Source organism: Pseudorasbora parva, chromosome 6 (assembly GCF_024679245.1).
Source record: "Pseudorasbora parva isolate DD20220531a chromosome 6, ASM2467924v1, whole genome shotgun sequence".
Classification (NCBI taxonomy): domain Eukaryota; kingdom Metazoa; phylum Chordata; class Actinopteri; order Cypriniformes; family Gobionidae; genus Pseudorasbora; species Pseudorasbora parva.
Genome location: NC_090177.1, coordinates 34,473,689 through 34,617,867, shown reverse-complemented (window position 1 = coordinate 34,617,867; position 144,179 = coordinate 34,473,689). Strand labels below are relative to the sequence as shown.

The window sequence follows — 144,179 nt, the reverse complement described above, 5'->3', positions numbered from 1 at the left end:
AATGCGCGTGACAGGGCACACGTTAACTGAGTGACAGATAACAGCTGCGTGCACTCTGTCTTCAAAATGATCACTGTCTGAGCTCTCTCACTCGCGCATATCAATCAAAATCAGCTGAACTTACACAAAAGTAAAAGGTCGGAAGACTGACTCCATGTTCCACGTGGCGCGTTTGCAATTTTTCCCCCCCTGAATTGCGCTCAATAAACACAACTCTTCTGACAGACATTTTGCACACACAGCGGCCATAAACCATACTTTCAAATACACAGAAATATATCCTTATAAAGTGTTTTCTGTGATGACAAATCTTGTGTTGTTTCAACAGTCTGGATTCACACAAAACACGTCCGCTATTGTCCGATTCACGAACTAATGACTCATTTGAACCGATTCATTTGAATGAACTGATCTGTCCAACACTGAACTCACGAATCAGTGTTTAATCATTTACTCACAACAACTCTGAAATGAGAATGCAAGTGTGCTTACCCCATTTAAACAAGAGGGGTTAGTAAGAATTAGTCTTAATAAACCACAGTATTTTCCCTGTAGGCCTATTTATTTTGGGTATTTATATTGATATATGTAAATAAATATGTGTAGTAAATTACCACAAAAAAATGAGTTTAGACTGGAATAAGGTGAAACCAGAGCAACGCAAGTTGTTAATAGCTGGCTGATAATGTTATTAAATTGTAGATATGGTAGAGAATGAGACTATTTGTTATTACATTTTTAATGCTATTTTTTAATGATTGCTTCCAAAATAATTAATCAGTAAACCATACAAACTGGGTAAAAACAGGGAACAAAAGAAACACATAAAGACATCATACATAATGAGAAGGGGAAAAAAAGATTATTTGCATTTATTTTACATGTATTGTCTGTATTGGGCTCACATATCACACGGGTAGGTACTTTTACTGTGTGTGTGTGTGTGTGTGTGTGTGTTTGTGTGTGCTCGCGTTTATGCGTGTGTGTGTGTGTGTGTGTGTGTGGATGACCATGTCTGGCCATGTCATTTGTTCATTAATGACGTCATCAGCGACTAGTCGACTCGACTTTCACCAGATAAATGTCGACTTTAAAAAAACGAAAGTTGATCACTGAATAAACATTTGCTTTTCTTTAAACTAATTACAGGGATGGGTCACAAAAAGTGACCTATTCCTTTAAGTTTGGAATTAAAATGCTGTGGTGTCACCTGACTGAGCCTCATGTCCATCAGTGTGTTCCTGGCCTGTCCGATCTTCCTCATGTCCAGCTCTCCAGCACCGGGCGTCATGCCTCCTGGGAAGGGTGAGTTCAAGCCCCCTGGGAAGGGTGTGTTTAGCCCACCAAATTGCTGTAAAGGAAAGCATCTCAATTAGAAATTGGAATTGGATAATTTAGTTTTTGGATGCATAACAAAAATTTGCATAGTGCACATCATCTGTCTCCTGTTTACTCCACACATTTTCCCTAAAGACTACGGGACAGGTAACGGAATGTTACTCACCCCTTGCAGTGGGTCAACAGAGGTGTGGTTATCTCCTGTCTGGAGGTGCTTGGCAAAGAAGCTGTCCGGCACAGGAGTGAGCTTCTCGTAGCGGGGATTCCTCTGGCGTTTGTTCCTGGCATCACCGACCTCAGGAATACTCAACCATTCATCCTCTGTGACCTCAGCCAGCTTCCTCTGGAAGGCGCAGACAATGCAACAGGGTTATTATTGACATTTCTGACAAGATTTCAAGCTGTTTTTGAAAGAAGTGTATCAGCAAGGCTGCTTTAATGTGATCAAAAATACAGTAAAAACTATTATAATTTTTCTTTTTTTAAAAGAGCGCCAAGTCTGTTCTGATTGGTCAGATGGCCCAGTCTGTTGTGATTGGTCTAATCTGCTCTAATTGGTCAGATGGCTCAGTCTGCAGTGATTAAAATTTCTTTTAAAGGATAAAAAACTTTATAACTTTGAAGACCTTTTACATTCACTAACGGCTATATTGAACACAGCATGAAAGGTAATGTCCAAAAAAGCATAATAGGGGCACTTTAAAGATTGTTTGTAGGTTAAAGCAGGGAGGGGAACCGGGGAATAAACAAATCAATTCAGCAGGTCAATATCCACCAAGTCCCACACAAACCTTCAGATCTGAGAACTGCTGCTGAATCTTGGGCCGCTCCATACGGTATTTCTCGATCTCCTCTTTCTCCCGCAGCTCCCTGAAGATACATCAATAAAATGAGCAAAGAGATCCTACACAAAAACAAACAAGCGTTGATGAGAGGAGAAAGTTCACTCACCTTCGTTCTTTGCGCCTCTCATCCATCCGTTTATCCAGTGCGGCGTAGATGGCGTCTGCCTCTTCATCGTCTTTCTCATATGGCCCGCTGGAGAACAGACTGCCTGCATAGCCGTTGAACTAGAGGATTCACAAGAACACCTTTATTTTATATCTTACAAAGCCACTAATAAATAACTAACAAACAAACAATTTTGTATATTAAGTTACATATTTGCATGCAATCGCATTAGGTCAACATGACTCTATTGAGAATGATGTACCTCATCATAGTTAGTGTCATTCAGATCCTCGTCATCCTCTTCCTGGTTTTTCTTCATCTGATCGCCCACCGTCCTCTTCCCAGGGGGGGCGTGCCGATCGTCCACTGGGTCATTGGCATCACGAGCGGGGCCAATATCAGACCGTGTTGTGAAACCCGTGGCACTGCAGAGTACAATACATTACAACAGCCGTTTTCAAACTGGGGGCAGTGAGTGAGTGCTGGGGGAGTTCAGAAAAAAATCTAATATGCAAATAAATTAATAAAACCAAACTAATATAATGTGTATTTCTAAATATATAGTTTCTTATATTATAAGTTAGGAAAGGGTCCCCTTTTAAATCACACAAAAACATCATTACACAACATAACATTATGACAATGTCAAAACAATTTTACAATACACAAGACAGCACAGTGCAGTAATCATAACTTTATAAAGGTGCCTAAGATAAACATCAGGCAGTGTTATTCAGTCAAATAAGTAGGGGTGTAACAGTACCCCTAAGCCACGATTCGATACTAAAATTACCATACAATATTACGATACTGCAAGGCATGTGGTAAAAGGTTAAAAAGTGTAATGTTGATTAAAATACTATTTGTTATGCATTATGTATATGTAAAAAAATACTTGTTATGTATTATATCAGGGTGGAAATGAATAGGCTTGGACTATGCAGTGCACAGGACAATGCTGACACCAGAATAAAAATATTCATGATTCTAAAGCTGAAAATACATTATTATTTTAGTCAAACATGTAGAACTGCACTCTATCACTTAATAGATATATTTAAAATAATGTAGGCAACTTTTTACTGGTGGCAAAAAAAATTGGCATTATGAGGGTCCACAAATATTCCCCTATTGCATTAATATACATTATGTAGTTTAATATAGTACTGACACTAAAACTCTGTAAACTTTCTTTTTCCTCACACAGAATTTTTCATTTTGGTCACTACCCTGTCACTATCCACGATGGCATATTGTTGCAATTTTGTATTGCGATATATTGTGACAATATATATTGTTACACCCCTACAAATACAGGAGTGCGTTGAGTTTAGGTTGTGATTATTTGTATTGGTGTCTTACCCTCTGCCCAGACCGGGCACGTAACCCAGCGGCGCAGGCATGCCGAGAAACGGCTTCTTCTTCTTATTCAAGCCCCCCATCAGCGGAGACGCGAGCGGCATTGCCGGAGCCCCATTTGCGGCCCCGCCGGCACCTCCGGACGGGGTTTTGTTCGCAGATTTTGCAGGTTGCTTCGCAGTGGCGCTCGCCATCGTTGCGCTGCCGACAACACGCTTCACTTCCGGAACAACAACAGTCGCGCTTCCTGTGACATTAAAGTCTCCTTTTAAAATGTGTTAGTGTCACTATAGCGCCAACATAGGACGGGCGGTGTGAAGTAGCTTGACCTAAATTTACCTGTTTTTTTTTTTTTTTTTTTGTTGTTGGATTGGAGCGAACATTTACTAAATAACTAAAAGTTGATATGGAATGAAACATATGTCAACATAAGGCATGTATGTTAGTGGACCTCCTTTCACCTTAAAAAGCAAGCCCTGACTTATTATTTATGTCATAGTTTTAGGAACAAAATTCGGAAAGATACATTAAAAAACGTATTGTTTGGTTTGTTGACATTGATTTTAATCTTTATTTGATGCTATACTAGGATTGATTTCAAATTATGAGGAAATTATTGGTTAAATGTAGCTAGCAAGACCTTTGCACTTTTGATTTAGTTGATTTAACAGAAATATGAGACCTTTTGGGCTAAAATTAACTAAATTAAAGCTGTGTGTCTTTTGAAATTAATGTTTAATGTCAGAGGATGTATTATCATTAACATAAGTGTCAACTACAGAGGGCAGCAGAGGCTTGATTTCTAGGGTGAGTATGTCAAAACAGCACTTAAAGGCACAATATGTATGATTTTTGGATTAAAATATCCAAAAAACCCTACAGTGTTATATATGTTGTTGACTTGTGATACTTACATTATCCCAAATGTTTTCAAGATTGTTTAAATCCAGAGAAATAAGCTATTTTAACCAGGACACGGACTGGGTCTTTGCGTCACCTGTCAATGACATATTCGCTACTCTCGATTTCCGGAAAACATTAACGTTAAAGTCCCAGTGAACCGGAAGTAGCAAGTGAGTTTTCTTCAGTGCTGTGGCGTATTTCCAAGTGAAAGGGAATATTGAACAGAGGGCAGAGTTTTACCTCAGCGCTCGCTCAGACGAAAGGCTGGAGGGGCGTGGTGAAGCATTTTAAAACACAAGCCGTCAAACTGACATCATCTGAGAGGGAACGCCGTTTCCAGACTGGAAGTAACTTCTCAGATTTTGATTAAAGATTACCACAGCAAACTGTTTTTATTTTATTTATTTTTTTAATTTTTTTATGTGTATTAACTTCAAGCACAGATTAATTGTTCACCATAAGACCTGTAGTATGTGCTAACAAAGTAAATAAGATCGATTTTGATTTTATGAGGACTTTAATATATGATGTGTTTTATTAGACAGGTGAGCAACTGTTTGGAAACATTCATCGACAGAAAACTAATCATTGTTATAGCTCAACAGAGTTAGTGCTATTGTTTGAATCTGGTTTTCTTGATATACAGCGAGTACCGTGTTTTACCATGTCTAATATCGCTCTAGCTCACTGCAGTGTGAACAAGTGTCTTATAGCTGCAGAGCGAACGCACAGTGAAGCATTATAACACAACTTTCAACACATTCAAATAATGTATATCTAATATGACAAAATACCACAGCGTACACACGAGTGAAAGAAGTGGAAGCGTCATCTGTGGACAATTTTCAGAGACAATTAAAATTAAATTATTTGTAACCCTTGATTCCCTTGAAAAAGTGTAAACACTGTGGATCTGTTCCTCCAGCTCAACCAATGGAATGAGATTGGGGCAGGGCTTTCTGTTGCTCTGACCACTGGAAGACAAGGGGAGTGTTTGGAAACCTGCAATTTTGTTCTGTGATGCTAGCTGGAGCAGTGCGAATGGAGAGCAGGAGCCGCGCGCTCCCGTTGTGCATTCACACTGGCAGCGTTTGTCTCGTGCAGCTGAACCGCGGCTCGTGTATTGCAAATGCAGTCCATTCTATCACATTTTTCGTCATTCTCCTCCGACACTGTCATTCTCGTGCTTTGATTTATGATGGGAAGCATATATGCTGCAAATGCGACCGTTTTCCCCTCTTTCCCCAAAACACATGCATATAACATGCTGTATTATAGATAGTTTACATGATAAAAGTAATCTTAAAGTTAAGACATGCCTCTGGGTTTAATCATTTAAACAGCCCGTTGAAGTTTAGACAAAAACTTTTGGCAGTTTTCATGCATTTTTATTTCTTTTTTTCACAGCGCAGGATGTCATGTGGTGATAATGAAACTTACGGAACACTTCACTTAATGATTTTATGGTGAAATGTGTTATTTTTCATATAAACCAGGTCAATTTGATCAAAAACTATGCACCGTGGCTTTTATTCAGCGTGAGTGTGCGGCAAAAATAGATTTGACGCCGAAATGATCTCGGCACTGCCGCTTCTGCGACGCGCTGCCACGCCCCCTCTGTGTGCGGTGTGAATGCTCTAATCTGTTAACACGGGCGCCGAAAAAAACACACCCTGCTAACGCATGCAGTGTGAAACCGGCCTTACTGTTTTAAATTCCTGTGCTCTCATAATCTTTAATCAAAATAACTTCCTCTCCCTCTAGCAGCAAAATCTCTTCTCTTCTATGTGTTTACTGGCGTGAGGGCGGGACATTCTCACTCACATGACAACCATCCAAACAATTCCTCATGGACAAAATCATGTCCTGCCCTACATATTTTTTCCGTGTTCAGTGTCACAATATAGAAATCTAGACGCAGGCAAGTGGCAGCAAATCTAATCTGCAGCGAGTATCATCTAGCAACTCTCAATACACGTCTGACCGTGGAGACCCACTTTTGCGACACGACTGAAGTGATGTTGTGACGCTTCCCCTCATTTGTGAGTTCAAACGCAGGGCTGCCTTCCCGGAAGGCTATGCGGGCGCGTTAACGCCGCTTGACGTCACCCATAGAAATAAAGTGGAGCGTGGCGCGACAAAAGTGTTGCACGGACAAGTGGATCTGCACCTTGAGCTGTAAAACCAAACCAAACTCTGGTCAGGCCAATCACATCGTGTATAGAGTCGGTGGGCGGGGCTTAACATAATCACGGCTGAGTTGCGCTTGCGTGTTTCTAGTACACACAGAAGCTGACGAACGGCAGTCTTTCGAATCAGCTTTGATCGTGCCTCTGGAAGACTTGGGGTTAAGCTTTTCTCTGAGAAAAGAACAAAGAACGGCACTGAAGTCATTCTTAAAAAGGGAAGATGTGTTCGGAGTTTTGCCGACCATATATGGCGAAAGTTTAATCTGTAAACAAGCTCCGCTTCACCTTCGTTGCTCTGGTTGGTTGTAGCGCTATCCTATCGCGTGCACGCCATGCAGAGGGAGTTTGAAAGACAACCGCTTATCCCGCCCGTCGGATTGAACCCTGCCAATGGTGAGTTTCCAGAACAAACATCTTGATGTGGGTCTGGCTTGTCAGGCTAGTCACAATAGGGAATAAAAGACTATCGCTGCTTCCGTTTCATTTGAAAGTAAGAAACTGAATTTTTTTATGCTAAAACTTTAAATGAGTAAAAAGCATTTTAATGGATTTTTTAATGGAACTTCAAGAATCAACTTTTGGTGAGCATATACACCAGGCTACATTGTAGGCTATATGAGTTTATAAGTTCATATTTTTAAAGTTCAATCTGTGCATACCAGTGGAAGTAAATAGCTCATTTTAAGTTCAATTGGAATCCATCAACCGTTCTTCACATTACCCCAATGCTCCTGCTATGGATGATTTCTGTAGAGACACTAATGAAAACAGACACTGTCACATCAGACTAAAGGCTTTCGACAGGTCAATTTAATAAAGGCTCATGCAACATCAGAAAATTGAGCTGGGCTGAGAAGCTTATAGATTTAAGCTTAAATGCCTGCTTAACCACACTGTGTTTAACACACAACTTTTCCAAATACAATACAATCCCTTGCTTTCAGTAGCCTGATATTGGCTAAGATTGGTCAGTCAGCCTGGAATATCAATTGAAGTTCTCTCCGATCTATTGCCCTTACTGATATGATGTCAATGTCAGAAGCATTGGCCAACATACTCAATTGCTGTAAAACTAGAAACATCATGAGTTAGCGCAGAGGTAAAAACTTTCTGAACTTCCTTATGACCCTATTCCATGTTCATGTTCTTATATGTTCCTCATGTTTCATCACCCACATAATGGGTTTTGGTTAAGCTCTGTCCAGAACTTGAAATCAAACTGAACCTATTTACTTTTTAACACACAATTTGGGATGCAAATGGGATTTCATGCTCAGTTTAAGGTTCAGAGTACTCTGATTAGCTTAATTTTCTAGAAGGACCAACATGTTATAATTGTTACAGAAATGCACTGGAGTCAAATGCCATGTTTTCTATCCAGACCAGAAGCTTTACAGAAAATCTAGTGTCTTTCATTATTGAGACATAAAGATTTCTGCCTGGGATTCTTACAGACTTGTGTCCTTTGTATGCCACCCTATAATAATCAGGAATGAAACATAATCCTGTTATCACCGCTTTTGTAGTATTGTGAAGGCACAGGCCAGGATTGAGAACACATCACGTGTGGAGCCAATGGATTGAGCCACTGGAGGAGGTACAAGGGAGAGGAACAGGAAAGGAATTATTCTCTTTGATCTGTTCCCATGGAGCATTTGGCTTTGGCTTTCCTCCACACATAACCTTGAACAATGAAGCAGGAAGAGAAGGGAAAGAACTCTTGGGAGGAAGGGGGTGAGGACAGCAGTGGAAAAAAAATGGGTGAACGAGGGTCAGAAGCAGATTATACCTGAGAGTGGTTTAGTGCGTGAAATCTGAATTTACATGGTATGACAAAACTTAAAGTGAAAGATCATGAAAATGTTTTGGTTTGTTCTAAGGAACATATCACTGTAAAAAACACAGAGCTATACATTCCAGACAAAATGGGATAAACTTTCAGAGGTGAGAATGTGCTGGTTTTTGTTTTTATGTATAACTCAAAATGCAGAATTATCTGTCATGAAAATATGATATGATCAATTATGTTATTAATTACTCGTTTCTCTTCAGAACACAAATGAAGTTGGATGAAATCTGAGAATTTTCTGTCCTTCCATTGACAGCTACACAACTGACACTTTGATGCTTTAAAGAGTTCATAAAACTAGTCCATGATTGAGCGGTTTAGTCCAAATTTTCTGAGGAGAGGCGATCACTGAACAGATTAAATTTAGGCTTTTATTCACATAAACTTTCATCAACTCACAAAACAGTGGTGGTAAACGAAGGCTCAAGCATGATTGTTTTATGTGTGAGAACCAATGAGGTTCATTCTCGTGTTACGCAGCACGTTTGAGCTTCAGCAAGAACCAATGAGGTTCATTCTTGTGTCATGCAGCACGTTTGAGCTTCAGCAAGAACCAATGAGGTTCATTCTCGTGTCACGCAGCACATTTGAGCTTCCTCAAGAACCAATGAGGTTCATTCTCGTGTTACGCAGCACGTTTGAGCTTCCTCAAGAACCAATGAGGTTCATTCTCGTGTTACGCAGCACGTTTGAGCTTCCTCAAGAACCAATGAGGTTCATTCTCGTGTTACGCAGCACGTTTGAGCTTCAGCAAGAACCAATGAGGTTCATTCTTGTGTCACGCAGCACGTTTGAGCTTCAGCAAGAACCAATGAGGTTCATTCTCGTGTTACACAGCACGTTTGAGCTTCAGCAAGAACCAATGAGGTTCATTCTTGTGTTACGCAGCACGTTTGAGCTTCAGCAAGAACCAATGAGGTTCATTCTTGTGTCACGCAGCACGTTTGAGCTTCAGCAAGAACCAATGAGGTTCATTCTTGTGTCACGCAGCACGTTTGAGCTTCAGCAAGAACCAATGAGGTTCATGCTTGTGTTACGCAGCACATATTGAGGTTCATTCTCGTGTTACGCAGCATGTTTGAGCTTCCTCAAGAACCATTGAGGTTCATTCTCGTGTTACACAGCACGTTTGAGCTTCCTCAAGAACCAATGAGGTTCATTCTCGTGTTACGCAGCACATTTGAGCTTCCTCAAGAACCAATGAGGTTCATTCTCGTGTTATGCAGCACGTTTGAGCTTCAGCAAGAACCATTGAGGTTCATTCTCGTGTTACGCAGCACGTTTGAGCTTCCTCAAGAACCATTGAGGTTCATTCTCGTGTTATGCAGCACGTTTGAGATTCCTCAAGAACCATTGAGGTTCATTCTCGTGTTACGCAGCACGTTTGAGCTTCCTCAAGAACCATTGAGGTTCATTCTCGTGTTATGCAGCACATTTGAGCTTCCTCAAGAACCAATGAGGTTAATTCTCGTGTTATGCAGCACGTTTGAGCTTCAGCAAGAACCATTGAGGTTCATTCTCGTGTTACGCAGCACGTTTGAGCTTGCTCAAGAACCAATGAGGTTAATTCTCGTGTTATGCAGCACGTTTGAGCTTCAGCAAGAACCATTGAGGTTCATTCTCGTGTTACGCAGCACGTTTGAGCTTCCTCAAGAACCATTGAGGTTCATTCTCGTGTTTCGCAGCACGTTTGAGCTTCCTCAAGAACCATTGAGGTTCATTCTCGTGTTATGCAGCACGTTTGAGCTTCAGCAAGAACCACTGAGGTTCATTCTCGTGTTACGCAGCACATTTTAGCTTCCTCAAGAACCAATGAGGTTCATTCTCGTGTTATGCAGCACGTTTAAGCTTCCTCAAGAACCAATGAGGTTCATTCTCGTGTCACGCAGCACGTTTGAGCTTCAGCAAGAACCATTGAGGTTCATTCTCGTGTTATGCAGCACATTTTAGCTTCCTCAAGAACCAATGAGGTTCATTCTCGTGTTATGCAGCACGTTTGAGCTTCAGCAAGAACCAATGAGGTTCATTCTTGTGTCACGCAGCACGTTTGAGCTTCAGCAAGAACCATTGAGGTTCATTCTCGTGTTACGCAGCACGTTTGAGCTTCAGCAAGAACCATTGAGGTTCATTCTCGTGTTATGCAGCACGTTAGAGCTTGCTCAAGAACCAATGAGGTTCATTCTCGTCTCATGTAGCACATTTTAGCTTTCTCAAGAACCAATGAGGTTCATTCTCGTGTTACGCAGCACGTTTGAGCTTCCTCAAGAACCATTGAGGTTCATTCTCGTCTCATGTAGCACATTTTAGCTTTCTCAAGAACCAATGAGGTTCATTCTCGTGTTACGCAGCACGTTTGAGCGTCCTCAAGAACCAATGAGGTTCATTCTCGTCTTATGTAGCACATTTTAGCTTTCTCAAGAACCAATGAGGTTCATTCTCATGTTACGCAGCACGTTTGAGCTTCAGCAAGAAACAACAAGGTTACTTGCATGTTAAGCAGGTTCTGTTAAGCTTCTGTCTGATTTAAGTTTATATGTGACTAAAAGCCTTAATTCAATCTCTAATAGATCACACATCTTCAGAAAATTTTGACTAAACTGCTCAAATCATATGGATTCGTTTTACAATCTCTTTAGAAACATTTTGAAGCTTCAGAGTGGTAGTTGCGTAGCTGTCTATGGAGGGAAAGAAAGTGCTCAGATTTCATGTAAAAAACTTCATTCGTGTTCCAAAGATGAGCGAAATTCTGACGGGTTTGGATACGTTATACAGCTTTTCATACATGTGAATAACTAGGTTGCAGTGATTCTCAAGCAAGTTTGACCGTTCCAATATGGCGGACGGCTTGCATATACCATATAGCAACCCACAGAAACAGACACTAATGAAGATCAATGTATATATATACATAAGAGAGAGAGAGAGAGAGAGAGAGAGAGAGAGAGAGAGAGAGAGAGAGAGAGAGAGAGAGAGAGAGAGAGAGAGAGAGAGAGAGAGAGAGAGAGAGAGAGAGAGAGAGAGAGAGAGAGAGAGAGAGATGGAGAGCAAGCCTGGATATTGTACTTCAAACTGACATTGAAATGTAACCATGCATTATAGTTTAGATTAATAACAAATATATATTCAGAACATTACTACATAAAAGTACTTTTCAAAAGGATTTGCATTTGTACTCTCAGAAAATGTGCTTTGTCCTTGAAGGGGACGACGGCAAATGCCATTACAGCTCCCTCATTTAAACAGCCGCAGAGATCCTTCCCAGGTAACAAACTGCCAATTGAAGTTTCATTGATTTACAAAATGATGGCTGATATCCAGAGGTTCAAATAAGGACAAACTAGCAGTTAGTTGACCCAGGTGACCTGAGAAAAGCATCAGAGAGGTGAAGAAAGGGCGATCGATAGAGAACCCTTTGTTGTGGCAGATAAGAACAAAGAAGAAAGAGAAGTTGATTATAAATGAAAAGACTGGATCAATAGCCTCATCAGTAAGTACATGGAAATTGTTTCCTGTTTGCTGGAAAATATTTAGCCTTTTAATGGAAGTGACTGGGACAGAATTCTGAGTAAAATATAATTATTAATTTTAAATGAATAATTATTAACATTTGCATTTTCATGACAACTTATATGTATCCAGACACGTTCATTTTGAGTAACATGCAATAAAACATTGTGGTTAAATGACACAGAATCCAAATTTCCTTGGGCGCTCTTGGAAAGGATGTCAACCATGAACAATCAGACTGATGTGAGCATGACAGACTGTGCCAGTTCCTGTACCTGTGTAGTGGCCAGTGTGACAGCACTCCTTACGGCAGGACTTTTGTCCTCTGCCTGGCTAATGAGTTCCCCCCTCACTCTTCATCTGTAGCCGGAGGACATTTCTCCATCTGAACAGCCGTCTTCTCAGCTCTTCTTCATGTCCTCATGTCACGCTTGAAGTCATCCTCGTAGCTCTGCTGTGAGTGGCTCATGTTTTTGTGTCAGTGCAAGTGTAGCATAGAGTAAATCTTTGGATTGCGAGACCCCCCCTCCCCCAGGATATATTGCAATAGAGTGCAACAGTAACTGGCTGTTTTTGTCAGAGGCCTTGATCCTTGATTTTTTTCCAATTCATTTTCTTGAACCAATCAGTTTGAAAAATAAATAAAAAATTGCTCCCTGTTCTGAAGACGCTGGAGCTGCAACTATGGCAGCTGAGAAGGCCATTCTTTGTGTTCTTTTAAAATGATTTTCTTGAGCCTGATGAAATCGGTATAAATACACGTAACTAAATAAAAACTGCAAAACACACTCAATGTTACAGTCACTGCACTTGCCGTCCAGAATAAAGGAGTGAAGGGATTTGTGGAAACTGTGGTTCCTAATTGTTGTGATCCAACATTTGTCTCGCATTTCAGGATAAAAAGACACGTCTTCAAATATCTTCATTTGTTGCGTATACCGAGCTGCAGCGGACACATTTGTAAACGACTTTACTTGGACCCATTGCGTGAGCCGTCTCTTTAAAGGTGGACTATGTAGTATTTTTGCAGTAAAATATCCAAAAACCACTAGGCCAGTGTTATATATTTTGTTCAGTTGAGTATTTACAATATCCCAAATGTTTCCAACTATATGTAAATTGTGAGAAATTTTCTATTTTAACCAATGAACCGGGACGTGTCAGCATATATAGCGTTTGAGGGAGTCGCCTGTCGATGGCATCATATCTGTGTTACCCTCGGTTTTATTCTGCAGAAGCGCTTTTCTCTTAGCAGTGTGAACATTTCACAGCAGCGCCGAGCAAACGCACAGAGGAACGTCATAACATCACTTTAAACACACTTAAATGTATCTAATATGATAAACAGAGCTGCTTTACCTTATAATCATGACCGGAAGTGCGGGAGCTTGGCGACTGTGTCCCGTCATAATAAAAGTCCCTGTGTTCGCGAGCCGTGTGTTTGTATAACAATCGCTCCAGCGGCCGTGCTCAGCCCCACAACACTCGGTCCTGCTCTGCTTTACACTACAGTAACGTTAATATCCGCATGCATGAACGTGATTTCTGCCTGAGTCCTATTTTCCTCCAGATGTGAGGTGAAGACCACATTTCCCAAGATGCTGCGCTCAGACTTGGCGTCATCAAACTACGCCTTTGTTTAGAATAGGTGCCCTCTAGTGGAGGGAAAGTTGCATAGTGCACCTTTAACACAGCACGGTTTATATACATATTGCTGCTGATTGGATGGCCAGTCTGTTGTGATTGGTCTACTCTTCTTCGGATTGGTCAGATGGCTCAGTCTGTTGTGATTGGTCTACTCTGCTCTGATTGGTCAGATGGCTCAGTCTGTTGTGATTGGTCTACTCTGCTCTGATCCGTTAAGTTCTTGCTCTGAGCCTTGCTCTGCACAACAATAAACAGAAACACTCACAAAAAAATGTGTGGGAAAACAGGAATTATTTATCATTTTATTGTTTTTTCTTGTTATATTGTTGATAATGAATTGATTGAGAAGTACTAAGAAGGTTGATGTCTAACTTTAAAAAATGAAGAGGAGGAGGTTTGTGAATGACGGTCACTGATGGTCACTAAAGACCCTTGATATGAGTTTAAGGGTTAACAGCTTCTGACAAGACAGTTAGTTAGACAAATCACTTACAATAAAATAGGGAAAGGTCATAACGTCTCTGAAGGCTTATAAATAACATTTTATTTTATGAAGACAGCATTGAGGTCAGTCTGGCAAAACCGAGCGCTCTGAAGGAAACTGTAAATACTGGTGACATTGTTCTAATAATGGCAAGGCCTTGGGCAACCAACAACCGTGCCAGCCGAACGACAAGCTGTCTTTATCACTGGCACCAACTCTTGGGAAAATGAAATAGTCTGGAGACATTTAAGAGGGCAGTAGCAAGCACTGATCCTGAAACAGCTTGTGCTGACAGAGAAAAACTCAAACGACTGATGTCAGAACTGGAAACACAGTTCAGTTTTTAGACCGTGAATGAGCCATTCAATATGTGAAGTGACAGTGAGAGGAAGAGTATAAGACAGGTAAAAAACAGTCAATGGCTTGCAGGTTTGTGTGTGGGTGAGATAGTTCAGTGTCTGAATGAGGCATGACACACAAGGCTTGGCGTCCACTGAGCATTCAGTGCATGAATGAATGCTAGATTACATAATGCATCAATTCAAAGATTAATGGCTTCTTTCATTTCTAGTAAACAGACTTCAGAATAATATCGATTCTAAGTTTGAAACTGATCCCTTTCGTGTTTTCTATCAAGTTCTTGTCCAATTTTGGTGGGTGAGAACCACAGAGGCTATCAAATGAGTCTATTGACAAATGCATTTTCAGTGAGTAATGCCTTAAGGAGCCTCTGAACATAATTTCCTAAGTTATAGATATTTTCAACGATGCATGGAGCCCTTCATCTTATTTCCTGGTCCTATCTTGGTGTAAAGATTCTGTGCTTTTATCAGACAGTATTTGACAGATGGGTAAAAACAGTGCCTGTAACCAGGCCTTGGAAATGACACTGACAGATTAGAGAGAACTGGACAACAGAAGAAAGAAGAGAGAAAGACAAAGAGGATGACTGTGAAGAGATGAAATAATGGGTAGTACATTGGAGAATAATATGAGCTAGTGTTTTTTCCTTCTGTGGAATGTTTTTAATTAGTACTGATTACTGAGACACGCATCAATTTTAACCCTGTAAAGCCTGCCATGAAATATAACATTAAGAGAAATCCTTTTTTTTTTTAAATCACTGCGGTGGGTGATGGATAATTTATCCTGTGAACACTGTATGAAATTGAAAAATTCAAAACTTGAAATTGGACATTGCTTAACCACGGAAATGGTACTTTAAAACATTCTAGTGGTGCCGTCTTTGTGTGTGTGTGTGTGGGGGGGGGGGGTTTACAACCATTTGTGAAAGAATGGGTCGCTCAGTGAATTCATGTGAGATACCGTGATAGGTTGCCACCTGTGCAAGTACATTCGTGAAATTTCCTCACTACTAAATATTCCACGGTCAACTGTTAGTAGTATTATAACAAAGTGGAAGCAATTGGGAACAACAGCAACTCAAAATGCAGCCATTTTCTGCAATTGCTCAGTAGCTCCAGACATCCAAACCTCATGTGGCCTTCAGATTAGCTCAAGAGCAGTGTGTAGAGATTTTCATGGAATGGGTTTCCATGGCCGAGCAGCTCATCTAAGCCTTACATCATCGAGTTCAATACAAAGCGCTGCATGCAGTGGTGTAAAGAACAACGCCACCGGACTCTAGAGCAGTGGAGACGTGCTCTCTGGAGGGACCAATCACGCTTCTCTGTTTGGCAATCTAATAGATAAGTCTGGGTTTGGCGGTTGCCAGGAGAATGGTACTTGCCTGACTGCATTGTGCCAAGTGTAAAGTTTGGTGGAAGGGGGGTTATGGTGTGGGGCTGTTTTTCAGAGGTAGGGCTTAGTCCCTCTCCTACTCTTAATCCTTCAGCATACCAAGACATTTTGGACAATTTCATGCTCCCAACTTTGTGGAAACAGTTTAGGGATGGCCCCTTCCTGTTCCAACATGACAACACACCAGTGCACAAAGCGTCGGTCCATAAAGACATGGATGAGTTTGGTGTGGAGGAACTTGACTGGCCTGCATATAGTCCTGACTTCATCCCAAAGAACACCTTTGGGATGAATTAGAGCGGAGACTGCAAGCCAGACTTGATTTTGTCCAAGGAGAATTGATTGTGGTTTGCTATTGGTGGATCTCATGGGGTTGACCTGCCCTCAATAAACACATCACCAAAAATGATGCAATGTCACTGCAATGTCATTGCAATAGGGAGAGAAAGTTAACTCTTCCGGGGTTTTTTTAAAGTTTCCAGGCACATCAAGCGTTTTTGATCATTTAAAAAAATATATATATTTTGTTGCATGAACATGCAATAAATCGAAACAAAGAATAGGCCCTCTGCTTTTAAACAAAAACCCTGTTTTATTCTATCTTCATGCATTCTTTTTTAACACTTAAATGTGTGTACGGTTCATAAAAAAGCAAATTTTGAGCAAAAAGATGAGAAAATCACATTTTTGTCAAAGACTATAGGCTTGTTCGACTTCACCCAGCGATGCACAGACCGATCGGCGGCAGACTTGAAGCAGTGCATGCCGGTTAGAAATTTTGTCCGACTTGAGACAGCGCCGACGGCACGTGACTGTGACTGTCATTTATTTATAACAGTAAAACCTCTTTTCATGTAGTCGCGATGTTATATTGTCATATTTATCAAACTAAAACTGATAAAAACTGTTGACAACACTTCATTGATAGTGTAAGGTTATATGTTGAACTTTAATCTTGTCCAAATAGACACTTTATTAAGCAGTATATAAAGTATTGAATGAAAATGTCATTAAAACATCTATGTATTTGAGAAATATTGCATTTATTTAACTTCAGCTGTGATAAAGTTTGCAAACACAGCGCAAGGGTCACTGCGGGAAGCAGAAAGTGTCCGACTTCACTTCTCCGTTTGCCGCTTCTCCCCGTCTGCACTCGGCTACTCTCGCCGATCGCATGCGTCCAGCCGCAGCCGATGTCCAACACACCTAATATCTGGATCAGATTCAGGATGATCAAAACATAGAAAACACCCCAAGCTTCACAGTCGTCCTGGGTCAACATTTCATTCAGTATAGGCACTTTTGATTTATATGCTATTTAATGTTGGTGATTGCATTATTTTACATATGCATGTAATAACATGATATTGCTTGTTTCTGCATCTTCTTCGCCTTTGTTTTGATCATGAGATTCAGTACTCTTTCAAGAGCTGTGTCATAGCGCCGCCTATCATATAACAGTGAAAACACGGAAAGCTGGAAAATTCAGTCTATGGCAGGGAAAGAGTTAAAGATTACAATAGCACATGAACATAAAACAGTTATGATACGCACAAAGAAATCACTGCAATATTCCATTAAAAAAAATACAAAATTGTCAATTTTGATTTCATGGTGACTTTAAGGATGTAGGCTAAACTTGTGGATCTGAACCTTTCGCAAAGGATAACTCCAAGTGAGTCCATAGTCTCTCAGGCTGGTAGCGAGGGAATATCCATCAACAGGCTGTCTGATCTTCTAGATCTGTATTCGTCATGAGAGTATGTAGGGCATATTTTCAGCTTGACTGGGGGGAAAAGAGGCAAGGTGGCCTTAAGGGAAAAACGAATGAATCCTTTATCATGTGATCTGCGCCCCAGAGACAGAGGAAGATAAAGAGAAACTGTACAGATATTATCAGAGAGGGAGAGATGAGTGGGAAAAGAATATAAGACTTTCCCAGGCAGCGACACACTGACCCATGCTGTGTTCTCTAAAAATGGTCGTGTCAGATAAACAGAGATTCTAGTCTGAATGCACAAGTCTGCTTCAACAGCATCTGATTTGCATGAGACTGGCCGGGTTCTTGGTGTGAGTGGAATGGCAAAGACTTTTGAAGCTTTGAACGCACACACTCACAAGACAATGACTCTAATCTGTGTGTCATCATTGCTAAAATGTAATGGTGTAAAGTAAAGGCTGCAACATACCCCGAAAGAACTGAGAAAAAAGTTCTCGCTCCCAGGGCTGTGAGAACAAAATGACGTCATTTTGTTCTCACAGCCCTGGACTGGGAGTTCTCGCAGCTTGTTCTCGACACATCGCCTGAGCAGAACTTTTTTCTTGCGGGTGTTCGAGAACTATTGCGTGATTGGTCAGACATTTAAAGTAGGCATGGGTAATGCGGAGAAACGCAGATGATCGGCACCTGCTTTTCTCGTGAAGTATCAATGTACTGGCCTGAACAAACTTTTTTCTAGTTCTTGCCACCTTGAGAAAACGAACACATTTCTTTGTTCTTGCAGAGTATGTTCCAAGCTTAACTGAGTAAATATAATTAGTCACTGTACTTAAGTATCTTTTTGGCTACTTTTTAGTTGTACTGAGTTGAACTTTTACTCTCTACTTGACTACATTTTTAAACAAGTAAATGCACTCTTTACTCCAATACATTTGTGTTAAGTAATGCAGTTACAGATTACATTTGACCTTTTTCTGCAGCAATTTGTTTCTGCTACAAAGAAGTGATATCGCCACCTAAGGGCATTGAAGGTAGTATATTTTTTTGCCACCCAAACATGTTAACAAGGCTACTTTACATGAACGTGAGTGCATTAGCAGGCAGTTGATGAACGCAGGCGTTTGATATGAGACGAGTTAATGACTGCAGCTGCTGATGAAACCAGCATATCCAGTGTAAGAAGGATTTGACTATTTAAGTTTACTTAACATTATTTTACTTATCTACTACATTGACAAACACATTTTGAAGGATATTGGTTTATGGCCTTTTTGTGCACTTGAGTTTAACTGCGACTTGAGAGTTTGTAGGTGTTTAAGAGGCTGTTGTGTCGACCTTGATTTTAGACAATAAACATGATTTCTCATCTTACAAATCAAGTGTTTTCTTATTTTCACTGGCATGTCTATCAGGTGTTGAGGACTTGAGCCTATATTTAGTATGAGTAAAATAATTAAGCACTGTTGAAATCAGACTTTTACTCAAGTTGTATTGGAATTGGTTACTTGTAACTTGTAATGGAGTCATTTTCACTGTAAGGAATCTGTACTTTTACTTAAGTATGGTTTTCAGGTAATCTATACACCTCTGAATTTACTTAATTTAAAAATATGGTCATATGTACTATTCACATACTATTTCTTGTTTACTCAGAAAACCCAAGTTAAGATTAATTGATTGGTTTAAGAGCCATTTTCTTGCAAATTTTTTTTTCTTACCTTTGGTTAGGCACAATTCTCTTGCTATTGATGCAGTGATGCAGCAAGAAATTACAATTATTTGGTTGCAAAGAAGTATCAAATAGGTTGATTCTCCTTTATGTCTTATAACAATATTGTTGCTAACACTCACGTTATAAACACCTTGTGAAACTTGTAATTGGGTTGATATAATCCCTCCATTTGCCTCTATTAATATCTTTCAGTTGACCATGCTTGACACAAACACACTTCTGAAACACAACAATGGTAACAACAATGTTAGCTATACTGAGTCAAGAGTTAATCTAAACTAACTAAGCATGTTAGCAAAACATACTATTCCAATTTCATTTTACTTGTTTTTTCAAGGCAGTTTATTTTAAATCAACTTCCTTACTTTCCAATTCAAATTAGTTAGTTGCAAACTTGAAGTTGCTATGTTGTTGGGAAAAGTGTGGAGCTTTATTTTGATGAATAATATCAATGCACTTAATCATTTACTTGATTGCCATTTACAGTGATTTACCATGGCAAAGGTTGGTACTCATTGGGTTTTGCCTATGAATATTCCATAACATGGTTAAAACCACTATAATGCTAAATGCTCTCAAGGTTTATTGCTTTGTTTTACGCTAGAAAACCAACTGAATCCCAGTGTAGGACAACAGTATGTGTTTGCAAAGATGTTTTTAGGTTCTGCACTTTTGGACTTTAGCCACATACTCAGGATTTGGAGCGTCTCTGGTGTGGCATTGCGTTTTCAGCCATTCAAAATGACACCATTATGAAAATCAAGTGCCCCAGTATGTTCAACCCCCAAACTTTACTCTTTTGTGGAACCCAGTTTCCCAGGAAACGCCTGGCCCTGACACCAACCAAGACCCCATGAGAGAGCATGACAGAATACATCTTTAATTAGTCGTCCAATATGGGATGCAGTCCACCGCCTGATATTGGACTTTGACTGGCAGATAGACTGAACACACTCTGTTCTTCTGTTAAATAGACATGGAACACTGTGGTGCATCTGTTTGACCACCAGAACCATGACCGATCCCGTTTTCCTGTCTGTGGCCGGGCATTGTTGGAAACCGTGCCAGCTGACAGCTTGGTTCGGGAAAACCGGTGGCCGTACAAGGGAGGCATTGGTCCACAGTCGTTTAATTACACTCGCACTGTCCATCACTGTTTGGACACAAAACCACCATCTGCGGGTTGTACCATATGTCTAAACACGGACTGTCAATCTTATCGGCAGGGACTGAAAACTTCTCTCTCTCTCAGCTTGCCGCCTGTCTGAAACACAGAAATGAAAGTACTAATGGCACACTGGAAACACAACCTCCCTGCCAGGGGTCAGTGAACACTGCGATTGCTATTTGGATCTTGAGACCATCAGTCTTGATGCGCAACACATGAAAAAAGAAAGAAGGCCAAAACCATCTTTGGGATAAGCCGTTTGATGGATTGATATGTGATAATAACGCATCACATATAAACATTTAGATATTTACATTTTCAGAAAGAGCTAGTGCAAAGCTTATCATGACAAAAGGTCTTCTGGTGGTTGCTAAAACTTTGCTAGGGTGTTTTGAGTGGTAGCTAGTGTCAGGGCTGTGCTAAACTCTTTCAGTTCATGAGGATGAATTGAAAAACGTTTCCTGATGAAATTTCAACCCAGGTTAAGCTACAGAACTGTGAAGCATTACACTGCATTCACATGGGCGCTGGTGACAGCGCTTCCCATTTAATGGGTGGCGTTATGCGTTGCCGAAGAGAATTGTGGGTTTTGTTGCATCGTGCACAAGCGGCAACCTCCCGCGATCTCTCTTGAAGCCAATATGGAAGTGACTTAAACTGCAATTCCTCGACTGGCCACTCGGGACAGGCTCCAGAAGGGAGCAGAATCTCATTGAGCCCCATGTTAAAATTCCCAAATTTACAGCTGAAAAAAACATGTTTACAGCCTGGTACAAATTTTGGTTTTGGTCTATATGGCTAATTTTGGCCTTCATGACAACTGTGAGGGGGTGAGTTTTGTATAACTCATTCGTTTACATTATTTAAAGCTTTCAATTTCTGCATAATTAAGGACATGGTCACTTTGAGTGACAGGTGGATAGCCGTTTGTCTGCTGTCTATTAGTCATTGCAACACCTAAGCTCCACCCACGTCCTGCCTCTTTGCCCATTGTCAGTTGTGCGGGAGTGAAGTTTGCAACTTTTCAAGCGCCAACACAGGCGTCAGCCAAACAGATCGTCTATGCAAATACCCTAGTGCAGACGCTAGCCAATTAGGTTGATGCAATACCGTAGAAGTAATATGACTAGCTGTGGTCATGATGGTCGCATCAGGACCAAGCTTCAGACATGCGTTGAATGCAGCATTAGGGGTGTTGATGGACTTAATCGACTCCATCACTCTGGATCCAGATGTAGTGTTTGACAAAAACATGGGTATTGGGAAGCTGATTTTATCTAGCCTAGAAATCTAGATGCACTCTAGCGGCAGCAAATTTAATCTGCCCTGGACGGGCCAATCACAATGGCCCTCATTTATCAAAAGTGCGTACACCAAATTTCCAGCGTACACCTTGCGTACACCCAAACCCACGGTGACTTTGAGATTTATCAATATGGACGTTGGCGTACGGCACGCTCAAATCCTACGCCAGCTCAGGAGGTGGTGTACGCACGTTTGAGTTAGTGGGAAAATGCGCAGAAAAACAATTCCTAACACCACAAAACGCACTGACAAGATATGCTATATGACCCACTGTTAAAAACCACAACAACAACATTTAGTGTTTATTTTTGTGTAACATGAACGTCAATGTTTAATTTGTGTGACTTTACCAAAGCATTTGATTTGTAGGCATGTATTCCTCCAGTCGCGAGCCTGTGCGCGATATCTGACGGTTCAGGCCCGCCTGGCCCGGCAGCTGCGCACGCACTGGGACTAAAATAATTCAGACTGACAAAATAATAAAAATGACCACCTTCTTTTAAATAATAATAAAATCAATAAAAACGACATTCTTCTTCTGAATAACAAGCGTCATTAAGAATAATAATCATAATAATAATAATAATAATCTTACAAATTGTCATGTAAATATTGTGAATGAATGGTAGTACTCCACATCACATCATCACTATTGTACACCCCAATACATGTGCCGTGATACGAAATTGCTAATTTTTTCAAAACGTGCTGTAAAATAATGCATTGTAATTTATCATCCAAACAGCTTTAAACTGCTGGAGTGCGCTTCTCAACCTCCACATTATTAAGAGTACTCGTAATTTGGGTCCATATTTTGTTTTTGTCTGTGCCTTTATTCCCACTCTTTAAACTCCCAAATAAAACAATTTCGTTTTTGTTTTTTTTCACTTCCCTGGTGATGGTCTCGATGGACGCGTCTCAATCATCTCTCTAGTTCAGTAGTCAGAGCACTGATCAGGGAGTCAGCCCATTGACTTATGTCCTAATCAGTGCCCTGACTAGTGGACTAGTGAGATGATTGAGCGCGCCCGATCTCCACGTCGGAGAAGTTTCGCTTCTTTGCCGTCTTCTGTGTGTCCATGGCGTAAAATGAGGGCGTGGGAGAGGCGGAGACTTGAATATATAAGGGCGTGTTATTCTAATGACGATCGTTTTCAGCCGCCGCATTTATCAAGGCTAAGTATTGCGTACACCTGGATTGCAGAGTTGCGCACAGTTTCATAAATCAGGCGGTGAGAGGAGTGTAAGCATAATCTTACGCCAACATATACACCAGTTTCTACGCAAGATTGATAAATGAGGGCCATTGTGTATAGAGTTGGCGGGCGGGGCCATAATGACGACGGCCGAGTTGCGTTTGCTTGCTTCTAGTTAACAGAAACTGGCGAACGGCGGCGGTCTTTCGAATCAGCTCTGACCGCGACTCTGGAAGACTTGGAGTTAAGCTTTTCTCTGAGAAAAGAACAAAGAACGGCACTGAAGTCATTCTTAAAAAGGGAAGATGTGTTCGGAGTTTAGCCGACCGGATACGGCGAATGTTAAATCTATCAACAAGCTCTGCTTCACCTTTGTTGCTCTGGTTGGTGTAGCGCTATCCTATCGCGTGCAGAGGGAGTTTGAAAGACAACCGTTTATCCCGCCCCTCGGATTGAGCCCTGTCTATGGTGAGTTTCCAGACCAAACATCTTGATGTGGGTCTGGCTTGTCAGGCTAGATTTGATCAGCTTTTTGCTTAAAATTGCTTTTTTAATTGAACTTACCCCCATTCAAGTGTTGATAAAAAAACGAATGCATGGAGCTAATAAGCAGAGGCTCAGTTTTTTTTCTGATATATAGGATGCTCAGATATTAACACAACAAAATAAATAGCGACTTTGTTGACCCTTCACCGGTAATTAAATTTGTTACAGTAGCAGCAAACACACTCAGTCCACGCACACAGACAACAACAACATTGATCTATAAGCCTGACTGCAAACCTAAAAAAAACATTTGTTAAAAACATTTAGTACCCTATAATATATTAGTTTTAAAAAATCCTATAATGATAACACAAGAAACGTATACACAAAAAAATATAACTAAAAATTACTTTTTGCTTATTATATATAATACAAATAACATAGGTAAAACCGACAAAGAATTATTGCAAAAATCACCACAAAAACCAAAAATAACGTCGAGCGTCACGCGAGGATCGCGAAAACTGCAGATCATCAGTGGTAGAGGAAGTACTGAATCTCAGTACTTAAGTAAAAGTACAAGTAACCAGAAATATATTTACTTTAGTAAAAGTAGAAGTACTACAACGACAATCCTACTTAAGTAAAAAGTAAAAAATACCTGATTTTAAATGTACTTTAAGTATTAAAAGTAAAAGTACTTGCATAAAAATGTATTCTCTTAATGTCTAATTCTAATAATTAAAAAGAAGAAAACAGTATTAGCGGTGGCATTTTAATTGAGTTAGTTTTGGGTTAATGTAATTGTTCTTACCATCTGTTGCCTATTTACATTCTGACTTACAATTCTGGTTATCTGCAAAGTTAAATGTCATTTTTCTGAAGAAACATTCTCATCAGCTTTGATGTATTTAAATCTTCATATTTATGATATTTTTACCTTTTATAAAGGACATCTTTCCCCTAATCTTATTAAATATAGGCTTTGCTTCAGCTTTCCCTTTATATTCTTAAATTTGATTAATACATTAAATTAGAATAAGATACAAGATTGTTACCAATCAAATTAAATAATTAACACTGGAAAATTACAACTGCACTAAATAATGCTATGAGACTATGTTAACTAAAAAAAAAAAGTTAACTAAACCACCAGTAGATGGCGGCAGGTGAATCCTTATGAGAGAGTCATTGAGTCGATTCGTTCGGCTGATTCGTTCATAAATAGGCAGTCGTTTATGAATAGGGCATTGAATCTTTGATTCAGTAACGCACTGTTGCTGTGCAATACGTTACGGTTCGGATGTGGAAATCTGATCTTGGAAATATTTTCGCTGCTGAAATAGAACAAAAGCAATAAAGCAATCAATAAAATGTAAGTGACTTGTTAATTAATTGTTTATGGAACTGTCAAATGAAATCAGTGTCACATTTTCTGTCGTGATGGTATTCAGGAAAACTACACTCGTTGGTCATGTCATGTGATGTTTTTTTACCTGTTATAATATATAAAAACTAAACATTTTGAATTTTTAATGCAGTAAGTTACTGAGTTTCTTTGTGTGAGCGGGGCTGATTTGTTTCCATTTCTCCTCGAGAGGCTGCGCGAGCCTCAACAGCGCAACCCTCAATTCATTAGCCTATAACGTACATTATATATTATTATCCGGCCAAGCCTTAATCTCGAGCCCTGAAACTGATCAAAAAATGTAATGAAACGTTGTAGAAATGTAGTGGAGTAGAAAGTATAAGAATTGCTGCAAAATGTAACGAAGTAAAAGTAAAACGTATGCACTATTTATTCTACTTAAGTAAAACTTTATATTTTAACATTGCCCCAGGTTAGAAAAAACAGTAAACAAACAACTTTGAAATAAATTAGTGCGGTATCCGTTTATAGATAAAAATCAACCATGACTGTTTACATTTTTTATCTGTGGGAAGTGTATGAAAAGTCCTCACATCCCCCGCACAGCCTGGAATATGACATTTGTGTCCATGATCTGCAGTGGTGGAATAACGAAGTACAAATACTTCGTTACTTTACTTAAGTACACTTTTCACGTATTTGTTAATACTAATCCCGTTAAAATAGACCCACTGTAAAAAAATGTACGGTAAAATTCCATCATTTGCTGTTTAAAAGCACCTTTTGACGCGTTTTGCAAGGCGGGCAGTGCTTTGGGGGAATGAAGGCGGTGACTGAGTAGTTCTGACGTCACATTTTCACAGAAGTTTCAACGGCTCGTGAAAAGGTACAGCTTCTTTATGGAGGCTGTGCATTTAACTGTTTTGAAACTTATATGGTAGTTACATAGCCCTAAGATCTGAGTTATCATGACAAATATGGGAATTTTAAAGTACAAGCAATTTTAATTGTGACGTTTCTAGCGCTATAACAACTGAAGTCCACAATTAAACACATTTTCAAAAGCTTGCGTCTCAAAAAGTAAATCTGTCGGAACGCTTAAATATTTCATGTTAATCTGTGCAACATCAATTACACCAGCCTTGTGAAGTGAACAAAAGCTGTAGCTGCTGCTTTGTAGCGTTGCATGTTTGCCCTGCAGAGACTCTCTCCCACACCTCTTTAAACTTCAGAAACCCTCCTCACCAAACACCTTCTCATCTCCTCATAATGAAGGCAATCAGTGTTAATTATGACAGTAGCTGAATACAGCTCATTTAAGCAGACATCTTCTCTGGTGTTTGTTGCAGTAGCTTCTCTTGGGCACCGTTCTGTTGATCGTCAAAGCAGGAAGGACACGCAGGAAGATTTCTTTGTAGAACAGGCCACTGAAGACCACTCTGACACGCTGATGTTCCTGACTACACGCCCTCCTCCACAGCCTCACGACAAGCGAGTGTTGCCCTGAGGCGTGACGGCAGCACTTAACAGGCTTTTTCTTCCTTTTCTAAAGAACAGATATGGCACTTATCCTAGTGAAACTGCGAGAATGGGGGAGTCAGAGTGCTCAAGAGTGTGTTGTGACCCAGAAGAAAGTCACGCTGTGGACAAGTTGTAAAGCTTTAAGTGGAGTCAGCACTTCTCATTGTTTTTAAACTGTTTAAGTAACTTTTTTTTCTGTGTTGTTTCACGTCCACAAATGAATATATAACGTTAAAAATACAGCGGATGTATTTACATATTTATTTGAAATAAATAATACGATGATATTTTTTATGCACCGTGATCAGAGTTTGAATAAAAACAGAAAATAGGCATTTGGTTTTGTAGAAAGATATGCAAATGCTATAATTAGAGAATATAATTTAGAAAGAAAATCATACAGGTTGAGAATGGCATGAAGATTAGGAAATGATGACAGAATTTTCATTTTTGAGTGAACAATCACAACAAGTCACAAAAATACAATATTTAACTATAATTTATTATTATGATGGATGGATGGATGGATGATGGATGGATGGATGGATGGATGGATGGATGGATGGATGGATGGATGGATGGATGGATGGATGATAGGTAGGTAGATAGATAGATAGATAGATAGATAGATAGATAGATAGATAGATAGATAGATAGATAGATAGATAGATAGATAGATAGATAGATAGATCAAGACAAGATGCACAATATATTACAATAAATAAAAGACATTGGAGTAAACATAAAACAATTTTCACAATGTGCATTAGCTATAGTTAGAAATGTCTAAGTGCTGGTTAGATCAACATTAAAGAACAATCTCAACTCTTTAATAATAACAGACATAATATTAAAACAATTCCAGATTTGTCTTATTTTAAATAAACACAAAATAATTAACTTTTGTTATGGTTAAATAAATGCTCAGTGATATCTTCCAAATATTTGTTTTATTTTGGCACAACTTTTTCTCTAAATAATGTTGATATGGCAAGGCAACTAGCCATTTGGTCATATCCTGGCATGTGTGGAAAGTTTTAAACCGTGTTACAACAATTGTGGGTGCTGAATTTCTTGAAAAATCAGCTTTGGATTATTGTTTTAAAATTATAAATAATAGGTAAAATGTTAAAGTTACACTAAATGTTTTGACCCTTTAGCGGTTAAAAAAATAAATCGTATGGGAGAGCATTGTTTTGGTTGTGCTTCGGCTCTGCTCCTTTGCGCGGATGAACATAGCCTACTGTACAAGTTGATACCGGATCTTCTTATCAGAGCAGATGGACGAATAAATAGTTTTGTTTGTTTAAATTACAAATGGTGATTCCTCGTTTTGAATTATCTATAATTTTTCTCGTTAGTTAGACAACAAAATTTCATTTCCCGCAAAATCAGACTGCATAAAAATGCCATTATTATAGGTTTAACAAATTTTGTTTTGGTAAAATGGCTTGGATTCTTTGCACTCTTTCACTGATAACATTTTATTTTGAATCATAAAGTAATATTTGTTAGCGTATTACTAAGTGTTCTTTAATCATCAGTGCTGGCGCGCAAGTTTTGTCATGCGTTTGGTTTGCCCATATGTTCCCCACCTCCTCGTGCACGCGCTGGTCTAGTAGTTTTAATGACGCGTGTTTTATTGCACTGACAGCATACTGTTATTCATCTCCACAGCCACTTCGTGTTATCTGTGAATCGCTGTGTGAGTGCTTTCAGCACTAAGGTGAGAAAGCAGAGGGAGGAGTTTAAACTTACCCGAGGCTTCGGGAGCTGAATGACTGTCATCTCTCTCTCTCTCTCTCGGGTTTATATGTGGACGCGCACGCTGATTCCTCCTGCTCCACAGCAGATATTTGCGCTCGGAGGTGTCGTTCAGGAGCACCGGCTCTCTCTTCTACCGGACCGGACACCCGTGAGCATGGCAGACACCTACTAAAGCCACCACGGAGAGATACGCGTTTATACCGACTATGGCTGTGGACGGTAAGCACACTGAATGTGTTATTTAGCCTACTACGATCAACAAGCACTGCATACTGCAGCCACATGTGACAGGCGTTACAGTATGAAGACAATACTTATGATTTCTTATGTTTACTGTACTATACAGTACTGAAGACTAGTGTTCTGTAGCCTAACACCTACAACTCTTTACATTGCACTGTTTACAGTAGGCTACACACAGAGGGGGAAAAAGGTGTCACAATTGTAGGCAACCTTTAGAGGTACAACAGCTCGTCACTATAGGGCATTAAAAGGACATTTTTCTATTTTATTTATTTATGTTTTTCTACAAAAAGTTTCTTGTAGTACCTTATTTGTACTCTAAGTTACTAATACCCACCTTTTTGGAGTAAAAATGTGTATCTGTACCGTTTTCCATGTGTGTACTATTTACTAATGCCTTGTTCTAAAGTATAGGACTAAAACTATATAATAATACATTTTAAAATCATTGTTTTTAAGCATATATCATTTACTCTTATTTATGATATTTTACTGCCATTTGGCCATTTGCCAAAGTTTAAACTTGGTTATTATTCAATTAAAATTTGTAAGACATATTTTTAATATAGTATTTATTACCATACTGTTACTATAGAACAATATTTTATTATTTGCTTCTTTTTTTGCTGCACCCCGGGATGCTGTTTATATTTCTGCTGAATGCCATGTGCAAGTTTAGAAAGTCATTGGTGCAGGCAAACTCACACATCGTGGTTATTTTAGATGTTTTTTGTCCATCATGTTGACATTGTGCTCCACTTGCTGAAGGGAATGCTGGATAGAGTTCACGGGTTCACAGCCGGACGTGAACATAAGTCTACCCGACAACTCGCATGATGAATGAAAACATTCACACACATGCTTAAAGTGATCTCAAGGGCTTTTATGGAATCGTAAGAAATATATGTTTTCCCTTGGCCCCAGGCAATTACACATAATCATAGTAGCAATGTCTGCAGCGCTCAGCGTGGTGCTGAACGGACAGCAAGACCATGCCTCGCTTTAACCTGTCCTTTTCCTATTCTCTTTCCTGCTCATACGTGTGATTCAGAAACGTAAAAGTTCAGTTTGTTTCCAAAGAAGGGCATGCAGAATTATGTTGTGAATTGGCAACAAACTGGATTATCGTAAAGGCCCCCCCCCCCCCCCCGTTCCTCAACGAACGTTAGATCATTGTTTATTCAAACATTTAGTTTTTATGAGATTATAATGTCTTGTTTTAATTTGTGTTGTATTCTGAGCAGAACATATAAGCATGTTTTTCTTCCATCCTATAAGAGAAGGTCTCATATGTGAGTACACAAGCGGTTTATATAGAGGAAGCTTATATTTGCTTCCGAGGCGTTTGCTTACACAACTGAATTACTCTTGAGAGAGCTGATTGTTTGCTTTAATATCTTCTATTGCACAGATATTGCTACATCATTCTCCTGTTACAGTACAGTTATTGCTCGGCAAGGTTTCATTTCATGCAGGCCGTAATAAAAAGGTTTTCAGAATAGAACTGGTTTCTGATTCACATAAAGCATGTTTGTGTCACTGCTCATATAAAGCTTCATTAGATCTGGAGAGGCACAGATGTTGGGTTAACCCCCTCTCGCCCTGTTCCACACACCCTAAAGCTCTCAACCAATCCCAGCATGCAGCAGGAAGACTGGGCCGTTCTCCTGCTACCTAAGGGACCACATGCATTAAGTGCATGGACAAACGCGTGTCACTCATTCATGCGTGCAGATGGATTAGAAATGCTAGGCCCACACGGTTCACTCACGGATTCTAACCACACGCACAATGTCTGAAAAAATAGAAAGAGAGAGCGTGACAGAGCAGTGGTGATAAAAAGAGTAATTTCTGGTTCCGTTTCGCTCAGACTGACATGCGATGGGTGAAGGGAGTGTATATTTTGGCTCAATGTGCATTTGCCTGTTATCAGCAGAAGCGATTCCATGCTTGACCAGTCTGTCAACACCATTCATTGACTGTTCTTTATTTTTTTATTTCTGTGACTGGTAGACATTCGCTGTTACTCTGTCATTTGAGAACACAAATAATGAATTTCATTAATTTTGACCGTTTCGCTTCGCTTGCTGACAATTTTTTGGGGCTAAATCTCATGTGTCACATTTTCCACTCTCCAAAAAAATAAATGTAAAAACAAACCAAGCAAGCATATTCACTTTGACCTCTAGTTATGTCATTCATTTATTCTTTTAGCCTAACTGCTGAGAGATTAATAGCTTTTCCATTATAATTTTTGACTTTGGTCCATCAGTTTATAAAACATGTAAAAACGCAATGCACTTATAAAGGAAGTCTATGGGGCAAGGCAGTCTGAAGGGTTTAAAAGCAGAAATGTGCAGCTTGTGCTATAATCCGTCTTTTTTCTTCTTCTGCAGTGTACACAGTGTACGTTATTTAAGCTATGAAGTTGTTTAAACCCTTATGGGTCAATTTGTCATCACAAATTATTAGTTAACCTAGGATTACATTTTTTTTGGTGACAATTTATCATTTAGGGTCATGAACATGGTTGCACAATTTTGACTCACTTAAGTGTTGTGAAATGCGTGTGAATTTTAATGTTTGCGGGTCAATTTGACTAATTAAAGATGAATGGTAAAAAACAAAACAAAAAAATTGATACATAGAAATATATACCAATCAGGCATAACGTAACCACTGACAGGTAAAGTGAATAACACTGATTATCGCTTCATCACGGCACCTGTTAGTTGAGCAAGTGAAAATTTTGTCCTCAAATTTGATGTGTTAGAAGCAGGAAAAAATGGGCAAGCATAAGGATTTGAGCGAGTTTGACATGGGCTAAATTGTGATGGCTAGACAACCGAGTCAGAGCATCTCCAAAACTGCAGCTCTTTCTTGTGGGCTGTTCCTGGTGTGCAGTGGTCAGTGAGTATCTATCAAAAGTGGTGAACCAGCGACAGGCTCATGGGTGGCCAAGGCTCACTGATGCACGTGTGGAGCGAAGGCTGGCCCGTGTGGTCCGATCAAACAGACGAGCTACTGTAGCTCAAATTGATCAAGAAGTTAATGCTGATTCTGATAGAAATGTGTCAGAATACACAGAGCATCACAGTTTGTTGCGTTTGGGGCTACATAGCCGGAGACCAGTCAGGGTGTCCATGATGACCCGTCCACCACCGAAAGCACCAACAGTGGGCACGTGAGCATCAGAACTGGACCACGGAGCAATGGAAGAAGGTGGCCTGGGCTGATTAATTACACTTTCTTTTACATCACGTGGATGGCCGGATGTGTGTGTGTGTGTGTCGCTTACCTGGGGAACACATGGCACCAGGATGCTCTGCGAGAAGAAGTCAAGCTGGCGGAGGCAGTGTGATGCAATGTTCTGCTGGGAAACTTTGGGTCCTGCCATCCATGTGTATGTTACTATGACACGTACAATCTACCTAAGCGTTGTTCAATGGTTAACTGCAGCTACACACCCCTAAAGACTGAGACAGGGCGAGACCGGGTCAAGAACAAGATCAAGAACAAGCACTCCTCAAATTAATGTGTCCGCTGTCTGAGAAATGTCTTATATTACAGTTAGAATAATGAGCCATTATACAATTATTACCAATCAAATAGCGAACAATAAAATGAATCTTGGTTGCTCAGAAGTTGCATCCGAATTGGTACAATTACACCTGCATAAATAATGCTCAGATTAATTTCACATTAACACAATACATCAACATTAACATTATTGAACAATCACAGAATAATTTATTATTCAACCGATTTGAAAATTATATATTAGTAAAATTATTCACTTAATATTAACTTTTAAATCAATATCACATTTGCAATCGTGCTCATTTTCGTGAAAACAGCTGTCTTGCTTTTGTGATATTGCTTAATTATTATCCTATGTTATATTAAAAAAAACGAAATCTCATACAAGTATGTTCTTGCAATCATATCTGGAATTGTGTGGGCATTTATATTAATTTTGGGCATTTTTGAGACAATCCTGCATTGATTTTGAGCCCGGACAGCACAGTAACAAAATAAATCACATTAGAAAAAGATTGCATTTTAAGCAGTAAGTTTTACATCAAATCACATTAATGATGTTAACAAATTAATCAGACAATGCAGCGGCAATTTAGTGATATCCTCGCAGTTGTGGTCTTGAGCTAAAATCCCAAGTCCTCTGAGACCAAGACAAGGCCAATTACTAATACGTTTGAGACCGAGACAAGACCAAGACCTTCAAAAGATGGTCTAAGACCGGTCTTGAGTACAACACTACTTATTAGAAATAGACTTTTTCAAAAATAAACATAACTGCTGCAAAATTTGCATTTTTCGCTTTGGGTGCATGTGTGTATCTTGCATTGTAGAACAAAACGTCAAAGAATAGTCAAGTTACATTTACCGCAGGCTTTATTTTACTCATAAATTGAAAAAGCCCATTATAAAAGCCCATAGGAAAATCTCTTTGAATTAGACTTCCGGGTTTTGACGTCCCCCCTACACCACTCTATCGTATTGCACTTTGCTTCGAAGTGAAATAAGCAATTTTGACTTAAAAAAACAAAACAAAAGTCATTTTTTTTGTCTGTGGTAATCGACAGTATGTGTCTCAGATGCTGTTGATAGAGCTTAACTAGTATTAAACCCAGAACATTCCTTTAACAATGGTCCCAAATCTGTTCCTTTGAGAGCTTTTGTCCTAAAGCCTCTTGATCTTGTTTTGTGCATTGTAGGTCAGATTAAATGAATCTCGCCCAACCACATGACCAAAGTTGCGTCCCTGTGAACTGATTCTCACACGAGCGCATGAATAATGAAGAAAAGGAGTGAAATGAAAAGAAGCTACTGTTTTCTTTAGCCACATAAACATGGCTTTTATTAGCCTTCTCTCACTTGTTTGTTAAGGAGGGGCTCTTAAACGCTATTTGGTGTCCTTCCCAAAAGTTGGCTTTGGAGAGCGTTTGAAATGTGATCCGGGCTCAAATGGTGTGGAATGTGTGTGTGTGTGTGTTTTTAGGCCAGCATCCTTGTGTCCTCTCATGCAATCTATCCACCTTAAACCATCCATCCGTCCCTTTATCCCCCCTATCCTTTTGTATCAAACCTTTCAAGTAGATAAAGGATTTTGCTAAAATGGATGTTGTGTGTGTGTGTGTGTGTGTATGGCATGTTTGATCTCTCTCTGTGTGTATGTGCTTATCTATGAGTTTGCATTATGTTTTTATGCTGCTGTATGTATGTTTGTTGTTGGTCTATCCTCTCACTGTCATCGCAGTTCACACAGGATGCTGACATCAGGAGAAGATTTGCCTGCTTTTTTTCCTTGCAGTGATCCATTTAAAAGATCTTAAATAAAAAGACTTCACTGCCAGTGCATTAGTATAGAATAGGTTTACTGTATTTCATATTTGCACAGCTGTTTTGGGTGGATATTTTTGCCTCTGACTTAGATCTGATTAGACAATTTGCCATCAGGTACATTCACACGTCAGACATATTAAAGGGATACTTCACCCAGAAATGAAAATTTGATGTTTATCTGCTTACCCCCAGGGCATTCAAGATGTAGGTGTGTTTGTTTCTGCAGAAGAACACAAATTAAGATTTTTAACTCCAACCGTTGCAGTGTGCAAGTCGTATAATGCATGTCAATGCTAACATTTTAGAGTAAGAGAGCTATGAGAGTGTTAAAAACATAGACATATGAATCCTTATGAAACCCTGCAGCTCGCGACGACACATTGATGTCTTAAGACACGAAAGGATCGGTTTGTGTGAGAAACCGAACAGTATTTATATAATTTTTAGCCTCAAATACAACACTCAATAGCCACAACTACGCTATCACTTCTGGTGGGTGAGGTCAAATTACATAGTGTAATTTGACCTCACCGCGCTCGCGGCTGTTAATAGCGTTGTATTTGAGGTATAAAAAAAATGTATAAATACTGTTCGGTTTCTCGTACAAACCAATCGTTTCGTGTCTTAAGACATCAATGTATCGTCACGTGCCACACAGGGTTTAATATGGGTTTGTATGTGCATGTTTTTTTTACTCTCATAGATCTCATACTCTCATGTGTTACCATTCACATGAATTATACGACTGACACACTGCACTATTTTGTGTTTTAATGAAGAAACAAAGTCACCTTTATCTTGGATGCTAAGCAGATAAACATAAAATTGTCATTTTTGGGTGACTATCCCTTTAACAGAGACTGTTTATAAATATAAATGCATTGTGTTTAAATCTGTTGATCTAATTAAAATGATTCGGAAAAGGTGGAACCTGAAGATCCAGGGTACAGATTCATTCAAATCAACAATGCCCTGTACATATTGTACGATGTTGGGATGTCCCATGCGATTTCTGTGGTCACGGCTCCTAAACGGTGGTCCTACGACGTCGTACAGTGAGAGAGGTTCAAAGACGGCCATTGTCACCGTCTTGTGACCAAATATAGCCTGCGATAATTTTCAGACACTGTCAGAAATGTAGCACGGTCATTTTACAGTGTATTTGACCGCATCCATATTCTCCTATTGTTTCAGCTCTCATAAAAAACACAATTGCCAAAGTTGGATTCATCTTGCTCTATTTGTTTACCACTAGCACACCCTGATGACGTTTTATTCTTCTATACTATTTGTGTCTTTGTCTTTGATTCAATAGTTGTCTTCATCGTTGTACATGGCGTGATTTGTAATGATCGTATAGGATAATGATCTTATAGGTAGCAGGCATAAGACTGTATAGATCCTAGAAAATTGCATGCTTCATCCATATGCTGCCTCACTATGGATCAGTGCTACACTTCTGAGATTCCCAATGAATAATAGTGGGATTGAGGGGGATGGGGAGGAAAAGCAAGGGGGAGGTGTCTAATAAACATTCACTCGTCAATCCCCCAGGACTTTACAGATTGATCAAGCGTTAAAACCCTGGAGGGATCAATTTGGGCTTAAATCAACAAGCATCTTTAAGAAAATGGACAGAGAGAAAGGAGGAGGCAGAGAGATGGCTGAAGAATGGAGAAGAAAGGTTCATTTCATTGGCCTGGAGGACTGATGGCTGGGTTGACCCATGAGCTATGGATAATTGCTCTTGCAGAGGGCAAAGCTTTATACCACCCCCACCCCCCTCAACATCCCAAGTGTTCTCCCACCCCCCACCCCAGTGGTACCTAATTTCTTCAGTACTGTGGTCACTCTTGATTTTTATTAAATGGGCGGTCTGTCAGCTCCTCTCATCCTGTTGTATTAGCAAGTGCACGGGCCCATGTCCAATATCTCTCCGTTAATTAGTGCTCTGCGAAGGAAAGAAATGGACGATTGGGAAAGATAAAGGATGAAAGAAGATGAGGTTGAAGAAAGAGACAGCGAGATAAAATGGAGAAAAGATAATGGAAACTGCTGAGAGGGTTGTGCTAATTAGAGATAATACAGTTGGTTTGAATTTGATGGAAATTAATGGTCTTCATGCTAGTTAGTTGCCATTTTGTAGTTGCTTTTCTTAAAGGGTTAGTTGACCCAAAAATGAAATTGATGTCATTAATGACTCACCCTAATGTCGTTCCACACCCGTAAGACCTTCGTTCATCTTCAGAACACAGTTTAAGATATTTTATATTTAGTCTGAGAGCGTATCTACGTCTATGCACACTTTACTGTCCATGTCCAGAAAGGGAATAAAAACATCAGAGTAGTCCATATGTGACAGCAGTTAGTTAGTTAGAATCTCTTGAAGCATCGAAAATACATTTTGGTCCAAAAATAACAAAAACTACGACTTTATTCAGCATTGTCTTCTCTTCCGCGTTTGTTTTCAATCCTCAAATAAAGATTCAAACGGTTGTGAATCAGCGGATTGATTCATGATTCGGATCGCGTGTCAAACTGCTGAAATCACGTGACATTGCTGATCCAAATCATTGATCGATTCACTGATTCATAACCGTTTGAATCTTTATTTGAGGAACATGGAAGAAAATCTCTCTCTCTCTCTCTCTCTCTCTCTCTCTCTCTCTCTCTCTCTCTATATATATATATATATATATATATAGAGAGAGAGAGAGAGAGAGAGAGAGAGAGAGAGAGAGAGAGAGATTTTCTTCCATGTTCCTCAAATAAATATATATATATATATATATATATATATATATATATATATATATATATATATATATATATATATATTTTTTTTTTTTTTTTTTTTTTTTTGTTAAAGTCTTCATGAAATCAAAATCGACCCTATTTACAATCTTAGGGTGAACAATTAATCTGTGCAATACACAGATTTTTTTTTTTGTCATGGTAATCTTTAATCAAAATCTGAAATTTGGCATTTCCTCTCAGATGATGTCAGTTTTACGGATTGCGTTTTAAAATACGACACCAGGGTGTCCAGATGAAGGCTAAAGTGATGACCCTTTCAGCAACTGTAAAAGAAGTTGGTCATTCCAAATCTGTAATTTCTATAATATTGAAGCTTTACAAAGACACAAATTCATTCAAGTACCAAAAAGGTACGCAAGACCAATGCACGAGAGGACAGGACAATGCAGAGACTTTCAATGTGGAATCGGTTCAACACTGCAGCTGGAATTACTTGCCAGTTCAGAGCTGAACACAGTGAGGATCTGCCTCGCCATACAGTGTCTTGTCATTTAAGAGAATTCAGACTGAAAGCTCACTCTGCAGTGACCAAGCCTCTCATCAGCAGAAAGAATCAAAAGGCTAGACTAACCTTTGCTGAGGAGCATGAACAGAGGAGAACTGGTCCAAAGTTCATTTTAGTGATGAATGCAAGTTTAATTTATTTGTGTCTGATGGGAAACATTATGTTCGGCAGCAAACTGGAGAAAGATTGAACCCAAAGTGGCCAAAGAAGTCAGTGAAAGATGGAGGAGGAAGTGGTTTTGGGGATGTTTCTGTAGCAGGCGTTATTATACAGCTACATTGCAGAACCTCAGAACCTGTTTATCAGAACCTCCTTCAGCAACATGTGGTTCCTTCACTGCGAGCATCTCCAATCAGCCCGCAATTTTTATGCAAGACAATGCCCCCGATCACACTCCAAAACGGGTAAAGCAGTTCCTTTGAAGTGAGAAAATTTAAATAATGAAATGGCCAGCCCAGAGTCTGATCTAAACCCCATTGAAAATCTACGCAAAATCATTGCCGACAAAGTTATGGCTAAGAAACCCACTACAGTTACCGAAGTGTGGAAGAGACTGGAAGAAGAGTGGACCGAGATCCCAGCAGAGCAGTGTGAGTATAGTGATGTCCTGTGACCGCAGATGTGCTGGGCCTCTATACCTCCTACAAATGTACAGTGTTGTGTGTAACGCGTTACTAAGTAATGCGTTACAGTAACGTAACTACTTTTTCGGGGGAAAAGTAGTGTAACGCGCTACTTCGGAAAATTTGGTAACGAAATGTAGTTCATTTTTCAATTCGCCGTAACGTTACTTTTCCCATGGTAAGATTTGACAGCGACACTGCCATCTGCGCGCTTGCGCAATAGTTTCAAGCCCCACACGGTACGTTTTGTCCTAGGCTATCAAGACACGATTCGCACCGGTATTGGAGAGCAGGGAAGCTTTATTGGCTGCCTTGACATTGCCGAAATTTAAAGTTCGGCGGATAAGGGGAGCGGACCGGAGAGAAGCGGTGCGTGTGCTGCTCATCGCGAAGTGTCGCACTCTAACCCATGATGCAGAGCCAGCTGAGAATAAAAACAGAGAAGTTGCCGCACACAGCGGCGCCAATGAAAATGACTTTTTTTCTTTTGGTGAGGAGGAGGAAGACGCAATGGCCTTTAGTGCAGACTCAGAGGTACTTGAGTACATGAGATCAGGCTCAGAGTTAGAAGTTCTGAACCGTTTCCCCCGAGTGAAAGCTGTGTTCATGATATACAACACTGCCACACCATCCAGTGGACCGGTGGAAAGGCTGTTCAGCCTGGGAGGCCATGTGCTTACCCCCAGAAGAAACAGACTTTCAGATAAACGTTTTGAAAGACTGCTCTTGATGAGGTAGGCTATAATCACCCATTTTGTGCTGATGTGGAATAGGTTGCCTGCCACCCATGCTATAGACAACTCAAGCCTATTCCTAATATCCTCTTTTCTATCTGCCCATCATACTGTGAAGTAGGGCCAGCATATTCAGTTAACATTAATTCTGAAGCTAGTCATGCTATAAGTTGTGCTTGATTTTATTTTGGCTAAAATTTCTTTGCCTCTGTTTTGCCTCTATTGTGCCATTCCATTTTATTTACACAGGCCATCGACATCAAGCCATTTTTAAGTTATTATTTTTTCTGTTGGATTTAGATGAGGCATGCATGTTTTATTTTGAGACATATGACCAATTTTGAGGTTACCATATTGTTCCTAAGGAGCTTATTGATTTTTTTTTTTTTTATAATAAAGAGCACAAAAGAAATGTGTTATGTCCTCCATAGTATAACTTTATGTAGGCCTACACATTAAGGAACAGATATTGGGTTATGCCCAAAGTCAAGCAACATAAAAGTAATGTAAAAGTAACGAGTAACATAAAAAGTTACTTTCCAAAGGGGGTAACTAAGTAAAGTAATGGATTACTTTTTAAAAAAGTAACGAGTAACGAGCAAACACTACTTTTTAAAAGTAACTTCCCCAACACTGCAAATGTATGACTGCTGTAAGCATCACATTTTAGTTGTAATGTTTTTTTTTGTGCTGCATTGGTTATTGTTCTCTAATTTTGATAACAGTATTTTTGACAAAATAAAGGTTTTTGTTGAAGTACCTTGGTATTTTGTAAAACATGCTAGCAGAACAATGGTATACCCACAGCTAATCATCCTTCAAACTTTAAAGGGGTACTTCAGCGCTGGGAAGATGAATCTGTATTTAAACTGGGTCATCAATGCAGTAGAAATGTGAAATTATTTTTGAATTTGGTGTCTTCTAGACTGAGAAAAGACAGAAAATGTATTTTTGTCCCATGGGGATGAAAGACTACAATTCCCAGAATGCTTCGCTGCCCTGTGAGGCCATTCCCAACACCACCAACTTCATTACTGTGACTGAGTTAGAGAAGACACTACAATTAAAAACTGAACGTGTCTGTTCAATATAATGAGTGAGTCACCGCGCGAGTGTCACAGCACTGAGCACTAACTGCACGAGTGATGAGAGCTGAGGTAATCGCGACTACATTCGCGGCATACATTCACACAGGAGTTCAGTCTGGCACGCGTTTCAGTTCATGCCTTTGCAAGCTTAACTTTCATAGAAATGAATTTGAGAAGTTAAAAGACTTACATTGCTCACCATAGCTCCGTTTAAATGATCCTGTCTGCAAGCTGAGCTCTCCCTGCCAGCTGAGTGTAATCTCCCATCCCCCATGTGCAGATTCAAAACATGCGGAAATAGCTCCCTCTGCTGGCTGTAGTCTTTAGCCTCTGGGCGAACATTCCTCCTATGATGCAAAAATCGTCATTTTGCATCATAGGAGGAATTTTTCCAGAAATAAAATGCATAAATCTCTTGTCTCAGGGAGATATGAGGGGGGAAAGCACAATAATTTGAATATTCTCCAGGGTTTCTACTGATACAAAGCCATATGCTAATCGCTGAAGTAACCCTTTAAGTAATAAATATAAACAGTATTTCTGAAAAAAATCTAATGTTTCTAAATTGTTCTCTAATTTTGATCTCTACTGTATGTATATGTATATATATATATATATATATATATATATATAAAAATTATCTTAGCTATGCCGATATTAATTTATTTTCTTTTTTTCCAATTAACCTGATAACCGTCACGAGGACGAGGACGTGCTGAAACTCTCTTTGCTTAAATTAGCTCAAAATTACTATCAGATGTGAGTAATTACCTTGACAAACTATACATCATTAAAAAGATCTAAGACTAAAGTTTAATTTTGTTACCTCTGTTTTATTCTCAAAGTCTTATAATGACCGTAATGTGTTAATATGTGCCAGGAGTTATGAATATGATCTTGGGCGTCGCTACCTTTTGATTGTAATATGCGCGTCATTTGCTCCCATTCATAAAAAACTCTTCTCTGGTCGTCATGAAGACACTCGTCAAAACAACTTCCCTCAGGGCTTTTACTTCAAATGTGTGCAGATGTGGAGAAATATTGATAGATTCTCACATGTTTGAGTCAAATTTCTATACAGAGAAGTATTATTTATTCAATCTTTATCCAAAATCCGCGGATGTGTGATTATGAGCGCAGTATACTGTGATATGCTGTGTTTTCAATTCATCCTGGCAGCCGGAGGGCGCTGGAAAGCTGTACTACTGAAAATTCACCCCTTATGGAACACATGAAGAACAGACACACCATGTGACATTCAGGAAGTATCTGACATGACCAAAGCTGCTTTCTAGCGATCGTCAGATGGCTATTTTATGCAGATAGAAACGTTTTAAGACAATAAACACACAATCGCGGCAATATATGGTTGGTCTGTGTTCTTTATGCCATGTTGGGTGGTTTCATAATAGATGATATTTATAATGCAATGCTATTCCACATAGCTTTTAGCATTGTATATTTTCTGTCAGATTTTTTGACCCGAAGCTACATGAGATCACATATTGTTATATAAAACACTCGACTTATAAATTATAAAGTGATATGAAGCAAGTTTTGAATAAAACATGATTTTAATCGTATAAATTGTTGTTTTGCTGGTGTGCTAAGCTAACATGCTAGCTTGCCCTAGATGCACCTGCCACTGAGTAAATACTTTATTTTTATGAACATTTTCTAAATGTAAAACTACTGAAATGCTTATTTGGACGAAATGCATTCAATAGAGTCTCAGTGAGGGTAAAGTGAGAGGTTTGATTTAGAAATGAGGTTTGAATAGAACAGTTTGAATAGAGAATCGTTAGTAATTATAATGCAGACAAAAGAATAATAATTGGAGCCATAACCAGTCCGCAGAAGTGTGAATGTGTGTTGGGGAGACAAACTGAATGGGGCAGTTTGCACCTCTAAACAATAGAGGCAAAATAGAGAATGAAAGCTGAGTAAGACATGGCAATAAACATCAGTTGATATTTTAGAGATATCTCAAAATAAAATCACATGAAACGATCTTGTAAAACGTTTAATAAAATTCAAAGTTTTAGACTGATCATCTTCAGATCTGAAATATAACATGGTCAGACTTGTGGATTTAGCTGTAGTGCATTTCTAGATTTCTCCAAGGCCCACTTCAATTTTATTTTCATAAAGATATTTCATACAAATAAATTTCTAATAACTTTACAAAACTTTGAAGCTTATTATAGCTTTTTTTATTATAAAAAATATTATCATTTTGACTTTACAGTAAACTGCCAGGTGTCTGCTTTCAAATGAGACCATAATTATGCTTTTAGTGCAAAGGATTCACAAACTGTATTTGTTTTAGTCTGAGTATACATTTCTTAGGATTTTTTCAAAATTTAGAAATCAGCTTAACAGGTTAAAACCCCCTCACTTACATATGTATCATGTAGACATTATTAAGCCATTAGCCTGTAAGCCAGTCCTCTATTCTGTAATTCTGAACTGTCTGGGACTGTTCCTCATGTGTGATAGAGGTTTCTGATTGGCCAGTGGCCTCGCTGAAGGCACTAGGCAGAGACGATGCAGCTCCTGGCGGCAAAAAGCAATTACACAATTTGATTGCACTGATTTTTGCATCTGTATTATCAGTCTCATCCAGCTCTACTCCAGCTAACGGGCACGTTATGAACCTGTGAACACGAGAGAGGGGCTCAACAGGCCGCGTCTTCCTTCTCTTCTCATCTCTGTTTCTGTGTGTGATAAACAGCTCTCCACATTCCACCCTGTCCCTCAAAATATCACCCATGGGCCATATCTCTGACTCAAACTCTGTCTCTGTCTTGTTCTATCACATCAGCGTTCTCTATCTGACCCTTTCTTTATATATATTTAGTAAAAAGAAAGAAACAATTGGTTGTTTTATGAAAGACCCCCCCCCCCCCCCCTTCCCCAAAGAACCTTTCGGTGAAATGTTTTTTCTTAGTGCAAAAAAAGGGTTTTTTTAAGAGTCTGTTGCATGTTGCATACAAACATTTGTCTGTGCATTTGCTAAAGTTTGCAAATTCCATACATAATATGCAAAATGGATCACAGACTTCATCCTTGATTAAGACGCTTAACTCAAGGTTATTCCAGAGGGACTCTCCCTCTAATAATTCAGGTTATTTGGATGGAAGTGCCAGCTAATCAACATTAATTAGTAGTTCATAAAAAAAATAAAAATAAAAGATTTGCAATATCAATAATGAGTCCTGCAACATTGTCATTGGTGCCACTGTTAGGGGTCAGATGAGTATTTGATGAGGGTCTGGCTGGCAGATGTTGAGTTCATTTTCATTTTGCACTTGAATGTTGAGTACTATACTCAAGGTAATAGAGTTCTCTTTTGCTTTATCTCTTCTTATGTGTGATATGTTTTGTCAAAAAGAAAATTGCAGCTTAGGCTGAGCCAATAAATATTTATTTCCCTTTCAGTCGGTCGATGTATGTCTCCGTTCCCTCCTTCAGGAAACGAGGGTTATATATGTAACTGTTTTTTACTTTTTTTTTTTAATTTTAGATATCTTTATTTATATGCGGTATTTATGTATATATTATATATTTACAATCTTTGTTACTCAAAGCATTTAGATCAGGGTTTTACCCTAGGAGTTTGTGAAAGAAGGACAGGGTGAGATTGCATTAGAACTGCCCATTAATAAAATAAAAATAATACATTTTGATTATTCATAATGAAGAAAATAGTAATAATAAAGAGATTAAATTTGGAATAAAAATGTATAATTGACAAAATGCAAGTGAGCATGCAGAGATGTCATAAAAATCATTACACACTGTAAAAAGTGTTCCCTATATTGAGGGATGTAATGAAGTTTGTAGATGGGAAGGAAGGAGGCGGGAACCGGCGAACATTTCACAAACATTTATTTAAAATAAATAAACAAAATGAAAGTAAAACTGCGGGCAGCCCCTCACGGACGACTGCCCACAAACACATAAAACAAAACTAAACATAAATTCCAGGCCTGGTCCTCTCTCGTCTTCCGCAGCTCTTGTTCCTCCTTTTATGCTCCCGTCACATGGCCGCGAGACGAGACTGGTGTGCCATGCAGCTGGCACTTGTCAACATTAATCACTGGCCCGCTCTCGCGGTCCCTCGCCCCGCTGCCTGTCACACCACATACCCCCATCGCCCCTCGCAGGCCGGGGGGCACTCCCGAGACTGCGCTCTATGCGCTCTACTCCCCCCCCCCCCTCTCCCGGGGGGGGGGGGGGCGATCACGGCGGCCGCGGCACCTGGGGGTAAGGACAGAGAGGCGAGAGAAATGTAGACGGGAGCACGAGGAGCCCGCGGACGAGAGAGGGGAGAGAGGGAAAAAAGAAAGAACACAAAAAAAATTCTGGTCTGGTTCCCCGACACACTGCCGCTCGGCCCTCACCAGCCGAGAGGCTCTTCCTCGCGGTGCTATGCGATGGTGCTGGACGCCCGGTGGACGGCCTGATCCTCCTCCGCCCCCTGGCGGCCGGCGGTGGCTCCTCCGATTGAGGGCAGTCTGCAGCGAGCTCCGCGTTCCCTGCTCCTCCCCGTTCCGGCGGATGGCAGCAGGCTCCGGCCCACGGCGAACGCCGGCAACTCCTCCGCTCCCTCCAGGACGGCCGCCACCCCACCTCGACCCAGGGGCACGGCAGCGAGCTCTCCGTCCCACCGGTCTTCACTCGCTCCAGCACCACCGCCTCGGGCAGTCACTCGCGGTCTTTCATCATCCGCGCTGCCCGAACTCCTCAGCACCTCGATCCCCCTCAGCAGCGAGGGCTCTCCAACAGCGCGTCCCTCCTTCCTCCCGGGCCTCGGCACCAATTTAATGAAGTTCGTAGATGGGAAGGAAGGAGGCGGGAACCGGCGAACGTTTCACAAACATTTATTTAAAATAAATAAACAAAATGAAAGTAAAACCGCGGGCAGCCCCTCACGGACGACTGCCCACAAACACATAAAACAAAACTAAACATAAATTCCAGGCCTGGTCCTCTCTCGTCTTCCGCAGCTGTGAGCATTGTGAGAAGCTCACACTCAAGGTGCTTCGCTCGCGGCTGGCCGTTTTTAATGACGGCGGTCAGCCCTGTGAACCCCGTGGTTCTGGACCCGCAGTCGCCGAGGTGGCTCGGCGTCGCAGATCATGGGGTTCACAACTGGATTTGTCAGCGGAGATTGAGACTGCCGAGGAACTTTCTCAATCATCCGCTGACATTTCAGATGACCGTCCTCCCCGTGTGGAAGCCCACGCTGCGGCTTCTTCCCCGGGGTGGGCGGTCCGATGCTCGTGCTCTCTGGTTCTGAGGAGCCAGATGAGTTCGACATCGAGGCGGGGGATGAAGATATTGTGTCGCCACTTCATCCGCCCGTCAATGAGGAGTTAGTGGAGGTGTTGACCCGTGCCGTGGCCAAATTAAATATCGAATGGCCACAAGAGAGGCAGGAGATCCAGCCACCGAGCAGGCTGGATGATCGCTTTCTCTCTCGCCGGACTCCAACACCTCTCCGGGGCTTACCATTTTTCCCGGACCTGCACAACAAGTTGAGCAGGTCCTGGCACAAGCCTTATTCAGCGCGTGTAGCCAATCCCCCGGTACTAGATTATTCTAAAGTGCTGGGGGCGCGCGAGGCTGGTTATGGGACGATGCCGCGGGTGGAAGATGCTCTCGCGAGCTATCTTTCGCCCGAATCGGCATCGTCCCTTAAAGCCCCGGCACTGCCCACCAAGCCATGCCATGATACATCTGCATTGGTGGGCAGGGCATATATGGTGGCTGGGTGGGCGGGTAGTTCCCTGCATACACTATCTATCTTGCAGATGTACCAGGCCGACCTCCTCAAAGAGTTAGATGAGGGAGAGGGTCCCTCCCCTGAGGATATATTAGAGCTCCGTAAAGCTGCCGACCTGTCTCTCCGCATCACCAAGGAGACGGCCCGTGCCATCGGCCGCTCCATGGCATCTATGGTGACTGTGGAGAGACATTTATGGCTGAATTTATCGGGGATGAAGGAGAAGGATAAAACCTTTCTCCTGGATGCCCTGATTTTGCCTTCTGGTCTGTTCGGCGACGCAAAACAGTCGGCAGCTTTTCGGCAGTTTCTCCCTCGTCGCTCTAAGGGGAATGCCCAGAGCGGGCAGCCTCAGCCGTCCACTAGCTCCTCGCACCAGCAGGTGCAGAAGGAGAGCGTCGCTTTTCGAGCCCCTCCTCCGGGAGCCTGGCAACAAAGGCGGCGTTCTCAACAACAGCAGCAGCAGCCTTCGAGGCCGAAGGGCGATCTGAGGAACGTCATTCTGGCTAAGAAGGCTGCTGCAAAGAGTTCCTAGCCTTGGCTGGACCTTTAAGAGCGGTCCCCCCCGCGCGGACGCAACCGAGGTTGTTCTCCGCGCGGCGCTCGTGGGAAAACGATGTGGTAATCCCGCCGTCACTGACACTTCGGGCCACATCGTTTTCCCAGGGGCAAGTGCTGTCCCAGTAGCCTCAAAAAAGACCTGCGACGGAACAGCGCTTTTCCCCACACACCGATATACACATGGAAATTATACCAAGGAAAGTATTTTAACTAGTTATTCTGTCTGGCTGATTATATCGCTTTATTTTTGGTTTTAATATTGGGTGAAAATTCAAAGAGTCAAATATGTTTGCCTATAAAGTTGCATCTTTTCTGCCTGTGTCTTAGTTTCTCTCTCTGGCTCTGAGGTGTGTTTAAATCAGATGGACTACTGCTCTCATTTCATGTTTTCCTTATTTACACTCCCATAATCGCTTTATTATGTTTCCTAGAGGTCATGCATTATCTCTGTGACTCTAATCTCTGCACTGTGACACATTGGTTATCTCTGCTGCTTGGTTGAGTGTGTGTGTTTGTGAGGTACTAGTGTATCACTGACCTTTTAACATGTCTGTTCTCATAATCCATTCTGAAAGAGTCCAGACCACCTTATCTGTGAAAGGATTTGATGTATACTGGCATGCGTGTGCGTGAGAGAGAGAGAGAGCGAGGGAGGAAAGCGAGAAATACACGCTGGCAGGTCATCTCAGAGTAAACAGTCCTCTTGGTTTTTGAACTCAAGCTGAAGCTTCAAAGTCACCCTCAAGATTTGCCCTCGCTGGCTCTAGGCCGTATTGAATTATATAATTCCCCATGGACCAAAAATAAAGATAGTTAAAAATTTAATACATTACAGACATATCAGCAAATGCTTCATCCGAGTTAGCAAACCCTGATAGGTTGAACCCTGTGAACCATTACATCTGCGTGTCAGTCAAAATCAAACTAATCTTTAATGTGTTAAATAGGCAATGATGTGGAAAAATGAACTGTTGAGGTGTCTTCTTTAAGAAATATGAGTGGGAAATCACAACATGGATTTGGCATGCAGGAAATGTTTTTTTGTCAGTTGGGTACTGCCTGAAATTATGAGATGTCTGTTGAAATATGAAAATTAAGTAGTGTTTGGAGTGAGAATTTAGATCCTTTCCTGTAATATCTTCCAGAAATACTATTTGACTTGTTGAAAAATGTTAAAAGCCTTTGACAGAGTGTCAAAGAGAGACATCCAAAATAAATTTAATTTATCCAGGGAGCAGCCATCAAAAATTATCTGCATTAATTAGCTGCATTTTAATGAAATAAAAAAAGCATTTAGAACATTTAAATCGAATATTTACAAAGCTTTACACTGTCCAATTTATACTCGCTGAGAAGTTTGCGCACCAGATACAATAATTTACACTCAAATGGAGGATAAAATTAATTAAAAGTTCGGTAACACTTTATTTTAAGTTTCAGTTATTAACTAATAACTAGTTGCTTATTAGCATGCATATTACTAGGATATTGGCTGTTTATTAGCACTTATAAAGCACATATTAATGCCTTATTCTGCATGACTTTATTCTACATCCCTTAATCCTACCCAACACCTAAACTTAAATGCTACAAAAACTACCTTACTAACTATTAATAAGCAGTAAATTAAGAGTTTATTGAGGCAAAAGTCGTAGTATAAATAGTGTATTAATAGTGTATTAATAGTTAATAGTATTAATAGTGAATATGTGTTCCTCATACTAAAGTGTTACCAAAAGTTCTTGTTCGAGAGTCTCTTTTGATTAGAAAGGAAAAAGAAAACATTAATATGAAGCTCTGTTGTGTCTCATTGTTTAAAGAAGGAACATTAAAGGACCGCTGACCTGACATTAAGGGGGACATCACACACACACAGTTTCTGCCAGTCTCATGGTAATCTTGAGTACCTATAGAGTAGAACTGCATCCTTCATATCTCTGAAGAGTCTTTAGTTTGATCATATTTATGTAAGACGATACGCTGTACAGATTCTTCCTGAAAACAGCAGAACTCATGGAGGCATGCAGTGGGCGGAGCTTAAGAGTCGCAAGCACACACACACACACACACACACACACACACACACACACACACACACACACACACACACACACACACACACACACACACACACACACACACACACACACACACATCATGGCATCATCCCCAGATACATTTTTATTCACTTTTTTGGTGAAAACATTTTAGTGAACACATTTTGGTTCATGTTGTTGACCGCCTGCGGTTTCGACTCATGACCGGGAACAAACACACACACTTGCAGAACTCTGTTGCTGCTCTGGAAAAACAAAACTGCATCCACTGTTTCCTTAACACTGGATTATTTGGGAATCTTAATGAGGTTATCTTTCCCTCACAACCAGAAACACACTTGTTTAGTGACGCTGTTGATTTCGAGGTCTGAAAACCAAATGACAGCGCTGCCACGGCTTCTGTAACCCAGAAGGTTTTTTTCTATTATTATACAATTAAGACACTAGACTGCTTATTTTATAGTTGAAACAATAGTTCACACAGATAATGCAAATTCATTCAGATGTCATTAATGAATTCTTCATTTTCTCACCCTCATGTTGTTCCATGTGTGGAGACTTTCTTCTGTGGAATAAAAAAGTAGATGCTTAGCAGAATGTCCATTATGCTGTTTAACATACAATGAAGGTGTAGCATGTTTCCACAGAATGGGAAAAAAAGCCCAGCATGATATTTCAAGTCTTCGGTATTTATAACATTTGCCAGATTTTCAACTTTCATTTCTGTCTTGAAAAATGGCAATGGCAGAGAACACGTTGAGAGACCGTGATGCATAAAGTGCAGTAGCTTTTATTCCTTTCTCTGTTCTGCATATAAATGGCCAGTGTGGACAGCACACAGTGCAGACAGGTAATTGGCATAGCTGTCAGGGAGAGTCTGATAACATGGCAATTAAAGCAAGAGAATACAGTAAATGGAGAACGTATAGAGAGATTACATTTGGGTCCTTTGAGGATTTGGGGGAGTTCATGAAGACATAACCTTTCTACTCTGTGTGAATGAGAGAGAAATGTTCTCTGAATACCTGTGTGGAGAGTAATTGCTAAGGTAGTTATTATTGCTCATTTTTGGATTTGAACAAACCAACTCATCCCACACTGTTTGTGCGGACATGGCTAATATTATAAATGATTTGATTTAAAGGGATAGTTCACCTCAAAATGAAAATGTGGGCATCATTTGGACATCACCGTCATGTTGTTCCAAACCTATACAGCTTTCTTTCATTTATGGAACATCCCATTAAACTTGCCTGAGCATTAATTGAAAAATACTGATTATTATTACTATACGAATTAAGTGAAATAAGAAGTACACTATGGATGATCAAAACTTAGGAATGAGCAAAATGCCTGCAGAATGACAAATCTGCCCCCTGTAGACCAGCCCTTATGTGGGATGTCCCAACTTTCAAACTTGCACTGTTCTAATTTGATCAGTTTTAATTAGGGTTGTGCGATATCTGACAAAAAAATTATCTCAATTGTTCTTGATTTTTATCAATAACGTTAATTAAAGGGTTAGTTCACCCAAAAATGAAAATTAGATGTTTATCTGCTTACCCCCAGTGCATCCAACAAGTAGGTGTGTTTTTATTTCTTCAGTTGAACACAAATAAAGATTTTTAACTCCAACCGTTGCTGTGTGCCAGTCATAAGTCTTGTCGCTTGTGTACAAATTGACATAAAGTGCCGCTGAAATATATTTCTAATCAAGATTTTTTTTACAAGAAATGGCTCATTTTAATCCCACCAGCTTTTGTGATAATGTTTCAGTGAAAAACTAAACTTTCAAAAAGTATTCTAATATTCACAGCTTGGTAAAGCCCATTAAGTCAATTTTTGCAAAGACATAAGTGTTGTCACCTTGTCATATGAGCTTCACCTGTGACTAATAATGGATCAATTAGGTCTCAAGTGTGTATAAAAAGTACCCCAGTACACCAGACCTTCACATCAACTGCAACTAGACCTCTGCAAACATGCCTAAGATTCACCCTGAGACTAAAGTTTTGATTATCAAGAGGCTGAAGACCAGATCCACTGCTGATGTGGCAGACACCTTCAATGTGTCTCAGCGTCAAGTACAGAGGATAAAAAAAAGATTTGAAGAGACTGGAGACGTTTTTGACAAGCCCAGGTCAGGCAGAGCCTGCAAGACAACTGCTCGAGAGGACCGTTTGTTGGCTCGAAAATCCAAGGCCAGCCCATTTTCCACTGCAGCAGAGCTCCACGAGACCTGGTCACCTGAAGTCCCTGTGTCAACCAGAACAGTTTGTCGGATTCTGTCTCGAAATGGCCTCCATGGTCGAATCAGTGCCCAGAAGCCAGCACTAAACAAAATACAATTGAAAAACCGTGTGGCATTTGCCAAGGCCCACAGCCTGCTAAAAGGATGGACGCTGGAAAAGTGGCAGAAGGTGGATTTTTCAGATGAATTATCTGTTGAATTACACCACAGTCGCCGCAAATATTGCAGGAGACCTACTGGAGCCAGAATGGATCCGAGATTCACCCAGAAAACAGTGAAGTTTGGTGGCGGAAAAATCATGGTCTGGGGTTACATCCAGTATGGGGGTGTGCGAGAGATCTGCAGGGTGGAAGACAACATCAATAGTCTAAAATACCAAGAAATCTTAGCTACCTCTTATATTCCCAACCATAAAAGAGGCCAAATTCTGCAGCAGGACGGTGCTCCATCGCATACTTCCATCTCCACTTCAAAGTTCCTCAAGGCGAAGAAGATCAAGATGCTCCAGGATTGGCCAGCCCAGTCACCAGACATGAACATCATTGAGCATATGTGGGGTAGGATGAAAGAGGACGCATGGAAGACGAAACCAAAGAATATTGATGAACTCTGGGAGGCATGCAAGACTGCTTTCTTAGCTATTCCTGATGACTTCATCAATAAATTGTATGAATCCTTGCCAAACCGCATGGATGCAGTCCTTCAAGCTCATGGAAGTCATACAAGATATTACATTTGGATCTCACAGCACCACAACTTAATTTGCTGACATATTTTTGTATTTGCAGTAAATTTGTTCAATTTCTGTATAGGCGACAAAACTTTTGTCTTGCCAAAATTTGACCTTTCTGTCTTGATTAAATGAAAAATATTTTTTCTATGAAAATTATTTATTTCAGTGCATTAAACATCATTTTGTAGGGTTTTAGCTTTTCATATGAGCTATTTCTAACACCAATGAATTAATTAAAAGTCAGGTTAATATCAGGTATTTCTAGAAAATAGATAAGCGACAAGAGACTTTTGTCGGGGACTGTATAATGGGGTGAATGGGTAACAAGTCTATGAGAGCAAAACAAACAAACAAAAAACCATGCTTAGACAACGTGCACAAAAACCCTGCTGCTCCTAACGGCACATTGATTTGTTAAGACAGGAACCGATCGGTTTCTGTGAGAAACCCAACAGTATTTGTGTAATTTTTTGGCCCCACTTTATATTAGGTGGCCTTAACTACTATGTACTTACATCAAAAAGTAAGTACAATGTACTTATAGTGTTCATACTATATTGCAAAGCACTTTTGCTGATATTGAGGTGGGATACGGGTAGAGTTAGGGACAGGTGTGGTGGTGTGGGTCAGTTTAAGGGTGGGGTTAGGTGGAAGGGAAGTGCCAACTGTGCAATTACAAATGTAACTACAGAAATTTATTACAGCTGTAATTACATGCAGGTAATTTTGAAAATGTAAGTACAATGTAAAAACATGTATGTACACAATAAGTGCATTGTATCAAATGATTAATTACAATGTTAGTACATAGTAGTTGAGGCCACCTTATATAAAGTGGGTCCAATTTTTTTAACTCATATCCTGACGAGTCTCATCAAGTTTTCCCATCGGCTGTTACTTCCGTTTGGTGAGGTCAAATAGTGGCGCGATCATAGATATCCATTATGTAGATGCTTCATTCAACCGATCAGTGCAGGCACTAATGAGGAATATATATATATATATATATATATATGATCACGCTGGTTTTTGACCCTTTACAAAACGGAAGTAACTGCCAATGGGAAAACTTGATGAGACTCGTCAGGATATGAGTAAAAAAAAAAAAAAAAAATACTGTTGGGTTTTCACAATTCGGTTGTGTCTTAACAAATCAATGTGTCGTTAGAAGCAGCAGGGTTTTTGTGCACGTTGTCTAAGCATGTTTTTTTTGTTTGTTTGTTTAACAACAAACAGACAAGAAACAGACACACAGACAACAAGAAACAGACACACCTACTTGTTGGACGCCCTGGGGTTTTTCATTTTTGGGTGAACTAACCCCTTAATCTATATTTGGCTAATTGTGCTGGTATCTTGGCAGGGTTTGGACTGCTATGGTCAGCTGACTCCCAAAGTTTTTGATATTTTTCATATTCTGTTTGATTGTTATTCCACAGCAGTGACAGAGACCTCAGTCCCTGTGTCAACAGCCTGATGACAGCTCAAAAGTGGGGAGAGAGAGAGAGAGAGAGAGAGAGAGAGAGAGAGAGAGAGAGAGAGAGAGAGAGAGAGAGAGAGAGAGACTTAAACAGAGACTTAAACTGACACTGATTTGTGCAGCACCTCCTGTGAGGATCTGAACTGAGGTGGCCTGTTTGCAGCTAGAAGTTTGATCAATAAGCAGATTGTAGTCCACCACACACACACACACACACACACACACACACACACACACACACACACACACACACACACACACACACACACACACACACACACACACACACACACACACACACACACACACACACACACACACACACACACACAGATACAGCCAGCTGAGATGCCCCACTGTTTGTATGAGAGTGTGTGTGTTTGGCTGTACTCTGTTGTTCATTACTTTCACTCCCTGTCTTAAGTTCTGTTTGTCCTTTATTATTTTCTCTCTCTCTCTCTCTCTCTCTCTCTCTCTCTCTCTCTCTCTCTCTCTCTCTCTCTCTCTCTCTCTTTCTCTCTCTCTCGTGTCATCTTTCCTTTCTTCCTACTGTTTCTTCCTTCCTTCCTTTCTTAATTTAATTTTCATCCATCCATCTTTCTTTCCTTTTATTTTTATTTTCATTAGTTATATTTATTACTTTTTAGTTTTCATTAGTTATATTAATTCTTTCTTGTGTTCCTTCCTCACTTCTTAAATTTATTCCATCCTTCCATCCTCCATTGACTCATAGACATCCTCATTTGTTCATTCCTCCCTTTCTTCCTTCTGTTTTCTCATGCCTTCCTTGAGATATTCAGTTCTTTCCATCTCTCCTTCATTCATTTGTGTGTTTGTTTGTTTCACTTCCTTATTTTCTTAATTTTTTCTTTCCATTCTTCTTTCTTCCCTTTCAATTTTACATTCCTTCCTTTCCTTTATTTCTTTATTCCTGCCTTTCTTCCTTCTGTTCCATTGTTCTCCATTCTTCCATTTGTTCTTTCTTTCCTTCCTTAATTTGTTTGTACCTTCCTTCGTTCATTTTGTTCATTCCATCCATCTATCTTTCTCTTTTCTTAAATGCATTCTTTCTTTCCTATATTTCATTTGTGTCTTCATTCTTTTTCTTTTATGTTCTATTCATACTTTTTTTTCTTCCCATTCTTTTATTTCCTTTTCCTTTATTTTTTCCTTTCCTTCCCTCCTTTTGTTCGATTATTTTATTTATTCATTTTTTTGTTTCATCATTGGTTATATAGTTTATTAATCCAGCCTTTCTATCTCCCTTCTGTTCCTTCCTGCCTTCCTTCATTTGTTCATTCCTTCCTTACTTCCACCCTTCTGCTCCCTGTTTACTTCTCCTTCCCATTCTTTCTTTTGCCCATTTATTTTTTCCTCCTTTCCTTCTGTTTATTCTTTTGTTTCTTTTGTTAATTCCTTCCTTTTTTTCCTTTTTCATTCATTTATTCTTTCATTTTCCTTCATTTATCCATCATCAAACTAAACTGCACAGGAAATTCACTTTTCTCACACATACATAAAAGATAAATCTTAAAGAACATTAATAACATCATAAATATTCTTTTACAGTCCTCCACTGTGGCATACAAATGAAAAATGCTGTTACTATGCCAACACTGCAATGAGAAAAGGCTTTTAGAGATTTTTATTCTTATTTGATTTATTTGGTGTCAATTTTCTCTCCGTTTTCCTAGAATCTGAGAATATTTGAGCCTCATCTGTCTGACTGATCATAGTCTGACTGATCATAGTCTAACAGACTTGATTTCAGTTATAATGTGACTGAATTTAGACAATTCTAGAGAAACTCTTCTGTATGTTTGTGTGTGTGAAGTGAACATGGATTTGATCATTCCCAGTCAGCTCTGAATGTCCATTAGCTTTAGAAATCACGCAGTTACATTAAATAAATATGTTTATTGTGAAAGAGACATAACTAGGGATATAAAGTCAAATGACTTACGGTTTAGTTTTTATCATGGTTTTAGGGTCACCGTTTTAGTAGCAGTGCAGATAGGGGCATGTGCTGTTCAGGTCTCACCTGCGCTTGCACACTATCAACACCCGGGTGATGATGGCGTAAATGACTGGGCCTCGGAGCCAGCCTGTCTATAGCTTGTCATTGGCAGTGTAGGGTGTATTTTTGATGCAAATCTGTCTTTTATTGTTGTAAAAGACACAATTGTTGTTTCACAGGCTATGTGAGAGAGCGCATAACTGGGAGTACATCGATCTAGTGCAAGTTCACGGGTGGCAAGTCACGGGTTCGACTGCCGTTCCAGTGCTCTTTCACGGTATAAAGTTGTAAAAACACGGGTTACGGGTTGTCAGGAACACAACATTATATTACATTGTGTAAAAAGGGGCATAATAGGTGCCCTTTAAATTAAAATAAGAAAGTGAAGCTGTGGTAGAAATGGCATCCAAATACTATTTTAAAGGCTTTACATACATACATGGATGTTCCAAAAGGAAACACGTTGAATTTGAAGATCACTTTATTTGTCCTTTATTCGTCTTCCAGGAAACATAAGTATCTTCTGTTGCTTCTGAACACTGAAAACCCTAATAAGTTGTTTGAACTCAATTGATTTGAGTAAACTCGTTCCCTCAATTGAATTGATTAATGGAGTCTCCCAAAACTTGTATATTTAAGTTCACTTAACTTGGTGCTCACGTTCACTGTACTTAAACTGTTAAGTTTACCAAACTTAAGTTCAGTACATCATGCTGGGTAAACCCCAATCAAAACTTCAGCATGCATTGCAATAAATGATAAATTATACACCTGAATTGTGACACATTTTCTTTGATTCTTACTATTTGCTTTTACTTTTACTCTTTTGTTCTGATGTTTTTGTAGCTTTTTATGTTCAGAGTTGATCTGTTTATCAGATTTTTTATTTTATTTATTTTTTGATTGTCACGATCATACGCAAATTCTTGATGTTGATGCAATTCTCGGTGCATGTCTAACTAATGTTACAAAACTGATTTGACAACCTGAGCATTAGACTCTGCATGAGATCAGGGATGATGTAATCATCATCAATGAATAAATGGACTGCATTTATATAGCTCTTTTAACAGACCCTATGGCCATCCAAAGCGCTTTACATTTTGCCTCGCGTTCACCCATTCATACACTGACGGCGATGTAAGCCATGGAGGGCGCCATCCAGCTCGTCGGGAGCAACTGGGGTTAGGTGTCTTGCTCATGGACACCTCGACACTTGGTCAGGTGGAACCGGGGATCGAACCACCAACCTTTCGGTTTGTAGACAACCTACATGAACCACTGAGCCACTGCCGCCCAAATAACATCACTTGATATTTTCTCTTGACTTTGTGTTCCACAACAAATGTGACACAAAAACACAAAGCAGCCAGAGAAACTCTAATATTACATAGTCAAGGGTCAAGAGCCCAACTAAAGCACACACTGATCTCCATCATGGTGACTTCAGACAAAACTATTATTTCCATTAAAAAAGAAATAAAGTCAGTCTGGTTAGTTAGATAACTTAGGTCACATTATTATAACATAGGCTTATTATATTTTACTTACCAATTTTAAGATGAACACAATGAAAATGTCTCCATCTTAATTTGAACCAGCAACAGAAAAGGACCGCCTTTTGTAAATGTCCTCCAATCGGTGAATTTGTTCTTGTTGCCAGACAGAACTCATTGCATGGCCAATCACATCAAAGCAAGACCAGGGTGAGCTTTTTTTAATTAATTATGATTTTGAGTTCATTCAACTTGAAATCTTAAGTTTATGTATTTTGTAGATTAATAAGTTATACTAACTTATATTTTGAGTTTTTGGACTAAACTGGTAATATTTAGTCAAGATTACATGAATTGTTTAAGTAAAGATAACATTAGGGTTTACAGTGAAGGGCAGTCAGTACTAAATGAATAAAATTGATATTTATACAAATATCAATCATGTTTTCACCAACAGGTTTCACCCCTGGCTCTTAATGCGTCGTGTTTTCTTCTGGAGTGTCAGTAATTGTTTGAACCTTTTTTGGTAGCACTTTAGTATGGGGAACACATATTCACTATTAACTACAACTTTCTCCTCAATAAACTCCTAATTTACTGCTTATTAATAGTTAGTAAGGTAGTTTTTGTAGCATTTAAGTTTAGGTGTTGGGTAGGATTAAGGGATGTAGAATAAGGTCATGTAGAATAAGGCATTAATATGTGCTTTATAAGTACTAATAAACAGCCAATATCCTAGTAATATGCATGATAATAAGCAACTAGTTAATAGTTAATAACTGAACCTTAAAATAAAGTGTTACCCCTTTTTTAATAGTTGTGTTTGGGTCCCTCAATCGTCCTCAGTATGAAAAGATGGATCTGCGTCTTCAGATTTAAATTGTGATACAAGCGCGTGCCAATCCGTGGGTGGAGAACAGAACTTTTTTTTTTTACTGTTACACCCCTAAAAATAACAGAATTAAACACATCTAATTAATTACATATGTTAATATGTTAACTATAAATGTTTTATCCATTTAAATCTAAAAACACACTGTTTATAATTGTCACTGTCATATTGTAGTTGACATTGTCATCCACAGACACACGTTTCCTAAGTCAGTGCAGTCGATACACTATCGAATGCGTCCAGTGTCGGGTACATTGAGCAGAGGTTAGCTTCATTGATCTGGTAGGAGTGTCTGATGTGCTTGTATGCTTGTTTATATGCGACAGGACGTTATATCACTGTACTGCTATCTTCTATTTCAACCATTTAGAAATGCACAGTAACAAGTTCTGTGCTCTTGACGGTGGCTTTTCTTGACCTTTCTGGTCCCAGCAGTGGCCAGGCCGGGCCGGTTGACTCCCGCGGCTGAATTGGGGTGAAGGTAGGCTGGCTGCAGCCGGCAGGGCAGGCCCATGAGGAGGCAGAGGGTAATGGTGGTTCAGCCCGGCACTGCTCCGGCATACAGAGCTGCCATACAGAGTTTCATCGAAGGTACACTTATTTTTCATTATTGTCGTCTTTTTTTATTGTGCAGTACGTGGGTAGTTTTTCTTATTACTATTGGTTGGATGGTTTACAATGATGAATTCTGTTAATGTTTGTCCCAGAGGAAGGTGTTTTTGCTTTCAGTGCTCAAGAGACCTAATTTAGCTGTCAGTTATGTTTCATAATATGCTTCATGTGTGTCAAATTCGTATCAGACTTTTCTGTTAAAACTCCTTTAGGGAGAAATAAAAATAGATGTAAATGTGAAAAGAGAGTTATAAAGCGAATGTGGATAGTATAGCTCACACAACTGGGTCTTGAATGAATTTGATGGGATGAGAATCCGAGTTGAAATGTCTGGCTTTGGTAGTCCTGAAAAGCTCACTGGCAGCTGGGAAACACAATGCTAAATGAAAATGAGAAAATATAACAATGAAATCATGCATAGACTAATTTTTAAAAGAAGAAAAGGATTACCATATTATTTATCGTTCTTGTCAAAGATTGTGCATCCAACCAAACACTGATATGTTGGCGCAAATGTGTCTTAGTAATATATTGGCCCTTTCATACACCCGGCACAATATGGCACCAGGCATGATGTAAGTGGGGTTTTTTTGTGCTAGTTTTCAGTTCTCATTTTCATGTCCAGCGTCACGTTGTTTAAATAGCAAATGCACTCGCGCCCATCTGTTCACCCGCTGGTCTGAAAACCAGGTCTGTTCAGGCCCATTGTTGGCGTGTTGCTATTTTGAAGCATGTCAATGTCAATGGCACAATATTTACTTTTGTTTGTTTTTTATAGAGCGTGTTAGTAATATGCGCCTATATGTTGGTCCACAACGTGTGTACACTCTATTGTGCTTACTACACACACAGGGACGTGCAGCAGCACACAAACATTTTTAAATATTTCGCTCAGTTCGCTCAGTTCATTAAAATAGAAGCCATTATATGAATACAATATTTGTCTTCTTATTCAGACTATGTGTCTATTATTTTGCATAGTTTTGAAAAGGTGCAGTTTATGTTAATATTAACATTTTGCACAGTTACGGGACTGTGTTAGGTCATCACTTGATGGCTAATGTAAAATACGGGAATGGAAGCAAGACCACTTGAGATCCTGCAAACTATGATATTACAGTTTTAACATGTGGCCACATTAGCGAAATATCAGTGAAGTTTTGCAAACGCGGTCTATTGCCAATAGTGTAGTCAAAAACTAGAGTAGTGCTACAGAAATGACTAGATTTCACCTGAGGAAATTCACTGAAACACAGTAAATGTGACCACACCTTTAGGATACTCAGATCTCCTCTATTGTTGTTATGTGTACGATTGGGTTCAATAGCTCACGGAGACAGCAAGTTCACAAATGAAAGGGTCAGGAGATTATGTAATATTCCAGTATACTGTACTGCTGGATTTTATAATTGAATATTTGATATCTTGTATTTGAATATTCTGATTATGCAGAAGATGCTGAATATGCTAATAAAGTCTATAACCTACAAGGTCAAAGTTTCCCACCAAACTCTGCAGATGTTCATTTGTTTTTGCATTCACAATTAGGTCCTCATTTCTTTTATGGAGATTATTTACTACATCACAACCTCAGGGGCTAGGGAAATTAGCTCTCTTTACAAGGTTTGGTTTGTGTGTGGCATGACGAGGCAGTCAGTGTGCATGAATAATTCATGCACATCATATTAGGGCAAGAAACAGTTGGCCACCTTAGCCCTGCTATGCCACTTTTCTGCTCTTAAGTCCGACACACATGGCAGCTAAGTACAGCTAAGTGTCTTTGAATGAAAGCCTTGTACTTTACATATGCAGTATCATATTTAGTACCCTACATCTAGGGGTGTGCCGGTTTCAGAGTTGGTGATGACGGTTATGATGTGAGTCAAATGTGATGGTTCGTAACATAACCGTGGTCGTGGGGAGGTAATGTTCATCTGTTATAGGACAACTTAGTTTGAATAAAAAATGCATTAACAGTCTGACAGTCATAAACAGGACCTGGATGGAAAAATAAATAGTTAACTTAATGTTTGAAACAGCAGGTTATCAACTTAATCGATATGAAGTGCCACTATGCAATCATCACATCTTTCAGTTTGTCTACCGCATCAGATGTCAAAGCCGTCCTCTCCAGCAGCTGGAATTTGTTTACGGATGCCATAGCAACTCTAAACGGCCACCAGGACTTATACACTGTAAAAAATTTGTGGTGGTTTTTGTTGGTTTAACTTTAAAAAGTAAGTAACCTGGTTGCCTTAAAATTTTGAGTTTATTGAAAATAAAACTTTGAGTTGATACAATGAAGGAAATTAGTTTAATAAATAGAAACTCAAAATATTTTTGTATCTGAACCACATAAAAATGTGATAAATCATGAAAATAGCACAATTTGGCATGTTTCACTGTGTCATCAGAAATAACACACACATTATTACGCAATATGCTTACAAAATATTTTAATAATCTTTTAATAAAGGTTGTCGAATCTCAAAAAATGTTAATTGTATTAACTCAAAATTTTAATTTCAATGAACTCAAAATTTTAAGGCAACCAGGTAACTTTTTTTCGAAATAATTTTTTACAGTGTACGGTTTTATAAAAGCTATTTATTTGTTGTAAAGTGTAATAATCATCTCAGAAAAAAATTAATTCTAATGTCAGGCACAGTTGAAGTAATTGATTGCTTACATGTGTAGGTTTAGGGGACAGTGTCATTATGCCAACATTATCTTCATAACTTCTTACGAAATAAAAAGTTTATCCCTCTCTTGTCAACATTATAGCTTGGTGCATGTGAGCGCGGCGCGCGCTGTGTACGTCATATAAGGACGCACACTCAAAAGTAATCCGGTCAGGTCGTGTACATGGTGAAGCATGTTGGTGTATTTACGTGCCAATTTTGCTATGAGCGGATAGCGCGTTTCATTGTCTCTCCACCATGATAGTGGATTAGCCGTAGAGTCAATTGGTTGTTCTTGGAGATAGCGGGTTAACTCCGTGTCAGCGCGCGCTCTGATTGGTAAAGGGGCAGAGATTTCAGACCTCCTAAGGAGATGATGGTCTCCAAGATTTCTCAGACTCCTCCCGAATCATCTCCAGCAGTAGCAGCCTCCGAAGCACCACTAACTCCGTCTCCATTTCCCTCGTCAGCTGATACAATTTCCCCCCGGAGTGCATCTTTTTTTTTTTTTTTTTTATGTTTGTAAAAAATATTTTAATAATAAGGTTTTGGCGGTTATAGAGTTCTAATGACGGTGTTTAACTATAACCGTCGGTCTAGCGGTTATATACTAATCGTCACACCCCTACTTGCATCACCTTATATCAAACAGCAAATACTTTTAACAAATTTGACTTACAAATAGGGAGAAATGGCAGCGCTGCAATACACCATTTACCAAAATTTTTGACACATAAAATGGTAGTTCCAACTAATTTTCTGATAGAGTTTAGTGCAATGTGCTTAGTGTGCAGTATTCTCAGCATGGTAAAACTCTTTCTAATTAGTTGTATTTCTAAATTAATCATAGTCAGTGAAAAACAAAAGAGGAAAAACCCTTTTTGAATGGTTGAAGTTGTGTATATATCTCTGTTGCGAAGTAAATCACCAAAATCAACTACTTTCCACGCAGTGTAGTTCACTCAAACGCTGCCATTGCACACCGTGTCGAGTTCATCTGAAACAGCTCTCTCGCACATGAGTGCAGCGTTTTTTTTAAGACAGCGTGTCAAGTTAAAATAATTTCAAGTTTTAAATGCAGCGCCACTCAGCGATGTCAGATCCAAAACAATGGACCAATCAGAAGACCTCAGAGGCGGGGCAAAGGTTGTGAGCTTTTGTTTACCATAGCAAATTGGCATGGCAACTGTTTTGTTTTACGGTGTCAGTGGATGGGTTGAACCCAAGCAGCAACCTCAGAAAAAAAAATGTTTACAGCCTGGTACAATTTGTGGTTTTGGTCTATATGGCTAATTTTGGACAACTGTGAGGGGGATGAATTTTTTTATAACTCATTTGTTTACATTATATAAAGCCTTAAAGTTCTGCATAATTAAGGGCGTGGTTACTTTGAGTGGCAGGTGGATAGCCGTTTATCCGCCGTCTATAGTCACCTAAGCTCTGCCCACATCCCGCCTTTTTGTCCATTTTATTTAATCCGGGAGAAATTACGCTTATCGGAATCTTATGGGTGACGTCACGGACACTACGTCCATATTTTTTTACAGTCTATGGGTGAACCCAAACCGATCTCTGTCCTGTCATTCTCTGATAAGCAACGCAGTTTTTATCAAGGTCAAATGTCATAGCCAGTGCCATTATTTTCTCTTTTGATGTCAAAAATAGGAGCTACTATTTTTGCACCACGTCTTTGACGCAACGGCCCCTACAGCCCCTTACACTGATATCTACACCGCAACAACAAGCTGAATAAATATCTGTCTTTCTCAGCATGGAAGATTTCTTTTCCTTGCTATTAACCAAGATCCGTAGGAGTGATGTTTTTGGTCAGTAAATCAATGCCATAGTGAATAATCCTTTCCTCTGTTGTTTGCTTTCCTTGTTTAATGATGTTTCTTTGTGTTGATGGAGGCCGTCTCAGACTTGTCTTTTCAGCGGGAGATCTCCTGTTATTCCTGATGCTTCTTCCCTGTCAATCTTCCTCCATTTCAGGTTGAATTGCTGGCTGTCAGAGCAATTTGATCTCCCACAGACTGACTGTTTGCAGTGTGGATTAATTTTAGTAATGCATGTCACTGCCATAAACTGAATAACCCTCAAATAAAGTGAAGTTGCATTTCGAATTCTTAGCATCTCATTGAACAGAAAAGGTTTGGATAACCCTAGAGTTTAAAATACTCAATTAAACTTTGAGTTTAAAGCTGCTTTGCCTCATGTCAGTTCCCTGAAACTTCCGAGGTTTATGTTGACTTTTTGAATCTCCATTTACATATACTGAACTCATGTTGGTCCCAAAGTTTTCTCTGCTTGGTTTTGTGGGGCAAAACAAGTTTCCTTTGGAGATCTTGAAGTAAAAAAAAAAATTGAGATGGGACTATTTACCCTGCCTTCTAAGTACTAAAGCTAGTTTCAATGGATGAAGCCCGACAACACAATCTTTGAGAACAACTTTATATTTTTACGGTATTTTTCTCAACATGATTGAATTGCTCTCTAGAGCTAGGTCAAATGGAATAATTTCATGCTTCATTTCAGGGGTTCAAGATAGTGCCCGCAGGACTTCCCCTTGGTAAATACTAACCATGGATTGAACACCCACTAGCTGGAAAACATGCTGATATGGAATAGACTTAAATATTAAAAAGGTAATCTCAGGAATATGTTTTCAATTAGCTTGTGGCTATATTTATTTAGCATTTTCATGTTAATTGTAGTTAAAGGTCCTAATGTTTTCATCTGAGGACACTTGCTTTGAATGTTTTTTTGTGAGAATGTTGGGCTATATGCCTTTTCTGATGGTATCAGATGACAATTCCATGGTACATTCACACAGTATACCGTTCAAAATTGTTCTTTAATTTCCTTTTTTTTAAATATATTTAGCAAGGAGGCATGAAATTGATCAAAAGGTACAGTAATGTAATATTACAAAAGATTTTGATTTCAAATAAATGCTGTTATATTCATCAACCAATTATTTGTATAAATATATTATTAATAAATGCTGTAAAAGTATTTTTCCGTATATCTTTTTAAACTAGTTAACTAATAAAACCTTATTGTAAAGTGTTACCAAATATGCAAATGTGTGTAATTATAATTTATAAATGTGAGTTTTTCATGTCAAGTATTTATTTTAGTTTTCTGTACAGTACTTCAGGAAGAAAATCCCATTTTTGAAGGGATGAAGGAAGTGCACATGCCTTAGATGCCAACTTGGTTGATAGGTGAAGGAGTTATGGAGCCTCATAAGAGGAGTATAGCAGTTTCTTTAGGAAGGAATGCGTTTTACCAAAAGTGGTGTGGTAAACTACATCGTCTTTGACTCGGTATGACCTTCCCATAAGCCACACCAAACCACAGGGTAATTGCTTGCTAATGACTGTTAAAAAAGCAAGGAAATGTCAAATGATTGGAAACTTTCATGATTAATCTTTTTCCATAGTGGCAGAAGAAGATCTAAGCCATTCCATCAATCACATCAGGCAGGAGAGTGACTCTTTCTTCAGGGTTGAAAGCATTTGCCATTGGATCTCTCTCTCTTTCTTTGCATTTACTTAACGGTCCTTGCTCCTGTTTCCATCTCTTTCTCTTTCTTTGTCTTCTATTACATGTAGCTAAGCGGTTTAGTGCCTTGCATCAGCACTCAAAGAGCTTTGTACATCTCCCTTCCAGAATATTTAATGAAAATATTCAGACTTTTGTCCACATTTGACCTCCTCCTTCCCCTCCCCTCTTCTGATGGTAGTGTTGAGACCGCCTTTTGTCGTCTTCGCACTGAAGGACTTGAGTGCTTAATTGAAGATCAATTCTGGCCAAGTTCACATTCTGAAGCCCAATGAGAAGTCTGAGTGAGGGTCAGATATCCTCTGGCTTCCAAATATTACACCTGACTGTCTCCACCGGCATGCTGTTAAAAGACTATATTCTTAAAGATAAAAAGACAGTGTCATTGTATCAAAGTCAAGAATTTTCCAGAGAATGCCTCATCTGACTTATTCATCAATGTGACCTTGGTATTGCACGTATCTTGGTGCAAACATACAGTATGAACTGGATATTCTAGGAAACATAGGTTATTTATACATTGATGTACTGTGTGGCGCAGTGGCTCAGTGGTTCATGTAGGTTGTCTACAAACCGGAAGGTTGGTTGTTCAATCCCCGGTTCCACCTGACCAAGTGTCGAGGTGTCTATGAGCAAGACACCAAACCCTAGCTGCACCCTGCTGTCGGTGTATGGATGGGGGAATGTGAGGCAATATGTAAAGCACTTTGGATGGCCATTAGGTCTGTCAACGAATATTCTAAATTTGAATATATATTCGAATAGTTTTAAAAAAACGAATTTCGAAGGTGAAAATTAATATTCAAATAAAAATCAAAAACGGAAAAAAACCTGCCGCGGTAGTAGAGGTGTAGCTGTCTGCTTTGCGAGTGAGCGCGCGCGCGATTGAGGGTTCAGGGACAGGTCACAGGAGTCGCACTGTCACTACTGAAAGTGGACGCGTCTTGCAGTGAAGATGGCAGAAAGTGCAGAGCCCAACTCGACCGCAGCAGAAAAAGCGATTTTAACTCCATAATCTAAAGCCATGTCTGGAAGTACTTTGGATTTTGGTTGGTAGGAGGTAAAATTGTTGAGCCGCGAGATAAAGTTATATGCAAGCTATGTAAGATGCAGTTAGCATACCATGCCTTATTTTATTTACCATTAAACAGAAACATTACTAAAGTGTAGGCTACTGTACTGACTGAATATGCATGAATAAAGGATAAATGCACTGCTAACACTGGTGTGAAAAAATTGCTTGCACAAAACTCTTGATCAGCACTCAAAGTTTGTTCATTTAAACCGTTATCCACAGAGAGGGCGAGCGAGAGAGAGAGAGAGAGAGAGAGAGGTCTGCGGTCTTGGCCATTAGCTAATCTACTTGTTTTTATATAAGTAATATGTTGTCAAATATGTATAAACTTAAATAGACAACCTATACAAGTAGTTATGTCTATACGTCAATAATTTGTCCTGTTATTGACGTAATGCATTGACAAAATGCGCAACCAGATGTTCGAAAAGTTAAGGGGGGGGGGGGGGGGGGCGCTGTTTCATGCATACTGAGCTTTTTACACTGTTAAAGACTTGGATTCCCATCCTAAACATAGACAAAGTTTCAAAAACTAATGTTGGACGTTTGATGGAGTATTTCTGACCACCAGCGGCAGTAGCGTCTTCACTGTCATTATCAAATTATGTTTTTACATAAACAAGGTTTGGGAGGAGCATGATCAGATAATTGACACAGGTGGAGAGTACTCAGCTAATCAACAAAGAGGCGTGTGTGTGTGTGTATATATATATATATATATATATATATATATGCAGCCATTACCTCCATTTTGTTGACAGTTTATCAGCATCCCCTCCACCACCCCTTCTCCACATTTTGCTCTTTTTTTAGTTCTGAACCACTTACATACGGGGGGTACTCTTGGTTCGGGCCAAGTTCGAGCTCGAATCCCTCCCTCCGGACAGCATGCCAGATACGCATTTAAATTTACTCTCTATAATTATATGTAAGTGTGAACTCGTGAAACACTCTCCTGTGGCCTCATGGGATAGTAAAGTGTCCATCAACTACACATAATCTCATCCGATATAGTGGGATTTTTCACCGTTTTTTGCCTACTATATAATGAGGATATAAGCATATTCAGATGTAGCCAGTAGAAGTTTGTATTCTCTGAGTGAAATGCTGACACATAGATTTGGGCAGATGGGTAGATTCTGCCGGATATCCAGAGAAAATATCATTCTTAGCCGCAACCCCCTATGGATGACGGACAGATGCTGTAAAGTCTTTTTACCACCCCTTTCTTTGAGTGATGGGATGTGTTTCTGATCCATCTCAGTGTGTAGAGCTCTAATTTTTGACTCCCATAGATCTGAGTGGCAGTAATAAGCCTGCGACTTTCATTTCCTGTCTGCCCAAGAGAGAGAACAGTGAGAAAAGTAGACACAGGAAACGCATCACTGAACCCTGACAAACTGCTCCGCGATCCCTCTTTCCCATCACCCCATGATTACACTGTGAACTTGACCTGCCCTTTGGGATAGTTTTAATAGGTGGAAACACTTTTGTTTAAGCTGTCAGCATCTTCTTGCCGGTTTTCCCAGAGTTTCCATTGTCCCACAGTGGCTTTTATAATACTTCAGTTAACACAGAGGTAGTGGCGACTGCAGCACTGTTTGAAACACAATGGGCTCTAGCTCTTCACGCAATGAGACTCTATGCAAAGAGCTTTGAGACCAGCTTAACCAGACAAACAAAACTTTTTCCAAGCTGTGTAGGGCTACCTCAGTCCTTTGTGGGTTCTTGTGAATGTCCATTAATGTATTATTTACAGTCTTTTCCTCGCTTTTGATCTCCCGCTTCCTCTTTCTCACTGACTTGCACTCTTGTTTTTTAATCTCTTACGTGCTGATATGCGCTGGTATCATCTTTTACCCTTCATTAAATATTTTGTACTTATCAAGTGCTCTCGTAATCACATTAGCATGCTGGAAAAAAAGAGCTTACATAAGATAGCCAACTGGGAGAGGTAGATACAACGAGAGAGAGAGAGAGAGAGAGAGAGAGAGAGAGAGAGAGAGAGAGAGAGAGAGAGAGAGAGAGAGAGAGAGAGAGAGAGAGAGAGAGAGAGAGAGAGAGAGAGAGAGAGAGAGAGAGAGAGAGAGAGAGAGAGAGAGAGAGAGAGAGAGAGAGAGATAGAAGAAGGTCAGAAAAAGAAAAAGAAAGACCAATGACCTTTACAAGCACATCTGTAGTATTTTTATTTGCAGTTGAGTGTTTGGATAAAGTTAGTTAGTCTTACTTAAAAAAAAGCTTGCAAACCGATTGCCTTTACCAATTAAAGTGAAATAGGAATAGTATGTTGTACTGACAATGCTTAGTTAGCATAGTTCACTTACACAATAGTTCTATTAACTAAAAAAGAAATGAGACTACATGATAATTTACTATAAATCAAATTTAATTGTTACCATTGTTGTGGTTTGCTTGATGAATGAAGTCTGTGTGTGACTCAAGCATGGCCAATTACAAGATGTTGTCACAAATATAGAGGGATTATATCAACCCAATTAAAAGTTTCACAAGGTCTTTATGACATAAGTGTTAGTAACAAATGTTTTCATTATTTGACATTAAATATAGGGAACACTGATCCCCATAATGGTGAGTTCAAACTAAATCTTTAGGGAAATCAACATCAATTTATGAATTCAGCTTATGTGACATTTTCTCAAAATATTCAGTTGATAATTCAACATTTAAGATGACTTGAGTGTATTAGTGAATGCAAACAGAGAAAAATAACTGTACAAATTACTAGATTTTTACAATTAAGTTAAAGGTGTCATGAACTGGCTTTTTGTATTTTTTTTATACTGGTGTCTGAGGTCAATTAATGACGTTTGTGTGTTTTTTACATTCAAAAACATCATAACTAATAAGTAATAGGCTATTTTCGGCACTGGTTTTGAGGCTCTCTCCTGAACGCTGGGTTTTGATGGGTGTGCCGCACTGGAGACTTGGAAGTAAACACCCACGGCTAGGATTGGAGAAGATTTGCATATTTAATGAGCTTCAGCTCCCCTGTCAGTGAGGAGAGAGTGAGGCTCGTACACGTCTTTATCAAAGAAACACAATGATTTATTTCTTTTTCATCCCCCCTTAATTGTTTGGACTATTATTTTTATATTACACATAGCCCACAAGAAAGTTCAACCACTCATTCCTAATATTAGGATCAGAAGGAAGCTTATGCAGCGACTGTGTTCTTCCACAACCAGGAATAGCGCAATATCCTAATCTTCCTCGGCATGTTTATTGTTGTTGACCGACTCCATGAGTCGGTGGGCGGGGCTACTAGATTAGACGAGCGGTAGATTCTGTAGAGGCGGTGTTTCGTCACGCACTGACGTCAGTATAAAGCACAGGACCGTTTGCTGAGCCTTGTGTCTATAAAAGCTTTTCTTTGACTTACAAGGAAGTTTTCAGCTCTGAACCTTAGAAGATATTCTTATATAACCATTAGCTTCTGTATATCAAAAGCTCAAGGAAAAGTTGATTTCTCAATTCATCACCCCTTTAAGACATTAGGTTAAGTGAACTAAAAAGTGTCAGTTAGACAGAATGAAGCTTTATTTAAATAGAATGATAATTCTATTAAGCAACTTACACTGTAACAAAGACACCTTAACATAAAGTGTAACCCTTTCTTATCTTTTAGGCCCAATAAAGTCGGCATGACATGAAAATGCATCTGTTTTGTAAATGCATGTTAAAGATCTGATTCATTCATCCATCCATGTTCTGATTCATCCACAATTATATATTAAATGTTTGTTTTTTTACCGCATAATTTTAATTTCTCAATATGGAACAAGATTTGTTGCTACTTTTGTGCAACTTTAAGTTTCGCTGCATCTTCACATTATTTTGTTGACAAGTAAGCAAATTTTTCACCTGAGTTTCATTACCATAATGCACTTTTTACATGTTTTACATGACATTAGATTGACCCACATGCATGAAATATCTGAATAATGGTGTAAGAGTGACTAATAATTACACATGCAAGTAACACAATGAATTACATTTAAAGTTTTGAAGTAGAAAGACCAAATTAGAATTTTCTAGTAAAACACTCAGATACTTTTGAACAATTTTCCAAAATGAGCAGAATACATCACCTTCTATTTTCAGTGTGATTATTTAATCTTTCTTGAAGAATTTTTTCTTCATTGCAAAATAAGCAATTTTATTTTCAAGATGATAACTTTTTTGATAAGGTTTGGTGACAACAAAGAAGCATGCAACTGTTTGAAATGTTTTCTGATGCATACTGCATAATACACACTACTGCTTTATAATAAAGTAGTGTTACACAGTAGGTAGTTTGTACACAGTAGGTTTGTCTTTTGCAGATACTTTAAATGCATGGAAGAGCCTGTATATGATAATTATGTTGTGGCATCACAAACAGACACTGACATACTGATGTGCTTAATTTGCATTTTCACGCACACAGGGGTCCATGACCATGACATACCCGTCTCCTGTATCTGTTGGGGTTAAAGATTGGCCCTCAATGGCCACTTAGTAGAGGAATTATTGTCTATCGTCTACTCTTTTTCTGGACTTCAATTACAAGTATGCTGATTAGGCATGTTGGGTTGCCAGGCACCCCTGAATCATACATATGCTCAGAAAACATGACTAATTTACTAGTTAAATCTGTCTGTGTGTGTTGAACTGCACACACTGAAAAGTGCATTAATATTTGCTTGTTTTGTTGCTATGCCATAATGAGCTATGATAATGAATTCATGAAGCTTCCTGTAACAAAGACAATGATGCTGTGTAAACTGGCGTGATGTGTTCAACATCTCTCTTCATCTTTCGTCCACAGCTGCGTCCAGCTTCAGCTTCTGTCGGGCTGCGCTGGAGCACACAGTCTCAGCAGAGGAGCTGAACTATCAGCTGCCACGCAAGGCCGGTGGCAACTTTACCTGGCATGAAGGACGCGGGCAGAGGGTGACGAGGAGGACTGTCAAGCTGCTACAGCAGCCCGGCACAGAAGGAATACAGGTACACACTCGCCATAGGAGAGAATGTCACTAATGAGATCTCACTGCCATCTTAAAGGGGTCATGACATGGAATCTTTTATCATTATTTTAAAATGTTCCTTGAGGTTCACTTATAATGTTGCACCAAAAAAAACTATTATTTTCGACCTTCATTTTGACCCTTTGTCTGAAATGATCCATTTTTAAGGGGCGGCTTCTTTAAGGCTTGTTAGTAAGCGGCCACGGCTAACATCATTGCATAGGAAACATTATCAACGCCCACACACTATTGCATGTGAGAAAGTGTTTTGAAAACATTCTCCATATAAAACCGACATTTACAGATTATGAAATCATTTATTCATGGTTTGTGATGCAGCTGCTGTCAGACCCAATGCAGTTGCTGTTTCACCTGCCAACAAAAGTTCCTCTTCCTTCTTTACAAAACAACCTGCAGTCAAATGCTCTACACAAACATAAAATCCTCCGATGCGATCCATGATGCCATTTAAAATAAATCTTCCATATGTTTCCATTGCTGGGATCCTTCTGAAGTCTGAACAGAGACGCAAACAGGCTGTTTAAACCGGACAGTCACATCCAGTGTAGGCAAATGTCAGCCTATTATGCAATGATGTATAACTATTTGTCGATTTTTTGCTCTGGAGGTGGTCATATGCAAATATAGTTGTCCATGTGACCGGCATTTTTTAAAAGTAGTAAATGCTCATCGTAGGGTCAATTTATTCATTCATTTTGTTTCATTTTTTTAACAATTAAGGGTAGTCATAGTCATAGTTCACACTTGTAGTTTGGTCCGGACCAAAAAACAAAACATATAGTCCAGGTCCTTGTCCACACTGGCATTTTTAACAGCGAACCTAGTTACCGAACCAAAGGCATAGGGAGATGGTAGCAACCTGATTGGTCGGCTTATATGATGTAGGAGCTTGCTTACCGAACATTCAAAACAATGCTGTGAGCTGGATTAAACGCCATCATTTTATGTGTGTACATATGGCATTATTTTTACCCGCTGAGAACTCATGAAGAGCTCATAAAATGTTCAAAACATTCAAAACAGCAGCAGTATTTCCTCCGTTGTGCAGAAAAGAGACGGGCGACTCTTATGCAAAAGAACCGTTCTGTCGTCTGTACCTGCTAATAATGGGCAACACAGGAACTTTGATTAGAAGAACCAGATATGCTTTTTGTGAGTGTTTTTTCTATCATTTTCGAAACATGCTCATCAGACCAAATATTGATGAGGCACTTCCTCGTTGCTCCACGTTTGCCCTCTAACGTTAACCTTATTCATTTTGGATACACTGATCGATCTTTCCACGTCGTCAAATCAGCTGACTGATTTGACGTCAATGGTCCGTGTTGCATTCATATATCAATCGAACCGCACCAGAGTTCGTTTGGAAGCGGGCCGAGACCCGTCTTTTTAGCGGTCTCGGTCCGCTTGATTGGTTACGCACCAGAGTTCGGATGGCAGCGTTCACATATGTTCAAATGAACCGCACTAACCGAGCAACCGCACCAGGGTCCGTTTTAATCCAACCAAACATGACAAGTGTGAACCTAAGATGACTGAGCTATGCTTCTGAAAGTCACCTATTAAAATGGTACAATGGCATTGCTCAGTTCAACGTGTTGGGATATCGCCAATCGGGCATTTTGTCCCTTGTCAAGAAAAGGGGTTAAAATGGCTATAAGGTGCCGTTGTTGGCCTAAAACAGAAGATTAGCCTACTTATTTTTAGCTTTCCTCGCACTGTGTAGAAATAATATTGAATCGACCGTCCCTGGGTTGAGCCGGTTTCTTCTCGCCTCTGACACGACCTGCGGAGCTGAATGTGCGTCACTGGCTGCACTGATGCTGGAACGCAGAGGATCCTCCTTGCAAATGTATTTTGATAGTAAATTGTGTATAGTAGGCTACTATATAAATTACAAAGTTTTAATTGGCATCTTTATTTTAAACGGGCCGACCGACCGCAACCCGAATATCAATAAAAATATTTTTGGATGACTCGTAACCACGGGTAAACAACAAAAATAACCCAGACTGAACAACAAAAATAACCCAGACTAAAGTCTCCAAAAAGGGTAAGTTTGTGTATATCCCAGCACGGCAATAGCTGTTATTTTTAATGAAAAGATAGGCGTGTTGTCCACGCATTCATTAAAATTAAAAGAAGGAAATGTTTGAATTTGCATGGTGGTAACAAAAAAAAAGTTTTGTTTTTTTTGTTATTTTGGCTTTGAATTTCGTTTGTTAAAAATATAAACTATAATGTAGAAACAAAATAAACAAAATAAATCTTTGAAATGAAGACGCTCACGCGTTTGTAGTGTGTGCATGCAAAATAATCTGTTCTCTGAATCAATGACCTTTGTGAGTTTACACAAAAAAGTAGACAGTTTATAGTTTATTATTATGTCTTGGCTAAAAATGTCTATTGTATTGTGAGTTATATCTGCTGCCATAAAGTGCTTTGCCATATAAATAGTATATTTGATTTCTCATGTCATGACCTACCTGTTTCTTTTGGAGTTTCAGAAGAGAGCTCAACAATGTGCTCAGATACCAAAGCCTTCATTAAAGGGGGGGTGAAACACTCAGTTTCAGTCAATCTCATGTCAATCTTGAGCACCTATAGAGTAGTATTGCATCCTTCATATCTCCGAAAAGTCTTTAGCTTTATTATATTTATAAAAGAAAGATAGGCTCTACCGAGTCTTTCCGGAAAAAAACGAGCGGCTTGAGGCGGATCGTGTGGGCGGAGCTAAAGAATGGCAAGCGCGCACAAAGCGGTGACGTCCTTAAGCGTGGAGAAACCCATGGCTATCGATCGAATTCAGCTAATACAGGTATGATCCAGAATCAGATTCGGAGGCTGAAATAAATTGAACAGGAGAAACAGCAACAGCAGGACGTCCGTCTCTGTGGTATGTACTGTATTTAGTGGCCTTTCAACATTTGTGTGTCTTTATTCGCAGTTTATGAGGACATGATTCGGTTTATGGACTATTGTATGCGACTAAACCTTAGAAGTACCAACGAAGCACGCGATCGTATCGTTTACTGATGTTTACTCATGTGACGGTAGCCGACAGCACAGACATTTGAAGCAGTTTTACTCACCGCCTGCTTCCAAAGCAGGACTGAACCTTTATCGCTGGGACCACTCCGTCAAAAACACACTTCTTTGGTATGATTTGGTGAAGTCCTGTGACAGCAGTGACCGTGGAGATCCGCGATGTTGTGAAGCTTCTCGTCATTTCTGCGTTCAAATCGGTTCAAATGCAGCGCTGCCTTTCCGGAATGCTGTGCTGAAGCGTTGAAGTCGCTTGATGTCGATTAAAGTGGAGCGCGGCGCGGACTATAACCGACATAAGTGTTTACAGACGAGTGGATCTGCAGCTTGAGAGAGTGTTTATGGGGCGTGCATTTCCTCTCTCGCTCTAGTCACGCGCGCGCGCACCCTACCGGGAGAAGAGCCCGTACGGCCCATACAAGGACCTTCCGTTCTATTAACGTCAAGTCGACCCATACTCTAAAAAAACTCTCCGAAAACTTGTGAGAAACCGGAAGGAGTATTTTTGACACAGAAATACTCCATCAAACGCCCAACATTAGTTTTTGAAACTTTGTCTATGTTTAGGATGGGAATCCAAGTCTTTAACAGTGTAAAAAGCTCAGTGTGCATGAAACAGCATTCCCCCCCCCCCCCCTTAAATGAACTATATAACATATTGTTAATGGATGCCAACAGTTCTATTTCCTTTCCACATTTACAAGGACAACAGCTCTGAAGGTCATTTCAGAGTTTTTCTCATTTCACACAGGTTGACTTGTTTACATCATTGGCTCCTCGATATTTCATGTCTTCAGCTGCAGTGTATAAACTTCTCCTCCGATCTATTCATCAGTGCTGGTCCTTATTTCTCACTGCACACATAACTCTACCTGTACCTCTGATATCGGGATATTATAGCTTCTCATTATGAGAACCATTAGCCAAGAATCAGGCTAAGCTTGATCTGAAGTGTCTCATAATGTGCATGGTTTTTCTATTAGCAGACGCAAATGAGAGGCGTACTTGAAATTAATTAGTCCCTCTTTGTATGCACCAACCCTGAGGGCCATAATCATTTCATAATAAAATATTTTCACCCGGATTTTAACTACCAGATTTGATTAGCGCTTTTTTACGCTCTGTCTGTTATTTTGTGAATAATTTATTTGAATGGAGTGAATTGAAAAAATATATTTTGTAATGTGTCACCTTAAAACAAAGGCTTAGCGGAGTGGCTGGCAGTAGCGTGGGGTTATTATATGTTAAACGTCTTTTTTTCTGGTTAACTGTGAGGTGATGTGTGTGTAAATGGAGCCGCTCTGATGTTCACTTTAAATAGAACCGATTTTATGCCTCTGTCCTGGTCTTAGGATTGGCTCAGATGAGCTCAGTATTGCATGAGGGCTGCTGGATGTGTGTGTGTGTGTGTGTGTGTGTGTGTGTGTGTGTGTGTGTGTGTGTGTGTGTGTGTGTGTGTGTGTGTGTGTGTGTGTGTGTGTGTGTGTGTGTGTGTGTGTGTGTGTGTGTGTGTGTGTGTGTGTGTATGTTTGTGTGTGTGTGTGTGTGTGTGTGCGTGCGTGCGTGCGTGCGTGCGTGCGTGCGTGCGTGCGTGCGTGCGTGCGTGCGTGCGTGCGTGCGTGCGTGCGTGCGTGCGGGAAGGGGAAGGTCACTGGTATGTATTCAAACACACACACACACTCACAGCTAACTGTTGAAATTCAAGGTTATGGAAACTAGAATGAAGAGAAAACTTTACAGCAGGGTCTTAAACGCCATTGTTGATTCGAATAGCAAACAACTCTTACCGCATGAACCGCAACAGACCTTTAAAAATGATGGTCAACCAATCAGCATGCTCAGCGCCCAAGTCCCACCCCCGAAGTTCCTGAACTTTGAAAAAAGTACTACCTCATGAGCAGGGACTTTCTGAGGGGGAGATTTTTACCCAGAACTTCAATTAGACCCCGGTTGCCAAAGTCCCTGTTCCTGCACTCTTAGAAGAAAAGGTTCTATCTGTGCTATACGTACATAAAAGGTTCTATATAGAACCCTTTTCAAGCGCCAAATGGGTTCTTTCTTGTCATTAACCTTTTTAGCATAAGGCCGTGTGTCCACCAAAGCGTTTTTAGCCCGCAGAAAACGCTAGCCGCTCTGCTGAAAACGCCTCGCTGTGAGCGCTTAAGAGCGTTTTGGCAGGCAGCCTTTTTTTTTTTTTTCAGTTGAGACTCTTTCTTCTTATGATACGGAAAATCCACGGAAGTCTTACTAATTTCACAGGTAGTTTGTTCCTTTATTGATTCTATATAAAACTGCAGGTCCAATTTGGTATTTGCTCTGGCTTTTGTTTTAAATCATTTTGTTCCGTTATTATTGCTTGTTGTCATCTGATGACGACACGCAGAATGTGGCAGTTGGTCTGTGTTGTATTTGTCCCGCCCCTCCTCCACTGTGATTGGACAGCTGAGCTGAGTAAAGAGTGACAGTGATGAGCGCTGCGTTTTACTCAAAGTTGAACATTCTTCAACTCTCGGCGACCAGTTAAAAAGCGTGAAATACTCGCTCAGCGCCTCGTTGCACTCCAGGCGTTCTAATAACGCGGCGCTCTCATTGAAAACAATTGAAAACTCCAGCCAGCAGCGTGAAAAAAACGCTTTGGTGGACACACGGCCTAAAAGGTTATTTGGAGTTGAGCACTTAAAAAGGGTTCTGTGTAGATTTTTTTTATTTATTTCTTATTTAGTACTTTTATCTTGTTTCTAGTCTAAATATCTAAATATTCTTACATTAAGAAACAATAACTAGACAAGTAAACCTTATTTTCTTGTTTTGGGAAAAAAATAACTCAAAATTAAGAGAGTTTTTGCTTAAAATAAGCTAAATAATTTGCCAATGGGGTAAAATAATGTTGTTTTAAGATTATTTTAATTACTCCACTGGCAGATTAGTTTGCTTAATTTGAGTTATTTTTTCCCAAAACAAGACAATTACTTTTACTTGTCTAGTAAATATTTCTTGTTTTAAGAAGTTTTAGATGTTTGGACTAGAAACAAGACAAAAATACTAAGTATGAAGAGCATTTTTTGCAGTGAACCTTTTAGGGGTTCCAAATACGCAGCGCCGATAGAACCTTTTAGATTGAACCTATATAGAACCTTTTCTTCTAAGAGTGTGGGGAAAGTTCCTGCGGTGGAAACACAGCTTTACATCGGTCATCACATCACACAGCTAACTGCCGGATCCTGATTGGGCAATCACAGCATTTAGAGACCTGCATATCAGACCATTCAGGTAACTGGAACCTGTACTATTTTAATATCTCTCGTATCACACCATAGATTCTTTATAAGCAATACATCTCGAGTCTTCATTATCAATTTTAGCAACTCAAATCAATATTCCACATATTCATTTATTTCAGTAGTTAGAAAACATGTGATTAGTAAGAGGTGATGTGCATTCAGTTTGTGCAAGACTCTACTGAATGTAGCATATATTGCTGTTTGGTGACGTCAAGAGTGAAAAATTAAACAACGAACACATATTATCATGCTTTACCAGAAGAGACAACAAAAAAATCATTGTGGTAATGATACTTAAAGTACACAAAGAACATTGATGCTAACGCTAGCTAAAGAACTACTGGTTGGTTGCTGTTAACACTTAAAATGTTTAGCTTTGAATCTAAGACATGCAGTGTAAACTATATCAGATTGATTCATAATGGGGAGTCAATTTGAGTCATAAAATGTTTACTTTCCATTTGTACTTACACATGACTATTTACATTCACTCCACCCACTGACATCTGGTTGGACCTGACAAAATTATGGAAGATGCTATTGTCAACATTAGGAATAATGTAGGGCTATGTCAGAAAGTTCAGACGCAAAGCAACCTGAGTTCAAATCGGCCTTTTGCTGAACTTGCTCTACTCGCTTTTCCCATCAGATCAGAAAGGTCTTTCTTTTCAATAAAAATAGAGTATTCAAAAAGTGAAAATAAAGTGTCTAACTTTTGTTTTTTTAAATAAAGTGTTTACGTGTATAGGTGTAGGTATAGGTGTGTGTGTTGTGGCATTGGCTCTATTTTCACAATAAGGCAGTATCAATTTTATACTTTTAATACAACCCCAAATCAGAAAAAGTTGGGACAGTTTGGAAAACGCAAATAAAAAAAGAAAGTAGTGATTTCTAAATTTACTTTGACTTGTATTTCATTGCAGACAATATGAACACAAAATATTTCATGTTTTGTCTGGTCAACTTCATGTAATTTGTAAATATGCATCCTTTCCTGTCATTCAGACCTGCAACACATTTCAAAAAAAGTTGGGACAGGAGCAATTTAGGGCTAGTAATAAGGTAAAAGGGTTAAATAATGATGTGATTTGAAACAGGTGATGTCAACAGGTGATTGAAATTATGATTTGGTACAAAAGCAGCATCCAAGAAAGATCTAATCCTTTAGGAGCAAAGATGGGCCGAGGCTCGCCAGTTTGCCAACAAATACGTGAGAAAATTATTGAAATGTTTTAAAACAATGTTCCTCAAAGAAAGATAGGAAGAGATTTGGATATTTCACATTCAACAGTGCATAACATAATTACAAGATTCAAGGAATCTGGAGGAATTTCAGTGCGTAAAGGACAAGGCCGCAAGCCTAAACTGAACAACCGTGATCTCCGATCCCTCAGGCGGCACTGCATCAAGAATCGTCATTCATCTATAAGCGATATCACCACATGGGCTCAGGACTACTTTGGCAAACCTTTGTCAAGTACCACAATACGTAGTTACATCCACAAATGCCAGTTAAAACTGTTCTGTGCCAAAAGGAAGCCTTATGTTAACAGTGTCCAGAAGCGCCGTCGACTTCTCTGGGCTCGGAGGCATCTGGGATGGACCATTACACAGTGGAAATGTGTACTGTGGTCAGATGAATCAGTATTTTTTGGGAGGAATGGACTCCGTGTGCTCCGGACCAAAGAAGAAAAGGATCATCCAGACTGTTACCAGCAACAAGTCCAAAAGCCAGGGTCTGTCATGGTATGGGGTTGTGTCAGTGCCCTTGGCAAAGGTAACTTGCACTTCTGTGAAGGCACCATTAATGCTGAAAAGTACATAGAGATTTTGGAGCATAATATGCTGCCTTCAAGAAGATATCTTTTCCAGGGACGTCCATGCATATTTCAACAAGACAATGCAAAACCACATTCTGCACACATTACAAAGTCCTGGCTGCGGAGGAAGAGGGTACGGGTACTTGACTGGCCTGCCTGCAGTCCCGACCTGTCTCCAATAGAGAATGTGTGGCCATTTTGAAGCGCAAAATGTGACAATGAAGACCCCGTACTGTTGCCCACCTTAAGACTTGTTTGCAGGAAGAATGGGACAAAATTACACCTGAAACACTTCATCACTTGGTGTCTTCAGTCCCTAAACGTCTTTTAAGTGTTGTGAAAAGGAATGGCAACATTACAAAGTGGTAAATGCTTTACTGTCCCAACTTTTTTTGAAATGTGTTGCAGGTCTGAATGACAGGAAAGGATGCATATTTACAAATGACATGAAGTTGACCAGACAAAACATGAAATATTTTGTGTTCATATTGTCTGCAATGAAATACAAGTCAAAGTAATTTTAGAAATCACTTCTTTTTTATTTTATTTGCACATTCCATACTGTCCCAACTTTTTCTGATTTGGGGTTGTAAATATAATAATTTACACAATGTTATTATCGCATGCTTTTTAATGTACCGCAATAATAAGGTGGAAATAGTTTGTCACTATTTATAAGTAGCATCTAACTTTACACCTAATATGCTATTTTACGATCAAATAATCTACCGCTATTTAAACTGTGCTATATAAATAGCTATTTTTACTTAGCAAATAACAAATAACACCTGACAAACATTTCCTCCATGTTGGTCTAAATTAGTTAAGTAAATATTGTTTTAACATCCTAAACGCTATCAATTCATATGCGCTTATTATATCATATCACCTACAGCCATGTGAGACACAACCTGGTATTATGACGAATGTTGTGTAATCGTATTGCAAAAGTGTCACATGCCTGTCCTGTCTTGTGTGCACATGTGGGTTTGTCATGTCTACTGTCAACCCCGCCCTTCTTGTTATCTGATTATTGGTTCATTTGCCCCACCTGTTCTCCCTCATTATCTGCCTTGTTCTAACACGCCAGAGGCTGTTCACCTTGGAGACCTGCTGCGGATAAGGGTACGGCCCGGCGCGAGACTTACACCTTCTCCCCTGGATTTTCAAGGGCCGACGAGAGCTCACCGGAACACGATCCACCGGCACAGGGACCACCGGAACACGATCCACCGGCACAGGGACCACCGGAACACGATCCACCGGCAAATGAACCAATAATCAGATAACAAGAAGGGCGGGGTTGACAGTAGACATGACAAACCCACATGTGCACACAAGACAGGACAGGCATGTGACAAAAAGTCAAGCAAGCCTCGGAGCAGCAGCCCTGCTGTAATTGGCTGTCCCACAAGCCCAGTCTCCAATGACATTATGACACCGTGGTAAAAATACTCGGTGGTCATGAATCCATCATAACCAGATCATATTCTTAGATTAAACTTCCATTACACATGATTGCTCTTGGCATTGGTTGTGGGTATAGAGTCAAGTTAGAGCGGCAAAATGATGTCCTTTGGAAGATGTTATGTTGTGGCTTATTCTGACACGGCTTATCTCATGAGACCAGTCCTGGCATGAAAATGAGTTCTGCTTATGGGATTTGTGTTAAAGATAACGTTAATTTACTGTATTTGGCTGAAGACTGGTGAGGGAATGATTAGGGATAAACTTTTGTTATTTCAAGGTGAGCAAAAGTGTCAGTTTGCTGTTGGCAAGATTGTCAAGGATAGAAATAATTAGGAAGACCATGGCCATGACTAATGAACTATGTACGAGATTGGTTTCACAAGCAGATTATCTAATTACCTACAAGATGTTCTTGTTTTGTCGTTGCATCTCATTAAGAAACACATTCTTTAGAAGATTTCAAAATTTGATGAGTGACTTTGGTTTACTACAACAAAGCTGGTTAAAATGATCTTGTCTGAAGAAAAGTGAGGATTTGGTAAAAAGTAAAAATTGATTTTAGCGCAAAATATTGCCTCTTATATACATATACCTACAGTCCAACTTATTAATAAGTTACACTCAAGCATATGTAATCTTCACATTAATGCTCAAATATTTTGAAAAATAGTAATGCATCTTAATCGGCAAATAAATTAAAACGATTTAAATAATAAATCAATTTAAAATCTTATTTGCAAGGGCTAAAATTTTATTTAACTTTATATGACAGCCTAAAAAATGCTGTAACATTTATTTTTGTTTAGTTTTTTATGTATATCTTTAACTACTCTTTGTGATATGAACAACCTGTACTTAAAGGTGTCATGAACTGGCTTTTTAATTTGTTTCATTGTTGTCTAAGGTCAACTTATGACGTTTGCGTGCTTTTTACATTCATAAACATAATGAATAAGTAATAGGCTATTTTGGTTTTGAAACGCTTAGACGTCTGTCTGAAGGTGCTGTAGACCACTGGTGGATCTGTATGGTTTACAGTAGATTCAGCAGAAATGATTCATGGCTAAAGCTGCACTGTAGAAAAGAAAAAAATCAAAAAAGTACAATCAACTTGGATTGTTAAATAATTTCAACTTTAAACTTACATTAAACTTACTTAAAAATGATTTGAATCTTGTAAAACAAAGTTAAAAAGTTGAAAATTGCTTAATTTGATGAGTTAAAACTATTTAAAAACATATGTTTTCATAATTTAATTATCATATTTTTTACGGTGTAAGTTTTAAAGGAATACCATTTTAAAATGTATAGGAATTTCAAGTTTAATGTATTGTGTTACTTGCCATAATTATTTGTAATTATTTGTAAAATTTACTAGCAATTTCAAAGTAAATCTATACACATACACCATTTTCCCCCTAGTGTACTTAGACCATGCATATACAGATAAATTGTATACAGATGGCTGTACATTTTAGTTGGGCGTTCTTACTGCTCGATGAACTTTTTGATCTGCACCACTGGCTACAGCTTTTGAAAGTATGATCGTGTAATAATAACATTCAATAACTCAAATGATTTGCAAGCAAACGCATAGTTTCATCAGGGGGAATGCAAAACATTTGCGAGAGAACATAAAAGCAGTGACGTTCTCCATCTCATATTTTTTTTTCTCCCATGGCCATGTCCTTTAGGGTCTCCAGTTGCTCCAGTTGCTGTCGGTCATGTTGCAAGAAATTGGCAACGTGAAGAGCTTGCTTACGTTGTGTGAATGTGTGACTTTGAAGTGCAGTTGAATTTTTGTTAGTGTATGCATGTAATTGAGTGATGAAAAGGACAGAGTGTGAGAAAGACCGACTAAATACGGGATTAATGGGAAGAGGAAAAGAGGTGAACTGTCTGATTCCTTCGCGGGAACAATGCCAGACAGAACACAAATGTTGTTTAGCATGCAGTGAGTTCAGTCCATTAAAGCAGAGCTGTGATGAGGCTACCTGAGGTTGACAGCCAGAGGAGATCGGCCTCCAGATTTGTTTAGTTTCCTCATTACTGTGAAGGTTACCGACCCCATCAGCGGCACAAAACAATTTTCGAAAAGCACACAGATTACCAAAAGTCAGCAAACTTGGCCAGCCTGTCTTAATTGGGCTGAATAGCTCAATCTTTTTCACATCAGCATGCAGTTCTCAGTTAATCTCAGATAAATGAAAGAATTTCAGTAAAAATGAGAAGGATGATTCTGAATTGTGAGTTGGTTTTCTCTCCTGTATATGTGCACAGATGTTGTGGTGACAGGTGGAACCTCATAATGAATGCAGACCCACATCTGAAGTCTCATATCAGTCAGTTGTCACCAGGCTGAGGGATCATTGAGTTCTTATGCATGTAAGCAGCCCTGGCGCAAAGGATTGGAGGATGTCTGTAGAGAAAAAGAGAGATGGAGAGACAAGCGGGAGTGAAGGTTTACCTATTAGTGAAAAAGACTATGTTTGAGTTGAAGGACGACATAACCAGACAGAAGGATTGACTAACCAAATAGCTGTAATTAATGCAGTTACAGGTTACTACGGTCTCTGACACATACATACTAAACCCATACCTAAGAAATAAACTGAACTAAAATTGACCACTGTAAAATAAATGATACTGAACTAAACTTACTTGTATACTGTAAATCTACTAATGTATCAACTATTCAACTGCACTGATTTGAACTGAACTCTGAGGAATTCAATTCTGTCAAACAGAATCCATGTTTTACATTTGTCCCAGCGCTGTGGTCTATTGCCACATATTCCCAATTCGGCAGTGTCCTGATGACGTCGTCGAGGCATGACCGCTGAAGACCAGAATGGGATCACTGCAGCACCATGCAGGAGGCAAATAAAGCTCTCCGGGCACTTCTGTGGACACACCGGGGTCGGCGCAGAAGTCTAAGCCGTTCCATGGCCGCGATGCAAGACGGAACAGCGGCGCAGCCGAGACTCAGCAGCCGAGAAGTGGAACATCCCAACATCCTGCCGGACACTGATGACGCTAGCCCGGTGCAAACTTCAGCCACCATGCAGCTCAAGCCAGAGGGAGACCACCAGCGAGCAGAGAGAAGAGAGAGCAGCCGCAGCGAGCAACATCAAATGTCCTTCAAACCAGAAGCAACCGCAAGAATTCAGACAATAACAGCAGAGAAACGGTGAAAAACGGGTGAAAAACGGCGGACGGCGAACAACGTCCACTCAGTAGCTGCCAGCAATCAGCAACAGTCCCAATTGTAGCTCTGACTGTTAGACTAGTCACAAACATAAGAAGATAAAATAAAATCTAAATCTAATGATTTGTGGGTGCAGAAGCAGCGAACAGACAACGCCAGCTTTGTCTGTTCGCCCATTATATATATATATAACATAACACCCTGATGTACATCACTGATTAGAAAAAAGTAAGAAACAGTTATTTCAACAGAAATACATTAAATGTGTCACGCACAAATGTCAATTTAAAGTTTTTACTGTAAATTACACAATGACTTGCTCTTTTTCATTTCCAAAAACTGTAAAACGGTTTGACGGTATTTTACTGTAAAATTATTAGATGTAAGGTTGGATCTATCACAGTCTTACACTGTATATAGTACAGAAACTGTTAACGAATTAACTGATTTTGACCATAGCATTTTTACAGTTTTTTAATGTAAAATCACAATAAGGTTTTACAGTGGACCGCAATAGAAATGGTTTGAAATTAAGTGAATTAAACTGAAATAAAATACATTATACTGATCTACTGAATTGATTTGACCTAAATAGAAATGAATTAATCTGAATTCAGTTAAGTTAAATTAGACTGAACAGTTCAACTTTTAATTTTCTGAACAGTTTAAGTTTAACTTAATTGAACAAATTATTGAAATGACCTGAATAGAAATGGATTGAAATTAACTGAACTAAACTGTTCTGAACTCAGCTCAGTAGAATGAACTAAACTATGCTGTACAAAAAGTTGCTGCCTTTAATTTTTAAGTATAAATCAACTTGCATGTTTAAGTCAATTAAACTTAAATTACATTAAATTACTTAAAATTTTGCTAAATCTTGTATAAAATAAAAAAGTTTGCTTAACTCATTTTGATGAGTTAAAGCAATGTAAAAATGTATGTTGATATAACTAAAATTACTTATGATTCATTAATTTAATGATTCATTTAACCTGACATGTACTGAATTAAAAATAAATGAACTGAACTGAAGGGAAGGGAAGGGAATAAATTATACTGGATTTGACCTGAATAGAAATTAATTTATCTGAATTCATTTTAGCTAAATTATACTAAACTGACCTGAACAGAAATGAACTGAACTCATTTAACTACAGTAAACTAAATTATACTGAATGAAACTAAATTTAATTTATACAAACGTATGCTTAACTATATAAACTTATACTGGAACTGAGATGAATTGTACTAAACTGGAGACAGGCAGGAAAACTTCAGGCAGAAAGCAGTGGATTTACTTGGAAACACAAGCAGAATCTCATGTTTAAGTCAAAAAACAAGCAGCACAACAAGGTCAGTGTGACATCAACTATTTACAGCCTAACAGACTTGCTGTGTGCTTCAGACTGAGCTGGCTAACTCATTGTGATCTCTGATTGTATCTGAGGTAGTAAGAGCAAAACGATCTCTAAGACAGAAGGAGCAGGCAGAATATTAAAGAGATGTCACCCGTCAATGCCTTAAAGCGCAGTCCATGATTCAGCTCCAGTGGGCGAATTCAGAGATCCGAAGCCAGGACATGAAGAACTTATGCCATCGGGAGAATAAAGAGGCACAGAGACAGAAACAGACTTGAGCAGAAAGAGTGAGACAGAGAGAAATGGACAATAAAGAAGAGAGAAAAGAGAGAGAGAGATTTAGAATGAAGGTGACTTAGAGGACAGTCGGAAAAAGTTGCCAAAAAAGTAAAAGTAAAGATTTTAAAGGTCGGAAAGAGGATGAAGAAACATGCAAAGGAATTCTGTAGCCGCCTGAGATTTTGAGGGGAAACTAAAATGAGAGTAGTAATCTATACATTTTAATCACACTGATTAAGAATTTATAGTAGTGGTTCAGAACATGGGCCCTAGAGGAAATATGAAGTAAAAAGGCATGACATAATATGCCTGAAGAACTCGATACACTCGGTAGCACTCATGGACAGATGACACTTCATAAACTCCCACTTGATATTGTGATATGATCATTCAGCTTAAAAAATAGATCACCCTTATTTCATTCTGAACCTGTCAAGCTGCATCGGCGAGAAGCATTCAGACTCCTCTCATAAAATGGCCACCCGGTTTGGGCCGTCCCTCTCCTCACAGGTTCAATCCCCTGTGTATTATTAATGACTGTATGTTTCAGGCTGGACAGAATCGGGTCTCATGGGTTCAAGGGTGGCTGTTTAATGCCCAGAGGCTGGCTTGGGAGAGATAGAGGGTGATGGATGGCAAAGAAAGAGGATGGAGAAGAAGGGGGAGAGGGAGGAGGAGGTGTTGATAGTGAAGCGACACTCACTAGATCCTCTTTCTGCTCTTTCCTGCTTTCTGTCTCATCCTTGTTCTCATTTCCCAGTACTTTCCATAAAAACGGGACACTATTTTTGTAAACATTAAAGGCACAAATCTGTGAGAACCATCATATGTTATATAAACTACATATAGTACAATTTAACCTAGCATGAGGGTGTAATAGTTGTGTAAATCAAGTTAATTTAAATGAGTATATTGTATTTTCTTTTTTTAATCTTCAATTCAATACACATTATTGTCCTAGATGGGGAAATTTCTTTTGGACTAATTATGTTCTGTTTGTTTCTGGATGAGCGAGGAGGGTTTTTCTTGAACCCTCCCGAACAACGTGTGTTGATAGGTCCTCGCCGTGAATTAGGATGATATAGACATACATCCTCTTACAGGCAGATTTGTAATATCAGTAACACTTTAGTATGGGGAACACATTATTCACGATTAACTATGACTTTTGCCTCAATAAACTCTTAATTTACTGCTTATTAATAATTAGTAAGGTAGTTTTTGTAGCATTTAAGTTTAGGTATTGGGTTGGATTAAGGGATGTAGAATAAGGTCATGCAGAATAAACATGTCATTCCTGACCCTGTGCAGGGTCCTTGGAGTTCAAGCGGTTAAATATGATCAAAGATGACTGTAAAAAATAAATATTTTCATTCAAACAAATTTACAAAACTCTAACCTTTTATTGAAGTAAAATAATTGAAAGTGGTTGTGTGTGTGTGTGTGTGTGTGTGTGTGTGTGTGTGTGTATATATATATATATATATATATATATATATATATATAAAATATTTATCTTATTTTGTGTACCGTACTTAACAATATGAACAATATGAGGGTCTTAATGATGACAGACCATACATTTTTACCATTAACTCTCCTTTTAAGAAATTCAGGCTCTATTTTGTACCTTGTTCCTGGAAAGTGCCTATACCAGCAGAAATATGACTCCTATTACACACAAAGAAACAATATGCAGAGGATTAAATGACTTCTCTTTTTCTCTTTTAAATTATACCTTGTCATTTGAATCCTTACTTTTCTGGCCTATGTTGTTCTTTCATTTGCTTCACCTCTGTGTTTGACCTCTTTTTTCCCTCACGTTGAGTCACATTTTCAGCCTTTTCCACAGGTGCGCTAATGACTGTTGAGCCATCTTGCACTTACTCTGAAAATAAAACTGTTTGGCATCAGTCATTTTTTCACTATCTTTTTTGCCTGTTTTGCTGTCTGCTACCAAAGTCAATACCTGTCTTTCCTGAGTGAAAATGGGCTTTTGCCATTAGGTGTTGATTAATGTGTGACCTGCGGCTCTTGACAACAAATACCTCCTCCAAGAGTTACCATTATTCTGACCGACCATAGTATACATCCTTTTTATTTGAAATACAAACATCTTGAAGGGATTATAGAGGTCTACATTACAGTAGTGAAATATAAAGCATATTTCTCACAGAATCAGCTTTGTGTTAGTCAACGTGCACTTTAAAAATGTATCATTGTCTTTATAAAACTTTATTAAAAAAAATTAAGGGAACCGGTAACCTTATTTATTATTTCATGCATAATGTGAAATTGTCAAGTTCACATAACTTAATTTGTTTAATTACACATGAAGTTCATTACTTAATAACTATAAGGCAACAGATTTCCTCTCTTTTTTAAGTTAAGTCAACTGATACAGTGTGGGGAATTCTTGCGAAATTTGCATGGGAAACTTTTTCGCCCTCAAGTACGGATCTCTAAAATGTCACAATTTCACAGAGCAGCAGAAAATGTGACAAACACCTTAATAATTCAGTGCTTTCAGTTTAATATATTCAGTTTGTCAACTATTAAATAATGTTTTTAAAAAAAACTATTAACTAGTTAGTTATTAGCATGCATATTACTAGGATATTGGCTGTTTATTAGCACTTATAAAGCACATATTAATGCCTTATTCTACATGACCTTATTCTACATCCCTTAATCCAACCCAATACCTATACTTAATGACTACCTTACTAATTATTAATAAGCAGTAATTAGGAGATTGTGGCCAAAACTGGTACTGCAATCACTTTCAAATGACTGTAGATCCGGTGTAGATAATGACCTCTGTTAGTCTTCTCTGTATATGGTTATAAAGCCTACTGTATATTATTTGATATGCAAAAAAAATCAAAATGCTAAAAAATAAATAAAATAAAAACATTGTAAAAGACCTTTTGTAAAAACGTCCCCCTTCAGGTTGTGATTCACATGTGTTTTAGCTGTGAAATCTTTACTCGTTTTTATAAAGCAAACATAAGAATACTTTTTATAGTTTTATTCATATTTCAATATGAACACTTACTGGGCAGAAACTTCTTAGGTTTATTTGATTATCCATACATAATTTTTGTTAGAAATGTTTTTAAATGTGAGGATTTTTGGATTGCATTATTTGTTTTTCCCTCCACATAAAATAATAATAAAAAATACACAGCTTTTATCACAAAACTATACACATTTAAATATCATCCTAATAATTATTGGGAGATATAGTGTTGACATCTGAGAAAAATTGTTGTGACTCTTTGATGTTTTCTTTGCACAAGTTCAAAAGTATAAGTGTTAAACTTTTATTGTAGTGTAGTAGTCATGATTAAACAAATCAGGATGATAAAACAGCAAACCGTACATTGAGAGGCCCTGTGAGTGTTTACTCTGATAGTTTACACAAGCTAACACTGCATTTCATCATGTTCTCACTTCTCACACACGCGTAATATATACAAGTTTTTATTACATGCTCCCCCTAAGCAAGAATCTGCAGCAGAGAGCCATAAAAGTGTGTTTTGATGAATCTTTCTGCTCATTGCGGCAATCAGAACAAAGTGCGCGTGTAATTAGAAGAGCATTGTTTACACAGAAGCATGCAACGCTAGTTGTTTTAATTAGCGCTTTCAAAGAAAGAAGTAGCCTGTAAGTACACCCTGGAGATATGAAAGCAAACCAATTTTCCATATTCTTCCTTCCTGCCTTTAGCATTAAAGATATGGTTTTTTAAACCCTGGTAGGAGTGTTTCCTGCGTAACATATGGACTATATACACTTTTGCACCAGTGTTAAACTGGTTTGTGTGGAGATGGCGATACTGAGCATGTTTACATGCTCACCAATACACTGATAACAATCCATAATCCATAACCTGGCAGTGCAAGTGAACCATGTTTACAAGAATAAATAAAGGTTATTCCCCGGTAGTGACGTTAAAACATATTCATTGGTGTATCTGACTATGAGTATATGCATATTGTTATTATGAGTATTAAAAGCATAATTTTAAAATGTCAGTGGGAAATGTCTCATATTTTAAGTTTCTACAACTGTTCCACTTTTCCTTTGGCTGCATGAGATGAGAACACATTTTTTATGTCTTTGGTCAAGAAAAAGTCGGTATTTGCAATATATTTTTCCTTTCCTAGCACGAAAAACTCGCTGTGGCTGGATGCGCTTAAATCTGCGGGATAAGGATGTTTTTTCTGTCACGTATTAAACATGCGCACTTCGGTAAGCCGACAGAATGCTGGTTAATGTGTTTACATGGCGAAATTAGGATAATGGGAAAAAATCTAGCTCTGTCGATCGTTTAATTGTTAAAGAGGTCCTATCATGCCCTTTTCACAAGATGTAATATTGGTACAGGTATGGCGTCACTTTGTAGGCCAGCCGGCAGTTCGCGTCACACTGGTTCCCTCAAGAAAAACCCATAGGTTTTTGGATTGTCGCTTAAAACAAGCTCTGTAATCAACCAAAGTTTACGATTCGTACACATTTTGTCCATGAAGATAATTAGCACAGATGAACTGTTATCAATGTTTAATCCTAAATGCAGTCGGCCGAAGTAAAAAGCTGAAGGTAGGCTATAAACCACAGTCCCGCAATTTCAGCATCACCATCATTAAGCTTCTGCCAACTCTTTTCATTTTTTATCTCAAATTTTGAGATATTTTCCCAGAACGTTTCAGACTAGTTTATAAGAGCACAGTTATGAGCATAATGAGGCTGTAAAAGCGGACTAAGCTTACCTGTGCGGCGTGATGACATTTAATGTCCCCGACAGCCTCTGCAGTCCCATATAGCCACTTGTTTGCAACTGCCTTTTACAAGACACGTAAGAGCTTCAAAAAAATCACGAGTGGGGTTATACCGATGTACTTTGTCGTAGAATAAAACGTGAAAGTATCTTGAGCTTGTGTTCACCACACCCCAGACCTTATTTCAGCCATTTAACCAAAACTCCATTTAAAAAATCCATTGATGTCGGGACGAGGGAGACGTCTCGGTTACGTATGTAATGCTCGTTCCCTGAAGGAGGGAACGGCAATGCCACATCGGAGTACCGACAAATAGGATTCGAGAAAAAGAGGGAGTCAGAGAAAGTTACCAAAACAAAGTTACTGGAATGTCCTTTTTCACATTTCTGGGTTTGTAGATGCACCGGGGACCCGATCACTATATGTCCCCTTTAAGCCGTTTATGACCATTCGCTGAGAAAGGTTTAATAAATTTTTTATTAATACATTTTGTCTGCTTATTAAGCCTAATTGTTAAAAGAATGTGCATGTAATCACACTCAATAAGGATGTTTCCCTACTCCATAGATCCAGCCAGGAGAGGCCTTCACTGTGTACCACACCAGCCCAACGCTCTCCAGCTTATGCAAACCAGTAGTGCTATGGACCCAGCAGGACGTGTGTAAGTGGCTGAAGAAACACTGTCCCCACAACTACCTGACCTACGTGGAGGCCTTTTCTCACCACGCCATCACAGGTACAGCACAGCTCTCTTCATGACAGCACGCGTTTGGACAACCTGGGTTTCAAAAGTGTTTTTAAGTCTTAGAAATGTCATGTAAACTGCTTTAGGATATTTTAAATAGAGTTTTATAGAGATACTGCCTAAACAAACACAGTGTGGAAATGCCAAGATGTGCATACATTTTACAAATTATTACTATAGTATACGGTTTGTGTGTGATTTTCATGCGATTTGGTGTATTTTCAAATCAATAATGGATGTTTACATTATAAATGCTAAGCAGGTGTAGCGATTAGCTGCATATAAAAGGCTAACACTTACTATTAATGATTAAACACATTACTAATTTGTTACTTATTGTTATTTATTACTATTGCGAGACGTCTTTAGCGTGAATTCACAGAAAAACAATGGAAAAGTAGTGAATTGGAATGGAAAAATGCTTTCTGTGTGAACGAATCAGCATCCATTATTTCAACACACTAACTTTAGCCCAAATTTTTAAAAGCATGTAAATGGCAATACTGTTAGTTATAATTAATTAAAATGTTCCTTCACAGCAACTACCTAAAATAAAATAACTTAACAATATTTTAATATATATTTCACTATTCACTATATTATTTCAAGTAATTATTTAGTTTTGGTTTTGGTTAGTTTTAGTTAATGATAATAAACTTGATTGAAATGACCTGAAATTATTTTTAAATTCATACTTTTATGGAGCTGCCGAGGATAATCATAGATCCGCAAAGCCTTACTCTGGTCTCTCTGAGGAACAGCTTTGGCACGCCACATCCTCTAACACACTCTCATCCAACTCCCAGAGCCATGTGCAGTGCGTTCTCTCACTAATGGACAATTATACATCGTAATGTTGAGCCATTTGTCAAATCATAGTCATTTCCATGAGGCCTCACCATCTAGGGGTCACCGGAGCGACGCTTTCAAGTAATAAAATCATTTTACACTGCCATCCGTACATTAGTTCCTGGGAATTTAGCAGTGTTGAAAAAGGAGATGAGTCTTAATGGATTTACCTAAGGTGGACATTCACAGCCTTTGTTATTTGTAATATTTGTGATGGCTCACAGACTGCATAAATGCTGTGAGTGGAGTGTATGAATCATAGATACCCCGTTGAAAGTCATATGAGTGTCAAGCTATATGAGCCATGTGACATCTTGCCAATCGGTAAAGAGTTGTGGCTTAGGAGAGATTTGATGGCTGGTTTGTTTTGGGGACATTGACATATATCCATGATAAAGAATAAAAAGTCTAGTTTAAAACACATGTAGTAAGATCTTATACTGTAAATGTACTCTGCGTTGATTTTGGTTTCATTATGGTTTTAAAAAACTTTTATACCACTTTCGAGAAATTTTTAATTGATCTAAGCTAAAGCTTTTTTATTGATTAATACATATTATTGAACACATCCTAATCATTATTTTTTTTAAAGCTTTTAAATATATTTTACATAATAAGAATGTACTGTTTATTTAAAAATATATTACATTTTACAACCTGAACACATTTTCTGATATTTTAAGAGACTTATTTACCTTAAAAATTCATATTTTGCCATACTACTCTACAAAGGTTTTATTTTGAAGATTTTTTTTCTTTTAATGAGGCTTTTTTTCAGGACAGTTAAAGGGGGGGGGGGGGGTGAAATGCTGTTTCATGCATACTGAGCTTTTTACACTGTTAAAGACTTGGATTCCCATCCTAAACATAGACAAAGTTTCAAAAACTAATGTTGGACGTTTGATGGAGTATTTCTGTGTCAAAAATACTCCTTCCGGTTTCTCACAAGTTTCGGAGAGTTTTTTTCGAGTATGGGTCGGCTTGACGTTAATAGAGCGGAAGGTCCTTGTATGGGCCGTACGGGCTCTTCGTGACCAGAGGCGAGAGAGGAAATGCACGCCCGTAAAAACTCTCAGGTGCAGATCCAGTCGACCGTGAACACTTATGTCGGTTATAGTCCGCGCCGCGCTCCACTTTATTCCTATGGGTGACGTCGAGCGACTTCAACGCGTCCGCACAGCATTCCGGGAAGGCAGCGCTGCATTTGAACCGATTTGAACGCAGAAATGACACAGGAAGCTTCACAATATCGCTTCAGTTGCGTCGCAAAGTGGATCTCCACGGTCACTGCTGTCACAGGACTTCACCAAATCATACCAAAGAAGTGTGTTTTTGACGGAGCGGTCCCAGCGATAAAGGTTCGGTCCTGCTTTGGAAGCAGGCGGTGAGTAAAACTGTAAAGTAAACATCAGTAAACGACACGATTGTGTATAGTTAATTTATCAATGGAGCATGCGATCTATGGTGTGTGTTTAAATACATTTGTTTAGCTGACCACTATAGGTGTCAGTAAAACCACCCAAACATAAACCTAGCGTTCTCACAAAGCCTGCTTCGTCATTCAAATGCGCTAACGTTACTCCATTGTTGTTCTCTGTTTAACGTTACACTAGTCTGACGTGCAAAACCGTTTTGCTTGCGACTGCTAAGGTTTAGTCGCATACAATAGTCCATAAACCGAATCATGTCCTCATAAACTGCGAGTAAAGACACACAAATGTTGACAGGTCACTAAATACAGTACATACCACAGAGACGGACGTCCTGCTGTTGCTGTTTCTCCTGTTCAATTTATTTCAGCCTCCGGATCAGATTCTGGATCATATATGTATTAGGGTTGCACCGACTAGTCGACTAATCGACTAGTCGACCTTAATGCTCTGTCACGACGCTTTAAGCTTGACGTTGACTAGTCGCTGGCCTATAGAGGGTGCAACAGGATAAACTATTTCCTGACACACAGGCTCTGTTTTGAACATTTAAAAATGACAAATAAATGCATACTCCGTGAGCTCTCCACAAGACATGTTTGATTATACCATCTGGATGCTCAAAACTGATCGGGAGAATGCATGCTTATTGTATACGCAAGTTAATCATCACGCTTAACTGCGTGCTGCATTGCAACACACACACATAGCCGATCGCACATCACGCGGAGATTGCGCGCGCCTCACACAAAACCATTCAGTAGCGCAGAAATGTATTGTCAACACTGTTCTGTGATTTATCAAAAAAATAGCTTAGAAACGGAAACGTTCTAGCATATATGTCTTGATAACTAAAACTCACAGCTTCACTATTTATAGAGAGACGCTGCCAGGTAGAATTAATTCACACACCATCACTTACTAATGCAGTCATATACATGTAATCTTTATTGTGCTACTTTATCTGTATCTTATTCAGAACGAACAGAAATCTGTGAGAAATATAATGACCATAAGACAAAAGAACTGATACAAAAGCTGTCATGTAGGATCAATTACCTTATGGGCAGCGCTGTGTCATATGCTATATCAGCTGTGCACATGCCGCCGCTCCCACCACTCGCATCACGCGCTGCGCGTAGGGCACCAAGTGCTGAGAGGGGCACCACGATAAATTTCTGTCAGCGCAACGTGAACGCGCCACCCGCGGGCACCATTTTTAATGGTGCATTGGGCATCAAGATGGCCAGCGGCAGTACTGGCTGTGCAAAAGAAGACCCGAGTTCGAGTCTCAGCTCAAGGTTCAGGTTTATTTTATTTTTAATTAATGACGTCATCAGCGGCTAGTCGGCGTCGACTCGACTTTCATCACATAAATGTCGACTTTAAAAAAATGAAAGTCGTTCAACCCCTAATATGTATTAGTTGAATCTGATTTAGGGTAGCGTTTTCTTCTCCACGCTTGAGGACGTCACCGCTTTGTGCGCATTCGTCATTCTTTAGCTCCGCCCACACGATACGCCTCCAGCCGCTCGTTTTTTTCCGGAAAGACTCGGTACAGCCTATCTTTGGATGCAATACTACTCTATAAGTACTCAAGATTGACATGTGATTGACTGAAACTGATTGTTTCACCCCCCCCCCCCTTTAAATCACCCTGACCATTCTTCAGAAAAAAAAATAAAAAAATGTTCATTGATTGGTCATTACATGTATACATTTCATGAATAGATTAATAGATCGAGACCCAAAAAAATCATGACATTGACCTATTGTCATTTCTTGGTTTTAAGTGTTAAAAATGAATTAATATTTACTCATATTAACCTGTTCATACAGGTGCACAAGAGCTCATACTGTCTGTATGAACAAATGTTTTTCTGTGCAGTTGGTGCTTCTAACGTTCATGTGTTTTTAGGGTTATGTGTATGCATGCCGTGAATCTTCCTGTCCTTCAGACAGTGACAGTAGAGCACAAGCACTCATTTTAGCAACATTACATTTAGTTAGGTTGGAGTGACGAATGCGTGCCCCCTCCAAATGCCCCTTTAAGTAATTCATCCTGGCGCCGACACCGGCTAGAGGCCTTATTCTATTATCTGCGCTATTATTTATTGCTTCATTTATCAAGCCTCTTTCTAAGATGGTGTGTGTCTCTAAGCGAGTGTTTGTGTGTGTCATTTTCCCTGGGTCATTGGCACTGTAGCTTGAAGCACTGTTACACACACTGTAAAACACTGACTCATGTCAGACAAGACCGTCACTTGCTTCAGGCACAGAGTGTTTTTGCTCCAACATAGTTATTGGTCTTTTGAGTCAGATGTTTAACAGCTGCAAGTGTGAATTCCCTTGCACTGTGTCCACATTTATTTCTAGTAAGTAGTGCACCTTTTTAAATGAATTTTAAAGAGCCCATGAACTTCAAATTGCAGTTTTGTAGTGTCTGTTAACTTTAAGGTCACTGCTGTACTAGCGTACTCCTAAAAGTTGGCAAAATAAACTTTAAAGACCCACCGAAGTGGCTTGAAACATGCAGTATTATTCAATGTGTTGATTTTTTCAATGTATTATTCAATGTGTTAACTTCAACTGAAACAGGAAAACAGGGCAGTACTAAAGAAAAAGCTTTAAAATAGCCAGTAGCGTTTTGTTTATGTCATGTTCGGCCAGAGCCGTTGAGCTCAGTAAAGCTGCAGTTTCCCCCTAATCTCTAACCGTTTCTCCTCTTAATCTCCTCCATATCAGTTTAAAATACAGCATCCTGTGCAGAATTCAAACGTGTCAGATATGTTTTCTGGTCTGCGCCAACTCACGCATATGATCTGTTCAGTGCTGTTGTGTCTCTGGACCGGAGCAGACTGTGTGCGCACTGCCGCGGTTCGCATGACACTAACGTGAAACCTTCATTCTCCCCAAGGGAAAGCATTTCTACATTGTCTGAATCATTCCCTGTCCCCTATGTAGTGCACTATGTGCCATTCACCATGTAGAAAATAGTAAATGAGTGAACAAGTGACCGGTTTCAGCTGCAGATTCAGTGTCTGTTTATAGTGTAGGGGGCGGGGCTTCAGACTCTAGAGAGTATTTGATTGGACAGAAAATCTGATGAACATGATGCCATTAAAATCATTGATCCCTATTGAAGTGAGAGAATGTACGTTTTGAGCGCTTATATTTTCTAAATGGAAATTGTGTCATTGTTTTGGAGCACACTTTCTTATAGATAATAGTAAACCTAACATATTCATTCTAAAAGCCAAGAAACTTCATGGGTACTTTAAAGGAACTATTTCAATGTATTTCAATTAATCATTGATCAATAAGAAATCATGTTAATTTCAAATACTTATATCACTGACAACAGTAGTCCGCCCAGGATATTGTCATTTAAAAGCTACAAACGTTAGCAACCCCGAGTCAGGGGATTGCAGTACCAGCTTTGGCCACAATCTTACATACACTTCCTTTTAGCAGATAAAAAAAAACATTATAAACATTTAGCAGATAAATGGATGATATATTTCGAAGTAACTAAATGTCTTTTTTTTTGTCATAAATAAACTGAAAGAACAATGTGTACTTTTAAGACCACCAGTTTGAAGCCATTTTTCTTTTTTTCTCTATACTCCACCTCATCTTGTTTTCTGACAGCACCTCTATCACTATCTTTAGGGTGTTATTTGGGAGCACATTAAACCTGTCTGCAGGGAATTAATTTCTGCTCTGTTCACCTGTGCTATCTGCTGCTACACGAAAGCCTCAGACAAACAGCAATCCTGGATAAAGTGTTTCTGGAGGGCTGAATTTAAAAGCACTGAATTAGTGTGTAAAGCAAGGCCCTCAATGTTGTGGAGCATCAAAGCGCCATATCAAAATGAAAAATACAATGCATCTTAGAAAAGATAGCCCAAATATCCGCCTCAAGAAGCACCTCTGGCTGGTTACGGACGTTTCCATTATCCTGTGTAATGCTGTTAGCATCACCCATGCTCTAATTGTTCTTCTCAGCCTATTGTGAGTGACTGAGAAGCGAATGCAATCCCCACAGCGATGTGTGCATTCTCTGAGCTGGAAACTGGGTCAGTGTTGGCCCATGACTGTCCCCTAATGCCCCAGGGGCAACTGGAGGTTGGGTCAGTGGGTCATCTCTGTCCAATAATACCCCATAAGCCCCTAGTAGTTAAATACACCAGGAATTGATTTAACAGCCTATACATCAGGCTTAACAGGATATACTTCAGTAATTGGTGCTTTTTAGCATGAAGATGGATGTATGGAGAGTGCGGTTTGAAAAGGTTGTTACATTTTACAGCTTGAAGAACTTGTCCTGAATTTGTTCGGTATTCATAATGAATAATAATGCATAAAATTCCTGGTTTGGACCTGCATTTATTTCCTGCATATAACTCCTTTTATACAGTATAATGTAGTGCATCCTGTTACATATGGAGCACATGCATGTTTACTACACAAAACATATCCTGTTAAATTCATGAGGGGAAAAAGGCAGATGTGGTTGCCAGAAATTCACAAAAAACTAAACAAAAAAGTGACTTTTTTTATTATTTAAAGGTCCCGTTCTTCGCATTTTTTAGAAGCTTTGATTATGTTTACAGTGTGCAATATAACATGAGTTCATGTTTCGCGTGTAAAAAAAACAGTATTTTTCACACAATATACTTATCTGTACACCGCTGTTTTCTCTGTCCTAAAAACGGCCTGATGATTTCCTTGTTCTATGAAGTCCCTCCTTCAGAAACACGTAATGAGTTCTGATTGGGCCAGCGCTTCCCGTGTTGTGATTGGACAGCAGCTTAGCGCACTTTGCCCTGAAAGGTCCCGCCTCTTACCATAACGGGGAGATGCAAGCGCTGAATGCGGGCTCTTCTCCACGTGGGAGAGCAACAAGACCACGCCCTCTATTTTGCGTGTTCTTTTGGGGGAAGGGTTAGTCAACAAACGGGGTGACGTCATTCATGCAAGGAAGTGCAGGGGTGTAGCCCAAACCAGCCGTTCGCTGTAGGCTTTGAAAGGGAACTTCTGTTAAATAAAATATCTTGCTTGGCATTGAACTTTGAGCTTTATAATTTTACAGGTATTATTTATGCTCTAACAGCAACATTAAACACTAACTAAAGTTTGAAAGATGGAATCGCGAAGAACTGGACCTTTATTATCGTAAGTTACATAGTGTACCTTAAATAATCTTTTAATTTAGTACATGAAAATGAAACTGGATGCACCTGTGTCTATGAAGTTTGATGACCCTAGTCACACTATTTACCTCCACAATATGTGACGTCACAACTTTTGAGCCGATTTGTCCGGTTCTACTCTCATTTAATATTCATGATTAGTTGTTTCTTCATTCGTCACATGATTTGTCAAGTATGCCAATCCATATATATCACATAGGAGATAACAGGGAGAGCTGCAGAACAGTAGGCATTTTGGTTTAAATGTTGTTCCTCCCCATCACAGGTTCAGGATATCCCAACACATTCATTTTGTTTGAGCCACTGCAATTTAATAGCATGCAAATATGTTGTTTCACAATTATATAGAAATTTACTTTAAAATCACCTTTCCGAAATAGAAAAGACACTTCCTATTTCCTGTTGAAGTTTTCTGGATATTATAAGTGGAGATTCTTACTGTATATAATAGATATATAGAGGTTAATAAAGTGGTGTCCTGTGATTTACTGTAATATGCTGAGGATGGGCCATTTCAGTATGGTGTTCCAAGCCTCGTTTTGTTATTGCCATCTCTCTCTTTCTCTTTCTCTCTCTGTTTGTAATTCACCTTGCGATTCAAGTTAAGGGCTTTGTTGTTTATTGTTCAACCATACACACGCACACACACACAAACAGGTGTCCTCTCACACTGGCCGCTCCTTTATCTCTGTAACCATAGATATTTCTGTAAAATTGCTTCAGTTTTGCAGCTGATCTCTTCCACTGTACAGCAAATCACAACAAAGGCCCACATAAAAATTCGAAATTGCTCATTGAGTCAGTGTGTGTTTTAGTTTCAAGATCATTTATATGCCAGTGTACTACTTAAAGTTTTTAAAATAAACTAACAGATTTACACTTTTATCCATCTTACCTTCATGGGTGTATCCAGATTTTTTTTGTCCAATAAAAGGCTGTTTAGAATGAGAATGTGGCCTTCTAAATTATGAACACCACCTGCCTTTGATTAGCAAGTAGCAAGTCAATACCAAGTAGCAAAGCGCAAAACGCTCACTTCTTTTACTACTTCATCTTGCATCTTGCCTCACTGTGGCTGTGACAAAAGAGTGACGAGCCTTTCATTATGTCCTGCCCAAGGTCGGATTATGACATTGGCATGCCTTGGGCATCTAGGCACAGATGTTTGCACCATCTGTACACCGGAAGCGTGCTGCGTAGTTTGGCGCGACACAGCACAACTAGAATGTGACAGTATATCCACAAGTCTGGCTTGCAGTTGTAGCAACATTCTGCACTTGCTGTGTGGAGAGCATCTTTACTTGTGATAGCATCAAGCTATGCATTGTTTCTGCAGCTCATCAGTGCCCCTGCTGGTCTTTGGCCTGGGCAAATGCCAGAGCGGGCCGAATACAATCGAGGCTCATTGAAAAAATGTGCATCTGGCTACATTTCTGCAATTATATTAAAGGTCCCATTCTACGCGTGTTTTAGAAGCTTTGATTATGTTTACAGTGTGCAATATAACATGAGTTCATGTTTCGCGTGTAAAAAAACAGTATTTTTCACACAATTGACTTATCTGTACAGCGCTGTTCCCTCTGTCCTAAAAATGGCCTGATGATTTCCTTGTTCTATGAAGTCCCTCCTTCAGAAACACGTAACGAGTTCTGATTGGGCCAGCGCTTCCCGTGTTGTGATTGGACAGCAGCTTAGCGCACTTTGTCCGGAAAGGTCAAGCCTCTTACCATAACGGGGAGATGCAAGCGCTGAATGCGGGCTCTTCTCCATGTGGGAGAGCAACGAGACCACGCCCCCTATTTTGCGTGTTCTTGTGGACGGAGGGTTAGTCAACAAACCGTTCTAGTGACGTCATTACAGCCCTGCACTTCCTGCTGTAGTCCAAACCGGCCGTTCGCTGTAGACTTTGAAAGGGAACTTCTGTTAAATCTCGCTTGGCATTGAACTTTGAGCTTTATAATTTTACAGGTATTATTTATGCTCTAACAGCAACATTACACACTAAGTAAAGTTTGAAAGATGGAATCGCAAAGAATGGGACCTTTAAGTTGCAGATTGCACATTATGCGACACTTTTCAAAGCAAATTGTCCAGTGAGTGGCACGAAAAGCATGTATTCAGAACAGATGAATGTGGAAATGGCAAAGTTTTATCACGTTAGTTATTGCACGCATCTTGACAGTCTGAAAATGAAATGTCCAGTGAGTGGCACTTTTTATCGCATTTGAAAACTGCGTTCACTGAACCAATGCAATAATATTAAAGATGTGATTAATTGAGAAATCAACTTTCCCTTGAGCTTTTGATATTTAAAAGCTCATGGTAATATAAGAATATCCTGTAAGTTTCAGAGCTGAAAACTTCCTTGTTAGTCAAAGAAAAGCTTTTATAGACACCAGGCCTAGAAAACAATCTTGTGCGCATCTTAACGTCATTGTGTGCCTAAACACGCCTCTACAGAATAATAAGCACGTGTAATTGAGTAGCCCTGCCCACCGACTCATGCCGCTGTTCGGATCACGCTAGCCAGCAGCAATAAACATGCCGAAGAAGATAGCAAGATATTGCGCTATTCCTGGTTGTGGAAGAACACAGTCGCTCCATAAACTTCCTTCGGATCCTAATATTAGGAATGTGTGATACTTCAATCTTTTTTTTTAAATGAAGTTCCAGCTCACGTGAAAGACATTGTACGTGTGTTCGCTTTATTTAACTGCGGAATCGTTTGTAAACAAGTCTCAGGTGCTGGATTTGCAGACATATTGAGATTAAAACACAATGTTGTGCCTTCTATATTGGATCCAACAGGAATGGTGCAACACACTTATGTGAGTAAAATGTCTTTTTTATATGTAATATTAGTCCCGGGGCTATGTGTTTACTAGATGGGCTATCAAAACGTAAGCCCGTCGGCAGGCCAATGAATCTCAAAAAGTGAAATAATATTCCTTTCTTAATCTAGGCGCGTGCACGAGTGTGTGTGTGTGCGTGCGGTTCACACTTATAGCCACAGATCGGACGGACCAAGTAATACAAAAATAATGTTGATACATACCTCTCTCGTCTCTTAATCTCTCTGACGCGCGGTGACGATCTGATAGCATTTAGCTTAGCCCACTAAGCCCAGTTCATTCACTATGGTACCAAACAGAGATCAAGTTAGAAGCGACCAAAGACCTCCAGGTTTTCCCTATTTAAATACAGTTACACAAATAGTTGAACGACCAAATATGGTGACACAAAATAAAACATGGCGCTTTTCTAAGCGGATTAAAAAGGAGAACTATAATGTATGGCGGAATAGCATGACTCTTCTGAGAGTACTTCGACTCGGCGCAGTAAAAAGCCCCGCCTGAAAAATCCTCCCTCACATCTCCCCCTCTCTCTCTCATTTCTGTCAATAGGGGGGAGGGGGAGATGTGAGGGAGGATTTTTCAAGCGGGACTTTTTACTGCATCGAGTCAAAGTACTCTCAGAAGTGCTAGAGAGCGATTAACCGCACCCACTCAGACGAGAGAGGGGTGTATCAACTCGTTTTAGTTAAGGGAATAACATAGTTTAAGATGAAAAAGCGGTGAAGTATCCCTTTAAGCCTGACGTTGATTAGTCGCTGGCCTATAGAGGGCGCAACAGGATAAACTATTTCCTGACACGCAGGCTCTGTTTTGAACATTTAAAAATGATAAATAAATCCATACTCGTAGAGCTCTACAAAAGACATGTTTGATTATACCATCTGGATGCTCAAAATGAATCAGGAGAATGCATGCTTATTGTACACGCAAGTTAATCATCGCGCTTAACTGCGTGCTGCATTGCAACACACACACATAGCCGATCGCACATCACGCGGAGATCGTGCGCGTCTCACACAAAACCATTCAGTAGCTCAGAAATGTATTGTCAACACTGTCTTGTCATTTCTCAATAAAATAGCTTAGAAACTGAAACGTTCTTGCATACATTTCTTGGTAACAAACTCACAGCTTCACTATTAGTAGAGAGACGCTGCCAGGTAGAATTAATTCACACACCATCACTTACTAATGCAGTCATATACATGTAATCTTTATTGTGCTACTTTATCTGTATCAGAGCAGAAATCTATGAGAAATATAACTACCATAAGACAAAATAACTGATACAAAAGCTGTTATGTAGGAGTCGGACCTATAACCTTAAGGGCAGCATTGTCATATGCCATAGCTGTCCTGTGCACAAGAAAATCTGTGGTTCAGGCTTATTTGTTCATTAATGACATCATCAGTGACTAGTTGACGTCAACTCGACTTTCATCACATAAATATCGACTTCGTTCCACCCCTAGTAACCAAGGTTGCCTATGGGTTGCCCAAATATCTATGGAGGCCTTTCTAAACTTACTGTTCATGTTGACAAAGGAAGGCTATGCTTGTCATGCTATTTCTAGCTGACCTGAAAGAAGACAACCTTTCTGCCCCTAACCACTGAAAAATCAAGATGAGTCATTCAACCGTTTCTGAACGTATAAAAGTTTCCAAATGTCATTTATGAGAAAGTAATTAAACGCCAGTTAGTGGTTTCTCTCAAGGGACAGCTCTTGAAGTCCAGTAAATGATCTGTAAAACTGTAATCATCGCCATCCAGTCTCTGAACCCCCAAACCACGCTGCACTCATCTCTCCGATTCCACTACATCATCAGAGAAATAGCCACAGCCAGCTGTTATTAAGGTCATTATGTTTCATTTACGGTGAGGATGTACGCACATGTTCCTGGACACACACCACACAAATCAATAAGCTCATCCAAGGTCACAAAATGGGTCTTACATAAACCGACTTCATTAGTAATCATTACACAAAGCAATATGTGCAGAAATTCAGCACATTCATTAATGAGGCCTAAAATAGACCCTTGTTACGTAAACTGTATGTCTGGCGTTCTTGTGAGGGAGTGTCTGTGTTCGTGCCAGGTAAGAATGAGGATGGATGATTATAAGAGAGAACAAGATGATTTATGCGCGTAATTAGAGCGAGAGCATTCGGGGCGAATGACAATACATTCTCCTGCTTTGTGATGCTTTTTGAAGGACGAGGCTCTGACAGTGACGGGACAGTGAGCTACGTGATCAGGCTGATGTAAGTAAACTCTGTTGCAAAACTAGTCACCTGCTTTGCTGTCTACTGCTTCAGCTGACTTACTAACTAAAATGGATCCTCACAAGAAATGTGTTATGCAAATGAGAGACTCTACAATAGCATGTTACAACTTAATCCTTAACTATACTTAAGTTTTGCCATGAATACTTAGCGTATCTGTGCTGTTTCTCTCCAGAAGTTATAAGTGATAAGAACGTCTTTGCACTGGTTAAAACTTAGAGTTGTGTGTAGCTCTTAACCCTCTCACACACGTGTGCATCTATTGGTATTGAGTCTCCAGTAGTTTCGACTCAAGCTTTTGGTCACATTTTTGACAAACTGATTAGTGCAAACAGGTTGCTGGCAAACAGATGAAGAAGATCAATAGTATTCTAACATGAAGTTAATGATAATAATCCAGGAGACAGGTTTAGCGACACACACACTTGACATATACGAGACCGGACAACGAGCATAAGAAAAGCAGGAACTTTAGTAGTGCATATAACAAGATGATAATTAAACACAGCTGAACCGAACGGACTCATAATGAAGTGTGACCATGGAGACGGAAGACAGGCGGGAACTCAAAGGAATGCATGTGATGAATAACAAGCTAAGGGCCCTATCATACACCCGGTGCATTACAATGGCAGGTGCGACGCAAGTGTTTTTTGCTAGTTTCTGCCCAACGCAGTTTTCATTTTCATGTCCAGCGCCACGTTGTTTAAATAGCAAATGCACCCACACCCATCTGTTCACCCATGGGCATGCTGGTCTGAAAACCAGGTTTGTTCAGGCGCATTGTTGGCGAGTTGGTGTGTTATTTAAAGGGTGTGTTAGTAATATGCGCCTATAAGGAGCGAGTGCAACTGGCTTTTAAAGGGAATGGAAGATGAGACTGATTGGTTTATTGCACGTTACGGTGAAAACACACCCATGACTCATTAAGAAAAAAAAAATCTGTTGTTAAACTAGCAAAAGTATATTCGGACATGCCCTAAATGCACCTGCATCATACACTGTGCGCTGTGCTCAGATCGTTAAAATAGGGCCATAGAAGTCCATGAAAACAAAACTACGAATGAACTGAACTAAACCTAACCATGACAGTGGTCAATATACACTCAATATACACCTAAAGGATTATTAGGAACACCTGTTCAATTTCTCATTAATGCAATTATCTAATCAACCAATCACATGGCAGTTGCTTCAATGCATTTAGGGGTGTGGTCCTGGTCAAGACAATCTCCTGAACTCCAAACTGAATGTCAGAATGGGAAAGAAAGGTGATTTAAGCAATTTTGAGCATGGCATGGTTGTTGATGCCAGACGGGCCGGTCTGAGTGTTTCACAATCTGCTCAGTTACTGGGATTTACACGCGCAGCTATTTCTAGGGTTTACAAAGAATGGTGTGAAAAGGGAAAAACATCCAGTATGTGGCAGTCCTGTGGGCGAAAATGCCTTGTTGATGCTAGAGGTCAGAGGAGAATGGGCCGACTGATTCAGGCTGATAGAAGAGCAACTTTGACTGAAATAACCACTCGTTACAACCGAGGTATGCAGCAAAGCATTTGTGAAGCCACAACACGCACAATCTTGAGGTGGATGGGCTACAACAGCAGAAGACCCCACCGAGTACCACTCATCTCCACTACAAATAGGAAAAAGAGGCTACAATTTGCATGAGCACACCAAAATTGGACAGTTGAAGACTAGAAAAATGTTGCCTGGTCTGATGAGTCTCGATTTCTGTTGAGTCAGAATTTGGCGTAAACAGAATGAGAGCATGGATCCATCATGCCTTGTTACCACTGTGCAGGCTGGTGGTGGTGGTGTAATGGTGTGGGGGATGTTTTCTTGGCACACTTTAGGCCCCTTAGTGCCAATTGGGCATCATTTTAATGCCATGGCCTAGCATTGTTTCTGACCATGTCCATCCCTTTATGACCCCCATGTACCCAACCTCTGATGACTACTTCCAGCAGGATAATGCACCATGTCACAAAGCTCAAAATATTTCAAATTGTTTTCTTGAACATGACAATAAGTTCACTGTACTAAAATGGCCCCCACAGTCACCAGATCTCAACCCAATAGAGCATCTTTGGGATGTGGTGGAACGGGAGCTTCGTGCCCTGGATGTGCATCCCACAAATCTCCATCAACTACAAGATGCTATCCTATCAATATGTGCCAACATTTCTAAAGAATGCTTTCAGCACCTTGTTGAATTAATGCCACATAAAATTCGGTGAAAGGCGGTCAAACACAGTATTAGTATGGTGTTCCTAATAAAATTAGGTGAGTTTATATCCATTATTATTACATTTTATTTAGACAGAACTTTTTTTTTTTTACAACATTTTTGTTCATATTTTAAAAAAAAAAATGATCCTAACTTAATTGTGTTGCTTTTTATTGTTTTTGTTTGTCTTTATTTATTTGGTTAATTCCCTGTAGTTTTAAATTATTCTGACCTGTGATTCACTTTGAGCTGCATTTTATGAATCAAAGGTGCCATACAAATATATTGTATAATTATAGACCAATTTAAAGTCAACATCTCAATTTCATAATTTGCAGCTGCACGCACATTGTGGTGGCAGAAAAACAATAGTAACAAGTGGAGGGAAATGGGCAAAATCCATGGAATAAGAGAAAACAATTCTTGCTTTGCCTTTGGATGTCAGAATCAGAATGCAGATGTCAAGATGATCTTCATGTTTACAGAATACCGTCGTCGAAGATGCTCTGTGAAGCTAAACGTAGACTGGACTGGACTGATTAAACCTGTGGTCATTAGTCTACTATTAACACATGGATTTGATGTAAACAATAGATCTACATAATATTCACATATGCCATTTATAAGGGCATAATAGCTTTACAGTTACAGCATTAAATAATATTTAAACCTGTAACGTTTTATATAGGTAACATTTTTAAACAACATTTTTTGGCCATTCTCACAATTCTGACATTTTTCTTGCCATTGCGAGTTGATATCAAAATTCTGAGGGGAAAAATGCAGAATTGGGGGATTTAAACCCACATTTCTGAGAGGAAAAGGACAGAATATCGAGTATATATCTTGCAATTTTGATATTTCTTCTTAGAATTGTGAAATATAAACTCGAAATTAACTTTTAATTTATGTATTAGGTGGCTTCCATAGAGTGCTATAGGCTCCTCCCACAAAACACGTCATTGCTGTTTACAAACACAAAATAGGTCTATTTATTTTGTTTTTTTATAGTCGACATTCTCTTCATCCGGCTCTTTGGATGATTTTTTTTTCCACAGAGCTAATAGCAATATGTTCCAGAATTGTTTTATTTACAAATGATATATTGGCCACAATTAGATGTCTTAAAAGCAGCAGAGCTAAAACTGTACAGCATGAAGGGAAAGTATTATTCATATCAGGTTCCTGGATTCAGATTCAGAAAGCTACAGGACATCTCACAGACTTTTTCTTGGGTTGGCTTGTTCTGTTGGCAGGACTTGTGACATTAATTTGATGTCTTCTGGGAGGATTTGAAGAAATGTAAACCAATTCCCTACTATTGATCAAAAGTTCTCCAGATATAATCCTTTTCTGTTCCATTTAGCTATTTTACAAAGCTGGCATTGACTTTTTAAACTGTCATTCATCCTCTCTCACACACACTTTTTCAGGTCGTGCCCTGTTGCGGTTGAATGGAGAGAAGCTAGAAAGGATGGGTATAATCCAAGAGGCACTGAGACAGGAAGTCCTCCAGCAGGTCCTACAGCTCCAGGTCAGAGAGGAAGTGCGCAACCTACAGCTGCTCAGCAGAGGTGAGAGTCCAACAGCTGAAACATACAGATCTTAAACAATATTTCTACAGTTGACAAGAATGGCCCATATGAGACAGAGACTTATTCAAAGGTTGCATGAAGCACAACCCAATTTACAATGTCTAACCTAACAATAAGAATGCATTTTATTTATAATGTGCTTTTCTTACTTCAGTTGATTTAGAGAACAGAGTGAAAACAAATTTACTAAAAGTATATATTATATTATATTAATTATGTTATAATCACTCTTCAGAGGCAGTGAATTAGAGGTGCAACTCAACTGATTTCAATAATTGTGCTATTGTGCTACATTAACATAATTAACATTATAGACTATAGGCAAAATGATTGTGTTAGACCTAACATTTTTCAATTAGACTGAACATCATTTTTTGTGTGTGTGTGCAATGGAATACATCAATATTTTTTAAATTACATTTAATACTTATGGTTAGGATTTTTTAAAGTAATAAATAAATTATTAGCCAGTCAAATATAATTAATATAATATAGGTAGCTGTAATCATGTGCACGACAAAGGAGATACTGAAGGAGAACGTTCAACCACATATGGCATAGAACTCAAATAATACTATACAATAAACAGACAGAAACTGAGGGAGAAACATCTGAACTGAACCACAAATCAAATCAGAAACCATAGTGACAGACATGTAGAGAACGAACGAGAACTGAACTAATTAACAGACTGGATTAACAAAGAAACTCGAACTGAGAAACACTTCAAAAACAAATGCAAAATGTGACAGTACGCCTCCTCCTGAAAAGGCGTGTCCTGATGCTGTACAACGATAGTCCGACTTAAGAGGGTGGGCGGGGGCTCTGGAGAAGGGTGTGGAGTAAAAGAAACTCCACAAGAATCCAACCAGGGAGGAGGGATGGGAACCCTGGAGTCCTGGGTGTCACCAGCTGGTGAGCAGAGTGGTGCTGGCAGGTGAGGAAGCCTCCAGGGTGGTGCTGGCCATGCAGGTGACCAGGGCGAAGTGAGCAGCTCAGGGAGCCCAGGAGGTGCCTGCAGTTCTGGGATGGCCGTGGACGAGTCTCCAGTCAGGGGCTGGTGCCATCTTGGGATTTGGGTCAGGCTGGGGCCATCTCGGGGCTCTGGACAGGGGCTAGGGCCATCTCGGAGCTCTGGACAGGGGCTAGGGCCATCTCGGGGCTCTGGACAGGGGCTAGGGTCATCTCGGGGCTCTGGACAGAGGCTGGGGCCATCTCGGGACTCTGGACAACTGCTGGGGCCATCTCTGGACTCTGGACAGGGGCTGGGGCCATCTCAGTTCTCTGGACAGGGGCTAGAGCCATTTCGGCACTCTGGACAGGGGGTGGAGCCTCAGGCGTGATGGCCATCTTGGGTGAAGACCTCAGGTGTGGCGGGCAACTTGGCTGAAGACTCAGGCATGCCGGCCATGACGCGATTCTGGGACGGCAACACGATGAGACACTGGGATGCGGCCACGGCAGGACAGGACTCTGGGACAAAACTCTGGGACAAAACTCTGGGACGTCGGCTACAACAGGACAAGACTCTGGGATGGCGGCCATGACGAGACTCTGAGACAAACTCATTGACAGGCGTGAACAATGGTGACTGTGGCTTAGTGGTGATGGTGTCTTCATCAACCTCACCAAATGTGAGAGAAGACACAACCACAGCACATATTCAATATACTGGATGTGTGGTAGCTGCTGCCAGAAAAGATACTTCAATAGTGCCATCGCTCCAGGGCACTAGATGGGCAAACTAAATTATCTCTCTAAATACTCCTCTTTTGGTCACCAATCTTGAAAGAGGGTGTGGAGTAGGTCCACAGGGTAGATTTATTCTATTAAATATTAAATTATTATTAAATATTTTGTCATGAATTAGGGGGTTGTAATCAAGTGCATGAGGAAGTAGATACTGAAGGAGACAGCCAATCAAATTCGAAGACCAGAAATGTTCTGTTGTATAAAATCCCATTAGTTAATGCATTAAATAATATTAACTAACAATGAGCAATTTATTTAGTTATTAACCTTTTTGGTAACACTTTAGTATGGGGAACAAATTATTCACTATTAACTACGACTTTTTCCTCAATAAACTCTTTACTGCTTATTAATAGTTAGTAAGGTAGCATTGTAGTAAGGTTTTTGTAGCATTTAAATTTAGGTGTTGGGTAGGATTAAGGGATGTAGAATAAGGTCATGCAGAATAAAGCATTAATATGTGCTTTATAAGTACTAATAAACAGCCAGTATCCTAGTAATATGAATGCTAATAAGCAACTAGTTAATAGTTAAAAACTGAACCTTAAAATAAAGTGTTACCATCTTTTTAACATTAGTTAATAAAAATGCAGCTTTTCATGTTAATTCATGTTAGCTCAGGTCTATTAAATAATATGAACAGACCCAACTTTTGAACAAATGATAAAATTAACATTTAACTGACATTGAAAAATGTTATAGAGGATTTATTTATTTATTTGTATTGTTAGTTTATGCTAACCAGTGTAGTTAACTTATATTAACAAATGGAACCTTAGTGAAAAGTGTTTGGCATTAAGTCTTTTGGGATGTAAGTCTTTTTTGGGATACAAAAGCTCTAAGTTTCTCTTCTTTTGAAGCTCACTTCAATACAAGTTTTAAAGGACAACCTGGAGTTGAAGACACATGGTCTCCTCAGAGCAAGGCCCATCCTCAGAACTCCCACCTCAGCAAGTGTCAAACCCCAGTGTACCCCACATTAACAAGGAGAGGGAATTAGAGACCACTTAAATGCTGTGTCAGGGAATTCTACCAACAGCTTAGGGGGCAAATTTAATTTAACAGTTCACCAAGTCCTGGCCTCCGTGCTATGATAAAGGAATCTAATTGAGCCACCCAATGGAAAAATCCTCACCTGAGGTTTAGCAGAGGACTTGTGTGAGGGTTCAAACAGACCAAGGGTGCTGGAGAGAGGAGGGCGGTCAAATAGAAGTCCCGCCAAATCTGATTAGTTTGTTTCTGATAGTTGACATCACCTGTCAGAGTGTGTTAAATCTGGCTCCTGGGGACTGTTAGGCTGGCGTGGCTGGAGGACACAGCTTGTGTGAGTTTATTCTTAGACGCGTCTCTCAGCCAGCAGGGTTTCCAGTGGATGTCTAAAGAGAGGCCGTCTATAGCAGCTTGTCATATTTGATTCAGTGGGCATGAATGAAAATGTGAAATATTGATTGGGTGAAAAACTGGACTACCACCCTGAAAATAGAAGGGTCTTGATCTGCGCTTTGGATATTGTTGATGTAAACAAACTAAAGGAGCAATTGTTTTTAGTGTCGTTGTATGAGGTTTTGTGCTTCTGTTCAACCAAAATGTAAAATTCGGTCATCATTTACTCACCCTCATGTCGTTCCAAACCGTGGAACAGAAAATAAGTTTTGAAGGAACTTTTTGCAACTCTAAGCCATATAATGACAGGAAATCATTAAGGCCCGGTATAATTCATTTTCCACTTTCCGCTCCATCTCGCTCACAGTTAAGTGTGCAAGCCTTTCAAAATATACTCTTATGGCCATGAGCGTGAAAAGACAAGCAAGATCTAGTGGACTTCAAGTGTTCAAGTCTCTTGCACATGCACTGTTGTACGAGCACTGTCCACGCGGTTACAAAAATTGGGCTGCACACGGATGAGGTGTGCAGACGTCCACTAGGCGTCCCCTTATGATGATGCAGGGGGTGGACAAAGTATTCTTTGGGCTTTAGTAGGCAGATTTGGCCTTTTATATTTTAGATTGTTTTGATTCCATGCCAAGGCATCATGCTGCCACACTGTATCGTTTTACTCTCGCCTTTTTTAATATCGTGACCTATATGATATATTCTGATTGCAACTGTAATGTTGCTGTTTGAGCATAAACAACATCTGCAAAATTACAACGCTCAAAGGTCAATACTAAGAAAGATATTTACTTTTACAGAAATCACTTTTTAAGGAATACAACAAACAGCTGGTAGGACCTACAAAAAGCTTCTTCACGGGTTAGTGACATCACTAACCCTCAAATTTGCATAAACCCTGTCCCGGGGAACACGCAACAAAGGGCTGACGCCATGTTGGGCTGCTTTAGAGAAAAGGAAGAGTTGTTGTTTGTGCCTCAAAATAGCAATGCGCGAACAATGCTCCTGATCACACCTCATTTTCAGACCAGCACAGCACAGATGGGCGCCAGTGCATTTACTATTTAAACAACATGCCGCTGGATGTGATAAATTATAACTGCGTCAGGCTGAAACTAGCAAAAAACGTAGGTTGCGCCAGGCGTCGCATTACGCTTGGTATATGATTTAAAAAAACTGAATAGTTTTGATTAGAGATGCACCAATGTATCTCAAGTTTTGATGAATAAATGAAAAGTGTCAGTACACTTATCAAATCGTCATATGCACTAGTGTCTGTCAATATTAAGCCACAAAAAGACTATTTATATATGAATCCTGCATGTTCTGTGTCTCTGTGTGAACGGACAGTTTCATTTACCACACACACACACTTAAAACACAACGATAAAGCGCCATAAACACACATAGAAACTCAAAGGTCTTTGCGGCAACCCGTCAAAATTTGAATAAATTCACAGAAATATATGACTGTTGTACAGTAGAATTTAGCTCAATATAATAATGTGTTTATTTTATACAGAGAAGAATATGCAATAATAGGTATTTTACATTTACTTAGCCTTTATTTCTGTACCTGAAAACTGTTAAGCGAACTAAAAAGCCCTGTTTATTTCATATGCATCTTTGTTCTGTTGTATTTATGTATTTATGTTTTGCCTGCTGGATGTTAAATGGAATCCATGTTCATTAGAAATTATTTGATGATGCAGCAATAAACTAGCTAGTAAAACTTAATGCATGTTTTTAACTTTGCTGATTAAAACATGAGCAAAACACTCAATTACACTCAAACACAATGACAAAATTTAAAATAAGTGACAAATATCGGAATCGGCCAAAGGTTGTTTGTTAAAATTGGTTGTGATAGTTGTGATATATGAAAAGCACTGAGCGCGTCCAACTCTGGCTCAGTGCCAGCCAAAGCGCAAAAGCAATTTATCAGCACTGAATGCTCTAATCACACCGGTGTGATCGTACGTGTCAAAGGGTTAAAATCAATTGGTTTCGGGGGTGAAGAGGGGACAAATTGAAACTGAGAGGGGCACAAATCAGATCTCAGATCAGATCGTGGCACAGGCCCTGGCCCAAAGCGAAACATCACTGCTCTGTGAGCAAAACATTAACATATGCACATAGCTTTTTTTTTTGCCAGCATTTTACCTTTACCAGGACAATGGAGATTTAGCACGATAGAGATGTGAGGGGATAGTTTTTGGACACACCGCAGCTTTTTATATGTCCTGAACCTGAGTCCCCGCTAACATAAGTGCTATCATTCATCAAAGTCCAAAGTATATATAAATGTACCATGGTACGATATATATCAGTAAGGGCAATAGCTTTCTGTCCCCTGCCCAATAATTTAGCATTGTTTATTAATGATCAACATGAAGCTCATCAGAGGGCTTCTTATCTTGCTCTCTCTGTTAAAGCTCATAACGCTCACATGAGTGATTCGGAGGCTTAAATTGACCTTTCAGTCCAATTGCTATCTGGTATTTATCCTCTGAAATGTTGCCTCTGCACTCTTCTAAATTGCTTTGTTCTTTTGGTTCCAAGTAAGGCCAAGTAATTCTGTCTTCTTCATCCCTCGCCGAACCCTCCTCCCTTCCTCACACCGAAGCAATTTAGCCGAGAGCGAGGCAGATTCTCCCAACACTATAATTGCTGTTTCTATTGAAACACCAAACCTTATTACCTCTTCTCCAAATTACCACCCAATCGTCCCAGTGTATTAGCTTTTAAACGTCTCGCAAAGAGAAAAACGCAAAGAGAAAAACATGTGATCCACTGCTTCATAATAGCAAACAATGCAATCATTTGTTCATGTTAACAAAATGAGTCAGTTGCATGAAAACTTACTTTTTTGTCTCATTGTCTTGTCTGAATTGTCACTCGTTGTCTTCGGGTGCTCCTCATGTGTATTTTAACACTTATATTGCGTAGACATTTTTCCTGAAAAAGTTGAATGCATGATTTTTTTATGTGCGTTGCAATGCACTTTGCTTGTATGCCATTTAGAAGTACTGTAAAATTAAAAGGCTTTAATGTTTCATTTCATACCAGGAAATGATGATCTGGGAAAAGTCATGTGCTACTTTGAAGACATATCAGTCGGAATAGGAAATGTAAAATGATCTATCGTTAAACAAGATAGATGCTCGGTGAAATGATAAGTCGTCAACAAAGCAATTAAATGTGTTGATGTAGCCAAAGCTGTGAACCCGACGGGAATTCTCTGAGACTCGGCTTCATTTAGAGGAGAGCGACCCACACAAACTCCCCGAGACAAACGCTATCGTAATCAGCTTGTCTCTTCCATATGCCATAAGCATCCTGAGGCCCTTACAAACATCTGCCACTACAAGCTTCTCAAGCCACATTTTTCAGCATTTCTCTTTCTTTTTTTAAAAAAACATTCAGAGAAAAACAAAACTCTGCCATTATTTATGACAACACTGTTATTTCAAAATGTTAACTTTAACATTCCTTAAAATTAGCCAATAAATTACATTATTTGGATTCTTTCTACTGCACAGCATTTAAATATATACAAATATAAATATGATATGTTAGGTTACTTTTTTATAGTTTCTTTGTTTCTGTGTAATTATATATTTAAGTACTGAGTACTTAGGTATCAGTACCTATTGACAGAAATGAGAGAGGGAGGGTGAAATGCGAGGGAGGATTTTTCAGGCGGGACTTTTTACTGCCGTACATTATAGTTCTCCTTTTTAATCCGCTTAGAAAAGCGCCATGTTTTATTTTGTGTCATCATACTAGGTCGTTCAACTATTCGTGTAAAAGTATTTAAATAGGGGAAACGTGGAGGTGTTTGGTCACTTCTAACTGTGGGCTAAGCTAAATGCTATCAGATCGTCACCGCGCGTCAGAGCGATTAAGAGCACACACTGAGACGAGAGAGGTATGTATCAACTCGTTTTAGTTAAGGGAATAACATAGTTTAATATGAAAAAGCGGTGGAGTATCCCTTTAAGCTAACTAAAATCCCACCTGAATAGGGCTTTACACAATGTACTGTGTTTCGCCTGCCGGAAAGTGATGATTTTGTTCTCTTCGGCTCACTTGATGGAAGTGTGCATTATTTGCAAATGTTTTATGCTATTTTCCAATTTGTGCATAAGTTAAATTTGCAACTTTGGAGAGAAACCTAGCTAATGTGTCATACACTGGGGCCAAAGTTTCCATATGTCACATATTGGTGGCTGCAAAGATCGCACAGTGTATGAAATGCAATAGCAAAACCGTTACTTGGAAACATGCAGGACAATACAGGAACTCATAATAGCTTTACTACAAAAACAAAAACAATACTGGACAAAACACTGAGGAAACTAAGGGCTTACTAAAAGCACAATAGGATTTAAGAGTGAACATAACAATCTTCATTTCACTTACTTCATTGACCAGATGAAGATGACTGACATCATAAGTTATAACCATAATTAAACTAGACTATACCTGTTCTATCTCAATGCTCATATATATATATATTTTCCAGCACTGTAGGCATCAGTGTCCAGCTCCAGTTCGAACTCAATTCCTGACAGTTTCTGTGCATTTTTGCTACCCACCTGAAGTGTAAAACATGCTATAAAAATGATCTGTGGGGTATTTTAAATTGAAACTTAAAGGGGGGGTGAAACACTCAGTTTCAGTCAGTGTCATGTCAATCTTGAGTACCTATAGAGTAGCATTGCATCCTGCATATCTCCGAAAAGTCTTTATTTTTTTTATAATTATATAAGAAAGATGCGCTGTTCCGAGTCTTTCCGGAAAAAGCCGAGCGGGTGGGGGCGTGTCGTGTGAGCGGAGCTAAATAATGACGTGTGCAGCAGCGCGCTGCTATTGTGTTGAGTCGAGTGCGTCATCCCTAACAGCGGGAAAAAAACTTTATTCAAAATAAAAATATGGCTTTTAATCAGATACAGCCATACATCTATGATCCGGAATCAGACCCAGAGGCTGCAGTTGAACAGGAGCAGCAGCAAAAACGACTAGAGCAGGACGTCTCTATGTGGTACAAGTTATACACTAACTATATAATATGCTTAGCGGCTTGTGTTATTTACATATTTATACTTGAATTATATCGTCGTATTTTTGTCTTTGAAGGTGTACATGTGGGAAGTGCAGTTGTGCACGTGTGTTTGTGTGTTTACGCGTGGTTTGTGTAGACAATAAGCGGACCGGTTTTGCACAGCAGGATTAGTTAGTGTTTACATAGAAAGACACGGAATAGTAGCGCATTTGAATGAAGAAGCGTGCTTATTTAGTTCAACATATTTCCCCCCTCTTTGTGTATTGTTGTTTGGAGTGCTTTTACAATACACAAACATAAAGTTACACATATAGTGGCCAGCTAAAGAAATGTACACGCACTACACATCGCATGCTCCATTGATCAATTAGCTATACGTGATCATGTTTGGGCTACTTGATGAGCATAGGCAAAAACACAGACATTTGAAGCAGTCTCACTCACCCTTCTAACGTTGGGACTGCTCCATCCTTCAGCATTAGGCGATCGGGAAAATCCGGCGTCGAGCTGGGCCTTGTTTATGAAACAGTCGGCACCGAAATGCAGCGAACAGATATAAACATTTGCGCAACTCAGTTGCTGATCCGAAAAAGCAAATTACATCCACTGTTGCCTTAACGCGGGGTTTTGGGGAATCTGTGCAGGACTGTCTTGGTCTGGCAACCAAAAACGCACTTTTTGATGTCATTGTTAATTGTGCACATTACCTGTGCAGCGCAGCCAACGAGCCAGCGCTTTGATGGGCATAGCCTGTTGCTTTCGCTCTCTCCCTCGCTCTCTTTCACGCTCTTCCGGTAGAATTGTCCGTAAGGCCCATACAAGGAAATTCCGCCCCCGTTAACGTCAAAGGGGACGCATGATCTCAAAAAACTTGCCGAAACTTATGACTAACCGGAAGTAGTATTTTTGACAAAGAAATACTCCCATCAAACGTCCACCTTAACTTTTGAAACTTTGTCTATGTTTAGTATGGGATTCCAAGTCTTTAACAGTGTAAAAAGATCAGTATGCATGAAACAGCATTTCATCCCCCCTTTAACATAAACACTCTGGGGACATCAGAGACTTATTTTACATCTTGTAAAAGGGGGCATAATAGGTCCCCTTTAACTACTGGAAACATACTTTTCTACTGAAATCGAGTTGTTTAGAAGTTGTCCCTTTCTCTGGTCTCTCTTTCCATTCTAAATGTTATTTATAGGTGGGTGTCAGTGATCAGGTCTCTTCACCAGATACTGTGCGGCAAATAACACACATTCTCCAGTCATTCTGGCTTTCAGCAGTTTTGGCACTGTGTCATTTGATGTCACGGCAGCACAAGCCATGCCACCTGTTCCTCTCCTCAAATCTTGATTGTCCATTGTTCAGTGACTGTTATTGTTCGTTCCATCATACTTATATATATATATTTTAACGTTCATTTTCATATGCTCTTTCTCGTCAGATTGAACAAGGCTATCATTGATTGCCCAGGCCGGAAGAAATGCGTCTCTAAATTGCAATCAGAGTTTTTTTTTTTTTTTTTTTTATCCCTACAAACTGATTGCATTTCAAAAAATAAATAAATAAATCATTCAGTGTTTCCAGTCAGCTGCTACAGTTATAATGTATTCTGATATGATCTCATTTTATCTAGTCCTTTTTGTTTCTGCCCTTGATGAAAATATCCTTCCTGCATTTTTCTCTGATAACACTCTGCTGGTGACAGATAAGAAATATAGCAAACCATGATGTTCTTAAGAGTTATGTTAATTGCTAGCACTAGACAACTTCCACTCAAACAACATCTGGGCGGTCTGTCTCCCTTCGAGTATGAATGATGGCTTGCTGCACTTCTGAATATTAAGAATGTTTGGTTTCTGAAGCATTTTGTTGAAAAGTATGCACTAGTCAAATTACAATTTAAACAATATTAGCACAGATCCAAAGCTGTTTTTTTTTTTTTTTTTTTTTTTTGCTCAAGCCAAATGAGCGGCTGTCAAGTGCAATGATGTGTACACTGTAAAAAACAGGCAAATTTTGAACTTTTGCAGTATAATCGACTTGGATGTTTAAGTTATTTCAACTTAAATTATGTTAAACTGACTTTAAAAAATGAGTTACATCTTGTATAACTCGTAAAAACAAGTTTAAAATTTCTTAGCTTATTTTGATGAGTTAAAACAATGTAAAAACATATGTTGTCATAACTTATTGAACATATAATATTTTACAGTGTAAGTGAGTGTTTTGGGGGTTTTACTTTCAGTAGTGTTCATTACAGCTGGAATTGTAGGTACGTTTTTGGAGTCTGGCAAAACATTTTTCTAATGAGATTATTTTAGTAGGAATGGATGTCAGTTAAATGTAAAATTGGTTAAATGAGGCAAAATACTAGCCTAGAAATCTACATTATCACATGAACCTAAATCCAATTTGCAGCCAGAGCAGGCAACTACTAGTGTGCTTGGGAGCTGGAAAAAACAAACTCTAGTCAGGCCAATCACATCGTGTATAGAGTAAGTGGGCGGGCTTAACATAATGACGGCAGAGTTGCGATGGTTCTGCGTGCTTCTAGTAAACACAGAACTGGCGAACGGCGGTCTTTCGAACCAGCTTTGGCCGCGACTCTGGAAGACTTGGAGTTAAGCTTTTCTTTGAGAAAAGAACAAAGAACGGCACTGAAGTCATTCTTAAAAAAGGAAGATGTGCTCTGAGTTTTGCCGACCAGATACGGTGGTTGATTGGTTGGTTGTTGCGCTATCCTATTGCGTTCAGAGGGAATTTGAAAGACAGCTGTTTATCTCACCCTCGGATTGAGCCCTGGTGTGTTCCCAGACCCAATATCTTGATGTGAGTCATTTTAGCAAAAGAAACAATACATAACAACATCATTTTGTCAAACAGTAAAGTAGATATTAGCTATTTGTATTAGCCATTGTATTAGCGCTTTTGAATAAGTTAAACTTTTAATACTTTGTGATTCTTTTGTTTCAAATCGGTGTTATCAAACTGGCCAAGGCAAATAATTTCAGAAAATTAGGCTTTGTTAAGTTATCGAAATTTCACTGGTTTGGCACCAGAGGCCGTTGATCTTAAGTTAAACCCTGTAACAGTGTCAAGCAGTCTTAAACGCTACAGAGCTATTGGTTCAAAAGTTTAAAAAATCTCAGTTTCTCCCATCACTATTTTGAATGGCCTATTCTCTACATACAGTGCTGCTTGAAAGTTTGTGAACCCCATGCAGAATCTGTGAAAATGTGAATAATTTTAACTAAATAAGAGAGATTATGCAAAATGCATGTTTTTTTGTATTTTGTACTGTCCTGCATATATTCTACAAGACAAAAAAAATTGCTGAATTTATTATAATGACCCCATTCTAAAGTTTATGAACCAATGATTCTTAATACTGTGTCGTTTCCTGGATGATCCATGGCTGTTTGTTTTGGGGTTTTTTGGTCGTTCTTGAGTCTCTTGTTTGTCCTGATCAGTTAAACTGCTTAAGGTCCTTAAAAAAATTCTCCAGGTCCTGCAGATTTTTTAGCTTTCCAGCATTTTTTGCATATTTGAACCCTCTCTAACAGTGACTGTATGATTTGGAGATGGATTTATTTATTTTTAATTTATTTTTAAGTATCAAGGTAAATGTCTTCCATGAAAAAGTATCTTTACATTTACTGTTGTTTCTGAAGGGCAGTACCAAATATATATATATATATATGACATCCATGGAATCTTTCCATTGCACAAAAGGTTCTTTATAGTGGAAAACAGTTCTTTAGATCATTCAAATATTCTTCAAACTCACTTTTGGTGCCTTTATTTTTAAGAGTGTACCTTTAGTAACAGCCTTCACAACTAAAATGTGCACATGATACATGGTTAAATAGAGTTTTTTAAAGTTTGGAAATCTCCCTCATAAGATGCACATTAGAGTGGATAACATGGATGTCCTGAGGGATCTAATAGATTAGAAAGTAAAGCCAGGGATAGTGAGTAAATGTCTAACAACAAAGATCCTGTGATGCACATCCCTTCTCTATATTTATTTCCTGCAATCACATGAATAATTGATGCTCTTTTTCATCCTCCGGTCTCTTTTCTCTCTTTACAGCTTCCTTCGGCAACATTTCTTAGCTCACTATCCTCTTGGCAGCTCTCTCGTCTTCCCGACAGATACAAGAGGCCTTGTTCCTGCTACAGACAGTCAGAGAGAGAGAGAATCTGCCTGACGGTGGAGCTGCGGAGGAGACTGTTAACTCCACACCAATTTAACAGACAGGACCATCTTTTTATGCAGAACTGGATGTGGTTTCAAAGGACAAAGTCGGACTCTAAAACTGTAATATAGTGATAAGATTCAAGTCTCACCTCATCTCTACAAAACCTAGAGCACCAAGCTCTGTCAGACAAGAGCAAGCTTATGGAATGGATCAAGACCTCTGAAAACGTTGAGCTCGGATCCAAATCTGACCTTGAACAGCTCGCCCAAAATGGACATAGATGGAGCGGTGAATAAATGCTGTTTCTACATGTGTGGGAACAGACGATTCCTCCTCCTACCTCTCACGATAGATTGTATCACTCCATTTGCAGATGTAAGAAAGAGAATTAGATGTAGAATAGGGCATGAAGTTTGATTATCCAATATTTTCCCATTCTTGACATCTACAACAGGCTAAAGGGACGTTCTCACTGACAAAAACAATGACTACATGATCTGAAACTGGATATTAATGACAATTTGTTTAAAACTAAACAATTGATTGTTAATTGTACCAGATGTGTACACTTAAAAACCAACCATCATTTTTCTTTCCTTCTCAGGATGGCTTTCTATGTTGTTCCTGCCGTTACCTTCATGGGTGCAAAGTTATATTTTTGATTTCAGTGTCATTTTGAAATCTTGCACACAATGTATATGTTCAGGTTTTCTCCTAATATACAAAGAATCAGAATATGAATATACCTTTACTCTAGGAGTTACAGTATGTGTCTAGATCATTGTCACTGTAGAAGTCCCAGTTGTCCTCGTTTACAAAGCAATAATGTAAATCTCTGCCACATGTTTGCATGGCTAGACCTGTTAGAGACTGTTTTTAAAGCAGCTACCTTACAATCAGAAACTTTAGGTCTGCAACACACTATACGCGCTCTAATGCTTCTACTCTAGATCAATTTGGTGTTGCGTTCCAAGATTATGAAATTCGTAGCACTGCAAGAGTCAGTTTTCTCTTTCAGGTCAACTATTGTAATGGGGGAGCAGTAGATTGAAGAGAACACCAAATAGTTGTTGGGTTTCATGGGATCGGTGTGTTTAATCATGTTGGGTGGTTGTTGGGTCAGTATGAACAAGGCAGTTGTGTTTTCCAACATACTAAATCCAAAAGTCCAACTTTAAATGTTTGAATTGTTGCTGGCTGTGGGAACTAGCCTTTTGAGAAATGAGGTTTGTTATCACCAAGAACACAAGAAGGCATGTTAAGTATTTACTATATTTCCTCTAGTATGTTAAAGGACCTTTTGTGGAGAGAATGTACTGGAATTTCTTTCCATTTTGTGATTTTGCCACTAGTGCGGTAAAATCCTGAACGCTCCACTTCACTGTGATGCGGTCGCATGTTTGTTTAGGAGGCTCGAATGTTTGTCTGCTTTCAGAGGGGCAGAGTTACAGTAAAATCTCCTTTTTGCAAAGCAGTTATACTCTCTGAGTGCTCGTCTGACGCTCATGACACCAGTCATTGTTCGTTTGCACAGTGTACTCAAAGCTGACGGAAATCTGGCCACGTGACACTAAGCAATTCAGTCCATCCAGGTTAAAAGTGTTTATGCGGGGCTGACAGGCCAGAAATCTCTCTGAAATTGATGTGACATGAAAGATGGTTTTCCAGAGTTTTTTGCTGATTCCTGCATCCTGACACACAAGCCTTTTTCTCTCCGGACATGCATTGGGTTTCTTTTAAATCTTGTTATGCAAAAATGAGGGAAATGAACATCGTTTATGTAATGACCTGCTACCAATGTGATTATACGAGGCACGGTGTGGCAAAGGCATATGTATGTGTGTGTTTTGGAATAAATATTAAAAACATTATGATTTTAAGTTTCTCTTTCACAATTGTTTGAAACAACTATGGCCATCAAAATGCGAAGTAAAGCATATTAAAGGTGCACTATGTAACTTTTCCGTCTGCTAGATGCACCTATTCAAAATAAAGGCGTAGTTTGATGACGCCAAGTTTGAGCTCAGAATCTTGGGACATGTGGTCTTCACCTCACAGCTGGTGGAAAAGAATCGGGATAGGACTCGGGCAAAAATCATTCTAATAGATGTGATTATTAACGTTACTGTAGTGTGACGCAGAGCAGGACCGAGTGTTGAGGAGCTGAGCAAGGCCGCTGGAGCGATTGTTACACAAACACACGGCTCGCGAACACCGGGACATTTTAGGACGGGACACAGTCGCCGGCACTATTTCCACTTTTCTGGTCATGAGTATGAAGTAACTCAGAGGATCCTCCAGTCTGAGCTCCAGTTCAGCTCTGTTGAAACAAGATGAAACAAGGATCAGTATAAATGTATCATATTAGATACATTTAAGTGTGTTTAAAATGATGTTCTGACGTTACTCTGTGCGTTCGCTCAGCTGCTGCTGTGACACTTGTTCACACTGCTAAGAGGAAAGCGCTTTTTGGAAACCGAGAGTAACGCAGATATGACGCAACCGACAGGCGACTCCCTCAGACGTCCCGGTTCATTGGTTAAAATAGCAATTTTCTCACAATTTACAAATAGTTGGAAACATTTGGGATATTGTAAGAACAAAATATATAACATTGGCCTAGTGGTATTTGAATATTTTACTGCAAAATACTACATAGTGCACCTTTATATATATATATATATATATATATATATATATATATATATATATATATATATATATATATATATATATATGCATGCATATAAATGTTAAATCTTAAATATAAATGACTACATTTATTTGATCCAAAATACTGTTAAAACATGAATTGTCATCTGTGTTTACCTTGTTTCATCTTAGTTTGAGTTTTCCCTTGTATTTTTGTAAATAAAAGTGACTGTTGCAAATAGATCCTGCTTCTACACTCCCTTCCTGCAACCAGTCATGACAGAAGAAACTAACTCATTTGATGGATCTAGCAGCAGTACAGATCCTCCATCTCTCACAGGGGGATCGCTCCCTCGAGGTCCACACTCAGATCTGGAACGACATAGATCTGCCTCACCTCATTCGTTATCCTGATGAAAGCTTCAAAGACTCAATGCCCAGATGAAAACAGGCCTGCCTGGAGATGGTACTTGAGGTGAGTTTTGTGAGGATGTGGACTGGGTGGCTTTTCACTGTGCATCCCCCTGTATGTGAGAGGTCCCAGCCCTACAGCACCCATGAGTACAAGTACTTATAGAAATATTTACTCAAAGTAAAAGTACAAGTACTAATATGAATAGTTACTTGAGTAAGAGTAAAAAAGTATCCAATAAAAAAACGATTCAAGTAGTTATTTAGTTAATTTGTATCATACACTCACCTAAAGGATTATTAGGAGCACCATACTGTGTTTGACCACCTTTCACCGTCAGAACTGCCTTAATTCTTCGTGGCATTGATTCAACAAGGTGCTGAAAGCGTTCTTTAGAAATGTTGGCACATATTGATAGGATAGCATCTTGCAGTTGATCGAGATTTGTGGGATGCACATCCAGGGCATGAATCTCCCGTTCCACCACATCCCAAAGATGCTCTATTGGGTTGAGATCTGGTGACTGTGGGGGCCATTTTAGTACAGTGATCTCATTGTCATGTTCAAGAAAACAATTTGAAATGATTTGAGTTTTGTGACATGGTGCATTATCCTGCTGGAAGCAGCCATCAGAGGATGGGTACATGGTGGTCATAAAGGGATGGACATGGTCAAAAACAATGCTCAGGTAGGCCGTGGCATTTAAACGATGCCCAATTGGCACTAAGGGGCCTAAAGTGTGCCAAGAAAAAATCCCCCACACCATTACACCACCACCACCACCAGCAGCCTGCACAGTGGTAACAAGGCATGATGGATCCATGCTCTCATTATGTTTACGCCAAATTCTGACTCAACAGAAATCGAGACTCATCAGACCAGGCAACATTTTTCTAGTCTTCAACAGTCCAATTTTGGTGAGCTTGTGCAAATTGTAGCCTCTTTTTCCTATTTGTAGTGGAGATGAGTGGTACCCGGTGGGGTCTTCTGCTGTTGTAGCCCATCCGCCTCAAGGTTGTGCGTGTTGTGGCTTCACAAATGCTTTGCTGCATACCTCGGTTGTAACGAGTGGTTATTTCAGTCAAAGTTGCTCTTCTGTCAGCTTGAATCAGTCGGCCCATTCTCCTCTGACCTCTAGCATCAACAAGGCATTTTCGCCCACAGGACTGCCGCATACTGGATGTTTTTCCCTTTTCACAGCATTCTTTGTAAACCCTAGAAATGGTTGCGCGTGTAAATCCCAGTAACTGAGCAGATTGTGAAAAACTCAGACCGGCCCGTCTGGCACCAACAACCATGCCACGCTAAAAAATGGCTTAAATCACCTTTCTTTCCCATTCTGACATTCAGTTTGGAGTTCAGGAGATTGTCTTGACCAGGACCTCACCCCTAAATGCATTGAAGCAACTGCCATGCGATTGGTTGATTAGATAATTGCATTAATGAGAAACTGAACAGGGGTTCCTAATAATCCTTTAGGTGAGTGTACATAGCCTATATAACAACAATACAATAACATTTTACTATTTATATAGATATTGAATGTAAATTGTTATCATTATCATAATTAGATATCTTTGAAACAAACACAAAAGAGACAAGCTTATTTCTGGCATCTGTAACCCAAAAATCATTGCACATCCTTTAACATTTTGGATTATTAGAAAATGTTGAAAAGTGAACCTGCAGAGTAAACTGTAATTAAACTGTGTAGTAATCAATTAAAAAGGAATTTATACCTGTATAATATTATACTGGACCAGCGGTTTGGAAAATGGATGGATGGATGATTGATTCAGCTGCGGGCGCCATTCCAGACGTGGGAATTCATTCAGCGCAACTCCCACAGTGCATTATGAGTATTCTCTAGCCGTTGAGCATACATCAGTTTGAACAATCGTTATTGCGGTGCATTGTGGGATAGAATAAGTGCACTCAATAACGTCCAGTATGGTTTCGGACAACACTACAAATGGCTGTTAAAAAACATTGTTTTGTTAACAAATGAAAACACTGCTAATGCCCCATATTTTCTGTTTTGATGAACGCTTCAGTTTAATACAGCCTGTTCTTTACTGTTGTAACAACAACGACTCATGAGTTTAATGTCTCGGGGAATAATTAACTCAAAAGGGATTTAATATTCAATATTCATGAATTTATGAATATTATTTGCCAGTTGTTCATTACGTATTAAAATTTTCCGATAGGGAAAATTGTTTAATTAAATACAAGTAACCCTTTATGAAATTGCTTGAAATTATCCTACTAAGTTTGTCCTGCAAATTAGTTATAGACTTTTCAAATCAATTCTCAATAATGGATTACTGCTTTACGAGCGCATGAGAAACATTAACTTTACTGATCAGGACAAGTTCAATATTTCAAATGGTCATACAGTTTACTTTACTAACATGGTAGCATAAGCAGTTAGGTAACGTTTAGATCGCAAGTTTCATTGACTTTGTGTATGTGGCAGAATAACAGATTCAACTCATTAAATGCCCTTTGGAGGTTTAATAAACACAGACTAAAAATAACATTACAATTCACACAGAAAGTACATACTAAATATGCATCACGAGAGTAGAAGTATAGATATTAACGAAAGAATACATAAAAGAGAATAATGAATAGACTGAAGTTAGAGAGAGATAAAAGAGAGAGAGAGAGACAAAGAGAGGGAGAGAGAGAGAGACAAAGAGAGTGGGGGAGGGTAAGAAACAGCTTTCCTTCACTTCAACAAATACGACCTTCACGGAGTTAATTTATCCCAACGGGAGAATAACACACCCTCTTTACAGCAGTAAGAATAAGAATACTTGCATTCTTTTTGGTTTCGTTTTGGCTTCTCGCTTGTGTGCGTATGTGTCTCTGCGTGTCTGCGTGTCCGGCGGTCCTTTCCGAGGTTGGGAGGGAAGCGGCTGTTTGCTTTAGCGATGCTTCGTGTTCTTGAAGATCGGATTGTAGAAGAGAAGATTTTTGGAAGGGCTGAGGCCTGCTTGGAGGGCCTGCATTGGTGGCATGGCTTAAGTGCCAGCCCCCCCCCCCCCCCCCCCCCCCCCCCCCCCGTGGGTGTTGGAGAAGTAAGAGCCAGAGAGTTTCGGAGAAGAGAAGAGAGCAAGAGAGGGCAGAGCCTGTCTTCACTGGTCTTTTTTAAGGTCTGGAAATAGTCCCACCCTCCAGGGTTAGACTTAACCAATGAGAGTGTTGGGATTTCCCGGCGGGAAATTCCTCAGCAGATTTTATTGCCCTTTGTTTGAAAGTTCGACTCAGTGGGTCTCTGAGTCTTCATACTATAATTAATGCAACAAACACACACTGCATTTTCTGAATAAGTGATATACATGGAAGTGTAAGTCGTGAAGTGAGCATTAATTTGATAGGAGACATGACATATATGAGGTTATCTGAACTAGTAATTTGTTAAGACAAAGATAAAAAGATGCAAAATACCATACAGAATAAACATTTTACAAGACAGTTATGTGTTTACATATACACTCTAAAAAATAATTCAGTGGCTTAGTAAATATCACAGTAATAATTAACTTTATTAACTTAATAAAATCTCTCAATATCATTTACTTGATGGTTTTAGTTAAACATACCAAAATAATTGACTAAAAATCCAACAGTTAATTTTGTCGAAAATTTATAGTTATATTTAAGTTTTTTTCACTAAAATAATTTAGTATTCAAATAACCAATTATTTATTTTAAATATACTTAATACATTTGTGAAATTTATTTCAAAATATTTGAGAATGGAGAATTAAACCGAACTGTTTCCAGAACCACAAATATTACTTAATTAAAATCAAGATTATTAATATTTAACACACACTGAAGAAATTGAGTAAATTTACTGGATTAAAACAATGCACCCCTCCCCCACCCTCTGACGCAACGACAGCTCGACGGTTGAGTGAGTGCGGATATTTGAATTCTCCTCAGTCACCAAAGCAGTTTCTTCTTCTCAGCGTCGCAGAATTGGGGCATTTCATCAGTAAAATTCAGGTTTGTATGTTTTGTTTTATCTATATAATCATTACTGTGCTTAAAGGCATTTTATTTCATTCAAAACAACATACAGGGACAGTGTGAGTGACCTTAAGTTAACATGTGGCGTTGGTCTTTGAAATGCCTGCTGTGTTGCTCAAAACACACAACCTCTTTATTCGTAAAGATAATGAATACAATGAATTTGGATGATAAAATCTTATTAACTGGGCACTGTTTGTTTATTGTCAGGTTATGGAGTCTGGCGCCTCGCAGCATCTTTCAGCTACGAATGAAACGCAGGACAGCGGTCTCAAGTTCAAAGTCCACCCGCAGACCGCTAACGTTAGTCCATCTCAGGCTCGAGAAACAGCGCTGATACGGTGGAAATGGGATAACAAACCGGTTGATTTCACTTGAATTACTTTTAAATGTTTAATTTTTACTTCTAAAATGTTTTTTTACATGAGTTTAAATGTTGTAAAATAACTGTTATTCTTTACATGTCAAAACAGTAATATATGCTGCTGTAACGTTATTGCTGTACTCGTCGACAATAAAGGCCATTTATGTCATGTATAACTTTGTTTGTGTGGACTGTGGAGTATTTTACAAAGGTTTAGAGGAAATTAAAGTTATACTATACAAGTTAGTAATACTCATAAATAAAAACAGTTAATATTAGTCATAAATATTGGTTTTTAAATGCTTTTTACCCAATTTTTTCTACTCAATTGAATTTGTTAATGTAACAAATGCAGTTACTCAGATCTACTTAATTTTTTTACTTACATTTACTCAGTTCATATGGTGTCTATAATTGATTTCACTGCTTTAAAATTTACTCAATTTTTTTAGTGTAAAAATGTTTCACCAAAAAAATTGAGTAAATCATAGTATTAGTTTTTAGAGTGTAATGTCCTGGGGTGCATGTTCATTTATAGATGGTTTGTCTATAATTTGAGGCAAAAGCTCTGTGTCTTAAACTCTTTGTGTATAAGACTTCATGTGGCCACATTCTTTCCGGCCATAAAACACCTTATCAGATGGTTTCCAGGGTGACTGAAGAATCTCCCTCTGTTGTGTTGGGGGAAGGTCTGTCCATCAGCACACAGCTTTCACAACATATTTGTTAAATGTAACTGGCGATTGTGTGTTTGATTCGCCTGAGTCGCTACATAATCCCCCCCTTTCGCTAGTTGTTGTCCCTCCTATGGACAACAACGAGCGATATCAAAGATTCAGGAAGATCAGACACACCATAGCCATGTTAGGCTCCAGTTGTTTGTGTCTCCTGAAGTGATGGTCGTTCCACGGCAGATAAGGCAGACAGTAGCCCAGTTCAGGTCTCTGTGCTTGTGCAGCAGGTGTCGAGGCAGCAGGTGCCCTGACGGTGCGTCACCTGTCATCCAGAAGTCCGTTTGTGTGGTGCAGGTGTGCTGTGGGCTTTCTGCAGCCCTGGGTGGAACCATGTTCCTCGCAATGGCCAGTCAGTCCTTTAGGTCTCCTGCCTAGGAAGATGGACTGTGCATCTTGACACTTTTATGTCCTATGCTGACTAGGAACTTTTCCAGAGGGTGCCTCGCATTGTGGCCAGGCTGGGTGCCTTCTGGTGATCCACTTTGGTTTCTCTGTTTCAAAGTTCAAAGTCATTGGGGTTTTGAGAATCCCTTCAGAGGCGGCCTTGTGTTCGTTTAAGGCCTTCTTTCTCAAATCACATGCATGACATAGTGTGGGGCTTGGCAGTATTGCCTACAAGGTGACTAACTGGTGTTGGAGGAGAAGGTTCTTGAAGCTGGTGTAAGGTTAGGCAGAGGGCTTGGGCTCCTCCCCCCCTTTGCGTTTGTGTGCAGGGCTGGAGGAGCTTGCGCTGCTGATGTGAAGTTCAGGAGAGTACGTCTTTCTTTTGAGGATTCATTTGCAGTTGGTGATCAGCAGTCCAGGTTGCTCTCTCAGAACGATGCCCGAGGTTGGACCCGGTGTGATGATGTCTGGTGGTGGCTGGCCTCTGATTGTCTGGAGGCACAGGAGCATGATCACTGCCGCGTTTCTTAGGCATTTCCAGATCTGTTGCATGGCCTCAGTAGTGAAGTGGATGCCTCTGTCTGAGTTGATTCTCAGTGGCAATCTTGACAGGAAAAAGATGTGATTCATCAGGTGGTATGCCGTGGTCTGGGCGGTGTCGTTGGGTGCTGGTTGACACTCCACCCACTTGGTAAACTGGCACACCACTGTGAGAAAGTACTTTTTGCCTTTTGTGGACCTGGGCAGGGGTTCTACCCGGTCGATTTGTAGGTTTGACCATGGGAACGTGGTCCCTCTGTGTTGCAGTGGGGCTCTGTGGTTCGGGTTTGCTGGTTGGAACCGGCAGCGAACTAGCCATTCTCTAACATACTCTGCCGCATCTTGATGCATCCCAGGCCCATATGCCACCTGTTTCAGTGTGTCATACGTGGCTCTGGTGCCGTGGTGTCCCGCACATCGTGTGTTGTGGGCGTACATTAGCATCACCCCCCTTTGCGACCGTGGCACTACAAGCTGTGGCGCTGTGTTGCCATCGGGTGCACACCAGAGAATGTTGTCCATAATACGCATCATGTGTCTGGAGTTATGTAGATGCTTGTGGCTAGAGTCATCAATGAGCTCAGAGTCAGTGATAGGGCGGTTGGAGGGGTCTGAGAGGAGGTCAAGAATTGTCTTTATTGCAGTGTCAGAGGCTCGCATATCCGCAATATCGTTGTTGGAAATTTGCGGAGTTAGCGATAGCAGCTGCAAGGCCGGCATTGTAGCCGGTGTCGATCGCTTGCTGTGGGTTAGCACTGCAACAATGGGGCTGGATGTGGGGTTCGGGGGTGCCCACATGTCGCCGTGTGGTGTGTTTTTACTGATTGTATTGCACAGTGGTAGACTTTTGGTTGAGTTGTCTGCCCACAGTGCAGGGATACTGTTCGTTGTGACAATGTCATTCAGCTGTAGGTCATTCATGACCTGGGGGCAGAAGGCATCAGAGTCTTTGGATAGCTGAAATGTGCAAAGTAGCGAACTTGAACTTGGTTTTGGGGCTGAGGCTGTGTTGTCACAGTGTGCTGCAGGGGGTCCCGTGGCCTTTGTGACATGGCAGTCTGGCTCTGTGGGAGTTCCCGTGACCTCTGTGACTTGACAGTCTTGTTCAGACGATGTGTGTGTCTGAAGGGGCAGAGGGTCACGCACTTGAGCCCAGACTTTCAGCTGTTTGAAGTCCAGTACGGGTTCGAAGCGGTCCAGCAGGTCTTTTCCGATGAGAAACGGATAAGTGTTCATAGGGGAGATATAGACTGGGTGTATCAGCCTCATAGGTCCAATTGTCAGGTGGATGGAAGCTACGTGCTTGAGCTGGATGTCGTTTTGGCTATACGACTGCACATTTAGCTTACAAGTGTGAAGGGTAAGGGTGCGATTTTTCCTCTGTGCTTCAAATCTGAGTCTTTCAAACAGTTGGGCGGATATAAGCGTGAGGTCGGAGCCAGTGTCAACTAGGGCTTCGAGCTTAAATTCCCTTTCCATAGTGATAGTCAGATAGAGTTTTTGAGCCATCCCCTTCTCGATTAGGTTTCCCAGGAGTCTTGGTGTGGGGACCTGTGTGTTGCTTGATAAGCCGTCTGGATATGTGTCAAGTGACTCATTATGCGTGCAAACAATCAAAACAGCGCATTTTGGTACGCTGGGCTGCGCCATGATACTGTCTTGATTAGAGGCTGTTGCTGTCAGCTGTCGTGTGGGTGTGCTGCTGACATGTGGGGGTGCAACAGTTAGTACACTAGTCCGTGGTTGGGGAACAGTGTTCAGGATGGATGATTCAGTTGCAGGAAGGGCGGGAAGGTTGATTTCAGGTATCATGTCTAGTCGTGCTGTACCTGGTCCGTCCTTCTTGTCTTCCTTGTGAGGTTTCTGTCGGAGGAGCTCTTTCAGGATCTTTATGAGCTCTGTAACTTCAGAAGCAGCTACACTGTCTTTGCCAGACGTGGGTTCAGGTCTGGGCCTACCATTGTCCCGTCGAGAGTGGCCTCTTCGCTGGCTTTTTGGGCGAGGCGGGTCCCAGGATCCTTCAGAGCGATCGCTCTGGTACCGTGGACGGTCGCCATTATGACCACGCTGCCCTCTGCTGGCTTGGAGTGGTTTGGACTCTCTGTTGACGGGTCGGTAACTGTGGTTCTGTTTGGCGCCCTCTAGGGTTAGCTCTGGGTGGTGCTCAGAGACAGGGCAGATGGTGGGCTGTTTTACAGTCTTTTCAGAAATGGTTTTCTGTTTGACGTAAGCTTTGTGAGCCAAGTCTCTTAACTGTTGCGTGTCCATGCTGCGCGGGCACGCCAGCACCCCCAGGTGGTAACTGATGGTAGGGTGCAGGTTTCGGAGGAAAAGAGTTTTGAAGTTGATGTCCTCCTCCATGCCTGGGTCGTTACGTGTCCCGAAGTAGGCACGTCGCAGTCTGTTATAAAAGTTCTGTGAGGTCTCACGTCGAGCTTGCTTGAGGTCCATGGCAGTGATGAACCCCTGGTCTGACTCGGGGTCGGAGTACTCACGAATTAGAGCTTGTCGTAGATGCCAGTAGTCCGCTTTGATGGCCTCTGGTTGTCGATCCAGAAAGCTGCGTACGTCACGATTAGACGTGGCCCTGAGCAGGTACAGTCTGTCCCAGTTGTTTGCGTGGGCGACAGTTTGCAGGTAAAAGTCTATGTCTTTTAAGTATGCGTGGACGTCGTGTCCTCCTGCCGGGTCTGGGCTGAAGGTAGGAATATTTCTGGCCAGCTTGTCAAGGTTCTTTGAAGCTTCGTGGCTGTTGACCTTGACTTCCTGGAAGGGCGTCCTTTCCTTTGCTGCTGACGGGGATTCGTGGAGACTGGCGGGTGCTCTTTTAAACAGGGGGCTGTCATTCCCCTTCGTAGCTTCATGGCTAAAATGTGCGGAGTAACTGGTCAGGGGAAACTGTGTGTTGTGTGTTTCCCCCTTCCGGTAACGTTGCACTATATATGATTGTCTCAGTTCTCTTTGCACCATGTCAAGTTCATCTTTGAGCTCGTGTCTTTGCTGGATGAGCTCGTCGATCTCGGCTTGTGCCGACTGCAAATGTTTTGCATAGACCTTAGCTTTAATGTCTCTGTTTTTAAGTTCATCAGTGGCTCTCTCCAGGAGGGATTCGCCACGCCGAAGCTTTTCGTCGAGGTGTTTCCTGGCGTCTTTCTCTGACTGTATTCGTCGGTCGGTGTCACGACGGAGCTCCTTCAGGGTCTTTTGAAGTCTTTCTATTTCTTTTCTTTGTTCTTTGTCTGTTTCGTCATCTTTCTCTGTGTCTAGAAGCTGATCTAGACGAAGCTGGGTGAGGGCTTGGTCTCTCCGGGCCTCCTTGGCTTGAAGCTTTAGCGTTGCTGCCTCCTGTTCCAGGTTGTCGTAGCTCCCTTCGCTTAGACGTGCCTGTGCGATGAGGACGTGGGCGAGGCTTCCGAGGATCTTGGCCACTTCCTTGTTGGAGTAGCTGTGCGTGGGGTCGTGTGTCATCAGCTGGTCTAGCTCGGTGTCCAGTTGCTCCTGGCTCAGTTGGCCCAGACTTCCTTGACTGGTGGCCGTTAGCGCTTCCAGCCATGTCGTTAGGCGATCCCACGGGACGGCGGAACTGGGTGCACGGAACATTACTGCGGACGAAAGAAACACAGCACACACACACACACACAGAGAGAGCCAATGCAAGCTTGTTCTAAGCTAACGAGCTATCGTACGGATAGCTGGGAATTTTGGCTAACTGATGTCGACAGTTAGATAATTAGACAATTTAGACAATTAGGTGGGCGGTAGCCCTGGGGGTCACTTGGTGAACTGCTGCTCGGTCGTCCCGGGACTATCTAATTCTCCTTGGGGTCTCTTGGTGAACTGAAAGAAACACAATCGTGATAGTCCAACAGTGAGGATAGGAAAGAGCACAGTGGAAACAAACACAAGATGAATTGGTCTGTAATGAAAGGAATGTCAGCGTGCGCGCCGGGAGTGTTAGGGAAATTAATTGGCTAAATGCTCAAGATATACTAAAATTCGGCTTGTACTATGGGTTATCCCATTTAGCTCATCCGGGGTGGATTGAGGTCGCTTAAGTGGAAGATTAAATATCAAGAGCAATTTAGAAAAAGGCAAAAGTTTCTGTCAAGTAATGATAAACAAAAGCACTTTTGATACTGTTTGTAATTACCAGACTGAGCTTTATTCCCACTGGTAGGGGAAAAGAAAAACTTTTGCAGAGAGAAAAAAAATAAAAATAATAATAATTAAAAAAAATAAAATAAATAATAATAATAATTTTTAATTAAAAAATTAATTAAAATTAAAAATTAAAATTGAAAATTGAAAATTGAAAATTAAAAATAAAAATAAAATAAAAATAAAATAAAATAAAAAAATTAGAAGCTCAACTTAATTCAAATTAAATTCAAAGCAAGTTTAAATGAAATTTAAATAAGCCTGTAAGGAAAAATCAAATAAAAGAAAGCCAATCAAAAATCTTATCCTATAACGATTAATCTCTAAGTGGGAGTTATCCAAATAAAAGAATTAATCAGAAAGGGAGTAGGGATTTAGTGTTGCGCTGACTTAACAGGGTATAACCACACGGTGGCGTCCTTCCTTCCAATTGGACTGTCTGTGACTTAAACCTAATTTCACTTTGAGTTAGAGGAAGTTATGTTTCTTTTTAAACTTCAAATTCGAATAAGGGTGTTTAATCAGCGAGAAAGGAGATTTGGTTGTTGCTAGAAAAATTGTATAAATGAAACTGTGTACAACAGTAAGCAATAAACAATTTATAGGCTCAAACTTATTTTGTTAAGGCAGAATCAAATAACGGAGAGTGAAACTATCCGAATTTATCCACACGATGGCGCTATTGCGCCCGCCCTAGACTACAGTTAGTTAGGCGGAAATGCTCACCAGATGGCTTTGTCTGGTTCTAGAGTCGCCCTCCGGCGTGCTGCAAGCGGCGTTGCAATTCTTGAGTTGCCCTCTGGCGGTTTGCAAGCGGCGTTGCAATTTCTGAGTCGCCTTCGCGTTTTGCAAGCGGCGTTGCAATTCTTGAGTCGCCCTCTGGCGGTTTGCAAGCGGCGTTGCAATTTCTGGGTCGCCCTGGCGTTCTGCGCTTTACTGGCTCTTGCAAATCATTTACAAATGACTGGTGCTCTAGATGCACGCGTAACAAGACGGGTGAATGCAGGAATTTTCCGTCTGCCTATTCACGCATTTTACATGGACTCCAATAGACATTTATCAATATGGCTGACGGTTTTCAGCATCTCTGATTCAAATGTTTTAGGTCTCAAGTCTTTGGTTAGCTAAGCCAGACTTAAACCAGGAGTTATCGTTTATCTTAACGATATAATAATTATTCTGAGGCCCCTTATATTGTACAGGAGAGTCTCGCCCTGTCCCAATCTTCCGCAATGATAGAAACGTTCCGTAGTTCAGATCAAGCGGGATAACGCAACGTACGTGTCTACAGACCACATCAAAATCTCATTATTTTGATGGAACACATAATATATTGCTCGAGTCAAATGTATGGGTTTCCTACAATACATTTGTTTGGAAATCACGCGGATAAAACCTATTGCGCCTACGGGCTGCAGAGTTTTTCGGAGATCACGCGGATTTTCGTACCGTTCATATTTTATTAATATAATCCGGCTACTTCAACATTTCTCAGCATCTGTTTATGCTTGGGTTCGCTTTCCGCGTACCGTTCATAATTCACCAACAACAACAAAACAAAAACGAAACAAAACGCGCGTGCAGGTTATTAATACCTCAAAAATACACAATGAATAGAATATGAATATCATTCACACATACACAAACGTTTGAAACTTGCCCGCATTTTTCTCCACCAAATACATGTAACAACAACGACTCATGAGTTTAATGTCTCGGGGAATAATTAACTCAAAAGGGATTTAATATTCAATATTCATGAATTTATGAATATTATTTGCCAGTTGTTCATTACGTATTAAAATTTTCCGATAGGGAAAATTGTTTAATTAAATACAAGTAACCCTTTATGAAATTGCTTGAAATTATCCTACTAAGTTTGTCCTGCAAATTAGTTATAGACTTTTCAAATCAATTCTCAATAATGGATTACTGCTTTACGAGCGCATGAGAAACATTAACTTTACTGATCAGGACAAGTTCAATATTTCAAATGGTCATACAGTTTACTTTACTAACATAGTAGCATAAGCAGTTAGGTAACGTTTAGATCGCAAGTTTCATTGACTTTGTGTATGTGGCAGAATAACAGATTCAACTCATTAAATGCCCTTTGGAGGTTTAATAAACACAGACTAAAAATAACATTACAATTCACACAGAAAGTACATACTAAATATGCATCACGAGAGTAGAAGTATAGATATTAACGAAAGAATACATAAAAGAGAATAATGAATAGACTGAAGTTAGAGAGAGATAAAAGAGAGAGAGAGAGACAAAGAGAGGGAGAGAGAGAGAGACAAAGAGAGTGGGGGAGGGTAAGAAACAGCTTTCCTTCACTTCAACAAATACGACCTTCACGGAGTTAATTTATCCCAACGGGAGAATAACACACCCTCTTTACAGCAGTAAGAATAAGAATACTTGCATTCTTTTTGGTTTCGTTTTGGCTTCTCGCTTGTGTGCGTATGTGTCTCTGCGTGTCTCTGCGTGTCCGGCGGTCCTTTCCGAGGTTGGGAGGGAAGCGGCTGTTTGCTTTAGCGATGCTTCGTGTTCTTGAAGATCGGATTGTAGAAGAGAAGATTTTTGGAAGGGCTGAGGCCTGCTTGGAGGGCCTGCATTGGTGGCATGGCTTAAGTGCCAGCCCCCCCCCCCCCCCCCCCCGTGGGTGTTGGAGAAGTAAGAGCCAGAGAGTTTCGGAGAAGAGAAGAGAGCAAGAGAGGGCAGAGCCTGTCTTCACTGGTCTTTTTTAAGGTCTGGAAATAGTCCCACCCTCCAGGGTTAGACTTAACCAATGAGAGTGTTGGGATTTCCCGGCGGGAAATTCCTCAGCAGATTTTATTGCCCTTTGTTTGAAAGTTCGACTCGGTGGGTCTCTGAGTCTTCATACTATAATTAATGCAACAAACACACACTGCATTTTCTGAATAAGTGATATACATGGAAGTGTAAGTCGTGAAGTGAGCATTAATTTGATAGGAGACATGACATATATGAGGTTATCTGAACTAGTAATTTGTTAAGACAAAGATAAAAAGATGCAAAATACCATACAGAATAAACATTTTACAAGACAGTTATGTGTTTACATATAATGTCCTGGGGTGCATGTTCATTTATAGATGGTTTGTCTATAATTTGAGGCAAAAGCTCTGTGTCTTAAACTCTTTGTGTATAAGACTTCATGTGGCCACATTCTTTCCGGCCATAAAACACCTTATCAGATGGTTTCCAGGGTGACTGAAGAATCTCCCTCTGTTGTGTTGGGGGAAGGTCTGTCCATCAGCACACAGCTTTCACAACATATTTGTTAAATGTAACTGGCGATTGTGTGTTTGATTCGCCTGAGTCGCTACACTGTATTACACCAAAACCAATTTTTTTATTACTGTTCACCAAAACCGAAAAAGCTGATGGAGTTGCTTCCACCATCAGAGATTTCACCAGTCCTGCAGTGCACCAGTATACTCCCATCTCTCTCTCACGTCCACAGGTGTTCTGTCCGCTCCTGCTGAGCAGAATCTCTTCGCACCGGAGCGGTGCAGGCTGAGATGGAGGGGAGTCAGTCGGCATGCTATTTTATTCATGAGGGTCCTCTGAGCCGTGTGTCTGAATACCTCAAGCTTTTCCTGCTCACACTACAGGAAGCATGGATTCACTTCAGCAGGCCCATGGTCAAAAAGTACACATGCCATGAGTAAAATTATTTATTTTAGCCTAAGTATACCTTAAACATGTTTACCTATTGTCTTGTTGTCAACCGTTGTCTTTTTCACCCTCTTGAAACTGAGTGGGCTCATTAATGGGTTAAATTAATACAACTCAAATGAATTATTTATCCTGACTGAACTAACCATAATACAGTGGGCCACATTTACATATGAAAATCATCTTTTGTAGTGACACAGTGTCCTAGCAGGACATACACTGATCAGGCATAACATTATGACCACTGAAAGGCCAGGTCTGATGAATCACGTTTTCTTTTACATCCGGTGGATGGCTGGTGGCGTCTGTTTCTTACATGGGGAACACATAGCACCAGGATGCACTATGGGCAGAAGGCAAGCTGGTGGAGGCAGTGTGATGATTTGGGCAATGTTCTGCTGGGAAACCTCGGGTCCTGCCATCCATATGGATGTAATTTTGACACGTACCATCTACATAAGCATTGTTGCAGACCATATACACCCTTTCATGGAAAGGCTTTCAGCAAGATAATGCCAAGCAAAAATGGTTCAGGAATGGTTTGAGGAGCACAACAACAAATTTGAGGTGTTCACTTGGCCTCCATATTCCCCAGATCTCAATCCAATCGAGCATCTGTGGGATGTGCTGAACAAACAAGTCTGATCCATGGACGCCCCACCTTGCATCTTACAGGACTTAAAGGATCTGCTGCTAACATCTTGGTGCCAGATACCACAGCACACCTTCAGGGGTCTAGTGGAGTCCATGCCTCGACGGGCCAGGGCTGTTTTGGCAGCAAAAGGGGGACCAACACAATAATGTTATGCCTGATGCCTAATGTTATGTATATATCACATAGAATAATATTTGCTGTTTAGCCCACTAGCTTAACATGATTGATGCATTGAAACCAGGCTATGATGCCCAAAAACACTGTTTAGTTAGGCAGCCCACTAGGTTTTGAAAGACAGCCATTTTTTATGATCTTCCTCAAACTCCTCCACATTCCTTTAATCACCAGTTTATTTCCCGCTGTGTGCATCTGGCCCACATCCATTATTTCTCCCCTTCTCATTTTCATGTATTGAAACCGCTTCTAAAGCCTCTCAAAATCATTCAATTCTCAAAAAAGCCATTCGGTTTGTATGCTAAAACCCGTAACAAAATTAGCATTTTCTAGCCAAGGATTTCTTCACAAGTTTTCAATGGGTTTCTACAAATAAACTCAACTTGTTAGAATAAATTACACATATCCCTACCTCAAATCTAATGTTGCTGACGCAAGGACATGGTTTTGTGTTCTTGACGAATTAGACAGTTGTTGTAATCCTTATGTATCAGTTTGTTAGCAACTTTGATCAGAATTAGCCTTCCAAGGTTGTCTGGAAGCCGCACAGAATAAATAATGAATACATAAAAAAGGTAATTTTGAGATAACATCACTTGAGTTAAACTTTGAATTGTGAATTTATATCTTGCAGACTTTTTTTTTTTTTTTAGAATTGCGAGGTTAAAAAAAAACAATTCTGACTATTTCTTGGTATTCTGAATTTATTTCTCAAAATTTTGAGTTAACATTTCGTGATTATGACTTTTTTACACTCGAAATAATGCTGGGCTGTTTTTTTTAACCCAAAATGCTGGGTAAAGACTGTTGGGTAATTTTTGTTAGTTTACGTGATCATATTTTAAACACCATTGGGTAGTTTCAAATTTACAGTCGTTGGGTTAAACCTGCTGGGTCGCAATGCTTGGTTGATTCTACCCAGCGCTTGGTTGTTTCACGTGCTTCCCGCCTTGATTCGTTTAAATTCGCTCCCAAACTGTCATTTTGAAAGGACAATGCAAAAAGCAAAGCCACTGGATGCGGATGTCTTAAGATAAGTTCATATGTTTTCATTAATAATCATTTTAATTAGCATAATTATAGTTTTTTTCTTCTTCTTTGCGGCAACAATTCTTAAGCTTAGCCTACTTGTTAAGACGGCAAAAGTTTTACCTCAGAATCCGATGCAATGTAGTTAACGTTACTGACTCGTGTTAGTTTAGGTAACGTTAGGCATGTGAGACGATAGAATACAGTTTGTGATTACACGGAACCATGATCCCCTTACGAAAATTAACCATGGTTTTATATAGAGATGTCACAAGTACCGGTAGGCTACTTCGGTACCACATACTGAAATTTTAAAAATGTGAGGACAGCCTATCTGTATAGCATCGATTCACAAGTAGACTATATTCGGTCCCGCAGCTGCGTTCAGCCCAAGCGGCAACCTCCCGCGATCTCTCTTGAAGCCAATACGGAAGTAATGTAAACTGTAATTCCTCAACTGGCCGCTAGAGGCAGGCTCCAGAAGGGAGTAGAAACTCATTGAGCCCCATGTTAAAATTCTCAACTTTAAAGCAGAAAAAAACATTTTTACAGCCTGGTACAAATTGTGGTTTTGGCTTATAAGGCTAATTTTGATCTTCATGACAACTCTGAGGGGGGTGAATTTTTTTATAACTCATTCGTTTACGTTATATAAAGCCTTAAGGTTCTGCATAATTAAGGGCGTGGTTACAAGTGGATAGCCATTTATCCGACGTCTATAGTCATTGCGTCACCTCAGCTCCGCGCATATCCCGCCTTTTTGCCCATTTTCTGTTATCCGGGAGTGACACGCGTTGACTCGCTCACAAGATGGCAACGCCCAGCTCGACCATACTTTAAGCTTCAGAACGGCTTATCAGAATCCTATGGGTGACGTCACGGACACTACGTCCATATTTTTTTACAGTCTATGGTTCAGCCGCGTCACGCAGGGCTCCAGACTGTAGCCGATTATATATGTTACCAGTGTCTGTGTATATTAAATACTATTTAAATATTACTCTTCCATGTTTTGCGTCTCTGTGTGAATGACGGTGGCATGTGCGCGAGCATACACACACACGTTCGCTGTCTTTTTAGCCTCTGCCGTGTCACTGAGGGAGGACATGAGAATTTACCATTTCATTTTGAGAAAACTGTCATATCATGAACACAGACACTCGAAGGGCACGGCAACCCGTCAAAATAAAAGTTAAATTTAAACGTGACTAAATTGACAGAATATATTATAATTATATTACAATATATTTGTAGTTGTCATTGTTGCCAATTTTAACACATTTTTTGTGTTGTAGTACCATTTGTCAAGCAATAAAAATGATTGCACAGTCTAAAGGCCCTTTCACACTGGACGCCATTTTGACGTGCGAATAATTCGCGCAATGTTTGTTTCTTCCTATCAGCTGTTTGTGTAATGAGCGCTTCCACACCGAACGCGAATGTGCTGCACCGAAAAAACAACATTTATTTTTTTCCGTTTCGATGTCGATTTTTTTTTTACTCTAGCGGCGACAAAAACGGCCTCAACCAATCACATAAAATGAAACAAAGGTGACGAAATGTCCAGTTAATGTCACAAGCTATTCACTCAACTTTAACCTTTGCCAGCACTGTAAATATTATATGTTCAATAAGTTATGACAACATATGTTTTTACATTGTTTTAACTCATCAAAATAAGTTAAGCAATGCTAAACTTGTTTTTATTAGCTATACAAGATGTAACTCATTTTTTAAAGTCAGTTTAACATAATTTAAGTTGAAATAACTTAAACATCCAAGTCGATTGTACTGCAAAAGTTCAAAATTTGCCCTTTTTTTTACAGTGAGGCATGGCATTTCTCATGAGATTACAACTGTAAGCTGTACAGCTGCAGCTGTGTTTGCCCACTGTATCCTACAGACAGCAATAACTTATAACCTTTTATAAGTAGTTGATTTTTTTCTAAACATTGTGTACACGATTATGGAAAGTGAACGTGTTGCCATCAGTACGTCTGCAAAAGGTCTACAACCTTATTTGGCCCATTTTACCTGATGGCCCATTTTAGCTGAGTTCACCCTACGTCTATGGCACTGAAATGTTTACATTGTGACTCGACTGGAAACATCTGTTTGGATCGATTGATTCCCTTGATTGATTGCCGTCTCTGGAGGAGATCCTCAAATTGTCCCACAGACTTTAGAAAGTAAGTGCTGAACCGGCCATGATAAAGTTTTAGCTCCTGTTCAAGATTAGCATCCTCCCCTTCAGACTCTCTGTTCTTTAAGACTGGCTGCACCCAAAACCTTCTTCTCGGTCCTTTAAATAAAATGAAAAGCTCGTCTTCAATGAATGATGAAGTGCCCGTGTTTTCTTAGCTGTCGCCGCGAATGTTTTGGAATGTTGGAGCTCTGAAACGTTGCAAATTCGTGTCGCGGTAGATGTGAATGGTTTTGACGCGAAATATTTGCATGCGAAAAATTCGCTTATTCGTTACGCTTTTTCGTTACGCGTCCGGTGTGAAAGGACCTTAAACATGCATTCTGAAGGAGGAGAAATTTTAAGAACAACCCAGCAAGAATAACCCAGAATAGCAAATCCATTAATGGTAAAAAATTGACTACATTTTGGGTTTTCTCAACAGCCCAGCCTGCTGGGTTAAACTGGGTTAATTTAACCCAGCATGTGTTCTGTCCAATATTTACCCAGCGCTGAGTTGCCAATTGGGATGTTTTTAATATCTTGGAATTTGAGCGCATATTTCGAAATTCTGATGTTTTTCCTGTGAATTTACAGTTTGTTCTTTTTTAAGGAGAGCCTAATTTCGTGGATGAAAGGATCTGCATATCACAAAATACAATATTTCCTTCGAGAGATACTTTGGTTCAGTTCTTTTGTTATTCATATTAATGCATGGTCATGTATTACATTCACACAATTAATATTTTATATTAACAAAATGCATTTTGTGATCCAGACAGACCCTATTATTCATAAAATATAGCAGGTCATCAGGCTTGGACTGAGAAATCCCAGAGGCCTAGTGACTGATTTGGCTTTCTACCAAATTTATTTAATATGATTTCTGAATTCGACATTCAATATTCAATTCAAATGTACCTCCTTGGTGATAAATGTGAGAACCAAATGCTGGATTTCTTCTCTTCAAGAGAGAGAGGGACTTCAGGTTTATGAATACAAAGAACTTATGCGTATAATAAGCATACAAATTGAATGTACTACACTTTAAAGCTGTTTTATGGCATCAGAGGACATTGAATTCTCTCATTTGTCATCCACTTCTTTCATTCTCTAATATAAACACTACACCACAATACAAGCTTCTTAGGTCATTTCTCCACATATTATCTCTGTTTCGCCACCTGTTCCTTTTTTCCCTGCAGGGAAAATTGTCAGCCCAGCATCCTGAGTGACTGTGCAGTTCTGCGACAGAGAACAGACCAGTGCGTCTGGCGCGGCGCACCTTTGTGTCTGTGAGTGTCACTTGTGGAAGCAGCTGTCACACAAACTGATAATTAAAGAGCGGTCGATCTCCACCGCCACCTCGAGAGGCAATTACCAAACAACATGGACTACTGCAGCCGAATAATCATCTGTGCGTTTGGAACACAGACACACAAATGTGCACATTATAAGCAGCCCGTGACATTATGTGACAGTATCTGACAGCGCTGGAGCTCGGGGGTTATGCCTCATTGGCTGCCACATGGCTTAACCAATCAAATGTTGACAGTACAGAGGGCAGTTAGAGCTGTGGGACACTGTCCAGAAGGTGTCTCATTCCCAAAACCAGCAGCAAATCTGCCACCTGATAATATTTTCCCTCAGAAATGCAGTTATACAGTGTGCGCAGCCTTCAAGTCACGTCTGAATGATTGTATATGAGTGCGTGTGGACCAATGACAAGAAAAAGAAAAGGAAAAAAGGGTCCCACTTTATATTAAGTGTATTTACATTTACACGTTTGGCAGATGCTTTTATCCAAAGTGACTTCCTTTGAATACAAGGTACACATTTAACATTATTGTCAGTTCTTGCTTTCCCTGGGAATCGAATCCATGACCTTGGCGTTGCTAGCGCCATGCTCTACTGGTTGAGCTACAGGAAAACCGCCACAGAGAACGTATTTAACTATTGTATTTACACTAACATTTAAATTAATACCATGCACTTATTGTGTACATACATGTTTTGACATTGTACTTATATTTGAAAAATACTTGCATATAATTTTAATAATTACATCTATAATTACACTGTTGACCCTTCTCTTACCCCTAAACCCTAACCATCCTACTAAACCCACCCCTAACTTTACCCATATCACACCTCAGTAGTTTGCAATACAACATAAACACGATAAGTACATTGGACCAAATGATGTGGGGCCAAGCACCGAATAGTGAAATGAGACCTATTGTATCCATTAGTTATTCTTCTCCTTCTTCTTCTTTTTCTTCTTCTTCTTCACCACTCTGGAAGTCTATGGCAGTCCATAGAACCATATGAAGTGTGCCAGAAGTTGGCAACTTTCTGCAAGTCAATAGCTACAGACCTCCAAACTTCATGTGGCCTTCAGATTAGCTCAAGAACAGTGTGTAGAGAGCTTCATGGAATGGGTTTATTCCATGGCCGAGCAGCTGCATCTAAGCCTTACATCATCGATTGCAATACAAAGTGCCGGATGCAGTAGTGTAAAGCACGCCGCCACCGGACTCTAGAGCAGTGGAGACGTGCTCTCTGGAGGGACCAATCACGCTTCTCTGTCTGGCAATCTGATGGATGCGTCTGGGTTTGGCGGCTGCCAGAAGAACCGTACTTGCCTGACTTCATTGTGCCAAGTGTAAAGTTTGGTGGAGGGGGGAATGGTATGGTTTTTGTTTTGTTTTTTTCAGGGGAAACTCCCATTTTTTAAAAACAGTTTGGGGATGGCCCCTTCCTGTTCCAACATGACTGCACAGTGCCAAGTCACCTTTATTCATATAGCGCTTTTGCAATGACGATTATTTTAAAGCAGCTTCACAGTGTTAAGGAGAAAACGGTGATGTTATCAGCTCATATTAATTTATCATATAGCGACAAAATGGGCAGATCAGTAATATAGTTGATAATTTAGTAATTCATTTTATTTGTATAATTAGTTGAATAACTTTGATCATAATTTTAGTGTCCCCAACTGAGCAAGCCAAGCCAAAGGCGACAGTGGCAAGGAACCAAAACTCCATCAGGGCATGGAGAAAAATAAACCTTGGGAGAAACCAGACTCAGTCGGGGTGCCAGTTCTCCTCTGGCCTATTAACAAACCGTGTATGATTATTATTCAGGCAACCTTACAGGTCAGAAATCATATTAGATCAGAATATTTGAAAGTTCGAGGTATCACACAATTATAGAGACTTGTTTATTTAGGAGGCTGCGTCAATTACACAAGAATATGATTGAATGATCGAAATCATCGCGGGTTAATTGAGGATGGCATGTCGAGTAAACAACTACTGAATAGGAATATTCGAAAGATCGCAGTCATCACACCGGACACAGGTTTATTGAGGATGGCGTGTCAGTGAGGCAAATCCAGAGAAGACAACAATTGACACAGGCTCAGCAGACACTCCAGGATGCGCTGGTCATGTCCATGCGCAGGTCCACCATCCGATCCGGACACGGCCTGGATTCAGCTGACTGCAGTAAACCTCGGGATAAACAGAGTGACTAGCGTAGATGATGTAACGAGTTTTATGATGTAACGAGTACTAGTGCACAAAGCGTTGGTCCATAAAGACAAGGATGAGTGAGTTTGGTGTGGATGAACTTGACTGGCCTGCACAGAGTCCTGAACTCAACCTGATAGATCACCTTTGGGATGAATTAGAGCGGAGACTGTGAGCCAGACCTTCTTGTCCATCAAGTAAAAACAATAAAACAATTGAACAATAAAACAACCCCCCCCCCCCCCCCCCCCTCGCAAAACGACTGATGCCTGAAAGAGGTAGGAGGCTGCTTATACTTTGTGGTTGATTGAAAGATCAGATGGGTTCACGCCTCTCGAACTTGCGTTTGTGTACGTTGCTAATTGAAAGATTAGATGGGTTCACTCCTCCCGAAATTATGTTGTGAACTTCACTAAAAGAAAGGCATGTGATGTAGGACAAAATGTTTGAACCAGCCTTTAGTCGGTTCGCTGAATGGTGTCCCAGCCTGGATCTAAATCCTCTATAAAACCAACAACAACAGCAAAAAAATCGGACCAGCTAACTGAAGGGATTTTTTAGTTTTGTTTCGTTTTTGTTTTCAGCAGGGCTCTGTGCCTATTTTAACCAGGCTTTCCGTGTAGCCTATGTTCTCTTTCATTATTCACAACACCGTCTGTGACGGGGCAAATTCAGAACTAGTCAGGCACAACGTGGACGCATATGTATCTCTGTCAGTGAGCTTGTGACAGCAGCATTTATCTGAGATCCCTGAACTGCTCTGCTATTGTGATATATGACTGCACTTTCCCCTGGGTTCTGTTCATGTTGTGCTCCAAAGAACACATGTTACACACTCCATCTATTTAA

At 39.7% G+C, this 144,179-nt stretch overlaps 2 protein-coding genes across 4 annotated transcripts in view; one reads left to right on the top strand and one right to left on the bottom strand.

Moving 5' to 3' along the window:
* Positions 1 to 3,895, bottom strand: part of prpf6 (PRP6 pre-mRNA processing factor 6 homolog (S. cerevisiae)) — a 19,234-nt gene extending 15,339 nt beyond the window's left edge. Inside the window, exons 1-6 of the mRNA XM_067446770.1 lie at positions 3,652 to 3,895; positions 2,552 to 2,714; positions 2,290 to 2,408; positions 2,130 to 2,208; positions 1,505 to 1,681; positions 1,211 to 1,351 (exon numbers count right to left, since the gene is read on the bottom strand). Coding sequence (XP_067302871.1) covers positions 1,211 to 1,351; positions 1,505 to 1,681; positions 2,130 to 2,208; positions 2,290 to 2,408; positions 2,552 to 2,714; positions 3,652 to 3,842 — 870 coding nt within the window. The 5' untranslated portion in view covers positions 3,843 to 3,895. The remainder of the gene's footprint in view (positions 1 to 1,210; positions 1,352 to 1,504; positions 1,682 to 2,129; positions 2,209 to 2,289; positions 2,409 to 2,551; positions 2,715 to 3,651) is intronic.
* Positions 3,896 to 28,130: 24,235 nt separating this feature from the next.
* samd10b (sterile alpha motif domain containing 10b) lies at positions 28,131 to 120,632 on the top strand. 3 transcript variants are annotated; one of them, XM_067446771.1, is made up of 7 exons: positions 28,131 to 28,471; positions 57,337 to 57,495; positions 69,668 to 69,846; positions 89,703 to 89,871; positions 102,446 to 102,494; positions 106,180 to 106,320; positions 118,650 to 120,632. In XM_067446771.1, the coding sequence occupies exons 2-7, from the start codon at positions 57,417 to 57,419 to the stop codon at positions 118,765 to 118,767; spliced, it is 735 nt and encodes a 244-aa protein (XP_067302872.1). In that variant the 5' UTR covers positions 28,131 to 28,471; positions 57,337 to 57,416; the 3' UTR covers positions 118,768 to 120,632. The 3 variants fall into 3 exon arrangements, with proteins under 3 accessions (XP_067302872.1, XP_067302874.1, XP_067302873.1); XM_067446773.1 differs by lacking the exon at positions 102,446 to 102,494 and having other exon boundaries at positions 28,136 to 28,471; XM_067446772.1 differs by lacking the exon at positions 57,337 to 57,495 and having other exon boundaries at positions 28,138 to 28,471.
* Positions 120,633 to 144,179: the final 23,547 nt, after the last annotated feature.

Bases quoted from the DNA above. Each gene is read 5' to 3' on its own strand.
- samd10b (XM_067446771.1), top strand. From the start codon at position 57,417: ATGAGGAGGCAGAGGGTAATGGTGGTTCAGCCCGGCACTGCTCCGGCA. The intron at 57,496-69,667 runs GTACACTTATTT...TTTCGTCCACAG, and splicing joins CATACAGAGTTTCATCGAAG to CTGCGTCCAGCTTCAGCTTC. The intron at 69,847-89,702 runs GTACACACTCGC...CCTACTCCATAG, and splicing joins CCGGCACAGAAGGAATACAG to ATCCAGCCAGGAGAGGCCTT.